Raw genomic sequence first — 144,179 nt, forward strand, 5'->3', positions numbered from 1 at the left:
GAATAAATTGTCATTGCACCAAATGAGTGGTCTCTGGACCAAAATGATCGCATTTTAATTATTTGGATGCAATTTAAATTAAGTAACATATTAAACAATTTATCCTTCTATCAAACACGAATGTTCCCTGGATCAAATGTCCTATTTTAATTATGTAATTACTTTATATTTATTTGTAACGGGTGCAGCGGAGCGCACGGGTACGGCTAGTACTAATAATAAATCTGTAGCCGAAATTTTTCTGGTAATTTTCGATTTTCCAAAAATAATTGGTCCTAACATATAGGCTATAATTAACCATCCTGAAACCGAAAATTGCTTTTTTGAAATTTTTGTTTGTATGTCTGTCTGTAGGTTTGTTACCTTTTCACGCGATATTGGCTGAACCGATTTATATTTTATTTTATTTTATTTGGTTATTTTACAACGCTGTATCAACATCTAGCTTATTTAGCGTCTGAATGATATGAAGGTGATAATGCTGGTGAAATGAGTCCGGGGTCCAGCACCGAAAGTTACCCAACATTTGCTCGTATCAAGTTGAGGGAAAACCCCGGAAAAAACCTCAACCAGGTAACTTGCCCCGACGGGGATTCGAACCCGGGCCACCTGGTTTCGCAGCCAGACGTGCTGACCGTTACTCCACAGGTGTGGACACCGATTTATATGAAAATTGGAATATAAATTAAGTTCGATGTAACTTAGAATTTATGCTATATGGCATTCAAAATATTTTATTTAAAAGGGGGGTTATAAAGTGGCTTGAATTAAATAAATCGAAATATATCCCTTATTATTAATTTTCATGAAAAATATTACATAACAAAAGTTTCTTTAAAAATAATTTCCGATCAGTGTTATTCTATGCAAACTTTTGATAGGACTGATATTTAATGAGATAAATGAATTTCAAAATTACAATAACAACGCCATCTAAGGCGGTGTAATGAAATAAAAAACAAATGACTTCGTCTATAAGGGGCCTTGGGCAACAACAATCGCAAGCTATGAAACATAGCCTACAGAGAATGTTTCTGTGTTTGTATGAAGTAATATCGGAAGCTAAATTAACCGATTTGTATAATTAATTATTAATTCACCATTGGAAAGTGTAGTTTCTCTAGATGGACATAATGCTGTAATGTTATTACAGTAACTTATGAGTGAATCTAGGACAGGCAAGATTAAAATAGCTTCTTATGCACAGAAAACTTGATAGGCTATTCTGTACATTCGTTTCCTGTATTTCCTAAAATAATTTTTTATGACCAAATGAGTTGTCTGTGGATCAAAATGATCGCATTTAAATTTTTTAAATACAATTTAAATTAAGTAACATAAGAAACGATTTATCCTTCTATCAAACACGAATGTTCCCTGGATCAAATGTCCTATTTTAATTATGTAATTACTTTATATTTCTTTCTAACGGGTGTAGCGGAGCGCACGGGTACGGCTAGTTCATAAATATACAATTATTAACATTTTGTAAGCGAATTTTAGGGATATATTATTTACATTTTTTATCGAACATAGTAGAAAATATCCGCCTGGACATTCGAACACTGGACAACAAAGCAGGAAGAGAAGCTTTACGCAAGCGTGGCATTTCTGCAGTGCAAAGACATTTGAACAGCCTTGGAGCAAGACTTACCGAAATCACTAATCACGGTGAGTAGCACGTCATGCTCCTTCCTTGGCCATTTATCCGAAGATTTTTCACATCCTATTTACTCAAGGTCGGAAGTCAAGTACATAGAAGGCACCAACAGAGCTGAGATCCACTGTCCACTTCCGAGCCACCGCTAATTCCATTTTCACTGGAATAGTAACATGAAATACACACCGCTCCTGGGCGTTTCTGATCACAGCGGTGAGCGGTAACTAAAAGGTGGCGACGCGACGCGAGAAAATATTTGCATTGTAAATTCTAACGCCATAGTGCTATGAGAAAACGCTTACTCCATCGTCTCTCACAATTCGCCTTCAGCTTGTTTCTCAACAGTAATCTCACTAGAGGTTTTGATTTTTCTAGAGAAAATCAAAACTCCAGTTGGATTTAATTGACTGTTACACGATTAGAAGAAAGTATATGCTGAGAAGGATACTAGGCTCATCACTGAGGGACAGAGTTCCAAACGAAGTGCTACAAAAGATGTCAGCAATTAAAGATCCAGCACTGCAAGCCACCAACACCAAATGGAAGTGGGGAGGCCATGTTGCACGACTTAGAGACGGAAGGTGGACGCAGAAAGTCACACTATGGGATCCCCACATTGGCAAGAGATCACGCGGAAGACCAAGAAGAAGATGGGCCGACTTCTTCAGCGAACGAGTAGGAAGCCATTGGTCAAGCAGAGCAAGACATAGGGAAGACTAGAAAAACCTAAGAAGACAAGTGAACAGCGACTAAAACCAGTGCGACAGAAACAAGCGAACAATATCAAACAATGCAGAATGTGAACCAAATGAACAATTCCAAGGTTGTAAACATCTCTTACGCGGAGTAGGTCACCGCGTGAGACAAATAGAGCTCTCCCTCTATAGGAGAAGTCCTTTGCTCTCAACGGGACATTTTTAGGCTAATCATTCCATCATTTCATTTCATATAAAGATTAGAAAAAATAAAGTACTATAATACAATAAAATATTAATTGACTTACTAAAATCATATTTCACTAATGTTAGCTTCGCCAAAACGTTTGAACGGAGCCGCCGTTTTCAGTTGACTGTCTATGCGGTAAACAAATGACGATCGCAAAGCATGTTTTACAGTACCGTAAAGAATTTCCAGTTTGAAATGTTGGCAAACAAAGAAACAAATGGTAAGGAGGTGATAAAAACAGAAGAAAATATATAGGCTAAAGATTAGAAGAAATAAAGTGCTCTATTCCAATAAAATAGATATTAATTGACTTGCTACAAGTCTATTTCACTAATGTTACTTTCACCAAAATGTTTGAACGAAGCCGCCATTTCCAATCGACTACTATCTGTGCGGGAAACAAATTACGTTCGCAAAGCATGTTTTGCAGTACTGTAAAGAATTTGCAGTTTGAAATGTTGGCAAACAAAGAAACAAATGCTAGAGTAGTGATAAAAACAAACAAGTGCCAGGGAAGCGATAAAATAAAACAAATGCTAGAGAAGCGATAAAATTATGCGATAAGCAGCCATGATTGGTTGAAAGACGTCCTTTCGTATCGTTTTATCGGTCAAAAGTAGTATGACGTAGTAAAAGTGTAATACTCAACAATAATCTCACTAGAGGTTTTGATTTATCTAGAGAAAATCAAAACTCAAGTGGGATTTCATTGACTATTGCACGAGTAGAAGAAAGTATATAAAGATTCAAAGAAATAAAATACTCTAATACAATAAAATATTAATTGACTTACAAAATATTCTATTTCACTAATGTTAGCTTCACCAAAACGTTAGAACGGAGCCATCATTTTCAGTTGACTGTCTATGCGGTAAGCAAATGACGATCGCAAAACATGTTTTATAGTACCGTAAAGAATTTGCAGTTTGAAATGTTGGCAAACAAAGAAACAAATGAATTCTATACATTAAAAATCCCCTATATCCACTTTCACAATTTGAAAGATTTTAACAGTAGCTGGTGGCAAATACAGGGAATTTTCAATCTAATAGTGACTTTTAACAAACCTTTTGCTTCAAATTTAGTAGCTGTTTGAATTCAAACTATAAGCAATATATTTGAAAGAATGCTTAGTTACAGTATTTAGATTTACTTCTACAATTTTACATATGGTAGAAAATACGTAAATACTAGTAACTTATTTTAGTTAGGCCTATATTACATGAACTCCTGTTCGCTACTGACGTAGAGGAATTTGGGCCTATCCATAAAACAAAATTCTAGTAACTTGAATTGTTTGTGGAATTCCCCACACCTCTACACTCACCATGAGCAACAAGATCGTCTTCACACCAGCAAGGATAGGGTCGCTGTCGCTGTCATTGTTTTTGCATGTGCTACAAAACATAACAAGAAATTAATCAGAGCCGTCTGGTGTAACCGCGTTTTGCTTTGTGGCGACTGAAATGAGAAATAACCACACAAATAACCTTGTTTTCACTGTTTATCATTTTAACATAACACTGTCGTAGTCACAGCCATTAAGATATTATTTTCATGGTAAAAAGAAGGTTGAAACTATAGTGAGGATCACGTAAGAGCAGTTCCTAAAAGGCTAATTTGGTTGTCTCTTCAGTGTTACCAACTAATATCAGACATCACCAAAAAGGGTAAAATCACAATGTTATCTATACTAATAATAAATCTGTAGCCGACATTTTTCTGGTAATTTTCGATTTTCCAAAAATAATTGGTCCTAACATATATAATTAACCACCCTGAAACCGAAAATCGCTTTTTTGAAATTTTTGTTTGCATATCTGTCTGTCTGTCTGCTGTATGTTTGTTAGGTACCTTTTCACGCGATAATGGATGAACGGATTTCGATGAAAATTGGAATATAAATTAAGTTCGATGTAACTTAGATTTTAGGCTATATGGAATTCAAAATATTTTATTTAAAAGGGTGGTTATAAGGGGGCCTGAATTAAATAAATCGAAATATCTCCCTTATTATTAATTTTCATGAAAAATATTACATAACAAAAGTTTCTTTAAAAATAATTTCCGATAAGTGCTATTCTATGCAAAATTTTCATAGGACTGATATTTAATGAGATAAATGAGTTTCAATATTACAATAACAACGCCATCTAAGGCGGTGTAATGAAATAAAAAACAAATGACTTCGTCTATAAGGGGCCTTGGACAACAACACTCGAAAGCTATGAAACATAGCCTACAGAGAATGTTTCTGTGTTTGTATGAAGTAACATCGGAAGCTAAATTAACCGATTTGTATAATTAATTATTATTTCACCATTGGAAAGTGTAGTTTTTCTAGATGGACATAATGCTATAATGTTATTACAGTAACTTCTGAGTGAATTGAGGACAGGTAAGATTAAAATAGCTTCTTATGCACAGAAAACTTGATAGGCTATTCTGTATATTCGTTTCCTGTATTTCTTAAAATAATGTTTATCTCAGAGAATTAACGAACAACGAGAGTGTATTGATTTAGTACGTAGTAATATGTTAGCTTAGCATCCCGTTATTTTATAATCCAAATTTTAACTATGCTCAATTGAATCGTGTTAAAATAATAAAATACATAAGTATTAAATGCAATGCAAAAAAATTGGGTAATGAGCCAAGCAGATTATGTTGCGCTGTTGTAAAAGTTGTTCCTCCTGAGATTCAAGAGCCCCATAACAAATTAAAAACTTACTTATCGGAGTACATCCGTTATCAACACACTTTTTATATAATATAATATAATATAATATAATATAATATAATATAATATAATATAATATAATATAACATAATATAACATAATATAACATAACATAACATAACATAACATAACATAACATAACATAACATAACATAACATAACATAACATAACATAACATAATATAATATAATATAATATAATATAATATGATATAATATAATTTAAGTTAAGTTATTTGAAGGGTTCAGAACCACAGTGGCCAAGCGCCATTTACTGAATACGTAGAAAACAAGGGTTAAAATTAAGTTATTACCATAATTCAATGGAAACATATAGCAAGTAAAATAAAGTATACACATTAAATCTAAATGATGTCAATGTTCATTAAACTATGGTTGCATGTAAATATCAATTAAGAAACATGTTAAAGGAATTGTCATTGCACCAAATGAGTGGTCTCTGGACCAAAATGATCGCATTTTTAATTATTTAAATACGATTTAAATTAAGTAACATATTAAACGATTTATCCTTCTATCAAACACGAATGTTCCCTGAATCAAACGTCCTATTTTAATTATGTAATTACTTTATATTTTTTTGTAACGGGTGCAGCGGAGCGCACGGGTACGGCTAGTATACAATAATAATAATAATAATAATAATAATAATAATAATAATAATAATAATAATAATAACAATAACGATGTCTTGCTTATTTACTACATCTAATTTTTATGTTGGGAGGCGTTTTGTAAATGATTGAATAATTTGTGAAAGATTAGGCCTACTTTTCCTCCTGGACTTCTCGCACATTATGTTGGAAATTAGCAGATTAGTATCTAATATTAAAATGTATTTTGCTTGACAACATGAAATTCATTGTTTTGACTACACAGTTTAAGATTCACGAGACCTAACCTAAAAATGTATTTTGTTTGTTCACGTGAAATGATTAGTACAAACTTCGAAAGCCGAATGTCGCTTTGAAATGTTTGCTTAAGAATACTCACTTATTCCTAATAATTTTGTTATTCTAGTTATAATTGCTGTCTCCGTCTGCATTTTCCATCGATCACCCAAGTTCATGTATCACACCATGTTTTATATTTATTTACACTTATCTGATTACAATCGTGAATTGTAACCACAACGCAACATTTAAAACAACTGTTATGTATTAATATAATACTGATATTAATTAATTATTAGTATGTTCGAATTTCACTAGCTTCCAGTAATCGGCTCAGAAATCTAGAACAATTTGAATTTTCAGTATTTGCACTACCGACAACAGCTGTTCCTGCTACCAACATAACAGTTGGAAAATCACTACCAGTTGTAGTATTTCTCAGTATCGAAATTTGAAAGAAAGTTGGTAAAAGAAAATTCAACCTTCAAACTAGAAAATCACCATAATCCACTAACATATGAGGGAAAAATGGTTAGGTTTCACCCTTACGGTATTAAGTAAGCTGATCCGGACTATATATCAAACATTGCGCAATACAAAACTATGGCCGAAGAATAAATCAAATGCCTTAAAAACGACATAAAAAATAACGGCACAGAGAAATGTTAGCTATACACAAGCACATCCACACAAATACAACTCACGCCTCACAAAATTATCAATCTAAAGGGTGCGGCAAAACATTCTCCCTAATTTAAAGTTTAAATAAAAAACAGATCGATTAAAATAAGGAAACATTATTAATATGAATGGTATCTTAACGGTGGGAATTTTTCATTTTCTGAATAACGTGTCTCTCAAGTGTTATCCTTTATTATCAATGAATTGTTGAATGCGATTTCGGAAATTCTGCATCATTCTAAGTTAGCATTTCTTGAGGAATAAGACCAATTTCTTCCTGTATTGCATTTATTAGGTCTGGCAAAGTCCTCGGCCGATGTTTGAACATCTCAGCCTTAAGATGCCCCGCGAGAAAAACATTGCAGGGTGCAAGGTCTGGTGATCGTGCTGGTCAGGGGACGTCGCCACGTGAAATCTGAGCTGTGTGCTGAAACCATACCTGGTCAATCTGTAGCGCATTGAGTCTTGGTGCCAAAAAATTATTGATCATAAAAGTGTACCGCTGAGAGTTTACTGTCACAGTAGCACCATCCTCTTCAAAAAGTAAGGACCAAGTATCCGAATCTTGCAACCGCGCACCATACAGTAACACGGTCGTTATGTAGAGGTTTTTCATGAAGTTCACGACGGTTCTGTCTACTCCAATATTGGAAATTTTGATGATTCACGCATCCCGATAAGTGAAAATGTGTAATGCAGATGCTGCAGATGCTGTGGTTCTTTTTAGTGATGAAGCACGATCGGAATTTCCGAATTCGCATTCAACAATGCATTGATAGTGAGAGACACGTTATTCAAAAAATGAAAAATTCCCGCTGTTAAGATACCATTCATATTAATAAAGTTTCTTTATTTTGATCCACCTGTTTTTTATTTAAACTTTAACTTAGGGAGGATGTTTTGCCGCATCCTTTAAATCAGTATACGAGCATAATTGTTAATATTCTAGATTTAGAATATCTGCATCAGAGTCGGACTGATTTTATGAAACGATTTAAATAAAAACTGAAGGGAATTGTTTATTATTTTATTGAGAGAAAATTTAAATACGTTTACAACGTATCGTCCGGAAAACCAGACGCTACCGAATCAAGTACGAGCGCATACGGGATGAACAGACAGCAATCGACAGCTAAAATGGTTTGGGGATGTGGCTCGTATGGATGCAGAACGAAAACCCAAGCAATTTATGGAAACAAGACCGGAAGGCAGGAAGCCCGAGGGACGACCACGAATTAGCTATGACGAGTGTGTGGAAGAACTGGGGCGCAAAGGAGGGAAGAGCCTGGCAGAGTTAAAATCTTTAGCGAGGAACAGAACGAAGGGAAAGAAGTTCTTTCTCGGAGAATCCACCAGCATTGATGGCATCAGGGGACTAATAAAGAAGAAGATAAAGTAAGATTTTATTTATTTATTTATTTACTTGTTTATTTATTTATTAATTTATTTATTTTTATTGCTAGTAAGTTTGAAATGAATACAAGTTAATAAATACAATGAAAGATAAACTAGCCCACTCCTGAATGAGTAAAGGCTGGTTCACAATAAACCGGGAACGAGAACCAGAATGAAAACGAGAAGCAGAAGACGTGAATGTGAAAATTTTTGATTCACAATAAACCGAGAACGTAGACGACTATGCATATCGATATGCATGCCAATAACGATATGTAAAGTCGATATTACACATTCTGATGTTATTTGTGTATAATTGACGAATGGCGTTCTCTCATGAGTACAAGGCAGCCAACATGTTATGTTTTATTTAACGACGCTCGCAACTGCAGAGGTTATATCAGCGTCGCCGGATGTGCCGGAATTTTGTCCCGCAGGAGTTCCTTTACATGCCAGTAAATCTACTGACATGAGCCTGCCGCATTTAAGCATACTTAAATGCTATCGACCTGGCCCGGGATCGAACCCGCAACCTTGGACATAGAAGGCCAGCGCTATACCAACTTGCCAACCAGGTCGACGCAGCCAACATAAACACAGGTTAACCAACTTCGAAATTTCAACTGAAACATTTCATTAGGTACAGTACTATAAATATGTTCATGCGTCTTTATTATCACAACCTATTTTAAGTCTATCATAACGTAAAATAATTAGAGAAGAAACATTTGTAATAGAACAAAAATGAACACAACAGTAGTTATTGAATTGAAGCATAAATATGTAGTGTGTAATACAACCAATACAGTAATAAAATATGATTCACTTACGGTCGGTGTTCAAAGACGCAGCTATTGGAGGCCACGTATTCTCCTTCATTTTCTCATCTTTATACGAGGCGCGCCGCTTATCGTAAACGTGAGGATTTTCCTCAACACTCAAAATTAGAATCTCATCAAATAAAACTTGCTCCATGATGCACAGCACAGAACAAAATAATGCATAGGTTATGTCACGGTCTTCTTGCTACAAAATATACGACGACAAAATAGCTTTTAGATGGCAATAGAATGGATCTAGTGGGCTGTGATCGGAAACGCGAACGCCGAAGTTGAAACTTGGCCAACTCTCCTTTCCCGATCCCGGGCTCCGGCAAGCTTTTCGTTAATTGTGAATGCTCACATTTAAATGTACACAATTTAACAATTCTACCGTTTTCGTTTTCGTTCCGATTCTCGTTTCGGTTTATTGTAAACCAGCCTTTAGACTCGTGCTCAGGAGGGGATTCCAATACAGACAAAAATAAAATTAAAATTGAGAGTGAATACAGATTAAATAGTGTTTAATATGTTTAAATCCAAACTATAAATCCAATACAATTGTTTTTATTTTTTTTTTACTAAATTTGGAGTTGATTCGTGGTTGAAATATTATTGGAATAAAATTTGTTTAATAATCTGGGACCTTGACTCATGCTATGATAAAAAGCTGCATTGGGTTTACATTTTGGTCCAGACAAACGCAAAGAATACATATTTTTAGTTCAATATTTATGTATATCAAAGTGTATTTCTTTCATTCCAGTGTCATGTGGCTGTATCTATTTTTGTAGAATGATATCTAATTGGAAATATCACAATAGAATGATAATCGTGTAGATGAGAGTGGGCCAAACATACGCCGCCATATATTCATTCTAAATTTTCAAAGGGATGAGAAATTCCCAATAACTATCAGCTATAGTCCTTTCTTTTAGGAAAACGATTCTTCTTATTCTGTTTAGTATATTAAAAATTTATGAAACAAGTGTATAATGTTATACCATAATCCGGTATATAGTCACGAAGCTCAATACGTAGTAAATATGCATCCATAGATAGTTGCTAACCACTAGGATCGCTACTATCGCCTCATTACAGACAATGCGAAATAGTACCTGCACAGTCTATTGCTTCTAGTACCCTCATCAACTCAACTTCGTGACTGTATATACTACACTGTGGTTATACTCTTCTACATGAGTCGATGTTTAGACATGAGCGAAGCAAGTTTCCTAATTTTGACGAATGCAATAACTGTAGGATAACATTATAAATGTGTTTCATATGCTATTTCTTTTTTGTATGACGGCATTATCCTAATTGTAATTTATAGTATAAGGAAATAAAAAAAGATTTTATGCGCGAGTAGAAAGTTTAGCGCCCGAAACGAAGCTGAGGGTGGTAATTTCCACGAAAAGATAGAAAAACTCTCGCAACTATCGGGGATTGAAACCGGGACCTTTCAGTCCATATGTAGTTGCTCTACTAACTGAGCTATCTAGCCGCCAACACTGAACAATTGCAAGAAACGATACTAAAATAAAGTTTAAAAAATTCATGGCTATAATGGAAGCAAAGCATGAACTTTAACAAAAAGGGGCAAACAAAAAACATAAGCTGCAAGAATTAAACAAATAACTAAAGCTTACATTTTATAAGATAAAATTCGAAATGAAAACATAAGAAATTAATTAAACAATTTGTTCAATTATAGAATCCAAGATGATGAAGAGAACTGAATTTACCATAGGGCCTACATAAAGAGAAGATGACAAACTGGAAAACAAGACATGTGATGTTCCTAGGATGAGATTGCTGGAATGAAGACGGAATAAGTTGCGTGAAAAGAGAAGACTTCTCGAAAGAAGAAATATCGAGAAACCAAGAAAAAGATGACGTGAATAATGTTTACTCCAACTTTATTAAACTGGAACAAGCATAAAACGCAAATGCTATTTAATAGGTTCTCAACCAATAAATTAGTATTAAATTGTAACAAAACTAACATAATGCAATTTAAATCCTACCCAAATTCAACTTTTCAAATTTCAAGAGCAATAATTAATAACAGGCCCTAATAGAAACAACAACCAAATCGATAATAACTTATATTGCATCGGAAAAATCATAGTAAAGAAATAACCCCCAAACTAAATTCAGCATGTTTTGCTACACAAATTCCACAATTTGGGACATCTGGCCGAAATCTACGGCTGACCATTAGGATCCAGAATACAAAGCAGAGGTTAAATTGAAAACACAATATGATTTCGGAGAGAATACGGAACAATGATAAATTTAAAAATAAAGTACAATGAGATCAGACTCTTAAGGCCACTAGCAGGATTTAGACTACAGGACCATAAAAGAAATGAAGATATACGTCAAGAACTTAATATCGAATGTATAACAACTACAATGGAAAAATATAGAAATAATTGGTACGACCATATAACAAGAATTGCCCAACGACAGGATACCTTTTATAACATGGTGTTATAGACCTACAAGAAGAAGACGAGTGGGAAGACCAAAGAGACGTTGGAGAGACCAGTTTGACGGATAAAATTCTGGGGGCGGAACAGACCATCGGCCTAAACCTTGAAGTTATTGATGATGATGATGATGATGATTATGATAATGACGATGAATGTTATGTTTTATTTAACGACGCTGTCAACTGCAGATGTTATATCAGCGTCACCGGATGTGCCGGAATTTTGTCCCGCAGGAGTTCTTTTACATGCCAGTAAATCTACTGACATAAGCCTGTCGCATTTAAGCACATTTAAATGCCATCGACCTGGCCCGGGATCGAACACGCAACCTTGGGCATAGAAGGCCAGCGCTATACCAACTCGCCAACCAGGTCGACGACGACGACGACGACGACGACGACGACGACGATGATGATGATGATGATGATGATGAAGTACAATTTGATTTCGGAGAAACACGAGACGAAAATACATTGAAGAGTAATGAAATGAACTAGAAAAAACTGCACATGAAAGATTAACCTTTAAATTGGCAAAACTTAATTTCTCACACTAGTTTATTAAACCAGTGTGGGACTGTAAAGAAAACAACTATCGCAATGTCCATATTTTATATGTTGTACAATATTATAGTATTGTGAAATTTTAATTTTCCTACCAATTATTTTTTCGTTCTATTAAAATTATAGAGCCTATTAACCTGTTGTATCCTATAGGATACTTCGCGAATTCAACAGTTCATAGTATCCAGTAAATACTCGTCAAAAATGACTTCCACACTCCATCGGCAAGTCTCTCGTGCTATCAAAAAGAAATGCGTTATATGGGAGTAAACATTTTTAATAGCCTCCCTATACTTACTTACTTACTGGCTTTTAGGGAACCAGGAGATTCATTTTCGCCCTCACATAAGCCCGCCATTGATCCCTATCCTGAGCAAGATTAATCCAGTCACTACCATCATATCCCACCTCCCTCAAATCAATTTCAATATTATCTTCCCATCTACGTCTCGGCCTCCCAAAGGTCTTTTTCCCTCCGGCCTCCCAACTAACACTCTATATGCATTTCTGGATTCGCCCATACGTGCTACATGCCCTGCTCATCTCAAACGTCTAGATTTAATGTTCCTAATTATGTTAGGTGAAGAATACAATGCCTCCCTACGGATATAAAAAGCAAACTGAAAACATAAGATTATTTAGGGCCAAATGAAAGAAGTACATAATTCCTCACGCCTTCTATTGTGTAGGTGAATTTATGACATTCAATAACGCTGTATGAATATTTCTGTCTTGTATTAAGCATCAATACTAACCCCTTGTGTTGTACCAGTATATTGTAAAACTCTTCTGTGCATATTTCAACTAGACTGTGACTATGAATTAAGACTTTACTATTAAGATTTTTTTACATCTACTATACTGGGCGTTCATTTCAAAGTGTGTCATAACGTCACTGTTAATGAGTCAGCGATTTGAAGCGAGTTTCAGCTTTTGTGTCAGAGAAGTTGCCTATTAATCAAGGCGTTCAATCTGAACTTGAGAACGTGTACGGTAGGCCTATAACTTGAACGTCGTAGCAACAGATGGCGGTCTGTACGGTCTGTGTGCTACCATAACCTCTTTCGAACTGTGTTTTGCGCGGGCAAGTCGTACGCAGGGTATTTGTTATCATCGTTTACGTACGGCAACATTCCAGAACACAAATCAAATGCTCCATGATCATGTTGACCGTCGAAGCTAATGTCAACAAATACGTAAGTAATCGTCTTGACCCTCTCACCATAACCCCGATAATAAGAAAAAAACTCACCTCAGTACGTGTTTCCAAACAGTTCACATTCCTGCCACTACTGGCGTTACCGTACGTATCGGTAAGTACTCTTCAGAATGAACGCCGTACTTTCTTGGCAACTTCTCTGCCATGACACACTTTGAATTGAACACCCAGTATTCTAGCTGTGAAGCGATGTACGAATACCATGGAATGTAAATACAATACAATACGATGAAGAATAATGATTGCAATATGGGTATACTAGTATAGTAAATTCTTCTTAGCAGACTTTCTCAGTGTGTAGATAGGTATTAGCAATTTGATGTCCACCCCTATGGCGTTCACACGAGGATTTCACTGAGTGGAGACGTCTGTTTATACTCCTTGTGCATACACTGTAGTTTCTCGACTTTCCAGGCGACAAGCGCTCAATACAGACTAATTGGTAAGCAAACTGTCATTGTCCGAGCAGGAGCAACGGTCAAAGACTGGAAACGGGACGCCAGACGTCATGGCCTGCGCCACAAAGATAAATGTTTGGGCACTCAAACAAACATTTGGCTACTGTGAGCCACTGGTTAAAATGAAAATTTTGTAAATTCTCAGAGGTCGTTAAGAAGAAAAAGATATTAATTAACTTTGAGAAAGACTGTCCATCACGAAAAGAGAGGATAAAATCTGAGAGTCACAAATGACGTGTACTTTCTCTGTAACATTCCACGCATTTCACACCAATTCAGTACTTCATAACGTTTTTTTAGTTTGTTATTTAACGACGCTGTATGAAATGCTGGGTTATTTAGCGTCGATGGAATTTGTGATAGCGGGATGCTATTTGGCGAGATGAAGCCGTGGATTCGCCATAGATTACATGACATTCCCCTTACGGTCGGAAAAAACCCAACCAGGTAATCAGCCCAACGACTGAACTACGCCGGTGGCCGTTCATCATGTTAGGATTGACTATTTCATTCATGTATTCACTAATACAGTGTAGGAATGCCTTGAATTCAGACCAATAAGCACCATTTATCAACAGTAATCTCACTAGAGGTTTTGATTTATCTAGAGAAAATCAAAACTCGAGGGGGATTTAATTGTCTATTACACGATTAGAAGAAAGTATATAAAGATTAGAATAAATAAAGTAGGCTACTCTAATACAATAAAATATTAATTGACTTATTGAAATTCTATTTCACTAATGTTAGCTTCACCAGAACGTTTGAACGGAGTCGCCATTTTCAGTTGACTGTCTATGCGGTAAACAAATGACGATCGCAAAGCATGTTTTATAGTACCGTAAAGAATTTACAGTTTGAAATGTTGGCAAACAAAGAAACAAATGGTAGGAAGGTAATATAAAAAGAAGAAAGTATATAGGGATTATAAGAAATAAAGTACTCTAATACAATAAAATAGATATTAATTGACTTACTACAATTATATTTCACTAACGTTACCTTAACCAAAATGTTTCAACAGAGCCGCCATTTTCAGTCGACTATCTATGCGGGAAAAAATTATGATAGCAAAGCATGTTTTATAGTACCGAAAAGAATTTGTAGTTTGAAATATTGACAAACAAAGAAACAAATGCTAGGATAGTGATAAAAACAAACAAATGCTATGGAAGCGATAAAATTAAACAAATGCTAGGGAAGCGATAAAATTGTGCGATAAGCAGTCATGATTGATTGAAAGATGTTGTTTCGTACATTTTTATTGGTCAAAAGTAGTATGACGTAGTAAAAGTGTAATAGTCATACAATATTACTGTTCTAAATGATCGAATTCGTTTTATCGCTATGACTTGGCAATTTTATTATTTCTTCCTACATAGACAATTTAAAAGGCCATGGCTAGGTATATGTAGGGGAAGCCCGGGCAAAACGAATAACCCGGGCAAAGAGAATAATGCATATTTCTTAGAAACGCCAACAGGTAGCGCTTTCTGCTATGTTGGGAAAGAATCCCAACCAGATTGCGCTGCTGGAACTGAGGTTGTCGTCATTCTATCTAGTGAGAGAAGAAGTCGGCGTGTGTTTGAAGAAAATTGACTGTTTTCCTAAAATATTTCAAGGTAAGAGAAACATATGTACAACATACAGTACTGCAGAAACTCTTTATTATGTGATAGTAATATAAAGGCAATACGATTACTTCTAAAGTGACGTACTTACGAGGAAGATTATTGACGTTTATATTTGCATAACCTTAAATGAAAAGCGAAATGGCGTCTGCGGGCAAAGTGAATAGGGCAAAGTGGATAACTTATCCGCTTTGCCCTGCCAACTTTATTCGACTATATAAGTGTTAGCTGTATTTTTGTATTTATTTGTCTATTGTAATAAAGCATGTTAGATCTTTTTACATAGTGGAGGCATTAAGTTACACTAATTAGATTATAAATCAGCAACACTGATCTTAATTTTTACTTAAAAAGGTCGTAATGTGTTTTCAGATGGTTTAATTTTACAAGAGGAAGGCAGAACAAGCCAAATGGTCTGAAGAAGCCATAGAGAAAACACTTGAAGAAATAAAATCTTCCAATCAGCGGTTCTGCTATCTGGGCATACAACCATAATGTATTTGTTGATGAAGATTTTGCTCCAGATGGACTTACAGATCGCCCACTTGAGACAGAAATCAGCGAAACGACAGCTGGCTCAGATTTAACTAATTCTGAGGTGCCAGCTTCTTCAGCGACTGAAGAAACAGTTAATGCTCACTCAGAATCAACCACCTCTATGATTTCGTTATTTTCAGGGATTGAAGGAATATTCAATACATCAATTACACTCAGATTTTCAGTTATGGTTACACCAAAACCCTCAACATCGTCAGCAAGAGAAACCAAGTCAATTATTTTGATTTAGACCAGTGGCAAAAGTGGATGCTCGAAAGATACGAGGTAAACGAAGAAAATGTCAGCGCTCTGAAGCTCTTACATCTATACCGATTAAGAACGTTAAAAGAGAAGTAAATTATGGGCAGGAGCAAAAGCAGAAGAAATCCAAGTCTTCAATGCCAATGAAACGTCGACTTGTTCAAATTTGTATTTTGTACTAATCTAACGTGCTGTAAAGAGCTGTAATAACATTTCTTATCGTCTCATATGACTCATTAACATCGTGTTTATGTGTTGATTTAATTTTATTATGCGTGAATAAAAATGAAATATAAATGTGAAAATGGTATAGGTATATTCACTTTGCCCGGGTTAATTATTCGCTTTGCCCGGGTACACGGGCAAAGCGAATAATTAACTATATTTTCTTTCTCAAATCATATCACTGTCCGTAGGTACGAGAAACGAATTGCTGTTTTTTAGATATGTGGACAACATGTGTCACAACCAATGTCATGAAGTTTTTATTTCGGGAGCATCAAAATATAGCCTGTGGCATTGTTTGTTCTTAGCTTATCCGCTTTGCCCGGGTTTCCCCTAGGCCTACGTAAAATGTATATCTTTACAATAGCGGAATATTCTTCAGTAACATTTGTGCATTAAACTGTGTTAAAGGATATATTTAATTTTACTTATTCATCATCATCATCATCATCTTCATCGAGTTCCTAAATGGAATATATGGCCACAATAAATTTTTGCCAACGAAATCTATTCTCAGCCATGACCATTGTTTTAATCCACGATTTCCTACTTGTTTAAGTTCTCCTTTTATTGTCTTTTTTTTTTTCAGATTATTTTTGGTCTTCCTATTCGTCGTTCTGTTTGTGGGTTCTTTTTCAATGCTCGTCTAGTTATATTTTCTGGTTCTCTTCTTAATGTATGCCTTATTCAGTCCTAATTATTTTTCTTAATTTCTTGGTCTATTGGAGGCAGATGTTACTTTCCAAAGATTTCCACTGCTAATAATTTTGAGCCACCGTATTTTTAGTATGTGTCAGAAGTAGGGGTTAACAAATGTTTTAACTTATTAGGCCTAGTTATTTCTTGTGTTACTTTCCATGTTTCACAACCGTATATTATAGACCTAATAAATCTGCCAGAATATTAATTTAGAATACCGGTTATTCGGATTTTTTAAATTGTTGTGAATTTCCATAAACCTCCCTTTGACCTTTTTTTATTTTATGCCTATCATCTTGTTCAACTGTTATATTTATTACACTACAAAAATCAACATTTTCATTGTTGTTCGCTCTGTATTTGTCAATCAGCTATAGTCAGTCGGGAATGTTAATAGTAGGTGGCTCTGGCCGTATTTGCAAATACGCTTTCTTTAACATTAGAGTAGGTAATGCCAACATATGAAATATCATAGGTTAGGAAATTAAATATCTTATTTAATGAAATATACGTTATTATTTTCTTATTATTAATTACTTATTATTCCCTTCGCGAAACTAACCTAACAGATAGATAGAAATCTGTTGCTCGAATGTCAGCGGAGACATTGAAATATTAAGGAAAAGATACATAAGAACCTTAGTGAAGTAAGTATTGAAGGATAGTGGTCTAAATATGAACTGAGGGACAAAAACAGCTGCGCTGATTAGTGGAGCGGAGTCCAGTACGTGATTTAAGAAGTTAATTTCAAAACAGCCTGCAAAAAGAACATTTCCAGGAAAACATAAGAAGTACGTTTAACCAAACTAGCTTCAAACCGGATTCCGGGATTGGATGTCTTGAACATGTGATTTTTTCCTCTCCACAAATGTCAAACAGGTAACTTCATAACTTTATGACTGGAATTGCATCGTTAGTTTGCAAGTCAGTGCTTAGATTAGAAGCGTATCGTGAATTATAAACGTTGAAAATCATAAAACAACTATTAATATTATTATTCCAATTTGTCAGTAATTACAAATTGCTTCTGGCATATTACGTGTGCGTCTTTATTAAGTTTTGCTATTCTGTTTCACTGTCTCTTTGGTTTGCATTATGAGGCAGTTGACATGCACTGTTTCTAATTTCCATATTTGTTTCATTTCTGAGCTTAATGAAATTATTGTTTATTTTATGTGCACATATATTAGCCGTAAATTATTATTATTACTTCTGCTATTATAGAATACAGATAAATCAAAGAACTATTATTCAACACATTAACTTATGCCGACAATCAAATATTAATAGAAGCATCAAAAGATTATCTACAGAAATAAATTAAAATCTTGAATGATATACTTAATTTTGAAATAAATAATATCCAATACTAAGACAAACTTTATCACATTGAAAGGGGAATACCACGTTCATAGCAAATCAATAATTAATAATAGAATTTTTAAAAAATATCTGGCTGTATTTCATCTTATGAAGATGAAAAAGCTGTAACAGAAAACACATCAACATTCTTTAAAAGTTGTGTAAATGTCGTGAAAAAAGCAGTGATTTATAAGGAGATTCTTTTATCCAATTGCAAGGCTCTTAAATTTCCGCTATTCACCGAACTCTACTAGCATCCTCATAGACGTTGCTAGTGCCGAGAAGGGTAAACTACCTAGTTCATCAAAGACTGTCCAGAGTGCGAAACAGGCGGAAGACCTACATTGTACTCGAAAGAAATGATGATAATGGAGAATTTTATTGTTGGGATTTCAGAGGGAAACCGGAAAACCCCTCTGTAGCTTTGACCATGGGCTTGCCCAACGGCAGTTATAAATTAAATTCAGGGTGGATCAACAGGGATTTGAACTCAGGTTCGTTGGCTTTTAAGCCCAGTGCGCTAGCAAGAGCCACCGCGGTGGTTAAGGTTTATAATGAGATTGTCAGCAGATTCATTTCTTCTAAAATTCAGCAACACGGCATTGAGTTATGAGCCGTTCAGAGCAAAAGTGGTGTAAGTCAAAAATGGGTAATGAGGGTTAAAGTAAACATTCTGTAAAATACAGCGCAAAGTAGCAATTAATATGTCCTTCTTGCTATCCACTGACTACTAATAGTTTAAATGAACTGAATATTAATTGCTACTTTGCGCTGTATTTTACAGAATGTTTACTTTAACTCTCATTACCCATTTTTGACTTACACCACTTCTGCTCTGAACGGCTGATATAGCCTATTTTATAAAAGTAATGGTTTCTGCGGAAATGTGTGCATCCAATGATAGATATTCGTTTCACGTGCTTATTCACAAGATCTTACAATTGTGATAACAACGGAAAGTGGAAATAATTCTGTATTCCACATTATAATTAATATAAATACCGGTAATTCTATTGTCATTAATTAATTCATTTTTGTAAATCGTTTTTCCTTAAATTATAAGAGCACTGTTTCATTTACCAGTTAATTCTACGTAATATAAAAACTTATAATATATTCAAATTTAATTTCAAGTTGTTCGCCATTCTGTGTCTTTATTTCAAATAAAGAACCGTTAACTTGTTGCTAAAATAATTATAGTCCCGTCGCTCTAATTTCCGGCAGCCAACCACTAGAGATGGGAAAAGTTGTTATTTTCTCGTAACAGTTCCAACTGTTCCAGTTCCACGAAAATAATAGGTTCCAAATAACAGTTCCAAAATAACAGTACCACAATATATTATATAGCCTACACCGAAGTTCGCTCTACAGCACCGGATCGAATCCCTCTCCTCCAGTTTGCTTTTCCCTTTGTGGCCTGACTCCATGTTGTTACCATAACAGATAAATTCTATAGGATCAGAAATTAATTTTTACATTATATATATATATATATATATATATATATATATATATATATATATATATATATAATTTAATTTGGAAACTGCACCAAAATAAAACACACCAGGAATGAACGAAACTCCTCCAGAGTCAAGTCCCTAAATTCAGTTCTGTCATTCTGTGAAGCGTGTGACACAATTTATTTATGTTAAAACCCTTTAGTCAAAGTAGTTTATGCAAACATTTGGGTAAAAAAGGCAAAAGTATAAGTCGAGGGCCATGAGAAAGTCCAGTATTGACACCACGAAACCAGTTACGTTATATTTATGCACGGCGCCAGTTCAGGATTAAAAGTTGGTATTGATTTTGTCCCTGAAAATTGTTAAAAGTAGCCAGATCTAGAGACAAAGTCGCTAAATTGACAACACTGCAGCAACGGTTGTCATAATGTAGTTCCATACACGGCCGACACGCTTCGCGAAGGGACCATCAAGTCGGCCGAGTCCCATAACATCGAGTATATTGTAACATGTAACAGCAAGTATTTTGTATAACAGGTACAGTACTACTAGTATATAATGTAACAGTGGTATTTTGGAACAGGCCGTTATGTTATTTTATAGTCATAACCATAACTCATAATGCAGTTCCATAACATCGAGTATTTTTGTAACAGCAAGTATTTTGTATAACAGGAGTATTTAATGTAACAGTGTTATTTTGGAACAGGCCAGTGAGCATAGAGCTCACTTACTACTAGTACGTAATGTAACAGTGGTATTTAGGAACATTTACGTACGTACGACTAGTATGCAATATAACAGTGGTGTTTAGGACGCTAAATGATCACATACTTCCCTCTATGCCATGTGATGCAGTACGATGTCATAATGAGTCGAGATGTGAATTCCTGGAAATGAAATCTTTTCTAATGCTAAATTGAATTCGTAGATCAGGTTTGTTCGAAGCAGGAAATGTAATGTAATTTTAAATTATTTGTAAATTGGTCACGAAATCGAAATGGATCCCAGTGGTAAATAAAACCTAACCTATTCTTCCTCTTCTGCTTAGCTAACGGTCACAATAGTGTTCAATTTCTCCAAAAATGCATAAATAAAAGCTATAATCAATTCGGCCGCGCTAAACTTCATATTAATAATGTACCGTCATGAAGAATAATAATCTCATTGTAATGAAATATGAAAATTTACCGTTGTACTTTTTTTTTAAACAAAAGAACTTCAATAATACAGTCATGTTTCAACAGACTTTAGTTTAATTTCAAGAATTGGTAATGAAACTAAAACTGTAAAGTATTTGGAAATGAAACATAACCTATATATTTTCATCTCCCTTGATAAAATTCACAATGTAGTTACTATAATACAGGCATTATGTTATTTGATAGAATCCTATACTCAATTAACATCAGTTCCAAGATAATGTGTACATTTTTTAAAGACGATCTTCGTATCTTTACTATTTATCTTTTACTTTAGTTTCCAACATGTATTTCAGTACAACGAAAGGATTCCCAATTCTGCTTTCAAACAGTAGCGCCAACTTATATGGGCTTGTCGTGTTGTGAGATTTTAAGGCTCGTCAAATGTTTGAGCCCACCCACTGTTTTCCAAAAGTTGGTGTCACTGCTTTCAATAGTACTAAACATGTTCCGTTCTGTGGAACAGGCGTTGTCATAATGTAGTTCCAAAGCGAAACGAGTATTTGTAACCGCAAGTATTTCGTACTAGCTCAGAGCAACACTGTTATTTTGGAACATAGTGTTCCAAGGTGCTGTTACTTTTTGGAACAGTTCCAAACAAGGAACAGTTCCAAAATAACTGTTACGTTATTTTTTCCCCACCTCTACCAACCACTTTGGAGGTCGGTTACATTTAAACGTGTGCGTCTTGTGATTCGCTCATAAAGACGTTATTCATTTCTTAAGGCTCGATAAATACTTAATATAATCGCCCACCATTTTGGCTCTTTCGTTGGCGCTCGCAGAAATCATACGAAGACGTTATTTGCCGCTCAATTATTTGCTGAATTACAGTGCGTTTGATTTATCATCATAGGAGCTACGACATTATAATGTTTAACGGTGTGGCAAATAGATTCCTCGTCTGGTAGCTCGGCAACGAAAGAACAAAAATGGCGAACGATACTATCTACCTAGACTTTATAGAGCCTTCACTTCCTAAGACGTAAGCAAAGAGGAGGAGTCACGCCGGGAATAACAGCGTCGCGACTATGTATTTGACACTCATTTTTCCGAATTAAATGGCCTTCATTCCCGAGTTAAATGTCTCGTAAGTCCGTACAGCAGTTTAGAAAAAATCGCTGTACACAGCATGCCCACAGCCACGTTTCAGTATGACAGCATTACCTGAACTTCAGAAATAGATTTTTCTCAGCCTTATAAACTTATATTTCGTATCTGGGATAAAAAGAAAAGTAACGCAATATGTTCAAGTAAAAGTAAATAATTATGCAGTCTTGTTCCCTATTCTTTCTTATTTTAATTTTAATTTGATGCACTGCTTTCACATTTAGCTACATGTGTGAAGAATATTATTTTCCGATATGCGGGCGATAATTTGTCAGACGATGACAACAATGGAGTACGTAAACAAGCGTCAGTGACGCGAAGAATTGGCACACTCGATTACGCTCGTATAAGCATGTTAGTAATAACGTAATTCCTTAGCAAACCGGAAAATAAATGGCGGAAATGGAATTTTTAAAAAGGACGCCGCAGTAAATTATGCGAATTACGAACACCAGGGGGTTTCAAATTGAAATTACAATTAATGTAAAACAAATGGTGTGTTCATTGACAACGCAATGGTGTGAGATAATGACTACACATAATTATTCTAACTATAATCATACGTGCAAAGTACTGTAATTAGATTCAGTTTGATATTTAATTACGCTATATGAACTTCATAATTAAAAAACACAAATTAAAGAACCTATGGGAATATATGCATAGAAGAAAATGAACTTTACATGTTCTGTGCACGAGGTCACACGAATGTTCTCCTGAGGTAGCATTATGATTATAATGGCATACAATGATTCATCTTCTCTGACAAACACAACACGCAAACGCACGCACAGACACTCAGTTTCTCTCTCTCTCTCTCTCTCTCTCTCTCTCTCACACACGTCGAATCTGCGTCTTAATGGCAAAGTTAATGCACGTAAGAACAAAACTACAATCAGAGAAACATAGTTTAGAATCATGATATGCAGGAACCCCCTCTTATCCGCGGAATCTGTATTCGCAGTTTCACTTATCCGCGGTTAACTTCGGCGACATTTGTTTTTTACATAATTAGTGTCTTAATACGAAGAATATTTGATAATATCTAAACGGCGAGAGCCCGTTTGCACAAGTGTAATATCGTACAAATTATTATTATTATTATTATTATTATTATTATTATTATTGCAGCTGGCTACGGACTGAAAGGTCCGGGGTTCGATCCCAGGTGGTGACAGGATTTTTTTCTCGTTGCCAAACTTTCAGAACGGCCCCGAGGTTCACTCAGCCTCCTATAAAATTGAGTACCGGGTCTTTCCCGGGGGTAAAAGGCGGTCAGAGCGTGGTGCCGACCACACCACCTCAATCTAGTGCCGAGGTCATGGAAAGCATGGGGCTTTACCTCCATGCCCCCCAAGTGCCTTTATGGCATGTTACGGGGATACCTTTACCTTTTTACCTTATTATTATTATTATTATTATTATTATTATTATTATTTTTATTATTTTTTTTTAAGTAATAAGTCTGTGTGTTATATGTCCTGGGAAAGTACTATATGTAATATGTCTGCATTTCATATATTGTGTATCTATTTCTATATATTATATCTATTTTATCTTATATCTTTGTATTTGTATCATATAAATATGATTTTTATTGTCATACACATTTAATGTAATATGTGTATTTTATGTCATAATTATGTATATATTTTATGTAACTATTTGTACAGGGCTATAATATGTATGATTTAATTACAGCCTTAATATACCTTTGGGTAAAATAGGGTTCTATAAACTTGGAAGTTCAATAATAATAATAATAATAATAATAATAATAATAATAATAATAATAATAATAATAATAATAATAATAATAATTATTATTATTATTATTATTATTATTATTATTACTTGCTTCTCCTAATGTCTTGTTTGTAACTTATCAATTAAACTATACAAAGTATAACTAAGTGTACAAAATAACATTTTAAGATTTTTAGTCCTTAATAATTTAGCATGTTTTTAATATTTCCAAATATAATTGATATACCGGTCGCCCTCGGTAGCGCAGTTGGTATAGCGCTGGCCTTCTATGCTCGAGGTTGCGGGTTCGATCCCGGCCGAGGTCGATGTCATTTAAGTGTGTTTTAATGTGACAGGCTCGTGTCAGTAGATATAAGTTACTGGCATGAAAAAGAACTTCTGCGGGACAAATAAATTCCGACACACCGGCCATGCTGATATAACCTCTGCAGTTGCGCGAGTCATTAAATAAACCATAATTAAAAAAAAATGATCCGGGTGTTTCAAAATGAATATCGGGGTTTTAAGGCTTTGTAGTATTTATTACATTTAACGTACAATTATAAATAATACACCAAATGAAAGAGCAACTCAAACAATTTTGCTACAAGTGCTCGATGTGAGCACCATTCGTCACATCGAGTCGATAAGCGAGTTCTTCCCAAACCTTGATCAGTGTGTCTGGAGTAATTGTTGCAACAACTGCTTCAATCATCTGTCTTGAGTATGGTAGGTCAGCTGATAGTGGAGGTACTTACACACTATTCTTTATGAATCCCCTAAGGTAAAAATCGCATGGCGTAAAATCTGGTGAACGTGGAGGCCATGCGAAACATGCTCTGTCATTCGGCCTCTTTCGGCCAATCCAGCGGTCGGGTACAACGTCGTTTAACCAATCGCGTACTTCCATATGCGTTTCATTAAAATTCTCCACACAGACGTCGCTGGAATTGCTAATTCACGACTAGCCTTCCGAACAGATTTCATGGGGCTACGCGTGAAAGACTCTCTCACTTGTTCAACGCGCTTTCTAACGGCAGACAGAGGAAACAGTGCATGCGCGTACAAAACTGTTTCAGTTGCTCTTTCATTTCATGTATTATTTATAATTGTACGTTAAATGTAATAAATACTACAAAGCCTTAAAACCCCGATATTCATTTTGAAACACGGTGTATAATATTTTAATAAACTTGTATTTTAACTTATGAACACCACACCACACAATCTGATCTTACGATATAAGGTGCAATTTTCGTATCATGTGTACAATCTAACTTCATGTCATCTGCCAGCATGTTTATGCAAACATAGGACTTGATGACGCTCGACATGCGAGCGAAAACGTTTGTCCTAACCTAAAGCACAATAAAACTTTTATGATTGATAAGTTATTGACGCATTTTCATTAAACAACAAAATGCAGAAACTAAAAAAATCAAGACAAATGGAGTTAAACAACAAAGACTACAGAGGATTTAAAGGTCGCACAGCTTTATGCGAAAATAGAGATGATATTCGTATACTCCTTGAGTGTCATTTTACTAAAGAAGTTCGTGAAAAATTCATAAAGAAAACATTCCTATCAATGAACAAAGAAATTACAATTTAAAAACTAATGAATACTAAGAACCTGAATTTGCAAAAACAGATAGGTTTCTTCCTGCATTTGTTAAAAATAAAAGAAATGAAATAATTAATGAGAAACTAGAAATGAATGGGTAAATTTAGATATGAAAGATTGATTGTCATAAGAATAAAGAAGTTGTACTGGTCGAAACTTGCACTAAAACAATAAGTAAGTGTAAGATAGACCACAAACTTAGAAGATAGCTAGACCAGAAACTTAGAAGATAGCTAGACCAGATAATATTAGTATTGATAGAAAATTTGTTATTAGAATTGTATTTATGAAGTTGCTAGTTGTGTATAACTTGGACATATTGTTTAGTGCAGCGTTTTTCAAAGTATGGTCCGCGGACCACCTGTGGTCCTCGAGGTCTGCCCTTGTGGTCCTTAAAAAAGACAGAAGAAAAAATAAAATTCAAACGAACTGCGTATCACACAATAGCTTAAAATCTCAGAGTTTGGAAATGACACATGACAATCGAATTTCACTTTTTCTCCCAATACTGACACTTTATGAAATTTATTATCCTATCCATCTCTCGACTTTCCAATCTACTCTCAGCAACAAAAGAGGGATTTAAAGCACTATATAGTGGTGTTTCTCGACATCTTTTCCCTGCACATCTGGCGCCGCGCCTGTAACCCAGTCAGGGACCACCCGAATTCATAACAGAGGACCAAAGTACCGAGCCTTAATTCGACTTTAAAATATAGGTATACTGGTATTAAAATATGCTACGAAAATGATAAATTTGCTTTCGAAGGGAACAAGAGTAAGGTGGTCCGCGGAACTGTTCTGACTTTAAAAAGTGGTCCCCACTTCAAAAAAGTTTGAGAAACGCTGGTTTAGTGTATGTATTGACTTTGTGAACTATTATTAAATAAATTATTATTTAAAAAAAGGCCGCACACCCTTAAAAATGGCTGCCAAAACAAGTGCTCTAGGGAGCTCAAGTCTCTGAAATTTTACTGTAGCCATTGATATATTTTTAGGGGTAAAAAGAATTGATATGTTTCATGAAAAGTGTCATTATTTCACTTCAGTGTACACTTAAGACATCTCTGCTTAAACGCCACTTGTTATAGTAGGTAGTTTGCCTAACTCACTACATATCTACAAGAGTCAAATAGAAGACAAAATCACACAGTGACCTTCTCAGAGTGGTCAGACTACCGGTTTGCGGTACATCCCAAACAAACTGGATGCTTTCATATACATGTAGATCTCTGAGTCACACATAAACAACTTGAAAATGGTGTCGTGTTTTTTTTCCCCCCGACATGGAGGAGCGTGGAGTGAAGAACAAGAAGGCAGGCTGTCCCGTCCGGCAATTTGCAACAGCGGCATTCTCTTCGACCTCTGTCCCATCATCATCTCGCTCCATGACACAGTGGACCAAGTCGCAGCCATCAGCAGAACCAATTTATATGCAAAACAGTGTTGAAACTGAGGGCGCTGTCTCCATGTTAACGTGAGACAGACACCTCTTCTTTGTAACCCCAGTAAGCCGCTTCGGCTGTGTATTTGAAATAGATTTACACTACAGGTACGCTGAAGCACAGGCCACAGTCAAGCTTCAGACTACACAAGCGTTCTGTTTGTGCATTTAACACCACTGAATAATTGTTTAATGTGTACGATACACTAATGTCCGATTGAGTGGTTATGTCACATGTCACATCTCGGTTTCCCCCATCCGATTTTGCTAGCCCCTCTATAAAGGTCTGTGGCTCGCCAGTCTTAGCTATATCCTGAAAACATTTGCTTTTCGGAATTGGAGGTCTACGTAATATAACTGTATTATACAACTGTTTAAAATAATTCAAAGAAAAGTGCCTCGTTAATTAAGTAACTGCCACGTGATTTACCCTGTTTCGATGATCGTGCGATATTACTCTTATATCGAATTATGCACACTTCATCCCATTATTATTTATTCGCTCGTTTTCATACTCTTTCTCGCTATCATAATATTAATACTCGATCACAACGCGATAACACGCTAGAAATTCCACTTCACACATCATCTCTGTATTCCTCATCTTTCACTGTTGCTACCTCTCGTCACTGGAACTCTCTGCCGCCTGAAGTCAAGGGTTGTCGAACATTGAAATCTTTCAAATCCAAGTTAGAAAATTATCTTATGACGAGTTGCCAAACTAACTTACTATTATGACAAGTGTTGTATTGCATGTTTCCACGTATTCACATTTTTTTATGTTCTAGAGATATTTAACTTATTTTATATTTTTGTTTTCATTTTTTCCGATAATGGTATAATATCTATAATGTGATAAGTTGAGCTATATATAATCATCATTTACTTTACTGTGTGTACTTAAAAATATTGTATTCATTGTATGCTTTGTACTGCAATATTTTATTACTACTACTATTATTATTAGGCCTATTATTATTATTATTATCATTATTATTATTATTATTATTATTATTATTATTATCAATAATTGTCTTATTTTTTTATACTTTGTATGTTTAATTTTTTTGACCGGCTGTTCACATTTTATTATGCTTTTTCCTTTCTTTCTGTATGTTATATATTATGTCTGATTTATACTTACTTGTTGTTTACATTTTATTATTATCTTATTCAGTTTTTTGTGTAAAATTGTAGTGTACTTTGTAAATTTGTAGTGTTTTTTGTAACACAATTTTACTCCTAGTTGAGTGTTAGAGAAGGCCGTATGGCCTTAACTCTACCAGGTTAAATAAATTATTATTATTATTATTATTATTATTATTATTATTATTATTATTATTATTATTATTACTCTTCGGACGGACAGTAGGAAAAAGCCGGACTTTGAATGAATACGCTGAATTCCATGTCTCTCACTATTAATAATAATTTTTAGTAGTGCTTATATCGACATAACTTCTTTGGTTAAGATATATTAAAACGAAAAATGAAAAGAAAAGACCATGATTTGTGTAATGGAAATAGTTTTATTCATTTGTTATTCTATCTGTTATATTACAGACTTCTAGGTCATTTTTTATGTCTACATTTATTCTGCAATCCAACATGCCTAACACACAGCATTGTGAAGGAAATAGCCATTAGTGCCCTCAAAGGATCGGTTCAGATATTGAGAAATGGGGAGTTATAATGGAAATTTCACATTATATTAACCGATGGCTATTGATTGGTTTAGATATCAATGTCACCAAATCCGTAGCTATTATTTTTCTCGCGTGTATGGCATTTAAATCATACTAACATATCAATGATACTACTAGCCCTTGCTTAACTGCAAATGAGCATATATGCTAATTACGTCCACACCTGTGGAGTAACGGCTAGTGCGTCTGGCCGAAAAAACCAGGTGGCCCGGGTTCGATTTCTAGTCGGAGCAAGTTACCTGGTTGAGGTTTTTTCCGGGGTTTTCCCTCAACCCAATATGAGCAAATGCTGGGTAACTTTCGGTGCTGGACCGCGGACTCATTTCACCGGCATTATCACCTTCATCTCATTCAGACGCTAAATAACCTAAGATGTTGATAAAGCGTCGTAAAATAACCTACTAAAAAATATGCTAATTACGTGTAAAATTTTCTGACGTTTTGCATATTCGATTCTCTAACCGTTTCAAATGTAAATCGTTTTATCTTTTAGATGTTTTTCCAAATTATATATAATAAGCTTTGTCAAATCTGGCAACCTTATCATAAAGGAAGCTTTATTTATTTATTTATTTATTTATTCTGCTAAAGATTTGAGTAATCTAATTTTTGTTGCCTATTATTTGTTAAATTTTCTTCATGGTAACTGTCCACGATTGAAAAATTAACTGAAACAAAGCCACAAACGTCTTTTTTAACAATACTGAATAACATTTTGGTGCATATTTCGTAGTTTTTGCGATAAATGAAGTAGCCTATATTTCGTGGTTATTGACGTATTTCGCAGAATGATCCACATTTCACGTTATTTCGAGAGTATGTTTTGTTTGGATGTCATATTTAGATGTCTAGAAGGGTAAATGTAGCAATGAAAGTAATAAAATAGTGGAAAATTTCGAGCATATCGCTATTGGCATAAAATACGACCCCTAGTAATATGGCATTCTGCAAAACAGAAAGGAACATATTAGAAAACAACGAAGGTCAAAGTCCTCTTTGAAATATCTAAGCTTCTGTGAGAACGAGCTAATTCGTAAAGCCTTTACTACTCAAAATATACCTCGATAAATAAAGCCATAGCTTTTCAACACGGCTACGCTACCGTGTCAGTCCATTTAGCACCTTCTACTAAATACATATACAAACTAGTTCCTAATACTAATTACATCTACAAGCATCTGCATTTAACAATAAGAAACCATTCCTGTTATGTTATGCAAAGTATAAAGAGAAAGTGGGGTCAGGATTTTCTCCATTGATCCAATTCTTCCGACTGCACTATGGCCCTAGGGTTTACTCGGCCTCTAACAGAAATTAGAACCAGGGACATTTCCTTGCGGGTAAAGGCGGCGACCACGTAGAACTGACATCCCTACTGTCATTAATGCCGATTTGGCCTGCGATGGGACTGGCTTTATCTTTACTTATAAAGAGAAAGTATGTATCGGTACTGTGATTTCGCAAAAATTAATTTACAGTTTTACGTTGAAATAAGATACCGTTCTTGAGTGGAATCCACAAAATGGAAGTTAATCTTGTTTGGGTAGCCTACATATTAAATTATTTCGTTCAACTATGTCCTTTGAATAATACAATCAACTTCGGTTATAGTGAACCTCTACGGATCAGTATATTTCGTTCACTATATCCGAGGTTCACTAAAATCGAAGTGTGTGTTTTTATATTATTGACGTTTCTATACATACAATATTAATGCCCATTTGGGACAGACCACGTACAATACCTAATAATGCAAATCTAGTCTTACAGGTGAAGCTCCCTGTAAAGCAGATTTGAATAATTTCAAGGGAAAAATTGTTCCGGGGCCGGGTATCGATCCCAGGACCTCTGGTTGAACGTACCAGTGCTCTCCCAACTGAGCTACCCGGGAACTCCACCCGACACCGTCTCAACTTTTCCCTTTATATCCACACAACTCACGTGGGCTGACGAAACGCCAGAGACCCACATCGAGTGCACACAAACTCTGTGTGACTTGGAATTGTGGTTTTCTGTTAACGTACACAGTGACGTATATATTATGCAAATCTAGTCTTTCAGGTGAAGCTTCCTGTAAAGCAGATTTTAATAATTTCAAGGGAAAAATTGTTCCGGGGCCGGGTATCGATCCCGGGACTTCTGGTTGAACATATCAGCGCTCTCCCAACTGAGCTACCCGGGAACTCCACCCGACACCGTCTCAAGTTTTCCCTTTATATCCACACAACTCGCGTGGGCTGACGAAACGCCAGAGACCCACATCGAGTGCACACAAACTCTGTGTGACTTGGAATTGTACTGTGTGCTCGGCCTTGGAATTTCCCCGGGTTCACTTTAACAAAGATGCGGGAGAGAGGGTTGAGGATCATTATACTGTAATTATTCTTGTATTTAACCTTTGGTCATCACTCTACTCCATTTTCCAAAAGAAAACACTTTCTCTTCCTATTCTTAGAATAACCTCTTTTAAAGGAGTGAGAACTAATCCTTCCTTTCTCCCTCACTGCGTACACTATTCTCTTTAACACGTTTCAAGCTGTCCAGGAAGCGAACAAATCCTTTGTCTTTCAATGCACATAACGAGTACTGTCTTCCTCCGACGAGTTTAGTGCTGGAACCTGAGGTATTCTTGCCACTGGTGAGGGGGGGGGGGGTTGCAGGTAGATTCTTTTGTTGCTACAGTCAAGCCGAGCCGAGCGGAGTGGGAAGTATTAAATCGTCCAAAAATATGCAGTCAGTTTTTAGTAGTGTGTGACTGTGTGCACGTGTTAGGTACTCTATATACGGGTGAAATGTTTTCAGTATGATTGTACTTCCTTTCAGACTGCCGCTGTCACTGTTCCCTCCCACTCCAGTACCGCGCTAGGCTAGTCGGAACCGCATTCCTCTCAGCACTAAACTCCTCAGAGGATGACAGTAGAAGGTTTGAGATTTTGTTCTGAACATATTCTTGGAGGTTTATAGGAGAAAGGGTTTCCTAAATTACCATTTTGGCCATTTTAAAATTAAATTTTCTTGGGGACGTTCTAGTTTTAGGATCACTATAACCGAAGTGAGGGTCCACTATAAACGGAAATATTAATGTACTTTTTAATGTATGCGGGTCGGGACCAACGATTTAGGTTCACTATAACCGAATATTGTACGAAATGGAAATATAAAAATTGGAGATTTATCCTTCGAAGAGGTGGAAAAATTCAAATATCTTGGAGCAACAGTAACAAATATAAATGACACTCGGGAGGAAATTAAACGCAGGATAAATATAGAAAATGCGTGTTATTATTCGGTTGAGAAGCTCTTATCATCCAGTCTGCTGTCCAAAAATCTGAAAGTTAGAATTTATAAAACAGTTATATTACCGGTTCTTCTGTATGGTTGTGAAACTTGGACTCTCACTCTGAGAGAGGAACATAGGTTAAGGGTGTTTGAGAATAAGGTGCTTAGGAAAATATTTGGGTCTAAGCGGGATGAAGTTACAGGAGAATGGAGAAAGTTGCACAACACAGAACTGCACGCATTGCATTCTTCACCTAACATAATTAGGAACTTAAAATCCAGACGTTTGAGATGGGCAGGGCATGTAGCACGTATGGGCGAATCCAGAAATGCATATAGAGTGTTAGTTGGGAGACCGGAGGGAAAAAGACCTTTAGGGAGGCCGAGACGTAGATGGGAGGATAATATTAAAATGGATTTGAGGGAGGTGGGGTGTGATGATAGAGACTGGATTAATCTTGCACAGGATAGGGACCGATGGCGGGCTTATGTGAGGGTGGCAATGAACCTTTGGGTTCCTTAAAAGCCAAATGTAAGTAAGTAATAACCGAATGTTCACTATAACCGAGTTCACTATATCCAGAGTTGACTGTAGTTAAAAATAAATAAAATATGAGCAGTAATATCACTGGCAGCATGATAAAAGAATTTGAACTGTTGTTAATGAGAAACCATGTGTCAATTTCTTGACTCTCGTTTTTTTAGTTTTCTGACATCTGATGTCAATCCGAACGTGATTTCTGAAGCGGACAGTAGAGGTTACATCACAGTACAATATGAAGGCTGAATTTTTCTGCATGGACACGACACGCTTCTTCAACAAATGTAATTGTGTCCAGGAGTTCAAGAGCGATGGGAAAACTCTGACTGACAAGAACGTAATTCAAACCTCGGCTCATTCATCAACAAACTGGTCACCTTTGAAGCGAGACTCGACGTTTGTGTCCACACTGCGAATACAGATAGAGAGGGGGTAGGCGCTTCAAAACTCGCACTGCCCAAACATAATTGGATTCTGAACATCTAAAAAAATCAATACTTACGTCATTCGAACCGCGTGTTTTTTTTTTTTTTCTTTTTTGTTATCAGATGGCTATCGAAGCCAACAACATGAATCGAAGAGGGGTGTGTCCTACAATACTAGAAGTTCTTCGGCTGAATATTCACAATGTTACAATCCACGTTATAATACTTACAAAAATAACAAAAATAGTCGTATTTACTACTATGCATATCCGTAATTTATGTTCATTGTTTTGCTTGCCAATGCCAATACAATGAATGACAATAAAAGAGGGGGAAATAGGAGGTGGAATAATTAAAAAGTGCGTGATTGCAAGGGAATTTGGAACTGAGAGGAAGTATCTACTGAGTTCTAAGCCTATTTCGTCATTTTCTCACTGCGATTTTCGCAGTTCCGTTTTGAAAGAACTTAAGAGGATATGGAAAAGAAAAACCGAAAATGAAGAAATCTAATAGCTACAAGATGAGGGGGAGGAATGCCACAAGTTCGACTGAACAACAACAGGGCAGGATCGCCGAAGATGTTAAAAGCCTGAGCAGAGCGAGTGGAGAGAGGGCGCGTCGCTATCCTCGCTAGACAAAAAATACTGGGAGAGTGCTTTAGTGAGCTCGTCCTGATGTACCAATGAAAAATTCCTAAATTTTTGTACGTGATCATCACAATTTAGTTTATTTCGAGATAGTTAGAGAAGATATGTTGCATATAATAATAATAATAATAATAATAATAATAATAATAATAATAATAATAATAATAACTGCCTCCCATTGGAGGTAGCCCAGAAGGACTCAGTATACTATCCCACACGAATTTTACAATATTAAATGTTTACATAAATTTTTTTAGAAAGAAAATTAAAATAAGCATATATGAATTATAAAGTGAAGAAAAGAAAAAAAAATTAAACAGAGTGAATATGACTCAGAATTTGGCAAGACTCTGGAAGAGTCGGTAGCAGTGATGAAACGTTGGGAGGGGGGGGGGAGGAGAATTGGAGGAAATCTCCTTTTTACAGGGAAATTTTACGATAGTTTCCACAGAAAAGGAAAAGATAGCACCACAAATGTGATATTTGCTTTCTCATTACATGTTTTACACATTATGCAATAATTAAGTTCCTTTATCATGTTGAAAATTATATTTCTGTATAGAGTTTATTTTCTGGAGTTATTATTTAGATGGCATAGCCTATCTAAACATCCTTTAATATGTGTCCAAATAAAATATGAAGTTTCGCTTTTGAATTGCATAAAAAGAAAACTGTCTATGTAATTTTAAAATTAAGATTATATATATAAATATATAAATTACGCCTATAATTGAGCCGTTCAGAGCAGAAGTGGTGTAAGTCAAAAATGGGTATTGAGAGTTAAAGTAAACATTATGTAAAATGCAGCGCAAAGTAGCAATTAATATTAAATTTATTTAAACTATTAGTAGTCAGTGGATTGCACGAAGGACATATTAATTGCTACTTTGCACTGTATTTTACAGAATTTTTACTTTAAACCTCATTACCCAATTTTGACTTACACCGCTTCTGCTCTGAACGGCTCAATTACAAAATTAATTTTGACAAATTTACAGAGAAAAGTTGTATGCATATCGAAAATTGGCATGTCAAAGTGGCATGAATGTTAAAATATATTACACTTCGCTTTGGTTAACTCGCGCATAAATACTGCGTTTGCGACAAGATCCTAATCCCATAACAACGAGGCAAAAAATTGCTGGATAAATTGGTTCTTAGATACTCGTGCTGAATATTATCAAAATCCAATAGTTCAGAGGAAATGTCTATATGGAAACAAACAGATGGTATGTCCCGAATCAGTTTTTGGGCATGAAAACATGAGTCCTCGAGAAAATGTTGAAATGGAATGTATGCATTATCATAATACCTCTTACGAATGAATAAGATTTTTTCTGCAATAGCAGTGTCCTTAACTCGTTATTCGCTCCGAGGCTCATAGATGTCGCTTGTGTCGAGGGACTTAAACCACTTAGTTCGTCAAAGACTATCCAGAGTGCACCACAGGCGGTGTGTCTATATTGCACTCGTAATGAATGACATTATAATGATGGAGAATTGCTGGAATGTAACAGACAAACAAGAATACCCGGAGGAACCCCTATGTTACCTCAACCACGGACTTGCTCAACACAAGTTACAAATTCAGGGCGGATCCACCGAAATTTGAATCCGAGGCTCGTGGCTTATAAGACCATCGCGCTGGAACAGAGCCCCCAAAAGTAGCACATTTTTCATAAAATCTGGAGCAAATCATGCGAAAATACGACGATGATGATACTAAGGTTACCATCCGTTCGGCAAAAGGACATGTCTTCTTTTTGAAATAACTTTATTCTGTCCGGCAGGCATTTGAAAACAGTTTGAAATGTCTGGCATTTCGCATTTCAACTAGAATTAATATGAATATTGAATAATGTGCGATATTATGCATAGAATATCTAAACAAATGGTGAAAACCTATGAAAGAATTTAACTGTTTTCATTGGTTGAAGCTGGAGCACATAAAAAAACATAAAATATGATGACCTATTGACATGCATTGAATTCTTAAACTCTAAAAATGTCACTGTTCATGATTCTAAGCTATTTTGTGAATTTTATTCTGCAATGTACAAAGATATGCCAATCAAGTTAATTTTGATAAAGACTTAAGTTTAGATAAACAATAGTGCAATTTCTTCAATTCCAATAGTTCTGCAAGCACTGAAACTTTCTCAGAACTCTTGAAAATATGTCAATTCTATTTATTTATTCCAAGTCACAATGGAAGTGCTGAGAGAGTATTTTCCCTAATATCTGCTCAATGGATAAAAGAACGAAATCGCATGCTAACAAAGACGGTCAAAGGTATCATCATGGTGAAATATAATTTCAAGGACATGTCCTGTGAACAGTTCTATAGTTATTTGTTACAAGATATAAGTTGGTCCCTTCAGGGTCTTGTGCACAAAGTGGGTTCCACCGATAAATAGAGTACAGATGTAATACTGATCAGCAACTAGGGTAGTGAGAAAACTGACTAAGGTGAGCCATTGTTTTTATTTTTAATGCTGTTCATACCAAGTTTTAAAAAGTCCTCCTTTTTCAGCAATGTCCTCTTATTTTAGATTTCATGTCCTCCTATAGAATTTATTTTCATGGTAACCCTAGATGATGCAAACATGTAATTGCTTATGGATAAGAACGTACACAAGAAATATACATTCGTAAACGCTTTGCAAGCAAGCTTTGCAACGAAGTTAATTTTGACAGAAATTTAAGTTTTGATAAACAATGGTGCAAATTCTTCAATTCCAATAGTTCTGCGAGCACTGAAACTTTCTCAGAACTCTTAAAAACGTGTCAATTCTATTTATTTATCCCAAGCCACAATGGAAGTGCTGAGAGAGTATTTTCCCTAATCTCTGCTCAATGGACAAAAGAACGAAATCGCATGCTAACAGAGACGGTCAGAGGTATCATCATAGTGAAATATAATTTCAAGGACATGTCCTGTGAACAGTTCCATAGTTATTTGTTACAAGATATAAGTTTGTCCCTTCAGGCTCTCGTGCAAAAAGTGGGATCCATCATAAGTAGGGTACTGATGTAATACTGATCCAGCAACTAGTGAGAAAACTGACTAAGGTGAGCCATTCTTTCTATTTTTAATTTCGTTCATACCAATTTTTAAAAAGTCCTCCTTTTTTCAGCAATGTCGTCTTATTTTAGATGCCATATCCTCCTATTGAATTTCTTTCCATGGTAACCCTAGATGATACAAACATGGAATTGCTTATGGGTAAGAACGTACACAAGAAATATACATTCGTACACGCTTTGCAGCAAAGCTTTGCAATGAAGTTAATTTTTACAAAAATTTAAGTTTTGATAAACAATGGTGCAAATTCTTCAATTCCAATACTTCTACGAGCACTGAAAGTTTCCCAGAACTCTTAAAAATATGCCAATTATATTTATTTATTCCAAGTCACAATGGAAGTGCTGAGAGAGTATTTTCTCTAATATCTACTCAATGGACAAAAGAACGAAATCGCATGCTAACGGAGACAGTCAGAGGTATCATCATGGTGAAATATAATTTCAAGGACATGTCCTGTGAACGGTTCCATAGTTATTTGTTACAAGATAGAAGTTTGTCTCTTCAGGCTCTTGTGCACAAAGTGGGCTTCACCGATAAGTAGGGTACAGATGTAATACTGATCCAACAACTGGTGAGAAAACTAAGGTGAGCCATTGTTTTTATCTTTAATTTTGTTCATACCAGTTTTTAAAAAGTCCTCCTTTTTTCAGCAATGTCCTCTTCTTTTAGATTCTATGTCCTCCTATAGAATTTCTTTTCATGGTAACCCTAGATGATACAAACATGGAATTGCTTATGGATAAGAACGTACACAATAAATATACATTCGTAAACGCTTTGCAGCAAGCGCCGTCTGCTCTTTATTCTAGAAAGCACAGCCATCTTTTTGATGACTGTATATGAATGAAGTACGAAAAGAAAGGCATGCATGCACAGACAGCTGAATGCATTACTTCTGTGGAAGCGAGCGACTCACTGGAGCACAACTGCAGGCAGCCAGACTCTTGTTCGGAGCAGCAGACTTGTGTTACGGGATATTAGAATAATCATCATCGAGGCGAGGCTAGTCACCGTGAAAAACCGGTAGAACGAACCACAAGGAGGGACAGTGACTGCACCGTGGGGCTTCTCAACTACCTGTCGCGGGAGCGCCGCCAACAAAAACATTGACATTCACTTGTTTCCAACTTTTATTTCACAACATCTTAACATTTGGCCTAGGTTCGTACAGTGCCATGACATGTAAAAAATAATGTTTTTTTCACGTGACTTAGTTCAGACGTAGCCACAGCCGTAGCTCAGTCTTGGCTAAGGTGCTTGTCTAGCAATCAGGAGTTGCGCTCGGTTGCGGGCTCGATTCTCGGTCGGGCTGATTACCTGGTTAGGTTTATTCCGAGGGTTTCTCCAACCGTAAGGCGAATGTCAGGTAATCTCTGGCGAATCCTCGGCCTCATCTCGCCAAATACCAACTTGCTATCACCAATTTCATCGAAGCTAAATAACCAAGTAGTTGATACAGCGACGTTAAATAAATAATTTAAAAAATTCATAGTCTCATCTTCTTCATTTCTACAATATTTTGTCTTGGCACATACTTACTTACTTACAAATGGCTTTTAAGGAACCCGGAGGTTCATTGCCGCCCTCACATAAGCCCGCTATCGGGCCCTATCAGTCTCTATCATCATATCCCAACTCCCTCAAATCCATTTTAATATTATCCTGCCGATCCGAAGTTGCGCTCGGGCGTGGGTTCGACTCCCTTTTGAGCTGATTATCTGGTTGGTTTTTTCCGAGGTTTTCCCTAACCATAAGGGGAATATCAGGTAATCTATGGCGAAGCCTCGGCCTCATGTCCCCAAATACAATCTCGCAACAACCATTTCCATCGACGTTAGATAACCGAGTATTTGATACAGCGTCGTTAAATAACCAAGTAAAAGAAAACTGTAATCTTATTAACAAATGGGTTTAATTATTTAAAAAAAATTAATTCTGTATATTATTATTATTATTATTATTATTATTATTATTATTATTATTATTATTATTATTATTATTATGTACAGTAGTGGCAAAAAAACCGGACCGACCCTTTTGGCTGATTTCAGAGCCTTGTTCACTCTAGACCACGATAGACTGGTAACTAAGATTTTCGTGATTCGAATCCTGTCTGGGAAGGAAACTATTTTTTGTTCCTTATTCAAATTTATTCCCAATACTTTTAGACTGCAGCGATATTTTACTACTTAATTAACTTATTATTCCCAGAACATGAATTTTACCAGCAATCGAAAAGTATTGGGAATAAATTTGAACAAGGAACAAAAAGAAGTTTCCTACCCAGGCAGGATTCGAACCACCAGTCTATCGTGCTCTGGAGTGAACAAGGCTCTGAAATCAGCTACAAGGGTCGGTCCGGGTTTTTTTTCCTACTACTGTACACGCCAAAACTGCGCCCTGAAATTTACCATATTCCTTGACTTACCAGCACAGCTTGCAGTTAGCAAATTTGTATTCTTAGAAATGTAACTCAGTACCAACACCTTTGGAGTGAAGGCCCTGAAGTCAACTGTTACTGCACCAGAAAAAGTCATAAGACAGTGATAACCTAAGCCCGCAAGCCGGATGATGTAACAGTCACCTACATCGGGGCTGTGAAATAGTCTGAGAGCAATGCTCAAATAACGGCACTAACACAGCAAAGCAAATAGGCCAGTGGGCACGATCTTAATCACCCACATTAACACAGTGCGATTTTTTCCTTCCTTCAGGACTAATGCGTGACTTCTGTACTTGGAGCCCCATGGCTCTTTGGAAGTGTTGAGTTTTCTGGAGATGTCTCCTCTCTGGGAGGCTAGAATTTTTAACTATACACGAATGAGAACTTTCATTTTTCTATTTCAGAACCCTGCAAAAAAAAAAAAAAAGTTTTCGTTCTATATACCGCAAGAGTGTAAAGAGATCCATGGTAATCCAGTGGCGCCAACTTATATTATGGGCCCGTGGGGCCTGAGCCCACCCAATAATTTGTCGTGTTGTTAATTTATTATTATTATTATTATTATTATTATTATTATTATTATTATTATTATTGTTATTTTTAGTTGGCTATTTAACTATGCTGTATCAACTACTAGGTTATTTAGCGTCGATGAGATTAGTGATAGCGAGATGGTATTTGGCGAGATGAGGTCGAGGATTCGCCAAAGATTACCGGCATTCACCTTACGGTTGGGGAAAACCTCGGAAAAATCCAATCAGGTAATTAGACCAAGCGGGGATCGAACTCGCGCCCGAGCGCAACTTCAGACCGGCAGGCAAATGCCTTAAGGCTGGTTCACAATAAACCGGGAACGAGAACCAGAATGAAAACGAGAAGCATAGGACGTGAATATGAAAATTTTTGATTCACAATAAACCGAGAACGTAAACGACTATGCATATCGATATGTACTGTATGTCAATAACGATATGTAAAGTCGATATTACGCATTCTGATGTTATTCGTGTATAATTGACAAATGGCGTTCTCTCATGAGTACAAGGCAGCCTACATAAACACAGGTTAACCAACTTCGAAATTTCAACTGAAACATTTCATTAGGTACGGTACTATAAATATGCCCATGCATCTTTATTATCACAAACTATTTTAAGTCTATCATAACGTAAAATAATTAGAGAAAAAACATTTGTAATAGAACAAAAATGAACACAACAGTAGTTATTGAATTGAAGCGTGAATATGTAGTGTGTAATACAACCAATACAGTAATAAAATATGATTCGCTTTCGATCGGTGTTCAAAGATGCAGTTATCGAAAGCCACGTATTCTCCTTCATTTTCTCATCATTATACGAGGCGCGCCGCTTATCGTAAATGTGAGGATTTTAATATTAGAATCTCATCAAATAAAACTTCCTCCATGATGCACAGCACAGAACAAAATATGTCACGGTCTTCTTGCTACAAAATATACGACGACAAAATAGCTTTTAGATGGCAATAGAATGAATGTAGTGGGCTGTGATCGGAAACGTGAACGCCAAAGTTGAAACTTGGCCAACTCTCCGTTCCCGATCTCGGGCTCCGGCAAGCTTTTCGTTAATTGTGAATGCTCACATTTAAATGTATACATTTTAACAATTTTACAGTTTTCGTTTTCATCCCGATTCTCGTTTCCGGTTTATTGTGAACCAGCCTTTAACCGACTGAACCACGCCGGTGGCTTATTATTATTATTATTATTATTATTATTATTATTATTATTATCATCATCATCATCATCATCATTTCCTTTTCCATTCTTTCCTGGCTTAGTTACCTTATGAGTGATGCCTTACTAGTGTCATTTATGAGGTACAAATCTGTCTTCGGACAGTTGACTAAACAAAAACATCATAAGTTATGTGATGAACACCGTTGAGATCATAATCGGTCACGTGGCCTAACATTAATCTGGAAGATGATGATGGAAACGAAGAACTCTGATTTACTGCAAGTCACAGGACGTGTTGTTCTAGTCATGTTATTCCAAAGAAATTCGATCTCTAGCAAAGGCAAACCTGTCTTTCTTACGGACAGATGAAGAAGACGGATGGTTGGGTAAAGGATGGGGTGTCGCCAAATCCTTCTTTGCACTTTGGGGTGTCGTCAGACTGCCGACCAGACACTTCAGTGGGGAAGCCTGCTGTTCACTCTAATTGCCGTACAAGTGCATCTTGGCTTCGTCCACGTGCACTTGGTACTCGACGCATCCGTCAAACGACGCTATACGTCACAAAACATCAAACGTCGATAACACTTTAGTAAAGGAAATTTGTCAAGAAGCAAATTCTTACAAAAATCTAAGTCAACACGAAGAAGATTCTTCCCAAATTGAATGCATTTTTGCCTATATGTTACCGTCATTTGCTACTAGTAGGCCTATACGTATAATGTGATGTATATTCTCTCCTCTGGGTTAGGTTACATTGTTTTATAGCAGAGCAACTATGTACTGCACTAGCCTATAACATCTATATATATATATATATATAATTTGAACTGGTAATGGAAATTGCGGGAAAACGGCTGAACGGATTTTAATAATGGACCCCTCACTTTGAAGCTTGGAACCCAAAGTTTTTCATAAAAATAGTAGTTTTCAGTGAAATGTCAGTTTTCCTACATAATTTTCCTATTTTCCAAAATCCATCTTTCATCAGTTTTGAGAACTAATTGCATTACAAAATAAAACAAATCACACACTACAATAAACAATACGCTATTACACGAAGGCAGGATTGCTGACATGCTATTTAGAGTTCAAATTCAATTGGTTATTAAAAGCTTTAAGACTTATTAAAAATAATTTACAGGTCTGATTTTGCGGTGTGTAATTTTCTGAGTACAGCTGTGTATTGGATATTAAAATCTGCAAACTTTGAGGTGGTTTGATGACATTATTACCATTAGAAATTTATTATTATTATTATTATTATTATTATTATTATTATTATTATTATTATTATTATTATTATTATTATTATTATTATAGTTAATGCCATGATGTTAATATATAAACTTCAAAACTTGCGTAAGATAATAATATTGTTATTAAAAATCAAATATTTTATAGTTATTAATCAAGTGGTGGTGTGGTGTAGATTCAGTATTAGCTCGAGAGAGCGCAAAAATTACAATTCCTAAGGAAAGACGATATTACTTACTGATAAAATAAGAGGCCTAGAAAATTTTGTAGTCTCCCGACCATTTCAGCAAGATCTCTTAGCAGGATAATAGTAATATGCGTTACAAGAGCGGTATGTTGAAGTTTTCATGTTCGAGGAAAAGATTGAAAAAGCGAAACGTAGTTGAGCTTTTTTAATTTCCGAGAACATGAAAACAAACATACCGCTCGTATATCGTACATTATTTTGTGCGAAGATCGTTTATTACATACCTGAAAGAGGAATTTCTAATTAGTTGCAATGAAATCTCCATCTTGGTTTCTGTTCAATGACGGCAACTTTGGAAAACAAATATATCTATCTTCAACACTGTTCCTATAAAATGTTTTCTGTGTTTACTATACTGCAGCAGGCCGTGATATACGTCTGTCTTTTTTTTCCGCCAGTCTATGATGAGTCTGGACTCTTGTTGATTTTTTCACGGCTTCCTTAATGTTACTTGCATTACAAATGCAGTAACTTTTGTGGTGTTGTAGAGTTTGCAAATATTTAAAAACAATAATTAACAGTGCAATTTAGATGAAATTGCAGTGGTAAGTTTCCAATTTATAATTATTACTATATTGAACGTCTTTAAAAATAATATGTTAAAAGCCTAAAGCAGTAAAATGAATATGACGCTTAAGCGGTAAGAATAGGGAAATTGTTATGTGTGTTACGTTGGGAATACTGAATGTGGTATTTCACACTTATCGCGTATTGGTTTTGTGCGGAAAGCAAGCAAATACGCACGATCTCGCACAAAATGATTTTACCCTCTACATTTCAAGCTCTACATGCAGCAGCTATACCAAGATGCTATGTCTATTGTTCGAAAGAATAGTAAACCTGACTTTTTTAATTTTCACCTACAATCCACAATAACCTGAAATAGCTATCGTTTTACTCCCACATGAAAAACCCACTGATCATCCTAACATTTTTACTTCCGTTTTCGTGTTGAAACTCAAAACCTGAAGGCGGATAGGTTCAAGAAAAAGTTTTTGGAATAAAAAACCATTCAGAGGGAGTATGTTTCATTATTATGGAAGTAAATAACTTTCAAAATGCCTGGTATTTTTCATTGAAAATAAATCAGAAAAATTGTTATTTGAACGTCTAATGAACTTAGTTTGCAGCATTTGCTGCACAAGCCACTAGTAAAAATATATTCCACACTTAATCCTACGATTATATTCTAAAACAGGGAAATAATTCTATTAGCACTTCATAAAAACATGAATAATTAAAAAAATTTCAAGTACATATAAAATACTAGATTTTCACACACTATAAATAATATTCTAAAAACATCTATGTTTGAATGTATAATTTATAAAGGTCCCACTTGTGAATGTTAGTATTGATTCAAGAATTCTCAGAAGAACGCCTTTATTTTCATGAGAAATGAACGGATATATGAAGCGCGGAATAATATTCAAATTATTCAAGGTTTCAACACGTTTCTCCAATTAATTTTACTATTTCTGTGGTATGCGTCATGTATCACATATTAAATCATTCTTAGGTGATTGGTTGGTGATATAACGTGAAAAATATATCCGCTAGAGGCGAGTAACTGACTGATCCTTCAGCTTTCATACGGGAAATTATAGAGTACAGCCTAATTTAACATTTAAATGAACATGTCGACACCTCCATAACTATTAAGCTATGATATCTAGTGAAGAATTTCTAATTTTTAGAAAGCCCTCTTACTTGCTGTACACGAGAGAAAGTACGTTCCAGTTTACTCCCATATAATTTCGTGTTATCAAAATGTCATTACAAATGGGTTTAATTATTCAATATATCGGATTAACTTCACACTGAAATATTTTACATATTGGAATGTCATAGAAAATTCAATAAAATAGAATGCATAGGCCTATGATCACTACGAAAAATGATAACAAAATTTCTTCATCATCACATCATCATCATCAATATTGTCAGCATCGTTGTCGCAGCAAAAGTAGCAGCAGAACCATCACCACAATTATTTTCATTGCCACTTTACGGATATTATAGGAATTTCGTGTGATTGTACAATAGAAAACACAAGTTCTTCAGCGGCTACTTGGGCAGGAATTAGTTTGTCCACCAATGAGAATAAGAGCTGGCTGATAATTATATCGTCCACCCTGTTAAGTAACGGTTAGCGCGTCTGACCGCGAAAACCAGGTGGCCTGGGTTGGAAATCTGGTCGGTTACCTGGTTGAGGTCTTTTCCGGTGTTTTCCCTCAACCCATTATGAGAAAATACCGGGTAACTATCGGTGTTGGACCTGGACTCATTTCACTGGCATTATCACCTTCATTTCATTCAGACGCTAAATAACCTAAGATGTTGATACATCGTCGTAAAATAACCTACTAAAAATATATGTAATTATATCAGGGCAATTTTATTACGAAACTTGGTAAAATCAATATTTACTTACTTACTTACAAATGGATTTTACAGAACCCGGAAGTTCATTGCCGGTCTCACATAAGCCCGCCATCGGTTCCTGTCCTGAGCAATATTAATCTAGTCCCTAGCATCATGTCCCACCAACCTCAAATCTATTTTATATTATCCTCCCATCTACGTCTCGGCCTCCCTAATGTTCTTTTTACCTCGGCCTCCCAACTAACACATTCTATATGCATTTCCGGATTCGCCCATACGTGCTACATGCCATTTCAAAACGTCTGGATTTAATATTCCTAATTATAGGCCTATAAGGTGAAGAATACAATGCGTTCAGTACTACGTTAACTTAAAAAAATTCGTTAACACAAGGAAAATTTTCAGGAAAATTTAAAACTATATCAGTAGAATTACAAAACATTGACCTTAATAATGGGGAAATTTTCTGAAACATAGAACACATTTTTCATCACTATTTATATCGTATTGCACTCTACCTAGGTAATACATTGCAACATTATCGACACATTTAAAAACTTAACACTGAAAATATTTCTGACGTCCCACTGAGAATTAAGAACGCCCGAAAATCAACAGCAGAGGTTTGTAAGTCGCTATATGTATAGTTGAGTAACCTCTGAGTATACGTTGTAATAAGAAAGAAGAATTTCCCAATGCCAAGGTCTGGGTCACTTAAAACAAGAAGCATTGCATGGACAGCATGTTGGCGGAAGTTGTAAAAATGTTTTATTAAAAAAAATTGCCTCGGGACTCATAAAAGAGGCAATGTTCTACACACCTAGAACACCGGTACTCAAGGGCCGGCCGGAGTGGCAGTACTCCTTCTGCGCATGTAATCGTAATTACAACAAAGAAATTTTAACGAGAATTTCTATTCGGGCCGAGCCATTACAAAGGCCAATGTTCGAAATTCTTGAGGTCATGCTTCATGTAGTTTCTAACCACACTATTGGAAATATTTTAAGCCCACAGAATTCATTCCGGCAGAAAATCAACGACAAAGGCTGACAGCAAGGTTGATCCACGCCTCATTCTCTTTGAACAATTACTATCACTACATGACGAAGTAAAGTTAAATTCAAAATCGCGAAACTAAAAACAACTAAACTTATTTACTGCTTATTTAGGTTTATAGACATTTTTCTGTTGCTTCATTTCTCAACAAAAGGTTGACTCGGTTATGGACGTCGACTTGGTAAGTGTAAGAGCAATGTTGCCAATCGTACGATCTGGATCGTACATGTAGCTACGATCATTTGGTAACATGTACGATCGTACGATCCAGCCCACGGATAGTACCCGTACGTAAAATGTACGATCTGGCGACAAAGAGGAAAAAACGTGTCAGAAAGAGGCGACAGCTTAATTTATTTTGGTACATTAAACATTATTAGGTCATTAGACTTGTGGCTATTCAAAAATGATACGGATAAGGATTCATTCATTTCCAAACAACTTTTTTTTTAGTTGCTTATTTAACGACGCTGTATCAACTACTAGGTTATTTAGCGTCGATGAGATTGGTGATAGCGAGATGGTATTTGGCGAGACGAGGCTGAGGATTCGCCATAAATTACCAGGCATTCACATTATGGTTGGGGAAAACCTCGGAATAACCAAACCAGGTAATCAGCCCAAGTGGGGATCGAACCCGCGCCCGAGCGCAACTTCAGATCGGCAGGCAAGCGCCTTTACCGACTGAGCCACGCCGGTGGCTTCCAAACAACTCGGAGAGATGGTTTCACCAATCTGGGCAGCCCCTTCAATTCTTTCAATAGTCTAAACATAAGATATATTTCAGTTCCCTATCCATCACGGGGATAGTTCTTTTGCCTTGAGCACTTCTTTAATTGCCTTATTCTCTGATCCATTTATTACAAAGTATTATCAATCTTTCACCAAATTTTCAACTAGGACCCAAGACGATAAAATTATCCATTAGCGAACAAAATATGTGAGGATTTCACGATATTCCACGTAGTGAGAAATTTTTTGGGCAGCCTTTCGACCACTCCGTTAGTCGAGCGGCTAGAGCAGCGGTCGTCAGCAGAGAGCACCCTGGGGCTAGCATCTCTTACCCGCGGAAAACACTGCTAGTGAGTATGCTCTCTACCTCTTCCTCCTGCACGACGGGGCATATGGGACGGCTCCGCTTACCCTTTGCACATTTCAGCGAGTGCTGACGACCACTGGGCTAGAGCATCGGCTTTCCACGTTGGAAAACTGGGCTCAAATCCCGGTCTGCTCAAGTTGAATTAGTGCTGGGCAAAGATGGTGTTTGAAGATAGGTTTTCGCAGGTACTCCCGTTTCCACTACCGCTGTTCTACCGTTGTTACATTAATAATTTTCATTCTACTAACTTTAGGAACGCAACGATAAAACTAACTAGGATTTCTTAATTTACTAAGACGTTACCGATGTTAATTCGTTACAGTGATGAGCAACGTTCAGGTTACTGAAGAAGCATCGTGTCATAGATGGTATAGTTCTGGAGAGTATCTCTTGGTAATGATTCATGAATCTAATAGCTAGGTACCCTTTTCACTTGCCTTTCCTACCGTTGGATCCGATACGAGATTCCAAAACGTTGGATGCACGATGCAAAAACTCCAGAAATCTCGCACCATAGGTACTAAACAGAGATTTGGAATTATTTGACGGAATTTAAGAAACTAACCCGACAATATTTAAAATGCCAGTAAAATAAAAAGTTTTTAAGCTGAATATTCCTAGAGATTGTTGCTCTGTCTAAAACATTTTGTAGCAACACTGGAAATCCAGAAGTAACACGGAGACGAAACAAGCCCCAGAATTTTAAGTTTTGAAGCAGATGATGGGATTATTTGTTTTATTAATATTTTAGAGACATTATTAATAAAAAAAATCATAATTTTACAGAAAACTACAAACCATGAAAATACGTTAATGCCGATTCACAGCGCAAGAATTCTCTGCAAAGATAATTTGTGGTCACGCTCGAGATCCAACACTGTATTCCATTCTGTGGAAAAGCAGCGCCATAGACAATGCAATAGAAAAAAAAAAGACAAGCGAAGGACGAATTAAGACGTAAAGCATTAATTCAGCTCCACGGTGATGAAAAATGTTCCGTGCAAACTTTTCTATTATCATAAAAATGTAGTAGGTATTTTCTCAGCCGTGATATTTTAAAAACTCGGCGTGTCTCTTTTACTCTGCCTCGTTCTCGAGGGCTTGGGGATGTGGAAAACACAAGACGAAATAAAAGGGCAAAAGGCAGTGAGCTGGAGCACACAGCGCTGTGCCCTTCAACAATGGGAGCGAGAGAGGGAGGAGATTTCAACGCGTGTACACGAAAAGAAAAGAGCTGAAAGAGTCGGGCGGGGAGACGGAAGATTCTCGCCGTGAATGGGACGCGGGCACAAGGTTCGGCTGTTCCGTGACGGTTACTTGGCGAATATCGTGCGAACAAAAGACCAACTCGGATGCGAAACGGCTGGAACTCACGCGTCTTGCGACTTGGGGAATTGCAAGAAGAAAACAAAAAGCGAATCAAGATTTATTTGTTTTGATTCCTTATCGCAGTCCCTCGGCATTTATACTGAATTCTCCTACATCAGATATAGGTGCGGATTAAACAATGCATTAATCACAATGTACAGAGCAAGGAATATTCAAAAGTTCACAACTTGCTGTCAAGACTTATTTGATTATCGACCACAGATGCATTAAATTTAGTGCTGTTGATCGATCAAAATATTTAATCGATTAACTATTTGAATTTAATCGATTAATCGAGTTGAAAAATGTTTTAATATACTGCAATACACAATTATTGTTAAATTTAACTTGTGTTCGGTCATAAGCATAAGTATTAAATTTGCCATGACCTCGGATGATTGGAAACAAGCTAACTTCGACCTGCGCCTTCTGGTGACCCGACTAGCAGTGCATGGCTACCATCACAGACTATGCAAGACGAAGGCCTTCCACAACCCTGGCCCAGACTGTGTTTGTGAACTCTGTAGCAGGTTTTCTGAAAGATACCATGTCCTGAGCTGTGAGAAGAGGGGCAACTCTCTGACAAAGTTCTGCACGGAGGAATAACCGAGCATCGAATCATGCACATTGTGCGATCTTACTTCTTATTATCAGTATTAAATTTTAAATATTGTATATCTATATATTATATTGTATCGTTATATTACAAAACAACTATTTTAATTACTTACTAACATATTTATTATGAGGCTTATAATTTATTGTGTCAATTTCTCCGGGAATTTTTTAGACAAACATAAATAACAACTCTGTGCAATGACTGTGTTCCTAAGTAGTGATAAACGAGTGAGAAATTGTCCAAATTAAATGAACAGTATCTTAAATTTTCAACCAAAGAAAAAGTCAGGCATCTTCCCCCGATCCACTCTACTACAACTAACCTGCAAAATAATCATTTCATGAAATAAATTCTAAAATGTAATAGGAATAAGATCTCTCATAAGTTCATAACCAACAAGAAAGGCGGACACGATCTACAATGCCGATCTCTCTTCACCTGCAAGCACCTTGGTTGAAAAGCATCTGAGTTGCACACCTGCTCGACATTCTGCCTTCTCACAAGCTGCTAATTTTGTTTTCCTATTCACACGTGCAATCGTACCTGCTAAGGTTTTCTGTTATTTTTATGTACTTAACATTTCTGAACGCCCTTGTGGACAACAGGTAAGAAGACTACAGACGATCCGGTGTTCTCGGAAAAATAAATATATTTTATTGCTCATAATATTCGTCCTTTTATGTTAAAACAATTTTCCGAGACAGACTACAGCTAAGAATAGACGAAAATTACCTCCGATCAAATTCACGATCAGCCTGAGGCAAGGTTCTCACTGGTGTCAGAACTGCAATCCTTCGTAATTTCTTCAAAGCAAACCGTCGTTACTAACTTTAGGTTGCCTACGGGAAAAATCACGAAAGGGGAGGCAAGTCTTTTGAGTGAAGTGATGAAAGGTTATCCTCCCAGCTAGTTACACCTCGGATGGCAATTTATGGACAAAGACCAATTCAATGTCGAAGGAAGACATTTATGAAAATCAAATTCATGTCTTCGCCCTCCCCCCTTTATCTGTCAATATATAATAGAGACATTTTTACGATATTCTCTTCTAAATAATATAAATGTGCACACATGATGAGCTACATAAAATTAAATATATTGTGTACTGTGTGTGTATTAAGACAACCCGCGGCACCTTCGTCTCTTTTGGTCAATATCTCCAATGAATTAATTTTATATTGCAAGCAAAGATAGACTAGAGTAAAGCAACTACGTATATTTCCGAATATAAGGTGCACGCGAATGTAAAGCGCACCCCAATATCAGAGCTGTAGAATGTGAAAAAAAATAAGCAAGTGAATCTGTAATATTTTATAATAAACAAACATGTACAATAATTATTGTTGTAGGCTAAATGCTAAATGTGAACTAAAATTTAAGTAATTACCCTATGTATGGAAATATAAACATAATTTTTAAAATACCCACATTTTATGCTAATATTTATAATGCACATGCAAAAATAAGGCGCATCCCGATTTTGAGTAGTAGTCAGTAATAAATTAAAAAAGGTGCGCATTATACTCGGAAATATATAATATGGAACTTCTTTTGGAATAAACTCTACGTCGATTATGGTTCATTAGTTATACATTAGTTACACAAGACATCAGTGTTTTTCTGATGCAGTAGTGGAGTAGTGCGACGAGCTAATCAGATGGCCGACGTGGTACTTATAATTCAAAAACGAATTGATAGCTACACCGAGGAATTTGGAAGCAGATACTTCTTCTATTAACAATATGTTAAATGTAACTGTGTTGCTTGTTGGTAAATTTATGTGATCTTTAGACTTGGAAAATATGAATTTAGTTTCAGTAGTATTAATCGTCAGCACACCACTTGTAAATGTAATTGTGTTGCTTGTCAAATTTTTGTTAACTTTAGACTTGAAAGATATGAATTTAGTTTTAGTGGTATTGTCTAGCGGGGTTATGAGAGGGCGGCAATGAACCTGCGAGTTCCTTAAAAGCCATTTGTAAGTATTAATCGTCAGCACACCACTTGTAAATGATGTAATTGTGTTACTTGTTGGCAAATTTTTGTGAACTTTAAACTTGAAAAATATGAATTTAGTTTTAGTAATATTATTCGTCTGGCGGGTTATGTGAGGGCGGCAATGAACCTGCGAGTTCCTTAAAAGTCATTTGTAAGTAAGCATTAATCGTCAGCATACCACTTGTAAATGTAATTGTGTTGCTTGTTAGCAAATTTTTGTGAAATTTAGACTTGAAAAATATGAATTTAGTTTCAGTAGTATTCATCGTGAGATTGTATGCAGCACACCACTCGTAAATGTAATTGTGTTGCTTGTTGGCAAATTTTTGTGAACTTTAGACTTGAAAGATATGAATTTAATTTTAGTAGTATTAATCGTGAGATTGTATGCAGCACTTGTAAAATGTAATTGTGTTTTGCTTGTTGGTAACATTTTTATGAACTTTAGACTTGAAAAATATGAATTTAGTTTTAGTAGTATTAATCGTCTGGCGGCTTATATGAGGGCGGCAATGAACCTGCGAGTTCCTTAAAAGGCATTTGTAAGTAAGTATTAATCGTCAGCACACCACTTGTAAATGTAATTGTGTTGCTTATTGTCAAATGTTTGTGACTTGAAAAATATGAATTTAGTTTTAGTAGTATTAATCGTGAGATTGATTGCAGCGCACCACTTGTAAATGTAATTGTGTTGCTTATTGTCAAATGTTTGTGACTTGAAAAATATGAATTTAGTTTTAGTAGTATTAATCGTGAGATTGATTGCAGCACACCAGTTGTAAATGTAATTGTGTTGCTTATTGGTAAATTTCTGTGATCTTTAGACTTGAAAAATATGTATTTAGCTTTAGTAGTATTAATCGTGAGATTGTTTGCAGTACACCAGTTGTAAATGTAATTGTGTTATTTATTGGTAAATCTCTGTGAACTTTAGACTTGGAAAATATGAATTTAGTTTTAGTAGTATTAATCGTCAGCACACCACTTGTATATGTAATTTTGTTGCTTGTTGGCAAATGTTTGCGAACTTTAGACTTGAAAAATATGCATTTAGTTTTAGTAATATTAATCGTGAGATGTTTTGCAGCACACTAGTTGTAAAATTCAGCAACGTTCAGTTGTTGGATAGAGTTTTCACGAAGCTTGTAACTTAAGTTATATGAAGTGTTCGCTACAAACAACCTGGATCGCTAAATCTACATATCTTCTCTTACTCCCTTTCGAGCGCGTCAAAGGAAGTTCGCGAGATGTAAAACTGCCATATTCAGAGTCTGAGAAGAAGAGAGACAAAGAGAGAGAGGGGCTGTTAGATATAAGGACTTCTGTGAACAAGGTGCGTTTGGGTATATATCCGACAAGATTAAATCCTTCTTTATATACCCGGCATATATACGATCATATTTCTGGTTTGCGGGCATTCAACATCGAACAAGAAAATTCCATCCATACAACATTTTCTTTCTTCACAGACACTCACTCCTCTGCGGCATTGATATTCATGGCAAGGTATCTCTGCATCTTTTCCAGCATCAACAGTTCGTATATCAAGAGAGGTACAGCTGGAAAATCTTACCGTTTCTCCCATCCTTGCAACATGAATCTCAACTCCGCATGAAGGTGACCACAGATTCTCTTTATTATTGTAACTCTGCCGAGAAGTGGATAATGCTATTCAACTCATTTTACTTCCACAACTCAGACGTTTTTCACTCCATATTTCTCTACGTACATCCGAGCGAGCAGAATCTATTCTTCGCGGTATAACAAGATAGCAAATAATTTAGCTTTTAAAAACGCAGTGCAAACACAAATCTGTTTAAAAACTACAGTGCCTGAGATTCAACGTAATTCTAAAGAATAGGCCTAGCCTACTAAAGCTACTGATTGTGAGTTGAATTATAATACGCATTTAAAAGTTTTTTAAAGTGCTGATATTTAAAAAATATTTTATAAATACGGGTATATTTATGTTGACCATTGAACTATAGGCATTCAACAAACAAAACTCAGTTCGCAGAAACCAGCGGGCGTGACTGTCTCGCGCTGATGACGTATGCTCCCTTTCCCAGCATGCTCCCAGTCTCCAATCACACCACCGACACTATATGCATGCGCACGTATTATCTTCTTGTGCTGAACTGAACACGGGTTATTGCTACAGAGTCAAGGAGTCACATAGCGTTTTATATTAAATATTAATTTAATTTAATTTAAATATTTAAAATTTAAATATGAGGACAGTTCCAGTGAAGATAGGTACCGATTGTGACTTAGAAAGAGACGATGTTGACATCTTGTAATGTTATATTCACTTAATTGGTTATCGTTACAGCTGCTCTTTGAGTACACATGTCCGCAACCGTAGCCGGTATAGGTATACTAGTAGCCGCTTATTAAAAAACCCGCCTACTGCAGGGGGGTATAGCATGCGCGGCGCGAGGAATCTGAGCTGAGTTTTGCTTGTAGGATACCTATAACAATGTTTTCATAATTAAGAAACTTTAAGCGACACAAGGACTGAGTTTTTACAAAAAATTGCCAAAAAATATTATTTTTCGTTTTTTTTTTGTATTTATTCTATTTATTTTTCTTCTTTTTTCTTCGCCCCATTTTTCCTTTTCATGTTCCCTCTCTTTCTTTTTTCTTTCTTCCGTTTTTCGTTTTTTCTTTTTTCGTTTCTTCTGTCTTTCCTCTTGTATCTTCCTTTTACTTCGTCTTTAGTTTCTTCTTCTCGCACCCTCTTTTCTCATTCCACCCATAAAACTCCGATTGTCGTATGTTACACCTTCTCACTTCACAGTTCGCGAGCAGTGGCTTTCTTGAATTAGCTTCATATCCTGAGCGAAACAGTGATTACTACAATAAAAAAATACGTAGTCATTAATACCCGAGTGTACAGCAGAACTTGTAAGCGGCCATAGCTCGATATTTTCTGTTATTACGATATAAAAGGTCATTGTCTTCATAAACTACTAACAGACACAACAACTGCCACTTATCACATAAGCGAAATGAACTCGTGTTTTTATCACCCACCTGATCGTCAAGGCCCCAACAGTTTTACCTTAAGGTGTTATTATAGCAGCTACTGGTAATAAGGCTGTACAAATAGTATGCAAGTACACGTATGTAGCAATTTGAGATCACAAGAATCGAATGCGCCATGTAATACAATAGAGAAAGATTATAATGCATATACTCTCCGATATAGAAATTAAACTTCGCTTTTCACTTCGTAAGTTTCATAAATTTATAAAAGTAATGGGCGATATAGAGATGAGAGCCGTTTACAAAGAAACTATCGTCACGATTTTCAGTGTTGACTTCTGTTACGAAATTTTAACTGTCATATTTTCATTTTATGAGGAATAGATGTTTAAATAAAATTATAAAAGTTGTGACGTATCATGACATTTCTTGATATCGATTTTTTTTTGTTCCATCATTGTGCCAAACAGAATATTAAGGGACTTTTAATTTTATAACGCTATTCTGACTAGTCCATAATTAAATATAATATTTTAATTTCATTAATCAGAAGTATATTCTTTTACTTGAAAATATTATTAGAATTAATTATTATTATTATTGGTATTACTATTAATTTATTATTAATTGTATTTTTATTAGTTGTGTTTATTATTAATTGTCATTATTGAGTGAAATTAGTTACCACAGCCACCGGGTATATACCCATTTGCAGTGTGAATACATACATACATACATACATACATACATACATAAATACATAAATACATACATACATACATACATACATACATACATACATACATACATACATACATACATACATACATACATACAATATTTCAAAATATCGCACAGTACAGTCAGGAAAGAATATGATTTTCAGATTTAGTGTACTTCAGAGCAATAACAAAACAAATCGTAATTCTGTAGGACGACACTGTAGAAAAGATGTAAAAATTAAATTCTACAAAACGATACACAAATTAAATTCTACGAAATGATAGTCATAACAGCTCTTTCATATGGCAGCAGAACACGAATCCTGAAAAGGAAGGATGAAAGCTGAATCCAGAGGACTGACCTGAAGTTTCCAAGCGAGTTCAAAGAATGCACAAAATCAGATGTTATAAGAAATGAAACAATAAGAGAAATTGAAGGGATTTAGCTTAAACGATACGTAACATCGAAGAATACAGACAAAGATAGCACTAACATGTTCTAAGAACGGTAAACCGTGCCTGTCGAAGGTAGCATTTCACTATTTAAAAAATGTAAAAAGAGTGAGGTAACCAAAAAAAAAAAAAAGTCGACTGATGAACCAGAAAAAAACAACGTCTAATCCATAAAGTACATGGTGTTCACCTGGTCTCGAGGTAGCGTGTTCGCTCCCGAACCCAGCGGGCCGGGGTTCGATTCCCCGCTTGGAACGAGTTACCTGGGTGAGATATAACAGGTAACTTTATCAGGCTTATGGAACCCCACTCATTCTCGCCACTTCCTTTCCTCCCTCATCATCCTTTCCTTATCATTCCGGTTGTCTTCCTTGGTTTTCAGATCGCGCCTGCGGCGGCCCTCCGAAGCTCCTGACGCTCTCGGCCGGTCTCCATGGATATGTCAAAGCATGGTAGTTGGTGACCCAGCAGCGGAACCCACTAACCTCCCGAGGGAGGGGTGGCCTACACCTCAGACCATTTGAGGAGGGAATGTGGGGGGATGTTGGGGTGGAATAGTACACGGACTTCGAGGGGTGTCGGGACTGGTCGTTAGAGTGTTAGGGGTTAGGTGGGTTCGGCGTGGGTGCGGTCGTTGGGCTACAACTCATTCCAGGGCCGCACAATAGACCTCAGGTGGCGGTACATAGGGATGTTTCCCTCTAGGTCTCATAGAGAGGAGGAAAAAGTAAATGATAATCAGAACAAATCGTAACAACTTAAAAAATAATAATTTTATGTACTTATGTCAAAGAATTAATGTGTCAATTAGCGATTTTCTGTAACAAAAGAAACTGAAAAAGGCCTAATAATCTAGTTCATCAATAACTGTTATTCTTCTTACTTCAGTTAACTGATCAGAGAGGCCTATTTATTTTGGTGTCGGGAGGTATGCTGCTGTATTTGTTGGACAGACAAGGTCCTTCGAGCGATGAGCAGACAACAATTAAACATATTGGTCATATTTGTAGGGTAAACAAGAGTATTCAGATAAATAATTTTCCACAACACCTTCTTTTCACATACAATTTTACTTAAAATCAGATTTTCGATATGCGAAAGCGATCATTATTATTAATAGCATTGGCAGAAAGTAAATTAAACCAAATTTCAAACAATCTGATATAAATTCGCATGCCACTAATTGGAATTTGATGTGTGAAAACCTCGGAGAAGAATACGAAAGCCGAGTTCAAGGATAAAAGACATTCCACAAAGCACCAATGCCTCAGCCGCATTCTTCGTTAGCGCTTGTTTTGTCTAGTTTATTGATTTACTTACTTAGGTTAGAAACATCCCCTCCTCCCCCAAGTTCTTTTATGTATGTACATAAGTTTATTATACATAATCATAAATATTACGTACAGTAGCAGCAAGTGATTAATATTTATCAGTCCGTCTACAATAGCCTATCGCTAAATTGCAGTTGTTACATAAAGTAAGATGTTTTCAAACAAGCTAACAATAATTAAACTGCTTTTCTTTTAGCATTATCTACTTATAGAACTGGTAGTAAAACAATGTTTTCACACCTGCACATCCTGCACATCAAGTTTTCTTGAATGAAAAAAATAATAATTACTACATTGGATTCCACATCTACATTTACCTTTATATATATTACATTTCATACTATCATTATTTTTACTTTCGTTTTATTCGTAGTAGCTTTAACTGCGAGGTTATATTGCGACTGTTCTTCGGGACTGTACCTTGAGTTTTCACTTCACTGACAAACAGTAAGTTGGGCACCGAGGTGTCCTGTTATTTTTTCACCAACTCTTCCATATCTTTATTTTATTTTCAGTTGGTTATTTAACGACGCTGCATCAACTATTACATAATTTAGCGTCGATGGAAGATTACCTGGCATTCGCCTAACAGTTGAGTGAAACCTCTGAAAAACTCCAACTAGTCCAAGCGGGAATCGAACCCACGCCCGAGCGTAACTCCGGATCAGCAGACTACCGCCTCAGCTACGCCAGTGGCTAATTTTTTATTACATTTCAAATATTTCATCCCAGGGTAAATTTATTTGTAGATGTTGTAGGCTATATGAAGATCATGCCCAACAATTAATTTAAGGAAAATCACTGTGGGACAAACAGGTGACATAAACCTAATTTTTTTCGATATGATGTATACTTACAACGTATAAAAGTACTTAACCGTGAAAATCTCTAAATATAATTTTTGTAGCTTCACAATACTTTTTCTAACAAAGCGAGGTATCTCAGATAGTTAGGTTTGAGACTCGCATTCTAGAGGTCCCGGGTTCAAACCCCGTGGGTTACCAATATGAATGGGATTTTTCATGGTTTTCCTCAGTCACAAAGGCAAATGCCGTATAGAAAATTTACATACCATGATTCATTACCATCTTCATCACCAATACCATAACCATTAAAAGAAATTTAAAATTAATTACATGAAGACAGGGAACAATATAAACAGAAACTCAATGTCCGATTATTAAGGAGTCCTCTGAAGTTAAATATTTAGGCATAATTTTCTACAATCATTTAAAATGGAACCAACACATTAATTACCTTTGTAATAAATTACGTAAAATAATATATTATTTTGTTTTATTGAGGAATTACTTGCGAATAACTTTATTACGCACAATATAGCTACTTAACTTTATTTCAGTCGGTAATTATGTATGGAATTATAGGACGGGGTAGCTTATATAAATCCAATTTTAATCCATTTCATTTATTTCAGAAGAAAATAATTAAAATATGTCTTCATAAACCTAATGATTTTCCATCTCAATAATTTTTTTTTTTTTTTAGAATTTAATGTTCTTAAAATAAGGCAAATTTATTATATTTTATTAATAAAATTCATATATAAAAATCGAAATAATTTTGAATTTTATTCTCATAGTTATGAAAGAAGAGGTATGAACTGTTTAAAATTGTTTGAACCAAAATCCAACACTGCTACAGTATTCAATCATAGCAGTAATTTAGGCACAAGAGTATACAACAAATTTATATTTAAATATCCTAAATTCTAGTATTAAATGTAAAAAGTTATGTGTGGATTTTATAAATAATGAAAAACTGTAAATTTAAATTTATATATTCTTATTGCGTAGTAGACATAAGACAAATTATATTATATTCGTCATTGTTCCTGAAATAACTTCTATGTGACATATTTATCTATTTTAAGATTTTTGCTCTATTAAATAACTTAAATAGTGATACAGCAAATAATAAAATCTCCTATACGTAATTATATTTCTTTCTTTCGAAAATTTAAGAATTCACAATCTCCTATGAACTACTGCCATAGAATGAATAAATGTGTTTTCCTTCCTACTGAACTATTTTATATTTTGCACATAGGAGTTAATGCAGGAACAAAGACGAGTTATACTTCTTAATTTCAGTTCAGGAATCCGCCCCTGAGCACGAGTTATACTCTTTCATGGGTGAGTTAAAGATTTTTCTGTTTTTATTATATTTTATGTTACAATAATAAGTAATTAAGTAAGAAAGTAATTAAGTGAGTGACTGAGTGAAAATAAATAAATAAATAAATAAATAAATAAATAAATAAATAAATAAATAAATAAATAAATAAATAAATAAGTAAATAAGTAAGTGATTAAGAAAGTAATTAAGTGATTGAGTGACTGAGTAAATAAATAAATAAGTAATTAAGTAAGAAGCAATTAAGTGAGTAAATAAATAAATAAATAGTCCACGGCATACTGATATACCCAAAGGTCCTACACACGCGATATGACCATGGATGTTAAAGTGTGCAAAAAAAAGACTTATTTCGTATAATGAGAAAGTAAATGTAAGTTATTGAATTTTATTACACCGTCGCACTTATAAACGTATCTACGCTACAAACTCGAGTCGGATTGTTCCGTGCACTGTACACCCCTGATCTATAGAGTTGTCAAAGATGTGAATAACTGAATGCCGCGCGGTAATTTACTAGATGGAGGGGAAAAAGAAGAAGACAGCTGAGTGTAGAAAATAATGATAGAAAGAGGGCGCGTTCCGGGAAGTCAGCAGCAACGTCGTCGATTACTTTAATAAGCTGCATAAAAATAGTTACACCGGAAATTAGAGCGATCACGATGTAAATTCTAGCTCAGAAAGTAACGCAAAAGCGCCTCTGACGTGTGAGCTGACGCGTCCCACGCTAACTTAATGGCTGATCACCCCTGCTCTGAGGAAGTGCGGTTCATGCAGAAACATACATACATACATACACCCAACCCTTTACCTCCAGCACTTTCTACTACACACAAGAAGCTACTGTTGCCAAGAAGTATCCTTATGTTCCCAAACAACAACAGAATTGCTTTACAATTGAAGGATTCCATGCAAAAAGAGGGAGGCTCCACTTTTTTGTAAAATTAATATTTTGCTTGTTTCATACGTTAAAAAACATGTCCGATCTTTGAACGTATTCCGAATCTCAGCGCTCAGCAATCTGGTGGCATCACGGTGTTCCGAATTTCACCGATGGAGTCATGATGCTCCACCGCTGTCGCACCGGTTCCATCAGCTTGCAGAGGTGATGGCAGTCTCCATCAGCCGCCATCAGTGAATCTGATTGGTTCTTGTATAGGGCAGGAATTAGCAGACGAATGACATCGTGCACTGTTGTGTCATGGCGGTGTGTTCCGCTTTAGTTCTGCTGTATTGTTTGTAATGAGCACAACGTAAAAACAATATGTTAATGGCTTATGAGCGAACATGTCAACGGACCAGTTATTACTACCGGTTCAATAAAAAAATTGTGTATGCTCTCTTTTCTTTGAACGAGATGGCAATACGGAAATTTCGTATAATTTTGCTAGCGTAGCACGAACAACAACTTATACAGTCGCCATGACAGCCATTGATCCTTCCGGCAGTTTTGTTCCTATTTCGCTGCAGCGTGAAGTCATTGTTGTCCACCGGTCCGGTGAGATTCGGAATATGTTGTTTTAGCGCAAGAACGTGTGATTCAGAGCATTTGTTAGTACAGTACGATTATTTAGTCCTGACAGTCCCCGGCAATGTGCGCCAGGGTCAGGCGAGTCCATTTAGTTTCGGATTTCATGCGTGCGATAGAGCGGTATGTTTCTAGTACAATTAAGCTGTACTGCATTCCTTTACCGACCGCTCGCCCTTATCTCTACTCCGTAGCTCTTCCCACTACTCGTATTACTTCCCCTCTTTCGCGTCGCTGAGCTCCCAGGACTAAATAATCGGTCTGTAACTTACAGTGGAATTGGAGATGAGCTCCCAATCGTTTCGTTGCAAAAAGGAGACAGCTCCTGGAGCTATAGGCTATGCATAAACATAAGCAGTGTCATTAATTATTTCAGGGGGTTATTCTTTGGGGGATTTCAAACAAAAAATTTAAATACAGTTTTGTTCGTTTTTGTTTCTATTTCGAAATAAAATTGGTTACATATGAAATATTTCATGGCATGTTTCGGAAAAGCCATTGATTTAATTCACAATATGCTGTCAATTTAAGAGCAAAGTATTATGATAATAAATTGAAAGAATTTTAGTTTTGTCCTTCAAATGTGCAGAAATTTGATCCCTAAAAATTAACCCTTAAAATGAAAAGTGGAGAACGTATTAGTATCATTATTATTAATTTATTATTAATTGTCATTATTGAGTGTAATTAGTTACAAATGCCACCAGGTATTTACCCATTTGTAGTGTGAAAAAATACATACATATAAGTTATACAGTACGTATTTGAGAAAAACTGATTTTCGATGTTAAATCCCTATGGCCAATATTTTGATTTCCACGGTGTACCATACATTGTGATATCTGCCAGTCAGGAGGCAGCGAGTTTGCCTGCTGACCGAGTGCTGACCACCTGGCTATCACGGCTTGACTCCTATATAATTATTTTCGACAATTGGGACATGACAGATAAGCGGCCAAGCTCGGAATTGCAATATTTTTAAACGTGGTGGGGAGATGTGATGAAGTAAAATGTAGAATTACAAACGTTTTGGAAACTATGTAGCCTATATACTGTATTTGACGTTTTATACGGGCTATGATACACAAAATGAAAAAATATGAAATGTATTTAGTATATGGAACAATATAATGAGATGTAACACTGGAACTCACATTTTAAAAGCAATATCAATAATCCCCCTGCAAGTTCAATGTCTATACCATAACACAACCGTTGTTACCATAGCAATAGACTAGAGATGAACAACGATCGAGAAAGCAAGACTAACAGCGCCCGCAAAGCCGAAAACTCGCAAGACAATGTTGTATTACGTCGCGTCCTTGACGTAAAAACTTCAGTGTCTTCCGAGACTCGATATTGATCATCTCCCGAAGTCCCGAAGTCAAGCAGCCTTCAATCGCCACAGTTGTTTATACCTGACTGAACTTTTATCTACTTTGGCAATTGTTATTATGTATAAACAATCAAGTAGCCTATTTGAAACATCATCTCTATCTTTCAGTGTATAATAATCCGTTCCCCAGTCTTTATTTAATTACTACGCCTTTATTAAAAGGCTAGGAATTTTCTTTTCATATGTTTAAGATTAAATGTGCAATCTCAAGTAAACAGATATTAATGTCATGTTTTATGTTTCTTAGAAATGCAAATTTATTTGAGAATTGTTTTTTTTTTATTTATATACCCATAGGTAATATCATATAATAGAACCAGAACATTTTGATAACTAAGATAGGCCTATTGTTCTGTTTTGTCTTTTTGTCTCATTTAAACATTTATAATGTTATTTATTTCAATGATGTATGTTATTCAAAGTTACGAAATCCTTCCACGCCGACCAAATGCTACTTCGAGAATGATGAGCGAAACTCGAAGCGCACGAGAATGACGAGACGAGACTCGAAAGACAAATGCAGCGAACACAGCGAGCGAGAGCGGCAGTTTTGTTCATCTCTACAATAGACTACTGGGTGTTCAGTTCAAAATGTGTCATGGCTCGCTGTATGCCGTCATGTGGCTAGCCGATGAGCCTAGAGAATTCAATCTTCCTACACTTCCGCAGACGTGTATAACCTGTGAGGCAAAGAAGTTGCCTAGCAAGTACGGCGTTCATTCTGAAGAGTACGTACCGATACGTACGGTAACGCCGGTAGTGGCATGAATGTGAACTGTTTGGAAATACGTACTGTCGGGATATGGGGAGAGGGTTAAGACGATTCCTTACGTATTTGTTGGCATTAACTTCGACGGTTAACATGGACACGGAGCATTTGATTTGTGTTGTGGAATGTTACCGTACGCAACCAATGATAACAAATACCCTGCGTACGACTTGCCGGCGCAAAACACAGTTCGAGAGAGATTATGGTAGCCGTTGCTTACGAGATTATACAAGCTGGCGCATAGCACGATCGAGAGTAGGTCTCTGTGAGTCATGACAATTTCTGCCGCTAGGTTCGCCTCCCTGCCCTATGAAATGATGAATAGTACCATTACAAAGCATTGTGCATCGTGAAAATAGTTCGATTAATTGTGCATTACTCATTGAGTACGAATATTACAAATATGCCAAGCATATTACAGTGTTATTTGAAGTTTGTTCAGCTAAGTTATATTCGAAAATTGTCTGTGTTTTGCTATGTGAAGAACTCTGTACCAACAGGTCGTATCTATATAGGTTAAGGTAAATGTCAAAGTTCTCTCATATAACAAGCAATGCTATGTTAAAAGTGGCGAATTGCATTTTCCGACTCTCGAATGATGTGACCCGAAATGTAAAATAATTTCATGCATTGTTTCACTTACCAAGCATTACTGATAAAGGCCTAATGAAAATGTGAACGACGTGATGTAAACATTGAAGATAATGTTGTTACTGTTTTCCCTTTCTCTTTTAGAAAATACCGACAAAAGTAATGAATTATCTTCATGCTGTACTTATTAGGTAATTAATGTGTAATTGTCTGTATTTTAGACCTGTGTATTGTTACGTAATTATCAGTGAATTTGGTTAGAGAACTTAACAAGGTTAGTATGAGATTAGGTAATGCACCTCAAACTGGTAACTAATAATGGCTGCTGCGAAATAGGCTGAGGTGGTTATCGTGTGAATCAAATTATATCTAGAATATCTAGTTTTATTATATACGGATACGTAAAGTTTTTTTTTTGTTTGTTTTAGCATGTGTTTGTAATTTTGTGAGGTTATGTCTAGCCTAATTTATTTTTATTCTTGTATCATTACCAATACATTAATTTATTTTATACTCATTTCAGGTGTTACGGAGGTGTTACATCTATGGTGGCAACTCTACTTATGTTAGGATATGAAGTAACAGTATATATTCAACTTCATCATTTGCTAAAAATTAAAGAAAACTGTATGTCTTCGACTCATTCCATCGTCATTTCTTCTTATGTATGTGAACCACGTTCATTCTAAAAGTGCTACATTAAATGAACACTATAGACAACGTGATGGAACAATTTACAAGTTACTGTTAAAGTGCTCAAAATTTTCAAGTGGTGCTATACCCATTGTTTCAAAATGTACATACATATTTTTACATTTCTATAAGAGGTGTCATAAATTATTTCAGCATATTTGTAAATTCTTCAAAATTAATTCTTCTAATTAATACCATAAAGTAATGAAATAATATAGCCTAGGCCTATATGTGATTTCATACTACCGGTATTGATGTTGATCTTGGTAAATTAATCCAATTTCACAGTGTTGTCTTTTGTATTGTGGTTCATAACAATTATAACAGTATGTACGTGGAAATGTTTTTAAAATAATAAATTCTAGCTCATGATTTTAAGTGGTCGTTTCAATGGGAAAGATTATTGGAAAGATGATCACAAATGGATAATTTACTGCAAAATACAAGAACTGAATATAAGTGAGTGTTCCGTTGAAAGTGAAAGTGAAAATTTCGTTTTACAAGAGCTAAGTAGGCGTAATATTTATTTTAGAAATTATTTGAAAGCTACAGAATATGAAGAATAGACCTGTAACCATAGAAATCAACTGCGAATGGTGAGTGGCCAGGTTTCATTAATAATTGAAAGGAAGTAAAAATTATTTTCTTCTTATCATCCTGTTTTCAATATTTAAATTTAAGCACCTTTCTCTTCCTTGTTATTTCGTGAGAGATTACTTCATACTATCACATAAGCTAAATTTTTTCTGTACAGATAATAAAAATTACAAACATAAGTAGGCTACTTGAATACTGACGATACAAACTTCATATACATACCTCATCAGGTATATTCAAGAAGACATCTAATGTACTGTAACCAGCACATGATTAAAATACTGATCAGATGTCCAACAGTTTCTTACTGCACTCTTCACTTCAAAAGTTTGGCACATAGTTAATGAAAATCTTGATCAGGAAATCATTCATAAAAAAGTTAAATGTACACGTTTAAAACTTTCCTATAACATAGGGCATCCTCATTGTTACTTTTAAGTTTTAGGAATGTACGCTTATAACTGTATCACAATCTGAAATAATCATAATATTTATAACACGAGGGTCCTTGTAGATAGTCAGTTCCAGTGTTCTATATGTAATTAAGAAATGGCCCAGTTTATTGCACGTTCAGCACTTTTCTATTTAGGGGCTTCTGATTAAGTTTCCTAATCACTTCGTATTTACTGGAAATATCTTTGGCAATATTGTCCAGTAGTGGCTTCACAAGTTTTCCCAAAAGAAAGAGGGACATTTCCTCATCTTTACATGTGTCGCACTTCAGTTCTTGCGAAAATCTTGGCTTCAGAAAAGAATACTACAGCGTTTACTATTACTATGCTCAATAGATTAATCAGTAGGCCTATAGAAATGTTTTCACCACTGCAAGAAAAAATCGCGTAATAATTATACTTCTCAATTATTGTGACGTTCGTATTTTTTTTAAAAGAGAGGGAAAAGTTACGCCTTCTTGCAAATGCTTAATTATGAATTCAAGGAAATTAAAGATAATGCAGTACCTTAATTAGTTGCAATATCTTATTTAATAACAATATTAATAATATTAGGTGAAAAGGGTAGGCTATAGTGCGTATATGTAAGATGTCAAGTTAATTTATTTCCGGAAATGTTTGGTGTAGGAACTGAAGTACAGAGCAGACAGTCCCTCAGTTTATATGTAATATAATGACAGCCTTTTATTGTAATATAATTGAGGAGTAGAAGTTTTCAAATTACGTCTATTGTCCATAAAATATTGTACGAAGCATTTAATAAGCAATGGTGAGTCCTTTAAATGCCCCAAATGTCAATGTCTTTTTAAGTGTTCTGCTATGAATATATAGGGCAGAACAGCGCTCCGAGCGGCGGAATTGGCATTACGAGGGAACCACTTCAGACTCGTTTTTCAAGCTCTATGCGCCAGCTTGTATAATCTCGTAAGCAACGATGGTAGCACACAGGCCGTACAGACCGCCATCTGTTGCTACGACGTTCAAGTTATAGCGTACACGTTCTCAAGTTCAGATTGAAGAACGCCTTAAATAATAGGCAACTTCTCTGACATATAAGCTGAAACTCGCTTCAAATCGGTGACCCAACAACAGTAACGTCATGACACACTTTGAAATGAACACCCAGTATGTGATATTCAGTTGTTTAAGACCGCAGCGCTAATGTCATACTCCAACTCTCGAAAATAGGTCTACAGCAGAACGGGGACGGTCGATGAGCCATACCTGGTGGGGAATCGAATCGGAGTATTCATCCTGGAGCAAAACGAGGGCTCTTTGTGGCGTTCCTCGCTAGTGTCGGTGGAATGTTGATGCCGGTCGGGAGTCACCTGGTTGATGTAACGCTGGTATAGACCACGGAAAAGGTCTGGATTATCTGGTATTCGCATCCTATCTCCTGAGAGTTGTACGCTTACTAGACCTCCCTGTAAGTTCTACAGTTTAAGGTCTACATGTTGAAAGAATTTCGTATGCTCTCTCCGAACACACACACACATACCAGATCATATTTTGTGCAGACGTTCTACTTTACTCTCTTCTTATGTTTTCGCTGAGACGACCGATTTCAACGTCTATGATTGCCGGCCACAAGAAATATTACGAGATTTCAAACATGTGTTTCCCTTTCGACTAACAATACCTCTCGTTTAAATCCTGTGCTATAAAGCATGGAAAACTATCTCTTCTTTATGTTACTTCGCTTCCTGGCTCTTGTTGACTCCCTCTGACCTACGCATTCCGAAGCCCATGTTTCAAACATAACATGAGGCAGTAAACAGAAATATCTCCATTTCTACCTTGTGGTCATTAAACCAAAACACGAAGCTCGCTCATAATTTTCAGAGACTGGGAGAGGAGGTTTTAAACATTTTCAATGAACTGTTCAAGAATGGAGGATTTTGCTGCTGTTCTCTGCAAACGAGATTGACTGTATCAGAGAATATACCAAAGAGTTCAATTAGAAAAGCAAATAGGGGGAGGGCATTAGAGGGAGGAGGTGATTTATAGACTTCGGTTTAGGTGAATTGCGGGAGAACTTGATTCTTTTACGTTTGAAACAGAGAACAAACAAAAGCGTAATAACACAAGTTTGTGTGTGTGTGTTCTACATAAAAGGGCGAAATAAAAAGCAAGCGCAACAAACAAAACACAAAGGTGGAATATCATGTAGCCAACCAATCGAGAGGAATAAAAGCAAAGCCATTCAAACCAGCAGTTTAAGTTCATTTATCCCTCCATCCCTAGACACGTATAAACGAAAAATTAACACACACACAGCAAAAATGACGAACACACAACATAGGCATAAAAACTGTGTATCAATTAAACCATTTTAGTAATATGTACGCTTTATAGTCAATGCTTTCCATGTTCTGCAAACATTGTTTGAGTGTCCACCCTTGTGATGAAATGTTGTGCCAGGAATTTTTATTTCTTAAAAAGGCTGTTGCATTCGCGATGATTTTTATACTGCTTTATTCACACTATCAAGTAACATCACGGAAAGTCAACGTCTCCTTTCTTGAGGAAAATGTTTCGATGTGAAGTGATACAATCACCAGGAAAACTAAATTGCAAATACATATGCGCCACCTTATTTTTTACGTATTCTTCCATCACCTAACAGTATGAAAACAAGCGACAGTCAACTGTTTGTTCAATGTTCTGAAGATTTTTTTTTTATATTTAAGTAGGTTATTTTACGACGCTGTTTTAACATCTTAGGTTATTTAGCGTCTGAATGATATGAAGGTGATAATGCCAGTGAAATGAGTCCGGGGTCCAGCACCGAAAGTTACCCAGCATTTGCTCAAATTGGGTTGAGGGAAAACCCCGGAAAAAACCTCAACCGGGTAACTTGCCCCGACCGGGATTCGAACCCGGGCCACCTGGTTTCGCTAACCCTTACTCCACAAGTGTGGACTTATGAATATATGGTACGAACGAATTCTCTTATAACGAAATATTTAAAGAGAATAGAAAAACATTAAAAAAGAATATCGGAATATAAAGGGTCGTTCAAAAAGCATTTGTTTTTATGCTACACAACCTACATCAAAATAAACATTTCAACGAAGACTAAAGGACTGTAGGTCTATTAATAATCTACAACAGCGGTGCATATTCCAGCACGTACGGGCTGAAGCGCGCGGCGAGCAGATTGCTCTGCGCTAGTTACCTTTCTTCCTCTACTAGAACACATCGATGTATAGAACGACTGTTCTTAATATGTGGAAAACATTGCATTATCAAGAAATGAAGTATTCAAAGACGCTAAATGGAAAGACGGTATGGGCCGGATGTCTCCTACGTGGGTACTTGCCCGATATAATCTGTGAGCTTGTCTACTGTTCCCATTGGCTCATCCGTATTCGAAAATCAGTTCTGGATATTCCGCTCTCGTGTACTTCTCCATTTCACTAGAACTGATTGACTTTACACTGCAATTTGTACACATACACTGCTGCCTACAGATGTACATATCCGACCATGTCCGTTACACATTACGCTATCTGCATTGCTTCAGTGTAGTTTCCTGTCCCTCCCCTCCTCACACAGCGCACTGAACGGAATACTGTAGGTAGACATCGTAAACAACGTCAGATGAATACAGTATGTGTAAGATGCACAGATAAATACACATAAATAAGGTGTACAAAGGAATAAAATTATTCCATTTCAACACAACTATTTTTGTTTGTAACTTTCGACTCAGCCATTTCCGGATCAGGGTTCCTTATCTCAAATTGATACATGTGCTCTTCCCCATCATCCCTGAAACTTTGTAACACTAGCACGGAAACACCCTGTATAGGCGTACTGCAGCCAGGTAGCAGGCGAGAGAATCAAAGGTCGTTCGTACGGTATTTTTTTAAACATCCCTGACCTATATTGAAATGTGGAAAATAATTTTTCAGTTCAATTGCTACAGAATTTTAAAATTTTACAAACTGTTGCAAAATATCAGCACAAAAAACATGGAGTGATTATATTAATAAAATTGGCTGGACGATAGTATTGAAGATCTTCGATTTAGAACGCTTTAATATGGAACTTTATTTCCAAATTGGATACAACTGGACAAATGTGCTATTAGTTTTCTTTATTGTATTTATGACATCCTCAAGGGCTGCATCATCTTTGGTGATAACACTTCCCAAATTAGACTATGCTACATAATTTGGAGAATAAATGCTAGAAATTTATCAGAATACGATGTAGGTAAACAGAAACGTATGGAAATTTCAGATGTTGGTGTCAACAAAAGAATCTTAAGAATATACGTAACGAATGGAAATAAATTTTATAAAACAATGGCAACAACCAACGCTCGAAGTTATAAAAATGAGGGACATGGGTAATGACAATTACAATCTATACTAATAATAAATCTGTAACCGAAATTTTTCTGGTAATTTTCAATTTTCCAAAAATAATTGGTCCTAACATATATAATTAACCACCCTGAAACCGAAAATCGCTTTTTTGAAACTTTTGTTTGTATGTCTGTCTGTCTGTCTGTATGTTTGTTACCTTTTCACGCGATAATGGCTGAACGGATTTCGATGAAAATTGGAATATAAATTATATTCGTTGTAACTTAGATTTTAGGCTATATGGCATTCAAAATACATTATTTAAAAGGGGGGCTATAAGGGGGCCTGAATTAAATAAATCGAAATATCTCGCTTATTATTGATTTTTGTGAAAAATGTTACATAACAAAAGTTTCTTTAAACATAATTTGCGATAAGTTTTATTCCTTGAAAAATTTTGATAGAACTGATATTTAATGAGATAAATGAGTTTTAAAATTAAAATAACTGCCATCTAAGGCCTTGTAATGAATTAAAAAACAAATGACTTCGTCTATAAGGGGCCTTGGACAGCAACAATTGAAAGCTATGAAAGATAGCCTACAGAAAATGTTTCTGTGTTTGTATGAAGTAATATCGGAAGCTAAATTAACCGATTTGTATAATTAATTATTATTTCACCATTGGAAAGTGAAGTTTCTCTAGATGGACATAATGCTATAATGTTATTACAGTAACTTCTGATATAATATAATATAATATAATATAATATAATATAATATAATATAATATAATATAATATAATATAATATAATATAATAAAATTTAAGTTATTTGAAGGGTTCAGAACCATAGTGGCCCAAGCGCTATTTACTGAATACGTAGAAAACAAGGGTTAAAATTAAGTTATTACCATAATTAAAAGGAAACCTATAACAAGTGAAATAAAATATACACATTAAATCTAAATGATGTCAATCTTCATTAAACTATGGTTGCATGTAATAAAAATTAAGAATCATGTTAAAGGAATTGTCATTGCACCAAATGAGTGTCTCTGGACCAAAATGATCGCATTTTAATTATTTGGATGCAATTTAAATTAAGTAACATATTAAACGATTTATCCTTCTATCAAACACGAATGTTCCCTGGATCAAATGTCTTATTTTAATTATGTAATTACTTTATATTTATTTTTAACGGGTGCAGCGGAGCGCACGGGTACGACTAGTTTTAAATAAAAATACAAAGAAATACTTTCTTGATAAGAACAACGTTGGAGAAATATTCCATTAATGGGAAAAGAAATGTGGGACAACAGTAGAAAGAGATGGAAAGCTGCAGTGTGAAAATTTACTGCGAAGTGTATTTCGTGAAATGCAGTGAAAAAAGGAGAATAATTAGTAGCCTAGACATGTTCTCAGCGTAGAAATTTTCTTACACGCAAAATAATATTTCAGCGGCTTTTTTATTACAAATCTGGTTATGCATATGAAGGAAATTAAATTATAGACCTACATAGAAACACAGAAAAGATATTAAAATGTGCTCTCATTTCAGAGATTTCTTCTCCTGCCAACGGCAATAACTCTGATATAAATGGCATTGGGATTCGCGATGAGCCAATTACTTGCATTTTGCGTGCGTGGAGAGCGTCAAAATAAGAATAATATGATCATAACTGCAGGATGTCATGAAAGATCCAACTTTGAACACACGTGAAGGTTCTAAATGAGAATGTTTTATCAAGCTGTTGGCACGCGGTACGTGTTAACATTTCTATTTCTGAACTACAAGGGAACTTTCTAGGTACGACTTCAGGACGAATATTTGCACACCTTTTAGGCATACCTTATTGTAGAGCTGAGGTCAATAAAGCATGGAGGTCTATCTCAATGCTCTTCATGGCGTCTAAAAGAGATACATTTTTGGGTTCAAAATTGTTACAACATATGTAGTAGTAGACTATTTCTGTTTTGATCTATAATTACGACGGACATACAAGGCAATATCCCATAATGTGGGATCAACATGACGTCCGATTTCTGTTTAAGGTAGAGATAGCTAAAAGCTGTGGCGCGACACATGCTCCTGCCTCTACTCAAGCCTAACAATGGCATCACAATTATTCGAAAATGTTTCAGGATAATGGTTACCAAAAAAACACGAATCACGAATGACATTATTTCACTTTAACGAATAAAACTTATAACCTAGATATATCCTGAGCTCTAACAAACTTCACAAAGTCACGCGCCGATTTAATGCACCAAATATAGAGTTAATATTGATTACAAATTATCATTACTCATAAATATGATCGCTTTACGTTGTTTTCGACGTCCTTAGACAAGAGAATATAGCACTACTGACACATCTAAATTGCCATGGACTAACGACAAAATGGAGAAGTACTTACAGAGAAAAGTCATCTGTCATGTTCTCTAGTATGCTGTTTTACATTAAGGATCAATACTCACCTGAAACAAAGGAAACATAATTACAAATATGACAATGAAACATTATGGAACCACATTTACAGGACTACATTAAGAATATATCATGTAAATGCAACACACTGCTAGCTATTACTTAAATGTTACTTAAGGTCATAAATTCTTCCTTGTTTATTTCACTTAAGTACGAGAATATAAATTTATTACATATTTTAATACTGAACATTTGTTTTACTCTGTAATAAATGGTAGGCTTATGTGTCATAATATACATACAGTACATCGTACATGATGTTTTAGTACTTGGGATTGTTCTGTATATATGCTTTTTAAAATTTATTTATGTCTGTAACAGAGCAAAGCCCCAATTACAATAGACAGTACAAATATTCGCTCAGAATATAAAATTGGAGATAACATGAAAAAAAAAAGAGATAAAAACAAATACAACTGCAAGGTACAAGTGTAAATACAAATGAAAAATGAAAACTAAAAAACAGACAAATATATGCTACGTAAATAAAAGACAGATACAGGTATAAATGAAAAATACAAAATAAAAAAAATGAAGAATAAATATCATAACCAAAAGCTGTAAAATGTAGCTATAAATGGCAAATTACAGAGTAATAAATAGATAGCAATACTATTTAAAATCAATTACATTCAGTATATTAATAAGAAAATGTTTATATTTCATGTAAGAAATGCTGAAATCTAGATCCCATGTTTTACATATTTAATTGAATTTTGAACACATTTTTAACAATGGTGAATTTTTATGTGCTGAAATGTTTGATTTTTTATAGGCCTAATATAACAATTGACGATTTCTTAAATGTGATGTTCTAGCTTTAAGCTGGATTTGTGATAATATTTCGCTATTATCCAGTAGACCGTTGAATATCGTATTACTTAGAGGAAAGACTATTAAAGCACCTAATTATTATCTGTTGAGTTTAGTAAACAAAATAATCGGCTTGCTTTGTACTGATGACATGTGAAATGACAGACAACATAAAATTACACAATTAATTTATACAAACATAAATCCGCCGAGTTAGCTCTTTGGTAGCGTGTCTGCCCCCAGGATAGCCGGTCCGGGTTCGATTCCCAGCAGGGTCAGAAATTTTCGTGTGGAGTGGCGCCTTGTTGGGATCGGTGGATTACATTTGCGCCAAGCATTGTCTTAGATTGGTTACAAATGCGCCAAATAATCACATAACGAAAGCGCCATTGGCAATGCTACAAAAGCGCCTCCATCGGTGTACCTTCATACTTTGGTAACACTGATTAACGGTTTATTGAATGTGTTCAGTTGCATCTAAGTGTATCAGTCTTGTGAGGAAATGAACTTCACTGTGACTACCACTCATAAAGGTGTGCCTTGTATAGTACGGTACGTGATGGTTTTAAGTATAGAAAAATACGAGTGATGAGCTGTGGAGAAATATCAAGGAGGTGTAGGTATTTTTAAAGGTTGTTCAAGTAAAACTGTAACCAACAACACAAGTACGACCTGAATCTGGAAACCATTTACATGACACATCTACCACGTACATATTGGACAGCCATGTTTTACGAAATAGTTGTAAGTGTAAAGCAGAGGAGCGGTTACATGAGAAACCCAGCAAAATAATACGACGGGAGATATGTGCAGTAGAAAATAATTCATTGAACTCTACAGCCATTTTGAATGTTCGAATGGCAAAGAAAAAGAAGGAAATCACTCCATGTTATTCCGAAAGATTTGAAAGAGACTATTACAATTTTTATGCACTGACTGGATTTTTTAGTAGGTAATTTTACGACGCTTTATCAACATCTTCGGTTATTTAGCGTCTAAATGAGATGAAGATGATAATGCCCGTGAAATGAGTCCGGGGTCCAGCACCGATAGTTACCCAGCATTTGCTCATATTGGGTTGAGGGAAAAACCTCAACCAGGTAACTTTCCCCAACCGGGAATCGAACCCGGGCCATTTGGTTTCGCGGCCAGACGCGCTAACCGTTACTCCACAGGTGTGGACTAGCTGATGGGACTTTATATGTATGTCTCAAGTTCCCCCCCCCCCAATTGTACACGATGCACGAAATAAGAAATTGTGTCTACTTTCAGTTAGTATTTTGCTTCCTTCCCTGTAAGTCGGCGCAGCGCTATGAAGCGATGTGGACTCTAATACGTAGAACACGCAATACGTTTGGTTTGCACTTTTCACCTGTAAAAGTGATACCTGACTTCGAAAAATAGGATTTCATAGGGCGCTATGCAAAGACATTTCGCTAGCCCGCGCTACGAGCGAGCTAAACTAGCCCCAGCTATCGACTGATTACTTGTACAGAATTCATATCATAATATCGCTAACACTGGTTTATGAATACGAAAAACGTTAGTTCACCACCGGAAGACCGCGCTAAGAATGTCTATGAATATGGCCCTTAGAGTTTACCCGGAACTGAAATACGATGTTGCAGTTTTCATTTGGACAGGCTTTCACCGTTTAGGTCTAAAATATGATTACTTACAGAACAAAGAAAACGGCAAATGGCTGAAATATTGCTTTGGATTGTCATTACTTTCTCTTAATGAAGTAGACAAAGCGTTTGTAGAATTAATGTCAATAAATCCGGACAACTAATTTCTGGTATTGGCGCTTTTTTTAGTAGGTTATTTTACGACGCTTTATCAACAGTTTAGGTTATTTAGCGTCTGAATGAGATGAAAGTGATAATGCCGGTGAAATGAGTCCGACGTCCAACACCGAAAGTTACCCAGCATTTGCTCATATCCGGTTGAGGGAAAACCCCGGAAAAAAACCTCAACCAGGTAACTTGCCCCGACCGGGAATCGAACCCGGGCCACCTGGTTTCGCGGCTAGACGCGCTAACCGTTACTCCACAGGTGTGGACCTTGGCGCTTTTGTTATACAGTGATTGGCGCATATGTAATACTTCTGCGGTTCCTTCCATTGGCGCTTATGTCATCTATCCCCCAAAAATTGGCGCTTATGATCGCCAGCAGTTGGGATCAATTGTGAAGTACAGGCCTACCTTCGGACAATTGCCTAACCAACCACAATCCCCCTTAAAAAGTTAGAGGACTTTCCAAACTTCTGTGATTTTCGAATAAACCTATATATTGAGAAAGAAGGTCAATTACATGGCACAGATGTTTTTTTTTTTTTTTTTTTTTTTTACAGAAGTGTAAAGTTACTTCATTGCACAAAACTTCCCTACGTTGGGGTTTCTCTCTTGTACGTACGATGGACTTGGTGGTGCGTTCTCTGTAATTCGTTAGGTTGAACAAGGCGCACACGCTATCCTGAACACGTATTGGGCTCAGAACTCGGTAGTCCTGTTCTTGCTCCCCTTAACCCTGTTTGTGTTCTGACATAAAGGTAAAGGTAATTAGTGGCCCCTCATTAAAACCCGACGAGTTGAGCCAAGAAGAAATACAGAGGACGATGAAGGAGCAAGAATAAATAGCTTTACTTGAGGAGTTTCTCTCGCAACACTAGGCAAGAACAATGGTAGCTGCGGTGCGTCGATCTTACACTCAGTTTGCTAACAAAATGGACACCCTGCAAACAACATAATCATTTACAGCTTGCAATTATACTGTTGCAACTACACATAAAATTCCAAGTCGAAAATTGCTGCTTTATGACTTCAACATGGGGATTTCTTATATGCTTTACGTCTCAGTCTTGAGTACTAATAAATATGTCTACACATATTGGAAATATTTTACAATGTGCAATTTTCAATAAACATGGGTAATAATAACTCTGCACATACATAAAAGCGATGTAGAGTAATTAAATATCATAATATTACACGGGTCGTACATTAGATTTATTATCACAGATTTCAAATGATTCCCTACAAGCGCTCCTTATTCTAATAACATAATCTCGTGGTATAGAAACATTAAGGGTTTCTTATGGAGCACAGATGGCGATTTTTTTTCTGCGTGGGTCATTGAAAGTTATGTCGTACAATAAAAAGAAACTGAAAATTCTTTAAAGTTGTTTATTACACATAATCACGGTAAGAAATAAAGTACAGTTATCAATTTATCATTAAGCATAAGGAAAATAGTGTTTAAAACATGCATAATTAATTTTTTATCCTCTAATATTAATTGTTACCAAAACAGATGTATTCTGCAGAACCAAAAAATTAATCTTTACGTAGATTATTCGAGCAACAGTGCATATTACTGTACAGATTACTGTGCATATTACTGTGGAATCCCGGCCACCAAGTCACTCAACTGAGTGCACTCCTTGTATAATGGCAGTTGACTTAATATAAATGTCAACAATATACATGTCTAACTTGGAGTCAGGCCACAAAGGGGAAAAACACTGGAGAAGGGGGATTCGACCTGGTGCTCTGAATTAAACTTCAGCGTAGCTCAATGGTTAGAGCGCTTGGTACGTAGAACTAGAGACCCGCGTTCGATCCCCGGCGCCAGACAGAATTTTTCTCCACTAATATTAATTGTTATCAAAAAAGATGTATTGTGTAGAACAAAAAAAAAATAATTCAGCTTTACGTAGATGCATAATTAATGTTAAGAGCTAATCAGATTTTCCACTTAGCTGGAAGAAATCTGAAACCAATATGCTGGTTGTCCAAGGTCGATAAAGTTCTTTTGGTAAAACTTAAGTAAAGTAATAATGAATTTATAAAACAATTATATTACCGGTTGTTCTGTATGGTTGTGAAACTTGGACTCTCACTTTGAGAGGGGAACAGAGGTTAAAAGTGTCTGAGAGTAAGATGTTTAGGAAAATATTTGGGGCTGAGAGCGATGAAGTTACAGGAGAATGGAGAAAGTTACATAACGCAGAACTGCATGCATTTTAATCTTCACCTGACATAATTAGGAACATTAAATCCAGACGTTTGAGATGGGCAGGGCATGTTGCACGTATGGGCAAATCCATAAATGCATAAATAGTGTTAGTTGGGAGGCCAGAGTGAATAAGACCTTTGCGGAGGCCGAGATATAGATGGGAGGATAATATTAAAATTAATTTGAGGGAGGTGGGATATAATGGTAGAGACTGGATGAATCTTGCTCAGGATAGGGACCGATGGCGGGTTTATGTGAGGGCGGCAATGAACCTTCGGATTCCTTTAAAAAAACATAAGCAAGCAAATTACAGAAGATAGCCTAAAAATTTCCACTGTAAAACGGCGTTCAACGAAAAGGTGCTGTTACCATGTAAAATTATAATTGATGAACAAATTATTTAGCTATTTAGGATTTCACATATTTTACAATAAAAATGAAGATATACCTACAGTAGATAATAAACTATACAAATTTTGAAGACTATGTGGAACCACAAGAAAATATTTAAGGCAGAAAATACTGAGATCCACCAATTAAAATTTTATAAAGCGATGGCCACATTTATATACAAATATCAATGCGAAAACTGGGCCTTTAATAAAGAAGATAAACAGAAGTGGAAACAACCGAATTAAGTTTCTGAGAGCAGTGGCAGGTGTTTGTCTCCTTGACCACAGACGAAACGAGGATATAAGAAATAAACTACAAATAATCAACACCACTGAACTAACAGAAAGTCACAAACAAAATTGTCATGAACACATTAAATACTCACTTACTTAATGGCTTTTAAGGAACCCGGAGGTTCATTGCCGCCCTCACATAAGCCCGCCATTGGTCCCTATCCTGAGCAAGATTAATCCATTCTCTATCATCATATCCCACCTCCCTCAAATACATTTTAATATTATCCTCCCACCTACGTCTCGGTCTCCCTAAAGGTCTTTTTCCCTCCGGCCTCCCAACTAACACTCTATATGCATTTCTGGATTCGCCCATACGTGCTACATGCCCTGCCCATCTCAAACGTCTGGATTTAATGTTCCTAATTATGTCAGGTGAAGAATACAATGCGTGCAGTTCTGTGTTGTGTAACTTTCTCCATTCTCCTGTAACTTCATCCCTCTTAGCCCCAAATATTTTCCTAAGCACCTTATTCTCAAACACCCTTAACCTATGTTCCTCTCTCAGAGTGAGAGTCCAAGTTTCACAACCATAAAGAACAATCGGTAATATAACTGTTTTATAAATTCTAACTTTCAAATATTTTGACAGCAGACTGGATGATAAAAGTTTCTCAACCGAATAATAACACGCATTTCCCATATTTATTCTGTGTTTAATTTCCTTCCGAGTATCATTTATATTTGTTACTGTTGCTCCCAGATATTTGAACTTCTCCACATCTTCAAAAGATAAATTTCCAATTTTTATATTTCCATTTCGTACAATATTCTCGTCACGAGACATAGGCCCTAATCATATACTTTGTCTTTCGGGATTTACTTCCAAACCTATCTCTTTACTTGCTTCCAGTACATGAAACATTCTATAATAATAATAATAATAATAATAATAATAATAATAATAATAATAATAATAATAATAATAATAATAATGATAATAATAATATCGTTATTATTATTAATATAATATTATAATGTAGCCTACTTTTTCTGGGAACATGAACTTAATTGACTTGATTGAACAGTTTATAATTCATGAGACCTAACCTAAACAATTATTTTGTTTGGCGATATGAAATGATTAGTGGGGACTCCAAAAACCGAATTGTACAGTAAAATGTGTACTTTTTATTTTCCTAACAATTTTATTGTTACTGTATTGTTCATTAATATTGAAATTATTAATATTATTTGTTGTTTAGTCAATTGTCCAAAGCCAAGTCTGAACCCCACAAGTGATACCAACATGGCACCACTTATGAGGTAACTAGGCTAGGAGGTAATGGGGTAAGGTGGCCAATTCCTTTCCTCCTCCATTGCATACATCGCCGATTAGCTACATATTATACTAATCAGACTTCAGATGTATACAAACAATAGTTCTTTCTCTGACACATATCGTCAAGAAGATGTAGGCTAGTGCCTGATAATAGATGTACATATCAGCCAGAACCTCAATCAGATGTACTTATTAATATTAATATTATTAATTACTAATTACGTTCAAATTTCAAATAATACTGGCTAGTAATTTTCGTTTCGTGAACGATGACAACTTCTACAAAGGTAAACGATACTGCCAATATAACACTCACAAATTAACTGCCAGTTCTCATATTTGTCAGAAAAACAATATTGAACCTCACAACTATAAAATCACTATAATTCACTCGTATAATATGCTATTGTGTAGTAATAGAGGGAAAATGGTTAGGTTTCACCCTTATGGCATAAAGTAAGAAGATCCGAACTATGAGACTTTCCAAAGCAGTTGTGGAATGCAGCTCAAAAAGGTGCAGGGGTGTGGGGTAGATCCAGGACAAGCTAACAAGATATATTGATGGGCCGGAACAGTCAACAGGCCTAGCTCGGATGGCTGCTGCTGCTGATGGTGATGATGCTGAATTGATGATGATCTTTTGTGCTATATTCACCTTAACTGTCAATACAAATAAATTTAATTTAATAATTATTATTGCTATATCTCTGAGGTTTTGTCTGATATATACATCTATTACATTGGTCTACAGTGATTTTGCTACTGAACAAAAACAAGTATACCAACCCTAATTCTAGTGTGCTGATTACAGATCTGAAGTCCGTCTTTTTTTCTATAACGTCAAAATTTTAAAATAATAACATTTCTAATTTTTAATTTTTAAATTTTCATACATTTAGATCCATTTTATTATTTTATTGTGATTTTGCTACTGAACAAAAACAAGTGTACCAACCTTAATTTGAGTGTGCTGATTACAGATCTGAAGACCGTTTTTTTCTCTGACGTCACAATGTTAAAATAATAACATCTCTAATTTTTAATTTTTACATTTTCATACATTTAGATCCATTTTGTTTATTTTGTTGTGATATTGCTACTGAACGGGAGGCCGAGACGTAGATGGGAGGATAATATTAAAATGGATTTGAGGGAGGTGGGGTATGATGATAGAGACTGGATTAATCTTGCACAGGATAGGGACCGATGGCGGGCTTATGTGAGGGCGGCAATGAACTTCGGGTTCCTTAAAAGCCATTTGTAAGTAAGTAAGTAAGTAAGTATTGCTACTGAACAAAAACAAGTGTACAAACTCGAATTTGAGTGTGCTAATTACAGATCAGAAGTCTGGTTTTTTTCTGTCACGTCACAATTTTAAAATAAAAAACATCTTTTTTTAATTTTTAATTATGATGTGTGACACTACATTCGTCAAAACTGAGTGTTCAACTCGAAGCTTGGAACACATTTGTACTTAGTGTCAACTGGTTTTTAGGAAATTACCAAGCTCATAATTAAGCTGAGCTTGTACGGTATATAACATGCTTAGAGCATTTCAGAATCTAGGTTGTTGGATGTCTTTTTTCCATCAAGTGACGAACATGGTGAGAGATTCTATCAGGACATAGCAACGATGGAATCCAGGTACCAGGGTCAATACGGTCCGGGCCGAGCTTGATGGGTGATTTGTGCTGGTTCCTACAGCGATCAACCACATGCGGAAAAACAAAGGTCTCAAGCACTTTTAACAGAGTGTTTAGTGCATATTACATATTTCTTCCTATAAATGTAGGTTTAAAATAATATAATACAACAATTTACAAAGAATATATAAACTAAGCTCAATTTATATCTGTGACTTTACAGGACAGGTATGTAATGAATAGTAAGATTTAGAATTAAAGTTACAGTCCCATAACTCAAAAACCTGACGTGCTAGGATAAATCTGATAACAGATCTGGAATCAGCACAACAATTTCACTGTACGTCACTTGACATGTCCTCAGTAACAGACAAAAAGGTTTTTTTTTTTTTTTTTTTTAAGACCAGTGCTATCAGGCTGTATTCTCATTTTATATGTCAAAGGAAGAACAATTGTTTATAAATTTACATCTGAAGTCTGATTAACGTAATATGTAGCTAGTAGGCGATGTATGCAATGAAGGGGGAAAGGAACTAACCACCCTACCCTATTAATCTCCTGATATAGTTGCCTCATAAGTGGTGCTTTGATAGTATACTTGTGAGGTTCAGACCTGTCTTCTGAGAGTTGACTAAATAACAATAAATTATTAATTGATTAACGAGTAAGTAAGATTTGTGCGGCTTACAGCTGTTTCAGTGCTTCACACGCCATCCTCAGAGCCTACTAGATCACGGCGTCATCTCGAACTTCTCTGTGTGTTGAGAATTTGTTTTAGTGTGTTTGTATATTTCGTATTGTTCTAGTGTGTTGAGTTTTTGGTTCTTGGGTTGTATGTGTAGGATTTCCATGACCGTATTTATGTTATTGTGTCCTCTGGTTATTGCTTTAATGTGTTCTTTTTTTGCGTGTTTGGAATGATCTGCCTGTTTGTCTTAATCAATTAATTATATTCAAGTGTTAAAAGTAGTGTACGCAAGATTCAAAATGGAATAAATCATTGCTATGCACTAAATCTGAACTGCCCACTTCTTAAAAGCTATTACAGTTGGGCAGTGTAATCAAGTGACAGGTCTACATTCAAGTAGTCGATTATACCTCCCATGAAATATTAACATAAAACGATTGTCGTTATGTTTATTCACCAAGGTCGTGTAATTATTTAATTTGTCGTATGCGGCAGGCTATTAAAAGAGGAGGGGAAAGCGATTACATGAAATCTCAGCTCCGATTATCTTCAACATCTGGAGAACCTGATACCTGGGAACATCCTGCTGCCGGTTATTGACTTTCAAGCCAAGAATGCACGTTTCTCTTGTAAAGCTATGCGGTTAATTAATAGCATATAATCACAGTCTTTAAATACGAATACAATTTCATGCAATGCAGCCAACAGCCCCAATTCATTGACTCGATGTTGCTTTATCGGACGTCAAAAGCTGTGATTATGAATGTTAAACCTGTGTTCCAAGACAGGAGATCACCACCAACTATTACATTAAGTCCAATTCATAATTCTTTTTCCATGGCTGTTGTTTTCAAACTGTCGGAGAGTTCTTATGTAATTGAAAATCTACCCTCGATAGGGTGTGGCTTGAAGCTACCGTGTTTCAGCATATCAAGAGATCGGGGAATTTCCTTCGTTATAAGATTCATTGAAATAAACGCTAAGGAATTAATACGTTGAAAATATGCATATTTAGTTTAATGTTCATATAATTATTCTTAAAACACAGGCTGCGTATTATTATGTAATGCGAAAACCTTTAATTGAATAAATAATCTACATAAATAATAAAATTCATTTTTCACGAATAAATGTTTAAAAAAGAATGATATAGACAGTCAATTTGTGCTAGTAACACTATTTATAAAAGTTCAAATGTTTCCAAAAATAGTTCATAAATTGTAATAATAATAATAATAATAATAATAATAATAATAATAATAATAGTAGTAGTAGTAATATATCCCGGTGTCACAGCAACCGTGGTAGCTTGTTCCGATACTCAGCTTCCATACCTGTCTATATTCCCAATTTCCCTGTCCAATATTTCTTTGGCCTATAGCCTTCATGATTCCTTGCTTCCATGTGTTCCATGGTCCTTTTCTTCTCCTTCTCCTTCTCCCAAAGCATAGTTGTTTCTTCACTCATACGATGTACAGTACATGACCATACCAGATTATATTACTTTTTAATTTCTTCTATTATACTAGATTCCTTATGCACTAATTGTCTGATGTCTTCATTTCTAATCCTTTCTAAAATTTATTTCATTGCAAATAGTCTGAGATAACCCATCTCAGCTGGAAATAATTTATTTTCCATCTTTTTGTTAATTTGCCGTACGTCACACACGTACATCATGGTCGATTCATCGATATATTGTGAAGTTATTGTACTGTAACTTTAAAATATTAAACTATATTATTTATACACTTAACAAAGCATTACATTTTAAGTTTCGTTATCAGAATTAACAGTAGGTCTACTATTCTAAACTGTTAGAGGACTTGTATTAAAACTTACATACATACTGTACGTAAATCATTACATACAAACGAACACATACATACATACATACATACATACATACATACATACATACATACATACATATATACATACATACGTAGAGTATGCAACATACATAGGGTAAAGGTTGGTAATATTGTGATACGAGTAATATTGTGATAGTTGTTTTTGACAATTTATTACAATTTTACTGAGCGAGAGAAGAACCGGTTTTGTGCAGCAACTTGTCCACGAACATTCCCTTAATACGTTGACGCAAAAAAAAAAAAAACTGATCTTTCTCTCGCTCACCTTACATACATACATACATACATACATACATACATAACGTAGCTACATTATATATACCATACATATGTAATAAGTTATATGCAACACACATAGCATGTATGCATACATACGTAAGTACATACATACACACATACATACGTAACATATGCAAAATACATATATATACATATTCACCATGCATACGTAATATATATAACACATAACATGCATGCATGCATGCATGCATGCATACATACATACATACATACATACATACATACATACATACATACATACATACATACATACATACATACATATACAGGCTACATACGTACACTTTTCCACAGTCCACATATAATTTGATTTGTAGGCCAAGGATTATTCTAGTAACTGTCCTTGTCATCTTCACTTGTGGGGTTGTGATAGTTATCATCAATAATCGCTTTAACGGTTTTTTTCTAACATGACGTCGTACTGTAACTGAATAGGTTTAAGTTCACGATGCAGAGACCTTGATAATGTTCTCTCTACATGGGGGAACCCGCATCGTATAGTATCCAGGCAACAAGTTTATTGAAGTAACAATGTACAACTCGACAAGAAAAATAATTCATGTTCAAAAGAACCAAGACATTAGGTAAAGAGATAACCTGGTCTCATCATATAGAAAATTTTGACGGCCAACCAATCAACTTGGATATTTGCTGTGAGTTTTTTTTTACGATGTCCAGCGTCACCGTCATCTTGTTGATGAAATGATGATACAATGGAGAAATATTCAAGGAATGATATCGCTGACTACACCAGGTAAACGAGAAGATCGTAATACTAAGTTGTCAGTTACTATGGATTTTCCAAATGAGAAATCCCACGTATGACTCGAACTCCGGATCGTCTGCTTGACAGGCTGATGAACTCGCGCCACGTTGACAAATATGAAAGTATCATATCTTTTTGAACGACGCAAGTGTAAGTGCGGCAGCAGATTGCTCAACAAAATCCTCCACCAAGTCCTTGGGTTTAAACATGAGCTATTTCTTCACCTTCTGTAATCCACCATGACTTTGTACATATTCGTCTAAGAGAATGTTGTACCAAATGCAAGTGCTGTACGCTATTGTAACCCAAAAATCTCGCAGTAAGAAACTTGTACACATTCCATGCATTCCCTGCACGGTCGCTGATAAGTGTCTCGAGCAAGAAATATTTCCTGGATCTCGAACGTTAACAATCATCCGATCGGTCTCCAGTGAGTCCTTCATTTTACACAACCTGTTTTTGAACTATGTAGCTCAACTTCATTCAGAACATCGCTTTCCAGGACAAAAGGACGCCTTCGGAATGCGATCCTCAGACCCCCGGTGCGTGAGGATTAAGGGATCGCGATGTTTGTCGAGAGTCACGCATGCTCCCGCATATTAATGTGGATTTATCATCCGAATGCAAGCCACACACGTATCTCACATCTCCGAGGTTCCAAGACATTCTAACGGGTTTCTTTCTTTTTACCAGTCATGGATCGCCGACTTTGCTTGAACAGGTGATAGGGACCCCTTCACAATGACAGCGGGTACTACCGGATATGTGGCCAAGGTCACTCTTGTAATCCTCAGAACACTGGCGAGCGACAAAGGGATGCCGGGTGTGTCGCGGAATCCTTCATTCCATTACCAGAGAGGAAAAAGCACCAGATCACACTGCAAACTGCATTGTACTCAAGAGGGGACGGTATCAGTGCTGGTCAGTATAATACAATAAAGTCGTTATCAATTGAAGAGTCCACTACAAGAATGATGGAAGTCATTTGGAATACATTTTGCAGGAGAAGCAATTGAAATGCTTAGCGCTCAAAGCTTAACTGTAATTTTCCGATCATTACTGGACAATGACTATCAGTGTTAATGCCATATAACTCTCTATGTACATTCTATATGTCTTAAGCTATGCATTGACAATTTTGGTTCATTTTTGACAAGAAAGTGACATCCATCATTCTTGCAGTGGACTCTTCAATTTCTTACGAGCTATTTAACAACACTATTCAAATATCCTACTAATTGGAACACATGTTCTGCAGTAGTGAATTTCTTAAATAAATAAATTAAGCCTACTATATAATACTGTATATTGAATTTATTAACATAGCGTTATATTTACTCTATGAGGAACTTGCAAAGCAGATAATTTATCTCGAGTAAGTATCAATACACACAGTTTTGGATGAAGAACATTCTACTCTACAAATAGGCAAATACTAATCGTAAATATATTTTGTTTAAGAATAATATGCAATAGTAAAATTCTTCGTTTTAGGGTACCGTACAGTTAACTAATACGATATTGTTTTTTTATAGCCTAGCTATTCTTAAATCCAAAGGATTTACATATTTATATTGTAAAATTTGGTAGGTAGGCCTAGGTAGGTTACAATGAACTTGAAGTCCATGTTTAAAAATCTTATGAACTCTTTAGTAATATGAAACAGTCTCTGAGAAATCTTTTTTAATATCGACAAATCTTCGACACGCTTTCTTGTAAAATAAGAAAATTTTGATTATGAAAAAGCAGCTTAAGACAATGCAAGACAGACACAAAGGGAATAATTGCATATGAATCAATGTACATTATGGCATACGCTGACGATGTTAGGCCTATAATCTCTTCCCAATCTCTAACATCAATAATAAGCAATTCAGAAATATAGTTTACTAACTTACTACCACAGAAATCAAATAAAACATAAATCTAATCGACATGAATATCGTACTCGAAGACAAAAGTCTACTTTCCCATTAATTGAGCCTAAATGTCATACAAGTGCAGCTCTTAAACATGGTGCTAGTTTCGGCCCAAGACTTTATAATAAAATACAAACCATTTTCCAAATTTGAAATATTTTAAAATTGAACCTTTTAAAAAAGAAATTTATAAAATTATTTATGATATATAATATTAACAAATGTGTGTATTTTTTACCTTTTTATTTCTGACGACTATATTCATGTTTTTACTGAATATCACTGGCTTCTGTCTGATTATCAATTTATATTAAATGTGTTTTTTCTCTCTTTTTCTCTTCCTTCTTTCTTTTTTTGCTCTTGTGTGTTATTTATCGATTTGAATTAAGTTAATTACTGTATTTAGTAAACTGTTTTTGTAAATTTTATGTTATATTATTGACTAAGACCACACCGTACACGAGCCTGGCTCTTACGGTAGTAGCTAGAAACATTTTTGTTTTATAAATTTAATTTGTACTCACTTTGCTAGCTAAACAAAATAAATAAATAAATAAATAAATAATAAAAAAAATAAAGGATGTCTATAAAGAAATTAAAAATATAGCCAAGACAGCATTTATAGAGGTAAATGTAAATAAAATGAAAACAAAAATACAATCACGTAGATCCCAAAAGTCCACACCTGTGGGGTAACGGCTAGAGTGTCTGGCCGCGAAACCAGGTAGCCCGGGTTCGATTCCCAGTCGGGGAAATTTACCTGATTGAGGTTTTTCCGGGGTTTTCCCTCAACCCAATAAATGAGCAAATGCTGGGTAACTTTCGGTGCTGGATCCCGGACTCATTTCACCGGCATTATCATCTTCATCTCATCCAGACGCTAAATAACTTAAGCAGTTGATAAAGCGTCGTAAAATAACCTACTAAATAAATAAGACCCCAAAATATAATCTGTAAATGTAAAACACTGGAGAAAACATAACAGAAATGACTGAAGAATTCTACATCAGGAATCCAAAATTCACAGAAATGAAGAAGAGTTAAATCAAATTAAAAGAAGAATAAATTTAGCTAATGAAACCTATTTTCCACTGTTTGCTAATATTCAAATATAAGCACTTGTACACCCCTGTAGTATGCTGTTGCCGGAAAGGGATTTCAAGTTTTGAATAGTTGCTGACGTAGCAAATGCATTTACATAGGCAATAAACTTGCACCACACACAACGCATAGTACAATCAGAATATCCTATAAATTAATATAATTCTATTGGAGCAAATCAAGTGCAAAGCAGAGTGACAAGTTCACAGCCACCAATGTTGGGTCAAGAGCATAACGCCCTATCGCAATCGAGGGTCAAATCGTGGAATTTCAAGGCCGTCTGCTCCTCTGAATCACTGCGGCTTTGTACAGCTCTCAATCAAGAATGTGCAAACATACCGTATGACATCCTAATCATAATACATAGAACGACGTCTGTTGCAAAAATATTTTGTCCCTTTTGACAGTAATGGACTGTTTAGTTACGGTATACGAAATATCATGCCACTGAGGGCATTAATTACGATAGTCCAACATCTATCTACTCATAGAAGAACAGTGTGGCTTCCGAAAAGGGCGCTCCTGCTCTAATTGTATACAGTATTTATAATGCAGTAGCTCGTTTGAAAGAGACGAGACTATAATTTTCCAACATAATATAACTCAGCCTTCATTTGTCGAATACCAAATGGCAATTGATATTGTCTCCCCAGAAATAAGTTATGTATATAACGAGAGAAAATGGATTTCCTTAATACGAGAAGGCGCATCCAGAAAGTAAGTTTCCCGATTTTTTCTCCTTGAAAGTAAACGTAATTAGCCGTGTCAAATGCGCATGCGTAACAGATCTATGACGTATCAATCATATGCCAGCCGGATAGGTGCCGCCTGGTGCCAGTAGCGTGGCAGCAGTGGTCCGAAATGGAAGCCCTTATTCCTTCTCCCACCGCCTGCGAGGTTCGGTCGGTGATAAAGTCTTTACTGCACAAAGCATTGCGCCAATTGAAATTTATCGGCAGCTCTGTCAGGTCTATAGGCCGAACATCATGAGTAAGCAGATGGTGCGTCGCTGGTGTAGGCAGTTTTCCGAAGGTCGTCAAAGTGTCCATGATGAAGAGCGCAGTGGGCGACCGTCCCTCATCAATGATGATCGTGTTGAGCTGGTGCGGCAGTGCATCATGAAGAACCTTCGCTTCACGATTACGGAGCTGAGCAGCCATTTTCCGCAGATATCGCGATCCTTGTTGCATGAGATTGTCACTAAGCACCTGCTGTTCAAAAAAGTGTGTGCCAGGTGGGTGCCGAAAAACCTGACACCCGAACATAAAATGCAACGTTTAGGAGCAGCACTGACATTTCTGCAACGGTATCACGATGACGGCGACGAGTTCCTCGACAGGATCGTCAAGGGCGATGAGACTTGGATTTTGCACTTCACCCCGGAAACCAAGCAGCAGTCAATGCATTGGCGGTATAGTGGATCTTCGGTCAGGACGAAATTCAAACAGACGCTGTCGGTACGGAAAATGATGTGCACGGTGTTCTGGGACAGGAAGGGCATTCTGCTCATTGACTTCCTTCCAAGAGGTGAAACAGTGAACGCTGACCGTTATTGTGAAACACTGCGAAAATTGCGACGTGCCATTCAAAACAAGAGGCGTGGAATGCTTCTGCAGGTGTTGTGCTCCTCCATGACAATGCTCGTCCACATACGGCTCGGCGCACAGCAGCTGTTTAGACGGAATTTGGCTGGGAGTTGTTTGATCATCAGGGCCTAAACGTAGTAATTGTAAACAGAAGAAAAACTATAATTCTGATGACAAAATATATCCTAATTTTCTGGAATTATAACCACAAATTTTCACCAATTTTGTAATTATCTGTAAGTAACATAAGCAAAATTATTTGACTATATTAGACTAAAACGAGTTGTAAGAAATAAAAGAAAGGACAGAAAAAAATTCTGTACGGAGATTCGAAGCATGCTGTGGAGGTAGCCCAAATCAACGTCTTGTACAGGGACATAATTTTATTTTTACTAAAATTTCTAACATTAACCTGGCTATACCTTTGGATCAGCGATTAAGAACCGGAAACACCGTTTGCTACCCCCTTCCACGACTGGAGTTCGATGATACTGGAGTATTATACAAACAAATCACTTTACTAGGTATAGGAGGGAAGAAAAGTAGTTCATCCATTTACGTAAACAAGGAAATATCGCGATTTTGAGTTTGATAATTTTCATTAGGTTTTTGTTTAATCAAAATACAGTACAGTATTAACAATGAGTGGTTTTTACTCACGAACTGAGCTTTCCATGCGGACGTATTCATTATGCAGTGTATAATTTTGTCTACAGAACATTAGCGTACAATATAGAGAATGAAGTTAAATTGAAAAATAATCATAATATGGATATTTAAACACATTTCTGAAAGTGGTGGCCATTCATTTCGATACAGGCTTCAGTTCTAATGTGCATATTATCGCACTATAGACTATTGTACGTAATTCCAATTACCAGGTTCGTACTTCGTATAAGTAACTCATGTTGAAATAATTCTGTACCTACTCTATAAAAGAGACCTTACGTACTGTAAATTCAATCTTCACTTCTGCCCGATCCGAAAAGATAAAATTACTCAGAAATGCTATCTACTGTCCGTTCAAGTGATTATGTCGCAGGGTCGTAGAAAGGGGGGGGAGAATCACGTGACAGTTAATTACTTAACAAGGCCCTTTTATTTAAGTTATTTTAAACAGTTGTATAATATTACGTAGACGTCCAATTCCTATCAGAAATTAATGTTTTCAGAAAAAAGCTAAGACAGCCCAGCTACTAGATTTTACAGAGGGGCGAACAGAAGCAGGTGGGGGAAACCGGGATGCGACGTAGGCAAACGGACGACAGTATCTGTGGGTAAATATGATTCAATATTGAAAGCACTTTCGTCACTGGAAAACGCGAACATATTTCTGGAACGTACTATACTCACTTACTCAGTACTGCATACGCAGCCTCAGTTCTGTGTGGAGAACGGTTGGAAGTTTACTAGTATTTAGTATTTATTTATTCAACCTGGTAGAGATAAGGCCGTCAGGCCTTCTCTGCCCCTCTACCAGGAGATTCCAACTACAATATGAATAATAAAATTACAATTAGTAGGTCTATTAAATTTATAATGACAATTACAAATAACATTACAATTAGTATTAAATTTACAATTACAATTACAATAAAATCAAAGTACGAAAAGATTACCTGAATAATTAAAGCTGATAATTTATCATAGGGAAACAAAGAATATTTTATATTTACTGAATTACAAATTAAATCTAGAATAACAAAATTGTATAGTGATGAAATTACTGAATATTGAAATATTTTGTGACAGATTAAAGAAACTATTTACAAGAAATCAATTACTGACCAAGTGCCTAGTAAGTTTTCGTTTGAATTAAAGTTTATTTCGACAGTCCCTGATGCTAGCAGGTAGCGAATTCCAGAGTCTTGGCAGGGCTATTGTGTAGTAGAGTGGTGAAAGTGAAGTACATTAAAAAACTCAGGTAAAATAAAAATTGAAGTAAAAATAAAATGATGTCCCTGTATTATGCAGTTAACTAAAGCGGCGCACGGAGGTTTACGGTAGTGAACTGCGCGCTCACCTGAAGGGACTTAGAACATTTTAACTTCTCAAAAGGCCGGTCAGTTTCATTTTGACCAAGTGTACATATAGAATTTCCAATGCCTTCCGAAGTCCGTCATATTACTCGCTTTATTGGCACAAGTGAGCAATACAGTTTGTTTTGGAAGTTCATACTCTATGTCATGGCCTGGAATGCAGTAGGAAGCATCAATGCTTATGGCGAGTGAATGGCCACCGACTATTCAGTGTGTAACTTCTTCAATTCCCTCGCAGGAACAGAGAAAAGCTATTAAACCGGAGCACAGCAAATGGGTGACCGTGAGGTATGGCTTACGGTGTCGAGAATGGTAATTATTAAATTCCAGTAACCGTTAACCGCGCTTGCAGCCTGGTTGGTTTTCTTGTTGCGAAACGCTACCAGGCTTTGCAGATGCGGGGTTTATCACTTATTATGGTTATTACCGCATACACTGGGCCGGAATCCTTGACAACGCATGGTGGTTGTCAAGGGCACAGATGCTCTCCACGCCTGCGTGAAGAAGATTGATTTTACACACCATCTCTTTGATTGAACTGAATTATAGCCGCTCGGAACTTAAAGAGTAGTGAATAATTATCGGAGATTAAAGACAAAGCACCAAGGAACACTATTAATTTCATACGTGATACCATTATGTGGACGCTAAAAAATCAACGTTATCTAGATCAGTGTTCCGCAACGTTTTTCCACTCACGGCACACCCTAGACGGGCCTAGGCTCAACCCGGCACACCAAAATGTTAATCCCCTCAAAAACATATGATGCGACTCTCTTAATATAATTAGGCTACGTAATGTAATCAAATTTATTATTATTATTATTATTATTATTATTATTATTATTATTATTATTATTATTATTATTATTATTATTATTATTATTATTATTATTATTATTATAAAGGAGAAATATACTCTTGCATTTATTAACAATTTATTAACTTTAATTCACTCTGAAAAATAAACCTTTCTATTACAAATATTAAAGTAAATAACTTTCCTCTTATCTTCAATGTGATACTTGGGGCTGCTTAGCTGCACACAGGTGGCTGATTCGTGGCAGAATCGTTGACAGTGCAAGCCTCATTTCTTATCGATGGACTTGAATCTCTCCCTCTTTGATGTTTTAATTTAAGTTAAAGTCGAGAAGCCCAGTTCACACATATATGTAGTTGAAAATGGCAATAACATATTAACTGCCATCTCGGAGATAGCCGGATAGCCCTAGTCACTCCTTATTGAGAACCGAAATGTCTCAAAAGGCACTACGAGAAGTTTTAATTTTAATGTTCTGTCTGCTTTTAAATCTGCCAATTCCTCTTGTACGAGTATATTATTCGGAAGATGTTTTGAATCCACAATAAATGGATCACGAACTCAGTCAAAATCTTGAACACTCTATCCACAATAATTCTAGAACTTCTGTTGCAAGATTACTAAATGTTCTTTAATTAAGTCCATCAACACTTTATTACTGTCAGTAAGGAACCATATAGTTAGGAACATCTCAAAAGACTCATGATGATTGTGTCAGCAGAGAGAGGAATTTAATTTTAATGTAATTTTAATTAATAGTAATAATGTCTTAGAATAACTGGTTAAAGTTCACGTCACACCTTCCACCTTGTGGAGGCACACCAGTGTGCCGCGGCACATTGGTTGCGGAACACTGATCGAGATAATACATAATTTCTTGTTATACGCTTAACGCGTTTCACACACAAAAAAAAATCAGTTGCTTATTATGCTGCCACTGGCATCCCCATTTGTAGCCTGTTTTGTTGACTTCATCATTTATAAGACATAATAGAAACACAAAAAAAAAATAATAATAATATTTTTAAACTTTTTTTACGTGAATAGTATGCAATGTGAATCACAAGTATTGTCATTAATTTCAGAGGGTTGTTTTTTGAGATATTTGATAAAACAAAAGTTTAGCACAATGTTGCTCGTTTTTTGCTTCCTTTTCGAGATATAAATCATTTTATATGAAATATTTCAAAGCATATTTTGGAAAAGCCATTGATTTAATTCCCAATATCTTCAGTTAGTTTAAGAGAGCAGTGTATTATGATAATAAATTATTGAAGGAATTTTAGTTTTGTCCTTTAAGTGTGCGGAAATTTGATCCCAACAAATATAACATTTTAAAATTCCATTGCAGAATGAAAACTTACATTTGTTCGGATCAAATTTCTGCACATTTAAAGGGAGAAAAAAAAACTAAAATTCTTTCAATAATTTGTTATCATGTTATACACTACTCTCTTAAATTGACTGAGCATATTGGGAATTAAATCAATGGTTTTCACAAAACACGCTATGAAATGTTTCATATAAAACAATTTTTATCTCAAAATGGAAGCAAGAACGAACAAAATTGTATTAAACTTTTTCGTTTTAAATATCTCAAAGAATAACACCCTGAAATTAATGACATTACTTACGGTTCACCCTATATATTCGACCTACAAAGACAGAAACACTACAACGTTTAGATACCATGGAAACAGAGTGTAAAATGAACTTCGTGCCTTGTGGTTTTCCACGCAGTCTTCCTCGATCCATTCTCTATTTAATGTGTCTCGAGTTATTTTTAATACGGAATTGTGATTGATTATGGCTGTGATGTGTTCCTTGTATACTAAACTTCCACCTATGCAGAACACATGCCAAACACCAACCGCAACTACACGAACATAGAAACTGACATGGAAATCCTACATATTGAGCCGAAAAGCCAGAAAACAGAAGAATAAGAAATACAGAGACTTGCAAAAACACATGAAAACATAACTTCAACATACAACTAAATTTCAGAACGTACAACCTATTTCACATAACATTACCGATCATAAACGCACCGTCACCAAAGCACCATAAATAAGAAACTGAAAACAAGCACAGACCTCACTATAAATCTGAAGATGACCGGAATCAAGCCGAAACTATCATAAACTAAGGTAAAATATAATAATAGTCTCTATTAACACAGAAAAGTTGTCTAAACTGAAGCCTATAACAAATTCAACCAATCATTAGTGATACGAGTGTCAAAAGTGTGTAATCAAGATGTATATACAACTTATATTATTGTACATAGAGCTAATTTATGTTTGAAAATCCAATGTTTCCATTTACTACACAGAAAATTACAGGTGTTTCGAAATAAACAAATTTACTTCTCTAGCACTGTGTCCGGTATAACAATAAGAAAATAAGTAACTGTTTCAGGAACCTTCATTTATATTTTCTAAGGCACAGTACGTACGCATTATCCAGTCACTTCGCGGTCATCATTTCAAATAATAGACGGAGTTAATGCGTCTTGGATGGAATTCCAATCGCGGAGAACATGATTGTGAAGTCTTCATAACAAAGCCGTTTTAAATGATCATTGTTGCTTATCTGATTACTGGGGGCACGACAATTCCATCCAGCCTGTAGTATTCAGTGTGTGGCAGAACACTGCACCCGTATGCGAGACAATACACGGCATCCCATGCGGCAAAGTATTTATCTATAGCAAGTAATTATAATAAACGCATCTCCTTCTTTTTGCTTCTGTCTGGTACTATGTTCGAGACTAATAAACAACAGAAGGTGGTAACCCTTCGCTGTGCCTCGCTCAGCAGTTGAATACGATCTGAACAGTCAGGTTCTCAAGATGAAGGACTCATAAACAAAGTGAAAAGAAAGTAATATTTTAACATATAGAATTTCCTCACGCACATATAGGGCCGCGACGTTTTATTTATTTAAAATATCAACAAGCAGAACTCCAGTTTCATGATTACATAAGATAAATACAGTATTTCTTCTTCTTCTTCTTCTTCTTCTTCTTCTTCTTCACTTCATGGTATGGGCAATTGCCCGTTCCGGCTTCAAAGGTCGCTCCATCTTTTCACCTGTCGTCCCTGATCTCTTCGTCTTTTTGGTTTATAATTTATTGCTTTCTTAGGATGTCTGCAGTCGTCCATTCTCTCTACATGCAATTTAATTTCTAATTCTATCTAATCTCGTGCATCCTTTTACTTTGCGCAAGAATTTCATCTCTGCCGCTTGTATCTTACTGGCTTCAGGTTTTGTTGTAACCCAACTTTCACTCCCATATAAAAGAGCAGTATTTTAAACACTTAAAACTTCAATATGCAAGTTTTTCTCCAATATCATGTAACTTCATTCGTCTTAGCCTCAAATATTTTCCTAAGCAAGTTATTCTCAAACATCCTTAATCTCTGTTCCTCTCTCAAAGTGAGAGTCCAAGTTTTATACCCATACAGAACACTCGGTAATACAATAAGATAGATTTATTGTCATCAACATTTATATAAGGTCCCTGAGCCAAATAACGCCATGTATACCTTTAACGCCACCCTATTAAGATTTGTTAACGGCACAAGTTTTCGGTAGTGCATTACTGTAGCCTGCATTCGCTTGCAATCTAGTGATGAAATGAGTTACTAGCTGTCCGCTGACATTTACGAGTGACATTATATTCCATCATTTTCCTGTTGTGTGTTGATAGTGAATGGCTGTTCTTATATCAAGGTAAGAGGAAATATTTTATTTTGTGTGTTGAGCAAATAATAACTATATTAAACTATATATTTGCGTGATCCTTAAAGATTCTTCTATGTATAGAAAGTATTTGCTATCAATAAAATTTGAAAATGTTAGAGAAACAGGCATGTCATGTTATCAAGTACTCAGTAGCGCTTTAACGCCATGTGGCGTTAAAGGTCTACAGACAAAATTTTAGGTTATGTTAGTACTAAGGCTGACAGTACAGCATCAGTGTGAAAACATCAGGAAAATCACTAAGCTTTCAACTTACAAATGTTCAGAATGTGCAGTGATGATATTGGTTCAATTGCTTATCGAACTCTTAATGTTTTTTTTTTATTTTACATAACTTAATTTTTTTGTTTTACTTATTGGAAAACATTCATATTAAAGTAAGGTAAATGCTTTTGTGTTTAATAACTTTCTATTGTGTCGCATTGTATCTTTTTGTTAAAGTAAGGAGTCATTGGAAAACATATTTTCCTAATCCATCTGGTGTTTCAGTTTCAGATCAAGGATCTTTCATTAGTATTGAGTGATTTTGTATCTTTTACTGACAGGAACTCAAATTTAGTCGCTTAGTTCTATTTGTGTTGCTTAGGAAAAATAATTCATTAACAATTATAAGTGTATAGGTTACTAGAAAATAGGTGGCGTTAATTGGACAACGTGTTCCTAATAACGCCAGTTTACAAAGTTTTCCTATTTGAATTCTAATTCTTGTTCGGTATATAATATATCCATTTTCATTGTGCTATTTTGTAAAGATAAGATTACAGTTTCTATTTCATAATTTTCGTGTTTGTACATAACTTATTTCCAGAGCAAAAGTGACTGAGGTGTTAAGGTGGCGTTATTTGGTACGTGTAGCTTATTAGTTATGGTGTACTACAACTTATGTATACGGGTTTCACCAAAACTTTCTATTACATTTACTTACAATTATTATGAAATCCCGACAGCCTATTAAATTAATACCTCTTCTACTATCCTTATTAACTTAACTCCACACAGTCAATTTCCCCTTATTGATCAATCGGTAATACAGTAGAACCTCCATAATCAGTGATAATGAAGGGAATGTACAGAACGGTTAATCGAAAAAAAAACGGATAATCCATATCATAGAATATGTTTATAAGTTAAGTGCATAATACACAATTTCGTAATTTCCTTCGTGCTCTTGTGTTTAACGCGCTACGTATTGGATCAGGAGTTCATTAAAAGTTCGGTTGTCAACCACGGGTTCTTAAGGGTCAAAGGTTGATGGTTGATTGTCTGCGGAAAGATGGAAATGCTTGAAGTCTCAGTAGATTTACATACAATTTATCTTTTTTTTAAATCGCCTACAGTTGTAACGCCAATTTCCTAATCTGAAGCATTAATCACAGTTTCTTCTTTCCTAAACCTCTTAATTACTTGTAATTTGTTTCGATATTTAACGCAATACGTTTTCTTCTGACAACCGTGGAACAATATTTGCATAGAAGTTATAATGTACGGCCAGTCGAATAGTAAGGATGAGGACTGAATTTTACATGGGTTTGTGGAAATTCTTGAAGTAATTTCTTTCGAAGCAATTAGTGATTATTTTACAAGTAACTATTTATGTTACTGACAGCGAAGCGAACTAAGTACAACATAGTCTGTAGCAAGAGTAAAGTTTTGTAATAACCTTCTGTAGAAAAAATATGTAGAAACATAACGTACAGCACTTCATGTATTTTTCTGCAGCAAAAAGAAAATATGAGCTAGAAAAGAAGTTGGATAATCCGACAATCGGTTAATAGGGTGATGGATAATCGGAGTTCTACTGTATAACTGTTTCATAAATTATAACTTTCAGTTTTTTTTTTTTAAACAGACTAGATGACAAAAGCTTCTCAACAGAATAATAGCAGCCATTTCCCCATATCTATTCTGCGTTTAATTTCTTCTCAAGTGTCATTTCTATTTATTACTGTTGCTCTAAGGTATTTGAATTTTTACACATTTTCAAAGGATAAATTTCCAGTTTTTATATTTCCATTTCGTACTATGTTCTGGCCAAGAGACATAATCTCATACTTTGTTTTTTTTCCGGGGTTTAATTCCAAATCTATCACCTAATTTGCTCCAAATAAAATTCCCGTGTTTTCCCTGATTCCAAGTTATATGCAGAATAATTCACGGAATAATTACGTAAAGTTAGATTAACAGTATGGTCCTCTTGCTTCGTTATAGCTGACTTATGAAACCAGATTTCTCTGTAACTCGCAAAATTAATCTCAAATTTGGGAGGACACCAGTGCCAAATAGTGGCTGTAAGTTCATAGAAAATTTTTTTCGTCCTCATAAAAGAGACAAGAAAAGTTATTTACACTCGCAGAGTTAAGGCCCTAGGCCTTTCTTTTACACTCTACCAGGTCACAAAGTATACAAGCAGTGAAATTTAACAAAAAGTTAAAGAACAGAATAGGCCTACTAACATATTACAAAAAATAATAGCATAACAAAATCGACACTAAACAGTATGAAATTAATACCATATGTAAATCCTCGTAAAATTTATTTATCCGAGTTGGTTTGATAATGGATACTTGTCCATCGTCATATCACCATGGTAATGGCATTCATTACCGCACTGAGTGCGGTATGTAAATGATAACCGCACCGAGTGCGATATATAAATGATTACCGCACTGAGTGCGGTAATGGCATTCATTACCGCACTTGTGCGGTAATCATTTACATATCGTACTCAGTCAACGATCGTATCATGAACGCATTAAACGCATTATTAAATAAACGCGGATAAAATACTGCACGCAACTAGTGGGATGAGCATAATTACCGCTCTCATGTAATTACAGAACTCGGCTTGCGCCTCGTTCTTGCAAAACACATTCAAGATAATGATGTTCATATCCCACTAGTTGCATAATAACTATGAGTATTATCGTTGTCACTAGTGCTCCTCATTGTATTTTAGTTCTGTATTATTACAGATCTTTTTATAATGTAATATATAATTTCCAAATATTTTCAGACAAAATACATTTTTATTAAAAAAATATAGGCTATAATCTTCTTTAAAGTCAAGAAAAGAAATGCTGTGAGTTATCCTATATTGCAATGCTTGCCGTGTTAAGTACATGCAATACTGTCAATTTCGTATTTCCATTTTAACCTTCCTCCTACAAAGTGCTGACGGTACATCTCCGGACATCCTTGCGAACTAAAATATTCACTAAAGAAATGTGATAAAATCTATTTTAATCATGACAGCCACTCTTTTCATACAGATCTAAGTGCAGATAAAAAGTTGTTGATGTTGATTGACAGGTTTTGTTCGTTAACAAAGTGCTAAATGTCTTTATGAATAACGCTCACATTAAGAAGAACCGTAGCGTTTTAGTAACGGGTTTTGAAAGAGTGTAAAAGGATGCTGAAGGTCGGAAGTTTCATTAGAAAAAATGAGAACAGGACAAAAAGATTCTATTTTTAGTCTCGCCATTAGTTTTCGAGCGTAAAAACATATTTGTTGCATCACATTTTACCACTAGCAAATAATACGTCACACAAAGATATCCGACCTTCAGAAATACTGTAGGCTACATATATATTACGTGAGGTTTTTGTTCATCCCTGGCAGTAGGTTTGAATTTAAATTAGACAAGATGGGTGATTAAAGAAAATGTAAGTGGGTGATGCTAAAATAGCAAGTCATATCATTCTAAAAAAGTTACAGAATCCATCTCTAATAGTTACTTACTATATCATATCTCTATTATATTGAGAAACGTCTTTACATTCTATAATTGCAAATAGGTATGGTAATCTATATGACAGCAGCAGATAAAATTACATTCCCACTTATTAATATATTTACATAATTTGATCTCATTATCAGATTAAGTTACAGCAAATGTCAGTCCATTATCTATTTACACGTATTTATCTATAATTGAGCTCGCTTCTTCCCTTACTCGGGTACCACTGAAATTTGGGTATACGCCCTTCAAGCGTTTGCAATAAAGCCATAAAGGCGAGTGTTCGACGACCTATAATTTTATTACTTTTATATGTAAGGTATGGGACTGATCACTTTCAAACATCAGTCAGGGGGACAGTGTTACAATGAATGCCATTTCATCTCATACCATTTTCAATGCAAAGGAAGTTGCTGTCAACAGACAAGCAGAACCTTCAGATACCAGTATCGGTCGATTTGAAGATGTCTTTTAGTTAAAGTGACAGCACTATTATCAAAACGAAATGGAGAGATATATATTTTACTGTATACGAAAGAGTTACAAAATGCTGTTAACAGATAAAATTTAAAGTTCAATTATTGTGATATCTGCGTTTTTCCTGCTTCTTTTTTCTCTTTTTATTTGTTACTCTGTGTATTTAATAAAATGTCTTAACATTATGTGGAATGACTCCTGAGCACGAGTATGTAACTTACTTTTCTGGGGTTGTTAGAGTGTTTTTATAGGCTTGTATAAAAAAATAAATATGTATCTTTGTTCTGGCAATAAAGTATTATTATTATTATTATTATTATTATTATTATTATTATTATTATTATTATTATTATTATTATTATTATTATTATTATTATTATTATTATGTACTTCTCACCACAGTCTTAAAAATATAATTAATAATAATAAGAATAATAATAATAATAATAATAATAGGCCCTAATAATAATAATAATGATAATAAATCTTCATCGTGAGTTAGGTCGTGAGAGACTATTCAATTTCCAGAGAATTGTTCTCTCCCTCTTTCTCTCAGTCTTCCCAGCGATCTGTAATTGAAGACCTCCACGTAAAAAGGGTGTAGGCTAACATCAGATTCTTGGAATATTTGATGTAGGTGGAAATAGTAAATTTAAATCATAAGCCTAAATTTATAACTAGACAGTGGATGCGGGATGACTTAAGGAAAAGTGAAGTTGTTTCGTATCATAGTAATGGCACGTGCCTCGCCGTCCATCTTTTGTGTACCTGGCGAGTACAGCAACGTACAAAACGAATGAACCCCGATCTGTTCATAGTGACATTGCAACGCAATGTGTGCAGTTGTGTTATCCTGCTCAAGTATTTAGTACGCGTTGAATATGTTGTGCTGATCCATTCATAATGGCAAAACGTTAAATTCGCTCAGAGATACGAAATCAATTAAGCAGTATGAGAGTGACATTTTATGTATTAACGAAGACAATATCGTGTGTAATGTATGTAAAATTGAAATAAAAACCAGAACAACTCAGGCTATAGAGAAACATTGCAACAGTACATTGCACAGGAAATGCGTTGAAATGAAATCTGAGGAACCATCTACTACATCATCATCATCATCATCATTTAGTTGTGCGGGTCTAACGACACGTGCAACATGATGCTCAGTACAAATATTCCTCTAAAGAAATTGAGTGATCCCCATTTTAGAGGTTTTCTTCAGAAATTCTCTCGATACAAAACTGTTTAAGCGATAGGCGAAGGCGATTCAGCTTCGACAACTTACGAGAATATATCGCGTTTACTGCAACGCTGGTAATTGCATCAATGACGACGAGGACTGAACCTTGCAAGGTATGTACTACAGAACTACAGTACGTTATTTTTCTTTTCCTTCTGACTATATGGAGATACAGTAGCATGTTGACATCGTCTGTTTACGTTTAAAACCTGTTAAGCCAATGATCTGAATGAAAAAAAATGTAACATATAGTAAATGTGCACTTACATTCAACGATAAGTCATCCCGCATCCACTCTCTATTTATAACAGTAAATTATTGCGTTCAATGCTGAATAAACAGGTATCCTTGTTTACTCAATTGGTTGAGATAGTAGAATAGCTGTAGGTCACATGAAATATGCCCGTGAAATTATTTTGCTTTCACCTGAAACATGAATTAAGAGTTTTGTTGGTTACATCCTTATTCCGGTGAGGTCTTCAATCCCAAACAATCTCGCTTTATGCTTGTACCTTCTCTCCAGCATAATTTGTACCGGTACAGGATCCTCAGTCACCGATGCCTCAGACTACTACTGCTTCTCTGTTAAACACCCAGGATCCTGAACCGACGCCAGACCTCTAGAGACGCTGGATTGTCGATATCCACCGGCATCCGGAAAGTTTCCAGTACTATATGAAGGATGCCTTACGGCGAGATCCTATGGATAGTCATGGTGTCAGTTGGAGTTTGCCAAAACAGCGTCTCTCTGGATATGTGGTATCTGGTGACCGTTATGGATGTCTGAGTCATTTATGTGATATCACTAAGGCATAAAAGCCACGCACAGAGTTTCGTGTTCACCTCACGGCCACCTAGTGTGTGTTTGCATAGAGGACCTACCTAAATGGTCTACTTGTAGAAGAACTTTCGTCCGCACCCTGCATACACACAAACAAAGGCCAACTGAACAGGAACACATATCCGCCTAATTTAACCTGAGGCGATCTGAACCCTTAGGCAGTGCCGCACAGAACCCACTTTGTAGATGACCACAGTGTTAAAACAATTACGCGCTGCTTCTTCCACTTCTTTATTATGAGATACTTATATTATCACACCTTATTTACACCGCTATTAAAATATTTGTGCCTTTACTGAGGCTGATGACCGCCACTTAATGCTATTGTAGGATGTGATATAATTCGTAAATAATAATAATAAAGAAGTCAGAAAAGCAATAAGTAATTATTTCAGAGTTTCGCGATCATTAGCGAGTAGATTATTTGGGAGTGTACTGCGGCATTGCCCAAGGGTCTATGGTGCCGCAAGTTCAATTTGGAGGATAGGCTATATGTTCTAATTTGACGATGTTCTACTTGGGCCTCCTTTACACGACCAGAAATTCGTACCAAATCTTTTCACCATTCTTACATTAGTAATATAGGCTACACCACAGACACTGATTTATAGGCACAGTAGATGGTAAAAAATCAATAATCTTATACAATATCTTTTGATACAAGGTTAATATACTTATTTATATGTCACTGTGTATGTATTATGGAGAGTGGAGAATTAGGACCAATTCTGAACTACAAAAACTATATAAAGATCCAAGTATTGTCACTGATATAAAAATTAGACGGCTGGAGTGGCTGGGCCACATTATCAGAATGGACAATAATAATATTCCTAAAAGATTACTAGATGCCACGCTAAGTGGTAAAAGAAGAGCAGGAAGACCTAAACTACGATGGTTGGATGATGTTCAGGATGATCTAGTTAAAGCAGGAATTAAGAGATGGAGACGGAGAGCCCTAGAGAGGGAAGATTGGGCGGCAATTCTTAAGGAGGTCAAGGCTAAACTAAAAGGGCTGTATGACCACAGATGATGATGATGATGATGTATGTATTATAAAACCAACGAATAAGCCAATTTCATACCTAGGTTATTTCTAACTACCGCCATCTTGCATACACGCTTGAAATTCTTAATGGAAAAGTTAAACACCCAAGATCCTGAACCGACGCCAGACCTCTAGAGACGCTGTGGCACATAATGTGACTACTCTAAATTGTGCGAAACTTTATAGGAAAGTCAATGAAGTCAATTGTTGAGATCTTAATTTTATTGCCGTTAGGAACATCGCGCGTTACATTTTTTTATCAAAATGTGTTTGTTGGTCATCTCGTCAAAGAAACATCTTTAATGTACGGTTATGGATAATGTTTACAGTGTTTTTTGTTTGTTATTCAGTTCATTAAAAGGTGTAATTGATGTTGAAGGGTGTAATTGATGTTTTGTTATTTGAAGTGTTGTATCAGTGAAGAAGTGTGTTGTTTCAGTGAAGTATGTTGTGTCAGTGAAGTGTATTTGTGTCACTGAAGTTTTATAGTTTATAGTGGTAGAGCAAAGTAGCCTATTTGAACAGTGAAATGTTTTTGAAGTGTTAATGAAATCAGGATAGTATCAGTGAAATGTGTCGTAGTTCCAGTGCAGAGAGTGAGTTGACAGCGAAATGAGTGTAGTGCTGAAAGATACTTGTGCATGTATGAACATATCATACTCATGGGCTTTATTTCGAACTTACGGTTAAGAAACAAATTAGATTTTACTTGAAATGTTATTTTAAGTGATCGTGCTTCATTTAATTTAGGATGCTCCCTGTTAATATTATTATACTACTACTACTATTATTATTATTATTATTATTATTATTATTATTATTATTATTATATTTTAGCATTAATTATTATTATTATTAGTGTTATTATTATTAATTTATTATTAATTGTGTTTATAATTGTCATTATTGAGTATAAGTAGTTACCACTGTCACCGGGTATTTATCCATTTGCAGTGTGAATGCATACATACATACATACATACATACATACATACATACATACATACATACATACATGCATTGCATTGTTGTAATTCTGTGAAGTTTCCATAACTACTCATCTTTAAAAAAACCGTGCTGTTAAATAATGTTTGTGATGATGACATTGTGAAAAGAGGAAAGAACTAACATCATTCTTCAGACTGTTAGATTAAGCCACAGAGATATTGCGAAAGACCTCAATCGTCGCAACTATGATAATAGTGGAAATGTACCGTATTTTATAAATAGAGAAGTGGATATCCGAAAGCAGCAATGAATGGAGACTCCCCAATCATGATATTGGCTATAGTATGTAGTAAACAGTCCAAAGAAAAGCGTTGAATGCCTCAAAGTTCAGGTGCTACGGGTGTTTGCCTCCTGATCGGCACTACGCCACTCGGGCATTGGTTCGATTTCCGCTTTGAGTGGTTCCTAGTTGGGATTTTCAGAGGTTTTCTCCAACTATAAAGCGAATGTCAGGTAACCAAATGTCGAATTTTCGCCTCAACTCGCCAAATGTCATCTCAGCATCGCTCAATAACAGACTAAATAGATAAAGAAACAAAAGCTTCGTACTGAAGAGCTGTCGTGTAGGGGTTCATTAGCAAAATTTTTCTATCCGACATAGGGATCGCAGACATTCCGATTTTCAGACCTTCGTCCCGTGTCCCGCCTAGGATATAATGTGTTGCGGGACCAACATTTGTACCGCTTTTTAAAAATGTTGAATTTTTAATTAAATTTTAATTGCGGTATTTTAATTACATTTCAAGCTGTATGAGCATCAGGATAATTTGACGAAAGTCGAGGTATACAAGCTAAATAAAAAAGTGTTGAGGAAAAAATGTAATATTTACCCCTGAAAATATAATTACAAATTGTTTTTTGATCATTTTGGATTTAGAGTTAAATCTACTGTAAGTAATTATTTAATGAATTCATGAACCTACTTCAAACGGCATGTATGTATTTATAAACTGTTGTATTGTGTGTATCCTTTGTCTACCCATTTTACTCGCGTGATTGGGGTTACGCATATTACAGACAGGCGGCAGGACTGTGACCCATTTTTCAAGTTGCACATTATTTCCTGTCGAATAGCAGTAAGAGGTAGAAATTTCATACGAAAATCTTAGACCCCGCCGGAAATCGAACCCGGTCCGGAGCCGGCTAGTCTGGAGACAGACGAGCTACCACAGAGCTAATTCGGCGGACTACGTTGTAGGGGAGACTCGGCTAATTCCGCAATATTAAGAAGTAAATCTATCATATTTTTATCAAAATGTTTATTGAAAAATATTATCAAGGTATGTATACATAGACGAAAATTTTCATTACCAAATGAGATAAAGAGACCTACTAAAATGCAAATATATTTAGTTGTACATACATTACAGTTGAAAAAAACTCGGGTAATTCCGCAACAGTGCGGATAGGCCTAAATCCGCAATAGGTCTTGCTTAATTCCGCAGTCGTAAATAATTATGAAATACATTATGAAAGTAACATAAAAGGAACAATTTATATGTAACAATGCTCACTTTTTTTCACAGCTGTGTAGCAAAATACGAAAAACAGCCAACGTTCGATGTTTCGCTGTATTGCCGACAGAGGTGTCGACCAATATCCTTGATTTTTTCTATAGTACTGCAGAGGACATGCCTCCTGTTGACAGCCTCTCAAAACTTACGTTCACGCTATTGTAAAGCCGCAGTAAAATCATATATGCACTACTGCGGAATTAGCCGAGTTTCCCCTATTGTTATCTATTACGTCATTTCAGTCAACGGGCGAGGCGAATGAGGACAGAAAATAGAAAACTGAAGAAAGTGAAACATTTCAACACTGGAAATAGGTGTTCACATTTATAAATTTTAATATGACTTAGGCCTATTCAGGTACAAAAATGGAATGTAACAAAACGAACTTCAAGCGTTGTTGTTAATTGTTCATCATCAATAACAACGAGTCTGCCAAGTAATCACGTGATTATCATACCACCTGTACTTCTCAAATAGTGTTGTCAGGTGGAAGAAAATTGCATATTATAGACAGAAGGAAGCAAGGGAAAACTTGACAAAAAGAAGGAAATTTCAAGCCGGTTTCTAGTGAGTACTTAGTGTAAAAGAATTTTTAGTAGGTTATTTTACGACGCTTTATCAACATCTTAGGTTATTTAGCATCTAAATGAGATGATTTTTTGTAGGTTATTTTACGACGTTTTATCAACATCTTAGGTTATTTAGCGTCTGAATGAGATGAAGGTGATAATGTCGGTGAAATAAGTCCGGGGTCCAACACCGAAAGTTACCCAGCATTTGCTCATATTGGCTTGAGGGAAAACCCCGGAAAAACCTCATCCAGGTAACTTGCCCCGACCGGGCATTGAACCCGGGCCACCTGGTTTCGCTGCCAGACGCGCTAGCCGTTACTCCACAGGTGTGGACTAAAAGGAATTAAAACCTAGAACATGAATAAATAATTATTCAACTATGGCTATAATTTTAAAATAAGTTTTACATTTTGATCATTTTAATATGGTTTTACAGTTATAGGATTTCGTTTCATTTGGGTTCTGCATTTAGTGATTCAGTATTAACTTGGGCGTGCATATACATAGTATCAGATTCCATTAAGATCATTTAGGGTAAAGTCTTCCATTGTACCATTTTGGATGAAGGCAACTGTGTAACTTGAACATCTCAATAATGATAATTACGAACAGCATGGGGTAAGTAATTATGTAACTTTCTTCATTATTAACACAAGGATTTTGATGTTCTTAAATGCTTTCTGAAAGATATACTGTTCCCCAACTAGGAGATCAACCGTGAAAGGAATGTGCTTACTATTGCGTCATCTATTGGAGCGAAGTAGACATATAATATTATCGTTATAACGTCTGTTTAAAAACCATTCGCTCTCCTGCATTTGTCATTTCCTGTATGGAGAGATTAAAAGACCAGGATATTAACAGTGATCTAATTTTGTAACTAGGGTAGTATAAACATGTGTGTATCAATGTTATTGTTTGTGCTGTAACAGCGAGCCAATAGAGATATGAGTACCCACGTGTGTGACCTTATGACATCTTATGACATCAACATGCATTCACAGCATTACTCCCTTTCGTCTCATCCGGCAGAGACTTTCTCGTGGTTGGAGCACAGTACAAGGTATGGCCATTTTCACGGATTCAGTATTTTTTCGAAGTGTCCCAATTTTTTATTTATAAAATTTGGGATCCCTATCCTGACACCTTCTGCAAACTCACCCGAACACTGTACATCCCTGCAGCTTCACAGCTTTGAAAGGAATAAAAATCTAATGAAATGCGATAAGATTGTGCTTGGGGGATGAACCGAGGCCGGGAATGCAACATAAACAAGCTAATCAAGGAAATGGATTCATGTTGATAGAGGAATCTGAACTCTCAGTTCCTATTGAAGTTCCTTCCATGGTATTTCACTCCCGAAGTTTCTTTATGAACGCCGGGAACGATGATGTGATGATTATGAATGGTAACACGAGGTACGTTAAAAAAGGACGCCGCTAAGGCTCTAAACTGTACACGCCTAGCTGTAATAAATGCAAATGGCACTTTGGCAGGGGTTCGATCCGCAAGCGTAACGAATGTAAGACATATCAAAGCTACGGTTCCAGAGTGATAAAATATTTCAGCTTTCGTATCTACTAGAATGTCACGTTCATACTTACTCTCAATAAACTTGTCTGTTTTATGTGCAAACCCTGAGAAATAGAGTTTACTTCGTCGGCCAACTGGTTACTTAAAATGATTACAGTATGATTAGGTAGGTGCTAACGAAACATCGCCATGAATATCAAAAGGCTAAATTACTTTTAGGAATACTTAAGCATATGCTGAATTCCCTAAGCCTTGAAGGCTCTGATTACTTAGATTCTGAAGCATCAAAAGAATTCCGCCATAGGCTGATAGTTAAGGACTATGTTTTCATTGCAGAACAAGAATAATAAAGTAGGAAAGGTAATACTGTTTACAAAATGAGTTGTCAGTGTAATTTAGTCATTTATCTCCAACTTGTTCATAAATTAAGTAAAACACTTACCCTTATTTCTGTAAAAACATGTATAAAAAGAGGTTCACAGTAATACACACTGCCTTCAGGCATAGTCTATGTGTCAAAATAATATTGCAAAAGCAAAAGACAGTTTGCAAGCGCGTAAGTTCACATGACACAGTTATCCCAGTGAATAGGGATTATAAAGAATAGACTCTGAGCGAATTTTCATGTGTTTTGTTTCTCTGTGCGCCAGCGTTTAGTTCCACTTTCAAGCGCTAGATGTTAGTGTAATCGAGCATACGCTAAGATATAATTGAATATAGAGTTGAGACACAGGATCCAAACATCGCCTACCTTATTGCATAATCCAGTAACGTTTTGCTTAAAATAAATTCAAGTTAACAGCTTTTCCTTATTTCTCAATGACAAACTAGTAGTAATAATATTTTTTTATATTTCAGATATAATAAATTATATTATAAAATTATGTATCAAATCCGTTTAATATTTGTATATAATATAATATAGGTATATGGTTTTACTTCTCATAAGAGTTTTGTTTTTCCATTTTCACTGCTATCAAATCATTACATATTTCAATTGTTGTTGGGGTCAACGTCTCAATTCTCATTATAAAGAAACTCTAGAGTCTAGACATTACAGTTAATGACGGATTTATTATTTTATGGATCCAATTTATTTTATTTGAGTACATAATGTACCTAGATGTATTAATTATGTGTTATATTTCCGCTGTGTCGACTGCTAGCTGGTGTGATGTCAGCGCCAACTCTAGGGAGAAAGCAGAATCTCACGCTCTAGCTGGCTTGAAGGTCATTGAAATCAGTCCGGCTACATCAAAGGTACCGACGCGAAGTGTCCATTCTTTATAATCCCTATTCGCTGGTTATCCTGTGTATTATCTTTTATTCATCATCTCAATTTTTGCATCATTGTTATAATTATGACTGTTCTTCTTGTCTGCAATGGCTAAAACTGTCAAAATACGGCTCTCACCCTCAGAGAAAGCTATATTGTTCGATTTACAGGAGTAACAGAAGTAGTAATTATGATGATGATGATGATGATAATAATAACAACAACAATAATAATGATAATTGCAAACGAGCGCAATACAGCCAATCAACCAGCTCATTGACACTCGACTGACTATGAGAATCTGATTATACTGATAATACATATTATGGTCATAGTCTAGTATATACAGTCACGAAACTCAATATGTAGTAAATATGCATCCATAGATAGTTGCTAACCACTAGGATCGCTACTATGGCCTCATTACAGACATTCCGAAATAGTACCTGCACAGTCTATTGTTCCTAGCAACCTCATCAACTCAAGCTTCGTGACTGTATATACTAGACTGTGGTATGGTGCTCTAAAATAAATAACCGATCATTTTTTTCTCTTACGTTCATTTGTTTATCTTACGTTCATTTTTTTACAATCACCTCTGCTTCTATAGTAAGCCTGTACTCGTGTATAACCTCAAATGTTTAGTTTTCTTATATAATTAATTTGTTTTATTCCTACCATCTCTGGTTCATTCAATTACGGTAGAGAAAACAATGTATTCTGCTATTGATTAATGGCGGTTTATCATGTTGCTATAACCTGAAATGTTCAGTTGTTTTTTAATAAATTAAATTTCAGATATCCGCGTTGCTCTCCTTGCAATAAAGGTAATAAAATTTGTGTGTTTTGCGAAGATGAAAGAGGCACGTAAGCAACTGCCATGAACATGAACATTATGATTATATTATAAAAATTTCAATCAAAATGACATTTTTCTCGCATTGGAATTATCTTACTGAATACAATTCTTACTTGATATTTTCTCTGTGATAATTTAATTGAGCTTCTAAACTCATGTATGTTGCCATAAGACATTTTTTTCCTCGACCTTCGATCTCGAAAAAAATATCATGACAACATACATTGGACCAAGCGGGCTAGCGGCGCGGTAGAGGGCTGACCTCGCATTTGGGAGGTCCGGGGTTCGATCCCGGGGGCCGGCAATCCTGAGGTTTTCCATGGTTTCCTCAGTTATTTCCAGGCAAATGCCGGGGTTGTACCTCTTGAAAGTCCGGCCATGGACGGCGATCCTGCCCTTAATCCTTTCATATGTGTGAGTGAATGCTGTGTAATGTCTTAAATGTTTGTGTTGTATCGGAGGTGGCCCTGGCATTGAGCTGATCCCTCATCCGGGGAGGCCCTCCATGTCCTTGTGTGGTCAAAAAAGTATGTATGTGATCCATAGCTTAATTCCTCTCCCGACAGGTCGCGGCCCTGTAAGGCCCGGGTGGTGTGGGTCGTGTAAATGTACCTAGAAGGGAGAGGTTAAACTGAGAGAAAGAAAGAAAGAAAGAAAGAAAGAAAGAAAGAAAGAAAGAAAGAAAGAAAGAAAGAAAGAAAAGACAACATACATTCGTTAAGGTCAATTAAATTATCGAGAAACTATCAGCACTCGTAGTATTATAGAAAATAATACAAGTCCCCCGGCTTGTTAGATAATTTTATGATCACCAGAGTCGCTGCGATTCCAGAGAAGCGAAACCTTTCAACTGGCCATAATTACGAAGACTAATCGGCCATTCGGACACGTACAAATGAGAGCGGCTGGGAAGCGGTTAACACTAGGACTCATCAAGACAACAAATCTTATTAATTTTTCGCACATTCCATTCCGAGGCATCTTGATAGCGCAGGAAAGTGCTTGACCATCTGTTTGCAGTCTCTGTGCGAAAGATCTGAAATACCGAGCAGGTTTGCTCAGCCCACCGCTAATTGTCTGGGGAGCCCTGCAAAGGTCTCGTAATGAGTAGCGGACATCTCGAGGCTAGCTTCGATCGCTATCAAAACTGGGTAAGTTTGAGCCATGTGGCTGCAGCGCTCCAACGGCACGACAGAGATGGCAGATGGCGGGATGCTGAGCCAGGAGGGGGTGACCAACACCATCTTCAGATGTAATAAGTCAGAACCTGCCGGCTTTTCAACAAATAATTCCAAGATTAGATCATTACGGACGTGGGATAGATTTTGTACTGCGTTTCCCTTGGCATTCATTCACTTCCAACTATTGCTTAACGCCGTATCACGACAATCTGTAGATTCGTTAAAAACTCTGACACCAACCTCGAAACAAAATATTTAAAAAATCCTATTTTAACACTTTCGCTCGCATAATCATATGAGCCACAGGCGATCCCATATTTAAGGCTGGTTCACAATAAACCGGGAACGAGAACCAGAATGAAAACGAGAAGCAGAGGACGTTAATATGAAAATGTTTGATTCACAATAAACCGAGAACGTAGACGGCTATGCATATCGATATGCATGTCAATAACGATATGTAAAGTCGATATTACGCATTCTGATGTTATTTGTGTATAATTGATCAATGACGTTCTTTCATGAGTACAAGGCAGCCAACGTAAACACAGGTTAACCAACTTCGAAATTTCAACTGAAACATTTCATTAGGTACGGTACTATAAATATGCCCATGCATCTTTATTATCACAACGTATTTTCAGTCTACCATGACGTAAAATAATTAGAGAACAAATATTTGTAATAGAACAAAAATGAACACAACAGTTGTTATTGAATTGAAGCATGAATATGTAGTGTGTAATATAACCAATACAGTAATAAAATATGATTCACTTACGATCGGTGTTCAAAAATGCAGCTATTTCTCATCTTTATACGAGGCGCACCGCTTATCGTAAACGTGAGGATTTCAATATTAGAATCTCATCGAATAAAACTTGCTCCATGATGCAAAGCACAGAACAAGATAATGCATAGGTTATATCACGGTTTTCTTGCTACAAAATATACGACGACAAAATAGCTTTTAGATGGCAATAGAATGAATCTAGTGGGCTGTGATCGGAAACGTGAACGCCGAAGTTGAAACTTGGCCAGCTCTCCGTTCCCGATCCCGGGCTCCGGCAAGCTTTTCGTTAATTGTGAATGCTCATATTTAAATGTACACATTTTAACAATTTTACCGTTTTCGTTTTCGTTCGGATTCTCGTTTCCGGTTTATTGTGAACCAGCCCTTACAGAGAATGAAAGATGTGTTGTTCAGGCCACTGCACTGGTGTGGTCCAGGGGAAAACAACGGTTCTCGTACTCCCAGCCGTGCTCATGCATGGGTTCGAATTCAATTCGGTTAATTACCTGGTTGGATTTACTCTTTAGATTTTCCCAACTGCAAGACAAATGTCAGGTAACCTCATGGCGAACATTCCATTCTTCTCAAAATCCACATTTCAAATGCTTCTAGTCGCTTCTCTGACCTACTGTAATTAATGACGTCATCGTAATAACATAGAGAGTGAACAGATTTCTCGAATATAAAGCGCATAAATGCTTCACGTTAAAATAGTTCCATTGAACAGACGCACAAGAGCATAGGTTCGAATCCCACTTGGGCTGATTACCTGGTACACTTTCTTTAGAATTTTCCTCATCTGTAAGTCGAATCTGTTGTGGACTCTCACTTTGAGAGAGGAATAGAGATTAAGGGTGTTTGAGAATAAGGTTCTTAGGAAAATATTTGGGGCTAAAAAGGCTGAAGTTACAGAAGAATGGAGAAAGTTACACAACGCAGAACTGCACGCATTGTATTCTTCACCTGACATAATTAGAAACATTAAATCCAGACGTTTGAGATGGGGAGGACATGTAGCGCGTATAGGCGAATCCAGAAATGCATATAGAGTGTTAGTTGGGAGGTCGGAGGGAAAAATACCTTTAGGGAGGCCGAGGCGTAGATGGGAGGATAATATTAAAATGGATTTGATGGAGGTGGGATATGATGATAGAGACTGGATTAATCTTGCACAGGATAGGGACCGATGGCGGGCTTATGTGTTGGCGGCAATGAACCTGCGGGTTCCTTAAAAGCCATTTGTAAGTAAGTCGAATCTTCGAACTGATCTTGACACCAGTAATTATACGAACGCTATACAACCGCGCAATTAATAAAGTGTTGTTAAATAACCGATAAAAGTAAAAATAAATAGTAGCCTGATGGTTCATGTGGTGATGATGGAATCCCTTATAGCACACATAATCGCAGTTGGAGGTTTTGTGCACCGAATCAGAAGCCCCGTGATTATATATGTATTATGTTGTTTACAAGGGTCGTTAAATTCTTACAAATGCCATTACTATATGTGGCGAAGCACTGCTCATTGCGGCCGCAAACATGTAGATCTGACGCAAGCAGCTGCCTGCCTTCATGTGGATGGGTGGCGTGAAGGTCATGTTCACTGGCGCTTAGTGACAGTATGTGTGTTTACCCATCACGTGGATCTGAGTTCGAAATGGACATTGAATCCACTTCGTAAAAGGACTGTGTTCCTAACCTTCCGTATCGACATCGCTTGCTGCTTTAAGCGACGGCCTTGCAACATGACGACCAATAACTAGTGACCACATTTAAAGGAATTCCTATGAAGGTTAGGCCTGGGCAACAATAAACCGGGACAACGAGAACGAGAACGGAAAGTTGTTGAAATAAATACATTTAAATGTGAGCGAGCATTCAGGATTAACGACAAGCTTGTCTGAGCCTGCGAACAGGAACGTGAGTGTTGGCGAAGTTTTAATTTTGCCGTTCTCGTTTCCGATCACAGCCTACTAGGTTCTTTCTGTTATCATGATAGAGCTATTTGGTCGCCTTCATCCATCGTTTCTAACTGACACAGAAATTCAGTAGAATCACTTTCATTCAATAAGTTAGGCCTATATCCTACGTGTATATGCTATTGATCGTCTTCATCTATCACGGTGCACCACCGTCAGCGTTTTACAAAACATCAGTTATCTGCTTGGTCTACTTCATTCGGCATCACCAAAGCTCGTATATCTTACCCTGAAACTATATATTTTATGATATGAAATGCTACTGCACAAAGAGAGCAGTACGATGAAATAGTCTGTGTAGATGGAGTGGAATTTATAATGTTGAGTGAAACGAGAGAATACCGGCAATTTCACCATCCTCCGACCTTGTCTACAAGTAGACCCTACCATTTTATTCTGCACCGGGGTTAGAATCTGAGTTCGTGGAATAAAATCACGCTCGAGTACTGAGTTGTCGGAAGGATTCTTTAAAACCCTTTTCAAGAATAAGAAACGGACAACAGATGATGATGATGAACATGTTATCAAGACCAAGGAGAGACTTATGGTTATACTGTTCTGTTCATCATTATGTCTATTATAAAGGTCAAGAGTAGGTAGCCTATGTAAGGCCCGTGATACACTTGAAGAGTTTTCGCTAGCGAGAAAGAGACGAAGAGCCTTCCTCTACAGTCTACACACTATGCGAGTTCTCGCTATCACAGATCACACCTCGCTATCATCATATATGCACTGTCTTCATGCAGAAAGCATTTTTCTGATTATAGTAATCACTCGTTGGGGGAAATATTATAGGTTATGTATTTACGTATATTGTCGTACTTAAATATATAACCTGTAAGTACTGTATATTGTCGTACTTTACAAATTGCGTACGAACTCTATGTTGAAACTGAGTATTCAGATGATGAGGAAATGGAGTTACATGAACATATTTTGTTAATGAAAAGAAAAAGTAGGCCTAAAATTAAAGCCAAAATATCTGAAAACCACATTATATCTCACGAAAATAAGGACGAGTTTTGGACACTGGTTTCGATTTGAATGATGATACGTTTAGGCGTTATTTCAGGTAGAATGGACCACAGTTTTTTTGCCATTCATGATATGATAGAGGATTCTTTGCTATGTTCTGGTTAAAATTATATGTAAACTGTTAAGACATATAGATACATTATTTCAAATGTTTAATTAATACTATTTAAGCTCATCAAAATAAAATATAGCCCTATTTATTTCCAGATAATCTGATATTTGTCACCAGATTTCTTCTTTAAGTTTCGTGTTTTTATAGTTTTCATCCCGTGTATCATATAAATAAGCCTACGGGTGACATCGTACAAGTTCGATAGGTTTCTGACTGCAATTATCAGCCATCTTCCCTCATTTTCAAATAAAAGCAATACAATTCATCGCCACCTGTGATATCTTTTTCTGTATTCAATCGTCACAAAGAGTATAAATGTCAAATATCTTTGATAATTGTGTCAAGAAAATTCGCTGAGCTACCGACTCCAGCGAGAAACTCGCGCGAGGTTTTTGCCTCGAACGAGAATCTCTTCAGTGTGTGGACGTCCATTTGAATCCATGTTATCATTTTTTAAATTTTCTCGCAACACATTTCTCGCTGGCGAGAACTCTTCAAGTGTGTTACGGGCCTAAGAGAACTACGCGTTCTCGAATTAACAGTCTAATTGATAATCTGTATGAAATAATATTTGATATACATGAATGGATATTATGTATTCTTGTGTTAACCGTCCAGTGGTAAATCTGTACGAAGTATGTATGCTTGTATTATCTAAACCGTCTTATCTGTAGCCTATGATGTAAACATTCTTTTGCTAGCTTCCACAGTTCAGTTTACATAGGCTATACAGCGAATAGGGATTATAAAGAATGGACACTTCGCGTCGGTACCTTTGATGTAGTCGGACTGATTTCAATGACCTTCAAGCCAGCTAGAGCGTGAGATTCTGCTTTCTCCCTAGAGTTGGCGCTGACATCACACCAGCTAGCAGTCGACACAGCGGAAATATAACACATAATTAATACATCTAGGTACATTATGTACTCAAATAAAATAAATTGGATCCATAAAATAATAAATCCGTCATTAACTGTAATGTCTAGACTCTAGACTTCCGTCCACACCTGTGGAGTAACGATCAGCGCGTCTGGCCGCGAAACCAGGTGGCCCGGGTTCGATTCCCGGTCGGGGCAAGTTACCTGGTTGAGGTTTTTTTCCGGGGTTTTCCCTCAACCCAAGATGAGCAAATGCTGGCTAACTTTCGGTGCTGGACCCCGGACTCATTTCACCGGCATTATTACCTTCATCTCAGTCAGACGCTAAATAACCTAAGCTATTGATAAAGCGTCGTAACATAACCTACTAAAATTAAAAAAATAAAAATAAATAAAAATCTAGAGTTCCTTTATAATGAGAGTTGAGACGTTGACCCCAACAACAATTAAAATAGGTAATGATTTGATAGCAGTGAAAATGGAAAACAAAACTCTTATGAGAAGTAAAACCATAATATGGTATATAATATAATATAGGTATATTATACCTATATTATATTATATACAAATATTAAACGAATGTGATAGATAATTTTATAACATATTATATTTATTACTTTATAATATAATTTATTATGTCTGAAATATAAAAAACATATTATTACTACTAGTTTGTCACTGAGAAATAAGGGAAAGCTGTTAACTTGAATTTATTTGAAGCAAAGCGTTAATGGATTATGCAATAAGGTAGGCGATGTTTGGATCCTGTGTCTCAACTCTATACTCAATTATTATCTTCGCGTATGCTCGATTACACTAACCTCTAGCGCTTGAAAGTGGAAATAAACGCTGGCGCACAGAGAAACAAAACACAGGAAAATTCGCTGTGTCAATTCTTTATAATCCCTATTCGCTGGCCTATATACATAGACTTGCAAATTCTATCTTACGTGAGTTCCTTTTCCAGGGTTTTAACACTGTTCCATTGCGGCGCGGGACTGATGGTGATTTACGGTTATTAATACTAATTGAAAATTAGGAACGGGGACTTGTGCTAGCAGACGCGATTAACCCATACATCACATGAGCTGACGTCCAGATTACTCCACTTGTCAGAAAGCGACGTATTCAGCTTCAATTCGCATGAGTCAACGCGGATGTCGCCCAATTCTCCTGGGTTTAATTCTGCATTTCCGATAAGAGCTGGTGCTTGACAGTACAGATGAATTTTAGTGTTTCCCGTACTCATAATATAAGCATAATAATAATAATAATAATAATAATAATAATAATAATAATAATAATAATAATAATAATATTTTTATTTTATTGGGTTATTTTACGACGCTGTATCAACATCTAGGTTATTTAGCGTCTGAATGAAATGGTGATAATGCCGGTGAAATGAGTCTGGGGTCCAGCACCGAAAGTTACCCAGCATTTGCTGGTATTGGGTTGAGGGAAAAACCCGGAAAAAACCTCAACCAGGTAACTTGCCCCGACCGGGATTCGAACCCGGGCCACCTGGTTTCGCGGCCAGACGCGCTGACCGTTACTCCACAGGCGTGGACTAATAATAATAATAATAATAATAATAATAATAATAATAATATTAATATTAATAATAATAATAATAATAATAATACACAACGCAGAGCTGCGCGCATTGTATACTTCACCTGACATAATTAGGAACATAAAATCCAGACGTTTGAAATGGGCAGGTCATGTAGCACGTATGGGCGGTTCCAGAAATGCATATAGAGTGTTAGTTGGGAGGCCGGAGGGGAAAAGATCTTTGGGGAGGCCGAGACGTAGGTGGGAAGATAATATTAAAATGGGTTCATACAAATTTCCAGACCCCGGGAATTTTTCTTCTTCAAGAAAAATTCACCGAGACCCGAGCCCGGGAATCGAACCCGGGACCTTCTGATCTGGAAGTCAGCATGCTGACCAACACACCACGGAGGCAGTCAAATTATAGTATTGTGAAATTTTAATTTTCCTACCAATTTTTTCTATTGTTCTATTAAAATTATAGCATATCCTATAAACCTGTTGTATCCTATAGGATACTTAGCGAATTTAAGGGTTAACGGTAGCTTTCCAGTCCCGAAGAAACCTCAGAGAAGACGAAAACAAATTTCAAACGGTGATCGGATAACACATACCCTTCCCATAGGCCAATGTAGGCGTTCTTAACAACACGATATCCAATCAACAAGTGAATTTGGATTCTACCGACTCCTCTTTTAGTCAAATATAGGCCCTCGTAGTTGAATTTAGGTATTTGGATTAGGCCTACGGGCATTATTCCTAAAATGCTGACACAGTGTTTAGTCATGACTGGGTGTATTCTAACCTACTCATTAAGCTTGTTTACTTTTGTACTGTAATAAACACGACAATCAATACTTTTACGAACTGCAGATTTCTCGTCTGTGCAAAATTGATTATGTATTGGGTTGGAGTACAAGTTCGTAGCGGTTTTTTCATAAGTTTATTAAACACATCAGATACACATAAGAGAGAAGTTAATCATCAACAATATATTTTCCTTCACTATTTACAACAGTCTGCCAACGCCGGAGAAGTTTTTCGATTCCACATCTGTAGAAATCGCGTGGTTTTGAGCTAAAGAAGTTGTCAAGCCATGTTCGGAGCGCATTTTTATCCGGAAAGAAAGTTCCTTGAAGGTTGTTCGATATAGAGTGGAAAAGGTGAAAATCTGAGGGCGCAAGATCAGGTGAATAAGGTGGGTGCGGAATGATTTCCCAACCCAACTCTTGGATAGTGTTTTGTGTCAGATTAGCAGAGTGTGGACGGGCGTTATCATGGAGTAGCATCATTTCAGCAGTTTTGTTGGTCGTTTTTCTTGGATTGCGTGTGCAAGACGTCTCAGTTGGTGGAAATAAATGTCGCACGATGGTGGAATGGTCACAGTTCATTACATTTGCCAGTTCTCGGTATACTCTGATGTGGATCATTGTAGATTAATGTGTTTAAACGGTCTTCATCAAACCCCGAAGGTCTTCCTGAATGTGGAATGTCACTAATGTCAAAACGACCCTCATTAAAACGAGAAAACCATTTTCTTGCCGTGCTTTCTCCGATAGCATTGTCCCCAAACACGGCGCAAATGTTTCTGGCCTCCTCCGCTGCTTTCGCCCCTCTATTGAACTGAAAAAGAAGGATATGTCGGAAATGTTCCACTTTCACCGCTTGACACTCCATTTTCTAGCGTCCACGACTCCACTCACTCTTCAGTAATTATTTATAAATAGTTCAAAAATACATAAACTTAGTAATTAAAACGGATATATGCACAAATAGTGATTTTACACAATAAATATATAATTTAATAACTAATTTTCTATCATAAAACTATTCAATTTATGTTGGTTTAACTTACACTTACTTTAGTCGCATTTATTTTAAACATTCAAACTTCTTTACTTGCTAAATTTGAAATTTTTTTTCAACTCTAAAATAAACAAGTGTATTTGGCCTATAAATCGTCCCTGCTGTTGTATTCATCCAATTACCTTTAACAACAGACATAATTATATTTAAATGTTAGGTCCTCGTTTACATAATACTTAATTATTTCATGTAATAAATCTCGCATTTAGGTCAGCAGATGCACGACTCCACTCGCTATCTGCAAAAATGAAAACTTCAGTAAGTAAACTCCAGCACAACAATTGAACTTCAAATAAAAAATGACAATCGCTAAATAAATCCATAGCAACCGGAGTACGCGAAACAAAAGCGCTACGAACTTATGCACCGACGTAACAGTATTACATGTAGCTAATTCTTTTCAGATCATTTATGATTTTTTTGCCATAGTAAACTATTTAAAACATTACGATCGGCAGTTTTGCTTTTGTTTTGACATATTTGTACATACAGTAGGCTACAGTGTGCATTAATCCAGTCTATATAGTAAAAAAATAAAATAAAATAAAATAAATAAAATAAAACGCAAATCAGTCTCTTTATAACTTGATTAAACAATAGCGCAGGAAGTATCGTGTTTCATTCCAGATTTACCGCTATGCACTCCAAAAAAGACTACAAGTTATAGTGTAGAAATGGTATGTGAAAATAATTTAACATCCTCTTCGACAAATTTAAGTTATATAATTTCTCTTGATATTTTATCTGCTTCTATTCGCGAAATGAAATCTCAATGCAACGCACTGTATTCACCTGTCTCCGTATAAAGTTTTCTACTCACGATACTTGACGCTTCAATTAAATATTACATCCAAGAAGTACAATTAATGTCATGTTCGAGTGCAATATTGATTCACACTTGTGTATTACACACAATCTTACAAGCACGCAATATAACCTTGAGGCACGTTTAAAAGAACGGGTATGCATGCAGGATTATAATCACTCACAATGGACAAACTGGTACATAACTAATGGTTGTCTATAGTGTCCATTCGTGACAGTTACTTACTTAAAAATCCTTTTAAACTACAAGGCTATTCAAAGTTGTTGAGATGACAGTACCCCAACAACATACTGAAAGTAATCTTGCAGTGTAGGCTTTCACGGCCGGAGTCTATAGATGTAGATTCATTTTCCGGGCTGAGAGGCCGTGGTCTATTAGTTGGTTTTATACCAGACGTTTCGTCTGCAACTGCGGCAGACATCTTCAGTGGAGTGGTATCCGAGGTCGCAAGACTCTTCTCGGCGTACCTGAGGCAACCGTTGCCTCAGGTACGCCGAGAAGCGTCTTGCGACCTCGGATACCACTCCACTGAAGATGTCTGCCGCAGTTGCAGACGAAACGTCTGGTATAAAACCAACTAATAGACCACGGCCTCTCAGCCCGGAAAATGAATCTACATCTATACTGAAAGTAATATGAAAACGTCAGAGGCAACCTACCTATGATAAATAAATCTACCCATAATTTTGCTTTGTTCAATAAAATCATACAGTGTATTAATTAAGTATGGAATATTGCTAATAACTCTTTATATATTCATTTTATGAAAAAAAAAGTACCAAAAACAAAAGTTGTTGGAGATATTTAACTAAACACTTTTTTAAATGGCACTCTATATCAGTCAGTGTTACAGAAGGCCGTATGGCCTTAACTCTGCCAGGTTAAATAAACCATTATTATTATTATTATTATTATTATTATTACATTTTACAAATATTTGAAATCTCCATTCAATTTTACATACAAATAGAAGTTTGACTCAGCATAAATGATGAATATTCTCTTGTAAATGTTATGGTTCTTTCAAATGCTTTGAAAATGTAACACAAAATAAATGTGTGTATTCATATAGAGTAGGCCATGAAACAAAATTTAAAAATTAAATTATGGTTTATTTAACTACGCTCGCAACTGCAGAGGTTATATCAGCGTCGCCGGTGTGCCGAAATTTTGTCCCGCAGGAGTTCTTTTACATGTCAGTAAATCTACCGACATGAGCCTGTTGCATTTAAACACACTTAAATGCCATCGACCTCGACCGGGATTGAACCCGCAATCTCGAGCATAGAAGGCCAGCGCTATACCAACTACGCTACCGAGGGCGAGAGGTCATGAAACAAACAAAACAATAACATAACTGTTTCAGAGAATGTGCACCTCCACATTATGGTAGAAGAGTAATGAATTTCCTCAACCAAATGTTCCCTGGTAGAAGAAGATTGGAAGAAGAAGAATACATTGAATGGCCAGCTAGATCACCTGACCTCAACCCATTGGATTTCTTCCTGTGGAGTTACTTAAAGTCCAGGGTGTATCGTGATAGACCGAACAGTATTGAACACCTGAAATTAAATATTAGTAATGGGATGGAACTCATCACTCCTGAAACTGCGAGAAAGTCAATGGATTGCTTTCGTGGTAGAATGGGGCATTGTTTGGCTCTTATTTTGAACATTTGTTATAATTTTAAACATTCTCTGAAACAGTTATGTTATTGTTTTGTTTGTTTCATGCCCTACTCCATATGAATGGACACATTTATTATCAAAGCATTTGAAAGAACCATACCATTTACAAGAGAGTATTCATCATTTGTGCTGAGTCGAACTTCTATGTGTATGTAAAATTGAATGGAGATTTCAAATATATAACATTTAATATAACATGCCATTTAAAAAAAAAATATTATTTTTTGCCATACCTATACATGAATCAATACTTTTGTGAGACCACAGCCATAAGTTTTAGTTAGATATCTCCAACAACTTTTGTTTTTGATATTTTTTCATAAAATGAATATAGGCTATAAAGAGTTATTAGCAATATTCCATACTTAATTAACACTCTGTATATCAAGAGTCAAAACACCTAATGTAGGTTCCCTTTCGGTGAGTTAGGATTAGGTGAAAAATGCTCGAACAGAATTTTATTATCTACATCATATCACAAAGTTCACGACTGTGGATAGTTTAATAACGTTATAATTTTATTATGTATTCAGATAATCTATATTCAATTCTCGATACGGAAGCACAAAGAGAGAGAGAGAGAGAGAGAGAGAGAGAGAGAGAGAGACGACGGACGGCGGCACTTGTGTCACGCAAACATAGGAGAAGCCATATTTTTCGAAACGGAGATGATGAGAGGGGAATTGTGGACAGTGTTGATGAAACTACGAGGAAAAACTGGATAACCCCAAGAAAAATCCTAAAAACCTTGACTTTGTCCACTACAAATACAAGTCCGTCATTAGCGTAAGTTGAACTCGAGGTCTGCGATCGTCTTAAGCTACAGTTCTACCAAATGAGCTACGCCGGTCAAGTCAAAGTGACACTTGTGGAAGACAAAGTCTTCTTGTAAGTGATTTCACTTCCCTTCCATAGGTCGAACCAATGTATTTGTAACCACAAACCCTACCACTACTTCCACAAATCTATTACAGAAATGTTGAACAAATGCAATTCCATTTCTCCAAGCAACTTGTACATTAGATCCAACCCCGAATAGCAGACCAAGTCCAAATCTCTAAATTTTAAAGGCATGTTGGTCCGTTAAGTACAATATCAATTAATGGGCGAGTTTTATACAGTCAATACTTAACAATACTGTATTACATACATTAAATCTTTATGTTACTACATGAGATAACATTTACAAATAATGACAAACGTTTTCATCAATAAATTGGCATCTTCAAGTCAAAGTAAAACATATTGACATAAAATGAACACTTGAGATATTCTAGTTAAAAACAGTCGTTAAAAAATTAAAATGGTATAATACGCAATCTGGCAAGATAAAGTTATCCAGATATCATAGGGTATACTGGGGACGATGATATCTGGATAACTTTATCTTGTTATCCAGATATCATAGGGTAAACTGGGGACGATGATATCTGGATAACTTTATCTTGTCACTTGTTTTTAATGGCATATTATTCAGATTGCCTATAATACCATTTTAATTTTTTAACGACTGTTTTTAACTAGAATATCTCAAGTGTTCATTTTATGTCAATATGTTTTACTTTGACCTGAAGATGCCAATTTATTGGTGAAAACGTTGGTCATTATTTGTAAATGTTATCTCATGTAGTAACATAAAGATTTAATGTATGTAATATTGTTAAGTATAGACTGTACAGTATAAAACTCACCCATTAATTCAAATCTCTAAAGCTATATTCTCTGTTTCCATAGGTGTCGTAAGACGTGTTGCATGACTTGTCCCTAGCAACTTGCGATTCGTCTATATGCACGAACTTTCCACTTGGCCTTCTCACTTCCGTCCTGCAACATGTGTTACCGATGTACGTAAGCTGTTTACCAGGACAAGGTTACCAAACTGGGATACATGGAACCAGATGCACGTTTCATGTCAGAAATAATATAACGGCATGAAACTTTATCCTCCTTTACGTTTCAGTTATTTTGTGGAGTGATACGATGTAGGCCTATACCATCCTACGCACGGGCTGAATTGTTAGCTATCGTATGTCAGGACTAGTGGAGCCGAGCTTGGGTTTGATTCCAGGCACGGAAGCGGAAATTTATAGATCTTCCATCGGATGTTTCCAGTCTTACGTTGTTTTGAGCTGTGACCATGAGCCATGCTGACCATATAGGTCTATTAGGAGCATCGTTTCAAAGCATGTTTTCGTCATTCTTAAAAAAGTTGAACGTGTAGCATTTTTTCTACATTCTATCTACACATAAATCAAACCTATAACGACAACGTAGCAAAATTAGTTTTCTCCCATCTTAATATGATGTTTAGAAGGAAGTGTTGGTCGGAGGACGAAAAAATACAAAATGGAGAAAACTCATTTTGAAACGCTGCTCCCCATTTAGCCTATTCTCTAGTTAATAATAATAATAATAATAATAATAATAATAATAATAATAATAATAATAATAATAATGATAATAATAATTTATTTAATCTGGCAGAGCTAAGGCCAGTAAGCCTTCTCTTCCGCCCAGCCAGACTCTAATTCTAATTGAATACAATTGCTTACATAGTAATTACATTAATATCTAGACTATAAAACAACATGAAAATAAATAATGAAAGTTGGATAAGTAATGTTAGTGTGACAATAATAAACATTGGTAAGAAATAATAATAATAATAATAATAATAATAATAATAATAATAATAATAATAATAATGATGATGATGATGATGAGATAATTTAGATATTTATCTGTGATATACTGTATATAACCATTAAACATTGAGAAACTTGAAACAGCTATTATTGTTAACAAGAATTGTTAGAAAAATATCTCGTTAGCCTATTCTTAAATTGGTTTGATGTCTGACAGTCCCTGACATTACTCGGTAGGGAATTCCAAAGCCGAGGAACAGCCACAGTGAAAGAAGATGAATATGAGGATGTTCGGTGGGAGGGAATGGATAATATTGAGGAGTGTTGTGATCGTGTGTCTAGGCTATGATGGGTGGATAAATTTTGAAAACGAGACGCAAGATAGACAGGAGTGGAGAAATGCAATATGTGAAAGAGAATGGAAAGACAGTGGATTTTCTTATGATCTTCTAGACGGAGCCAGGACAACATTTCGAGGGATGGTGTTACGTGATCAGCCCGGCGAATATTGCAGACGAAACGGACGCACATATTATGAACACGTTGTAGTCTCTGCGCCGAAGTAACGCTTAGGTCAGTAAGCAGAATATCACAGTAATCGAAGTGGGGCATCACGAGTGTTTGCACTAACATTTTTTTCATGGAAAAATGGTAGAAAATTCTTCAATCGCCTAAACGAGTGGATTAATGAGAATACTTTTTTGCAGGTTTCTGCAACTTGAATGTTCCAATTTAAACTTTTATCCATATAAATACCTAGATTCTTTACTGATTCACTGAACGGAATTTCGGTGCCGTATATTTTAGTGCTTGGAAATGTGTAGTCTTAGTTCAAATTTCTCACAAGAAAGACCCTGGACCTAATGAAGAGAAAGTGCCACACGTCCATGATGATGATGATGATGATGTGATGATGATGATGATGATGATGATGATGATGATGATATAATGCAAACTGAAAGGAGGACACAGGCATAGCTCAATTGATATAGTTTGTCTGTGACTGTCTAACGAAGTGATTACCACAGATATTTCAACGTTCCGATGATTTAAATTTTAGAGAATGTGAGAATAGAAGTAGGTCTATTTTGCCTAAGGAAGTGATACCGCAGATATTTCAACGTTCCGATGACTTAAATTTTAGAGAATGTGAGAATAGAAGTAGGTCTATTCTGCCTAAGGAAGTGATTATTACAGATATTTTAACGTTCCGATGACTTAAATTTTAGAGAATGTGAGAATAGAAGTAGGTCTATTCTGCCTAAGGAAGTGATTATTACAGATATTTCAACGTTCCGATGACTTAAATTTTTGAGAATGTGAGAATAGAAGTAGGTCTATTCTGCCTAAGGAAGTAATACCGCAGATATTTCAACGTTCCGATGACTTAAATTTTAGAGAATGTGAGAACAGAAGTAGGTTATTCTGCCTCAGGAAGTGATTACCGCAGATATTTCAACGTTCCGATGACTTAAATTTTAGAGAATGTGAGAACAGAAGTAGGTCTATTCTGCCTAAGGAAGTGATTACCGCAGATATTTCAACGTTCCGATGACTTAAATTTTAGAGAATGTGAGAACAGAAGTAGGTCTATTCTGCCTAAGGAAGTGATTACCGCAGATATTTCAACGTTCCGATGACTTAAATTTTAGAGAATGTGAGAACAGAAGCAGGTCTATTCTGCCTAAGGGAGTGATTACCGCAGATATTTCAACGTTCCGATGACTTAAATTTTAGACAATGTGGGAACAGAAGTAGGTCTATTCTGCCTAAGGAAGTGATTACCGCAGATATTTCAACGTTCCGATGACTTAAATTTTAGAGAATGTGAGAATAGATGTAGGTCTATTCTGCCTAAGGAAGTGATTACCGCACATATTTCAACGTTCTGATGACTTAAATTTGCTATCGACTTAATAGACTACTTCTCTATTAGTAATAACCATTCCAGACCTGTCTTATCAGCTCCTCTCATCAGCTACCATTCTTCCCCGCCCTGGCCAGAACTACAAGTCGTATTTCCTCAGTTAATTTAGTGACGTTGGAAAACGCTCAGTTAACCTTAACTAAGATGTGCTCAATGTAATTTCAGTAGAAAAGTACATGAAATGGTGGAGTCATTGTGTCCACGTCCGCCATCACAACTCCAGTTTAACGGACCGCGTTCTGTAATGAAAGAACAACAGAATTACGTCGAATTATTGCAGTCCACGACTATTGAGAGCAGTTACGTGGCGCATTTCTGGGCTATTTAACAACAATGAACAATGTTGGCGTAAAGGGACATGGAGAATGCCATGAATTACGAATTGAAAGGGATTCTCATACAACGTTAAGCTGAAATACTGAGAGAGAGAGGGGGGGGGGGAGAATTGACTGACGATGTCTAGAGGCCATGGGCATAGTCTCCAATCCTTCCCGAAACACAAGGTAGGCCTAGTGTAGGTAGCTTATTTGTCTGTTGCAAACATAATAATATCGATAAAAAGTGAAAGGGGATTCACTGATGCTATGTAAAAAATATATACACATATCCGGAAAAAAAAAAATCGTGTTGGGAACGTGGTTTTTGACTGATATTCCTAATAAGATAATATATAAATTATACTGTTATAATAGTGTTTCAGTGACTAGTTATGTTGAATAAATAATTATTTAATTATAAAATCACTCTAATTAAAATGAATGTTATTTCCTATAAAAATACTTGATATGCTTACCTGAATATCATAATAATTGTGTACTTTTAACGTGACTGAGATCAGAAAGTCTACACAAAATTTCAGCTTTCTAACATAACTTGTTTTTGAGATGCGTTTACTCATACTCATACCTTTATGCAAATTTTAGTTTTTCACGTTGAATGTAATAATGAGTAAATAAATATTTATAAAGTAAAAGTTACATATCACATAATAAAAAGTACTCCTAAATGATCCATTATAAGGTTATAAAATTAGTATATTATGCAACGAGCTTAAGCTCGTTTCATAATTTTTATACGAGCGTCTTAATTACCATTATAGGCAAGATACATACGACTGTTTTTGTTCGATCATAATTAAATGTCTAAGTTTTTAATTTTTACAAATATCTTACCTTGTTACTTTACTGATAATGAAATGGTGACTATGAGTGTATTTTCAACGTGTTCTCAACTATTGCAACAGGTGGCAGGCATGGACCATGAGTGTCTTTTCAGCGCATTCCCTACTTGTGTAACAGATGGCAGGAACGGAGCATTTTAGCATCCACGCAGTATTTATTGATTTTTCGCAGGGATTTGGTTTCGATATTTTAACCTCAAAGCAACACACATTAGAACACAGAAAATTAACTCAATTTATTAGAATGTTATTATGTTATTATATTATCGCTCCTGGCATTTTGGATTGCTGATTTCAAGGCTTGTGGGTTGTTGTGCGTACGATATTAATATAATTAATATCGTATACGCTTAGTTGGATATCCCCATGAACCCCTTAATTACTCTAAATTAATTAATGATTACAGCTATCCTAAATTCATAATCAATCAACCTATTACCTAAAAGCCAAATTGGCTAGTCTCTTATATTGAGACAACTCATCCTGCCTAAGGTATTTCCGTGGTGGTTTTCCTAAGGCGTTAAGACAAATGTCGGGATGAGCCCTAAGAGAAATGGACCACAGACCTATATGCCATTCCCCATAAGTTCCCCTTTTTTCTAACAAACAACTTAATGCACTAGTACAGAGTCTATAAAATTATGAAATACATGCGCAACGTCACTCATGTAATCGCAATGCGAAAGGACAGGGAACCTTTCAATTTGCAGATTCAGAATTCAAGGCGTCTCTCCTGGTGGTCTTCACTTGCCTTGTCATCGAACAACAGACGACAGAGTCTTCTCGACTCCTCCTGCACTGCGAAATGGCACAGTTCATTTCAATGTGGAGATTTACACCAACCATCTCATCCTCATCCCGTCCCGTGATCATTTTCATCACATTTCCGTCTCCCTCGCGTATGTGGTACCTAAGAGGTTACATCCATTTTCGGTTTTTCCCCTTCAAAATTTTCTAGAACTCCTTCAGTGGAGCAGCGTAACCCGGAGTGAGACTAGTGGCCAACAGGCTTGGAGCTCACATATTTAGATTCTGGCAGCCCCGAAACCCTTGCAAGGACGCGTTTTGCGTACCTTTTAAATTTGTCCTCCCAATTCACCTCTTTCAATTCAATTCAATTCAGCTTAGTTGGAAATCGATAGTTGAAATAACATAATGAAAGCAGTAGGCCTACTTTAATGTATGTTATTAAGATACAGTTACATCACATGTAATTAGTGTACTATAGTATAGTCGAATAAAAACTATGTGATCGCAACTTGTTACGCATCTGAACTTTAAGTATTAGAAAATTTATAAAGATTTCCTTTATATTTTCGCGTACAAATCGCCCACAACCGGATTTGAACCCGTGAATGTCGGACCCAACGGTTGGTATGGCAACCACTCTATGCACCGAAAACGAAAGTAAAAGTGATGCGTTAACAATTCAAAAATTAAACTTTCAAAGAGCCACATTTGATGATCTGATTGCAATTTGGACACATGATGCAGTGAAACCGCCGTCGCCGTAACACGTACAAGGAGGAGGATCCTTTCTTCTATGAACTTTTTTCTTCCCTTGAGGTCCACCAGCAGCAATAACAAGATGACGAACAGAACAAAACCACGGCGAGTACAGACACGTTAACAAATAAATTACCACATCACTATAAATGCCGTCAGGACCAGACTATCCCAATTGTTATGAGAACATCTTACAGAAGAAGAAGGAGTGACACATCTCGAATGGAGGACGATTACGTCGCCGTCGGGTTGTTTTCTCCGCGAGTCATCACACCTCACGACACAATCACGCGTCTACAGAGAATGTACTAGCATTACCTTGCACTAACTCACCACTCCGACCAGATGCTATCTGGAACTTTACTACCATACAAGGTTAATAGAAATACTTTGACAAGTTCAACACTAACACCTGGACAAGAGTCGACCCGTTGTATGTATATTCTTATCAGGATAAACAAAGAACTTAAGATTCATGTGCATTGAGCAATATAATTAACACATCATCATAATCATCATCATCGTCATCATCATATCTTAACGACAGAATTCAATTAACGAAAATTGACAATTATTCAAGTGAACCTTCAATTATTAATATAGGTGTTCCCCAAGGCACAGTTCTAGGCCCTATTCTATTTTTAATATATATTAATGACTTATTAAAAATTGACTTACAACAATACAATGGTGTTCACTATTCTTATGCAGATGACACAGTTTTACTTTTTGGTGGAAAAACCTGGTATGATGCATATAATAATTCAAATAATGGACTTAAATTAATAAAAAATTGTTTGACAAATTATCTTTCTATCAACGAAAATAAAACCATCATTATTCCATTCTCATTGTCTGGAAAATGTAACAAACCTCCTACATCTATATTAAGTATTAAATTACATAATTCTGATTGTTGTCTTGTACAGTGTAAATGTCCGATTATTAAAGAGTCCTTTGAAGTTAAGTATTTAGGCATAATTTTCGATAATCATTTAAAATGGAACCAACACATTAATTACCTTTGTAATAAATTACGTAAAATAGTATATTATTTTGTTTTATTGAGGAATTACTTGTCAATAAGTTTATTACGTACAATATATTTAACTTTATTTCAATCGGTAATTATGTATGGAATTATAGGATGGGGTAGCTCATTTAAATCCAATTTTAATCCACTTTATTTATTACAGACGAAAATAATTAAAATATGTCTTCATAAACCTATTGATTTTCCATCTCAAAATTTGTTTCTAGACTTTAATGTACTTAACGTAAGACAAATTTATTATATTGTATTAATAAAATTCATACATAAAAATCGAAATAATTTTGAATTGTATTCTCATAGTTATGAAACAAAAGGTATGAATTCTTTAAGATTGTTTGAACCAAAATGCAACACTGTTACAGTATTTAATCATAGTAGTAATTTAGGCCCAAGTATATATAACAAATTTATATTTAAATATCCTAATCTCGTCAATTCTAATAGTTCTAGTATTAAATTTAAAAAGTTATGTATGGATTTTATAAAAATTGAAAAATTGTAAATTTAAATTTATATACTATAATTGTATAGTAGAGATAAGACAAATTGTATTGTATAATTATTAATTTCAATTCAGGAATCCGCCCCTGAGCACGAGTTCTGCTCTTTCAGGGGCGAGCTAAAGGTTTTCTGTATATATTATATTTTATGTTACGATTATTAGCAAAATAATAAATAAATAAATAAATCATAATCATCATAATTTTCTTTATCTCCCAGTAGGAGCATAAGCACCCACAGAAGTCTCCATGTATTCTGTTGCAGCTTCTTCACCTCCTTCCATGTTTTCCTTTCTTTCGTGATTTACTCAGTCATTGATCGTATTAACGTTTATTTTGACCTTTTCTTCCTCTATTCCCTTGGAAATTCCAGTCTAAAGCCATACTTTCAAAAGATTCATTGCCTTTAAAAATTAATACATACCTACGTTAGAAAAATAGATTAATAAATAAAATACTGAATACATATTAGTCCATTTTATTACTCCCTCTGTTGCAAAATATGGTATAGAAATATGTCGTTTATTTCGTTCAAAAATATGGTATACATTTGTTTAAGTTCTCAGTAATATAATGTAACTTTAATGCATCTTCTAGATACTTATATATTTGTATGATAAATTTTGCAGTGCTTGGGAAAAGTGGCATAAGTCAGTTTCCACAAACATTTTTTATTAATTTATTGACAACTTATGGAATATCTGCTCGCTTGGGAAAAGAGACATAAGTATTTCTCCCATTACAACAATTCATACAGATGAACATCAAATCGACATAAACCAGTGTGAAGACAGTTTTTTTCTTTTCCTGTAAAATTGACATTTTTGACTTGTGTCACTTTTCCCGAGCACTTCAGAATTAACATAAGAAAACTAATAAATAAAGTACATTTCATTCTATGCGATGTCAAATTAATAAAATAAAAAACAAACATTGTTTTGAGAGAGGCAAATTAACATAAAAACTGCATTAAATTACAACCCGTTTTTGTACGACTGTTATGCCTTAGATGTTCTATTCAAAATTGACTGGGCTGGTGTTACATTTTCTGCAACAGGAACACCACAGCAGGTGCCCATTTGATTTCTGTTCATAATAAACTATTTAAATATTATAGTTTGATGCAGTACAGAAGACTAGAAACATTCACAACTGCACTGTCTGATAGTGCCTTCAATAGGAGTGCGTTATATGGCAGTAAAAATTTTTAATAGCCTCCCTATCGATATAAAAATGAAACTCAAAACATAAAATTATTTAGGGCCAAATTAAAGAAGTACCTGATTTCTCACGTCTTCTATTCTGTAGGTGAATTCATGACATTCAATAACGCTTCATGAAATTGATACTAAAACTTTGTGTTGTACTAGTAGACTATATTGTAAATCTCTTCTGTATATATTTCACCTAGACTATGACTATAAATTAAGACTTTATAATAGTATTAAGTTTTTTGACTTGTTCCATATTCTAGCTGTGAAGCAATATATGAATACCATGGAATGTTAATAAGTACAATACAATACAATACAATACTGAACAGAATAGCACATAGTGAAACACTTCGTGCGCGCATGCGCAATAATCAAACTTGTTTTCTTTGTTATTATACCATATTTTGGAACGCAGGGAGTACATTATTACTTGGATATCAACTAAGACACTCGATTAGCATGTGTCCAGGACAATATAATCGAGCATACTTAGCCCCCTAACGGGTGTTTCAATGTGTACTAGGAATTTAGTTACACTTATTTGCCGACAGGGAGCAGAGGAAAAGTGGTAAGCTCATCACTTCATACGCCACCTGGTATGTTATTAAGCTATTATTAGGCCACGACAGAGAAGAAATTTAGTTCAGAGGTTCGAAATTAGGCTTGGAGGTCTTTAACGTGCCGGAAAACTCCGACACGGGGCACACGGATTAAAGTCCTCCCGAAGGACTTGCGTTCCAGATTTTTGCGTCCTCAGAAATCCATCGACCTCAGCCGGGTTTGTACCCCCAACCCTTGGGTCTAGAGAGCTTTACTCAAGACCACTTGGGGCGACAAAGTGACACATATTTTCTCCTCATTCATTCATTCATTCATTCATTCATTCATTCATTCATTCATTCATTCATTTATTTTATTCCATAGATCTTACATGAGCAATGAAGCTTTAAGATGTGGAACAAGTCAAAATTTTACAATATTACAATTACAATTTTTACAAATTTTTACAGTTTTACAATTTAGTAATTTTCTACAATTTTTACAATTTTGTGCAATTTTTTACAATATTTTGGCGAGATGTAGTGAGATGAGGTGAGGTCCGAGGATTCACCAAAATATTACCCGGCATTTGCCTTTTGGTTGGGGAAAACCTCGGAAAAACCCAACCAGGTAATCAAATCAAAGGGGGGGGGTAATCAAATCAGAGGGGGATAATCAAATCAAAGGGATTGATGCCGAGGACTCGCCATAGACCATCCTGCTTCAGTCCCACGGCTGTGAAAAGCCTCGGAAGAAACCAAAGACCAAAGGGGGATCCAACCCAAGCCCGAACGCAGCTCCGGATCAGCAGCCCAGCGAGCCTGCCGACTGAGCTACATCGATGGCTCTACTAAAAGTATACAATACATAGCCAATCAGATTATTAAATTTACAAACGCAAACGATCATTCATCAGTTGAGCTATATGTATAATACAAAACAAGTAAGTTAATTAAATTTAAGGCATAAACAATTCAACCAGTTGTGATATACAGAAATTGATAATACATATCATGCAAACTACTTCAAATTACAAACACAAACAATTTATCAATAGAGCTATACAGATTACTATTCAATTTAAAGCATATAAAATTCATCGGCCGAAACTATACAAATATATATATATATATATATATATATATATATATATATATATATATACAAAGTAAGCAGATTAATTCAATTTACAAGCATACTTTCATTAAGCTATACAAATTTGTGTAATTAATATCAAGTAGATTAATTCAATTTAAAATCATTAACAATTCATCAGTTGAGCTATACAGACTACTATACAATTTACAGTAGGCCTATATATACAATTCATCAGTAGAGCTACACAGACTAGTAATCATTTTAAAAGCATATACAATTCATCAGCCAAACTATGCAAACATATACAATCAAATTAGTTCAATTTACAAACTTATTTTCGTTAAGCTATACAAAATTGTACAATTCATAGTCTATACGTTTTAAGTACTTCGAAACAACTCAGATCTTTTATCCTACTGCGAATTATATAAAACTGTAATATTATTTTTGTATAAACTGATTTGTTAACAATGTTAGAAGACTTTAAGATTTTTCGTTACTTTTGAATAATCCTATAGATTTTACACACATGGCGCGTGAATATTCGCTATTGACAACAATCCACAGCTTATATTGTGAAGTAGCAAATATGTATGTTATTATTAAACAATTTATTTTTTCTTAAGGGCGTTTTCAAACTGTAAGTATCAGTGAGATAATGAATTGATAGCGACTTAGAGATTTGGAAAGATGTTTACAAACAAAAGGCCTCTTCCAAGAAACACTTGAGAAATAATGTCAAGACAAAACATCTGCGTAAATAAAAGAATAAAAAAAATGAAACTAACTCTGTATCTTATCGTTTAGCTTGTTATGGTAACGGAGTACGCAGAAAATCTGAAGCCGAAATTTCTAGTTTGGCTTCCTACTGCGAGGTAGCTTCCGATCGCCTGAAACATATTATATTTCAGTAACACTTCTGTATAATAGCTCAATTTTTTCTCATCAATGTTCAAAGGAAGAAAGATGGGTAGAGAATATTATTATAGACTTCAGCGCTTCTTAACCGTTCGTCAGTGGCAGACCCATAAGAAAAAAGTCTCCTCAGGTGATAGGTATGGTGCGAGTCAAATAATAAATAACATGTTTTATTACGACGGAACATAATTTATGCGTAGCAAGAGAATGTCAATAACCACACAATCAACCGTACAGGTGTTCCTTTTAGATGACAGGTCATTATTTCTTCTGCATTCTTTCAGGAAGCACTTTTGCATCCTAACCTCAAAACTTCTCACACAGACGAACGCGATGAGGGTTTTACTGAACTTAGTTGTACGCCTTTCTTACATATTAATTATGAGCCTCAGCTTTCATAAAGCGTTCATTAAAATTGGACTCTGATATACATGCTTGTATGAAAAAAAGGCAGCAAAAGATGGGGATAACCTTTACAATTTTACGTATCTAAGGCACAAATGGGACATATCCCAGCCCAAAACATCATTGGTACAGATGGTGAAATAGTAAGAAACCAGAATGGATATAAATAGAGTTTTCTGTTTATAATGACTTAAGTGTGATCTATACTTTTTTTTTTTTTAGGTTTCGTAATAAATATCAATTTCATTTGGGCTGCTAGAGCAACGACCGCAGTAATAAATTGATTATGTGTTAGCAAATAAGAAGACATGGACGTTATTATAATATTTATATTATATTACATTATTATAATAATTATATTATAATTTTATTATAATAAATGTAACCTAAACTAAGGTCAGCGATGCAGTATAAATACAGCGAGCGAGATTCTTGCCTCTAAGGACTAAGTTCGAATCTCACTTGGGTTTATTTGGATATTTATTGATGATTTCCTTCTCTTACACTTCAGGACGAAAGTCATATAATCCCCAGGAAAATCCTTGGACTCATCTCATAAAAAATATTACTCAGTTGTCTTAAATTTCATCGATGCTATGTGACCACACAATTGATAGGCTGGAACAGGCCTGTAGAACCCGTAAGTAGGGGACATATGACGTCAGCCTCACTCCACTTCTATTGGGGATGATCGACTTCTGTGTAGAGTTGTTGACATTCTTTGCGTGTGAAAGTTCCATCAGTGGTGGCGCTGTAATTGCATTTATTATGCGTTATGTTTTCAAGGTTTACGATTATGCTAGATTTTCAGTCAGTAGTTTTTTTTTAATTTCTTTGTACCTAACCTGCTTTAGATTTTCCAAAATTTTCCTCCCATCATCACCTACTGAAACATAAATATGTAACATTCAAATAATGAATCTTGAAATTAATATAAATGCCACTATTCATCTCAGTACAAAGCGAGTGATGTCCTCAATTTAAAAGTATATAAATAAATATTCAATATAGGCCTACAGATCATAAGAATGAACATACCCGAAAGTTCGTCTATTCCACAATTCTTAATATGGACTTTGTTGAAATGTGATTTAATATTGAAATAACGAGTAGAAATAAATTGGGTGGGACACAGTAAATAAGCAATTCTTTCGTCTTCTTCAACAACAAAATAATCATATTCCCATTTCCTTTGGTAGTAGTATTTCTTCACGGGTTTAAATTTTTCCATGTTCCAGGTCTCTTCAAACTGCAGTACGCGTATTGAGTATTTATTCATTTATTTGGCTGCAGTGCGTTACAATGCTGAATGATAGTATTGACCTCCGGTCATATAGCTATCACTCACTTATTAACATACAATTTATATATATATATATATACACATACATACATACATACATACATACATACATACATACATACATACATACATACATACATACATACATACATACATACATACATACATAGGTAGACTTTCTTACATTATATGCTCACATACATTTTAAAATTTATTTTACATGTCTTTTAACTTATTTATTTCCCTCATTCATTTTTCTCTTACTTTCCACAGGTATGTTCCTAAGGATTTATTATCTGTTCATTTGTAATTCTTGATAGCCTATTGTGTACCTGCCGCCACGAGAATGAATGTTGATATAGCTGAGCGCAACAACAGACGTGGACAAATTATTAGACTAAAACGTTTTCTTGGAACATAATATAATTCATCATATCAACTATCAGCATAATTCACAGCGTCTCTGTTGTTGTAAATATGATTGTTTACATCTTCTGGTATATTTTCCCAATGGTTAAGTTTTTTTTTTTCCTGGCTATGTTGTACTACTGGTGTTTTAATTATATACTGCAGAAGATATTCTCCCATGGCCTGCAAGAAGACCGGACATGAACGAAATTGAAAATCTGTGATCTATACTGAAGAAGAAAGTGAACAAAAAGAGGCTTACAACAAAACATGGACTCATTTGAGCACTGTCTAAATGATCCTGATATTCAAAGGAACTGTCAAACTTTGGTTTCTAGCATCCCTGACAAAATCAACGTGTTAATAAAGAACAAGGGAATGTTCATAAAATATTAGTATCCTGAAGACTCAATTTTCTGTTCATTATATCTGTACAAAATGCATTTTGTTCATTATTTCTACCGGTAAATACAGCTTCGTTGCACATACTATTAATTTAGTCTAATAATTTGTCCACGTCTGTAGAACGCTATGACCGCACTGGTAGAAAAGGTGGGTTGGGTAGAAGGGGTACGAAGGCAGTCGCTCTGAGGAGCTAGAGTTCTGCAGGTCTGGAGTAAACTATCATTAAATAACTTATTTAAAACTGTAACCTTACCTAGTAACCCACAATTTTAATAAAACATTAACACAAAACTATTAAAATTATGCTAAATGGCTTCAAAAATCAGTGACATGACAAAACGTAAGTAGCGGCACTCTAAGAGACATCCAGCCAGTGCCAACGCGGTGCCTCCTGGATATTGCTAATATCTCGCCACGGGCTTAGTTTGCCTACCCACTTATCTAGCTCGGCACCCAGTTCACAGCATATTTTTCGAAGCGTGAGATCCAGTTCATCGCATATTTTTCCAGTTGGATTCTGTTTACACAAACCGACAACTAGTAAGGTTCAATGATATGCGTGTTGGAAGGTCGGGGGGCCAGTTCAGTCTGATTGTTCGGCATTTGAGCGGGAATTGAACGCGAGACAATCGCAGCAGGCAGTAATCCAGCCACACGAAATCAATATCAAAACTGTCAAATTGTAGTCCGAACAAGTACCCATTCACTATCGCGACGATCCTATTTCAATGAACTGGTGTCAAAATTTTCTACTCAATATGGATTGCTGGGAATAATCAATGAGAATTTGCAATTCCTTTTCGGCTTTGAACTATGGACTCGCTCCTGCCACAAAAGCATCAGTCTGTAATTACACAAACAACACCACAAATACCACACAAAAGAAGTCGCTTCCATTGTTTCATTTGTCAAAACCTGGAAATTAGATCAGTGACCCTTTGTCAAATTTATATTCTACCAGCAGACAAAGCGAAACTTTTTTTAAAATTTGAATTCGTGTCTTTCCGCGTGTGAGCGACGCGTGTATACGCATGCGAACAGAAAAGAGGGTCTGGTCCGGCAGGCGAGACTGGAACGACTCGAATGGCGACGAGACAAGCTGTCCAGGTATCAAGGCCCGGCAACCCCTACGCCCAGCCCTTATATGCATATTGGCCTGCAGCTAGGGCGGGAATTGAGTGGGCATGATGGTATGTTTGATATCTCGAACGAAGTCATTAGAGGAGATCTCTGTTTTCCAGACGTCCTTACTCGGTCGGCAATGATTTATACAGCGCTTTGCAGACATAACCACAAGACAAGAAACCGAAAAAAGGAATGTATCACGTAGCACTTATTTGAGTTGATTTGGAAGCGGCATCCTTATAGGAAGGTTGCCGAGCAATAAAAATGTTGACAGAGATGTGTTGGAAAATTGGAGTTTTATGAGTTCTCAAGGCACAAAGGAAAAAGTCTGGCCTGCAGAAATGCAATAGTTGTTAGTGTCAAATTATTATGAATGGCGATGCAAATTAGTGGTTTTCTAGCGATCTACTTTCCATTTGCATATTATTTAACGTCAAAGATCAGGCATTTCCGAACGAACGAGAGGTTCAGTCAGGTTTATTAAAGATTTTCAATGTGTTTCTCACATCAGTGACGTTTGAGTATGAAAAATATAATTTATGTTTCCAGTTTAATTAGTTCTTAAATTGCAAATTGTTGATAATACATACCTAAGTACATATGTATGTATGTATGTATGTATGTATGTATGTATGTAATTCTTACATTCCTACAAAGGACAGTGCCTTCGGCTATACTACTACTACTACTACTACTACTACTACTACTACTAATAATAATAATAATAATAATAATAGTAATAATAATCGCAAACAAATCGAACATAGTCATTGAAGATAATACGAACGAAGCTTGTATAATTATTTATTAATGCTTTATGTATGGATGTATATTATTTTTTTTATTTTTCTTACACTTATCACGTATCGAAAACACGGAAATTTAACTTGAAGCAAGTAAAGCGATAGGTTTGGAAGTAAATCACGAAAACACAAAGTATACGATTATGTCCTGTGACCAGAATATTGTACGAAATGGAAATATAAAAACTGGACATCTATCCTTCGAAGAGGTGGAAAAATTCAAATATCTTGGAGCAACAGTAACAAATATAAATAACGCTCGGGAGGAAATTAAACGCAGAATAAATATGGGAAATGCCTCTTATTCGGTTGAGAAGCTTTTGTCATCTAGTCTGCTTTCAAAAAATCTTAAAGTTAGCATTTATAAAACAGTTATATTACCGGTTGTTCTTTATGGTTGTGAAACTTGGACTCTCACTTTGAGAGAGGAACAGAGATTAAGGGTGTTTGAGAATAGGGTTCTTAGGAAAATACTTGGGGCTAAGAGGGATGAAGTTACAGGAGAATGGAGAAATTTACACAACACAGAACGGCACGCATTGTATTCTTCACCTGACTGTAATTAGAAACATTAAATCCAGACGTTTGAGATGGGAAGGGCATGTAGCATGTATGGGCGAATCCAGAAATGCATATAGAGTGTTAGTTGGGAGGCCGGAGGGAAGAAGACCTTTGGGGAGGCCGAGACGTAGATTGAAGAATAATATTAGAGTGGATCTGAGGAGGTGGGATATGATGATAGAGACTGGATTGATCTTGCACAGGATAGGGACCAATGGCAATTTTTTGTGAGGGCGGCAATGAACCTGCGGGTTTCTTAAAAGCCGTTTCTAAGCAAGTAAGTAACTTATCACGTATCAGCTTCTCCTAGATATTAACTAAGCAAGTTTTCTACGTTGTACACACGAAGATTTCTGCGACAATCTATGAGTATTTTCGTGTATGCAGCAGATGCTCTCTCATTGTCTACGTCAGGTGTAGGGAATCACTCTGCTTACTAACAATTCACATCAAATTCAATGTGATCCTCTACTAGTCTCCCAAAACCCATTCTCATCAAAATATAGCCTAAGATGCTTAATATTCTTCAATGTTTACTGTAGTCGACTACAGAAATCGATCTTTTTACGACAGCCATAGAGATAGGAAAAGTGCGTGTACATAATATCCATAGAGAAAAAATACAAAAATACTGGCACAATCTAGTATATAGCCTACAGTCGCGAAGCTCAATACGTAGTAAATATGCAAACATTAGATAGTTGCTCACAACTAGGATCGCTAATATCACCTCATTACAGGCAATGCAAAAGAGTACCGGCACAGTCCATTGTTTCTAGCACCCTCAAAACTCAAGCTTCGTGGCTGTATATAGTAGACTGTGATACTGGCGTTATCAAACGACTGACAAATTAACTGAAACAAAAGTCAGAAACATGTTTTTAAACAATACTGAATAAAATTTTAGTGCGTATTCCATAGTTTTTTTTTAGATAAAGGGGGTTGACATAAGCTTATTTCGCACAATGATCAACATTTTGTGTTATTTCATGAGTTTCTTTTGCTAAAATATGGTATTTTAGTTAACTGGAAGGGTAAATATAACAAAGAAAGTAATTATAGAACATTTCGCGCGTATCGTTATTTCCAAAAAAGAAATACGGTCCCTAGTTATCAGTATCATAGCAGGTGTTTCAGTAACTCTTATCAAGACCTCTACGAAGAAACCCTCCAAGTCCCTGCTGGCAGCAGGCTTAATAATGTACAAGCTTCTCAAATGACACGCCCTGTAATTGATTGATGCTTCACTGTGCACCTTGCCTACCAATTAATTTGTCATACGTGAGGTCAAAGGCTAAACACATGACGTACAAAATAGAAAGTATAAACCACATTAACATCAGAGAGTCATAACTTATTTATTTTATATGCATAGAAATTTAATCCATAGGTTAGGAATCTCTTTGTACCTGACTGAATACAAAGAGCGTACCTTTCATAACGCACATGTTAATTATGAGACCGCAGACAAAAACCTTTTCATGCAAGAATTAAATACTCAGATGTAAATGGATCCTTGTTGGGAAATCATACAATAATGGTAGTAGTAATTAAATTTCATTTTAATGAGCAATTATATAAAATTTTATGTTCAGAAATGGATAAGGTAGCTGGTTTAATCAAGTTTTTAAGAAACAAAGTCTTGTTATAACAATTTGCAGACTACAATATGATCATAAACAATTTTTTACTATTAGTCAATTTCATCACGATATCACGTTTCTAGTCAATTGTGATTTCTTAGCTCTAAGGCAAAGACATATCCTGTAAAAGAATGTACGGGTTAGAGTTTTAGGGAAGGAAGTTTATAATAATCTTTATCTTAAAGGAGATGAATGTGTGTGTTACGAGAAGCCCGGAATCAAAATTATTACACAAAATGTCATTTTTCCCCCGAAAACCATTTCTAAAAGAATACGCTGTTTTTACACTTTTTTGTTCGTTATTGAGGATCACATAAGAACAGTTCCTAAACAGCAAATATTGTCATCTTGTCAGTGTTGAAAACTGTTACCAGATATCACACGATCCTACGTACCAAATGACTTATGTACTTACCGTACTTTATGTTGGATGGTTATAATAAATAATTCAATAATTTATGGCATATGTTCGTAGGCAAACTATACGGGAAAGGAATCAAAATGTCAAGTATTTTGTCTGGCAATACGAAATTTATTGGTCTGACTAAACAGTTTACTCACTAGACCTAACCTAAAAATGTATTTTGTTTGACCACATGAAATTATTAGTACTAACTCCGAAAACTTATCTGACTATAGTCTTGAATTATAACCACAACGCAACATATAAAATAAGTATTATGTATTAATATTAATACTGATATTAATTAATTATTAGTATGTTCAAATTTCACTAGCTTCCAGTAACCGGTTCAGAAATCTAGTAGCCTACAATTTTAATTTCATGGAACTCCAGTACCGACAAATATTGTCGATATTTGTCTCAGCTACCAACGTACAAGTTACAAAATCACTACCATTTGTAGTATTTGTCAGTATAGAAATTCATAACGAAGTTGGCAAAAGAAAATTAAACCTGCAAACTAGAAAATCACCACAATCCACTAGTATATGTAGTAATGGGGGGAAAATGGTTAGATTTCACCCTTAGGGTATGAAGTAAACTGACCCGGACTATACTTCTGGGAATCAAATCTCAGATTAGATGTAATACGGATCCTTTAACTGTGTAAACCGTACAATTTATAAATAAAATAAAAGTCTTAATTTTGGAGTTACAGAGAACTCGTTTTGTGTATAATTCAATGAACAGAGATTCATCTCTTGGTGTGGATCCACATTATTTTTTTAAATGTAGGTATGTCTCTTGAATAATAATTTTATTAGTTAAAGAAAATATTCTCCTCCTTCTAAAGTTCCCCCTTTTGTCCTTTCAGACCTCAGGTCTTAGTATACATCTTAGTAGGTTATTCTTTTCTATTCTTAGGCAGAAGAAATTAATATTCCATGATGCATATTTGTTTTCCGCTCCAAAAACCTGATCGTTTACAAATGAAATAGCAAACATTTATTTCTTGAAAAAGTATGGAAATGATCGATGGCTCCATGCACTTTGGTCCTTTTAGTGAGAAAACTTCTACTAAACATCTCATGCTGTGTAAAATATACTCATTTACCCGCTATGAAGACGCATGGAACTACACATAGAGCACCATACTTTCGTGACCTCGAAATTAGAATGAAGTGATGTGGCCGGCACCACGCCCCGACAGCCTTTTACCCCAGATAAATATTTATTTTATTTATTTAAACTTCACCACCAACAGAAGAAAGCTTCCAATTGTAGGTGGCTTACATTAATACAACACATATACAAGCTACATAATAGAGATGTTAGAATATAACCACAGTCTAGTATATACAGTTACGAAGCTCAATACGTAGTAAGTATGCATCCAAAGATGTTGCTAACCACTAGGATCGCTAATATCGCCTCAGTACAGACAATGCGAAATAGTATCGGCACAGTCTATTGTTCCTAGCACCCTCACAACTCAAGCTTCGAGACTGTGTATACTAGACTGTGATATAACAGTAGTTAATACTAATTTCAATAGTCAATAAAATGATATACTGTAGCATTATTTTAAAATTACCATAGTTTAAAAATAATTATTATATTACGTTTATTCATAACTGAAACAGCTAAGGAAATACAGATGCTTTAAAAACTGTATGGCATTTTAATAGAAAAACTGAAATCTAATTGAGAATCACAATTTAAAGATAGAGAATTGTAAGTGTTGCAGACAACTAACAATGGAGAATTCTTGAAGAAAGCTGTTACAAGAATTGGAATAACAGAAGTTGTTTATGAAGTAATTCTGTTTTCTTTACATTGAACTGAAGATTTTGAGAGAATCACGTTATTCAGGATACCATTAACAGTGTTACAGAGTAAAATTTGGGAATTTATTAATGGTCTTGATTTTAAAGTGTTATAATTAAATTAAAAAAGTAAGAGGCAATTTTGCTTTTCATAACCCGAAACGTGATTTTTTTTTTTCGTGCAGAAATTCTGCGTCATCATATGATGAAGGATGAGTGGAACGGAGAAAAATTCTATCCGGCACCGGGATTTGAACCCGGGTTTTCAGCTCTACGTGCTGACGCTCTAATCACTAAGCCACACCGGATTCCCATCCCAATGTCGGATTGAATCCTCCCACTAGAGGTAACCCAAGAGGTGGAACTTAAATTGAGAGGATTCAATCCGACATTGGGATGGGAATCCGGTGTGGCTTAGTGGTTAGAGTTTCAGCACGTAGAGCTGAAAATCCGGGTTCAAATCCCGGTGCCGGAGAGAATTTTTCTCCGTTCCACTCATCCTTCATCATAGTTTATATAGCCTACTCGTAGGGTATCTATAGCATTTATATTTTAAAATTCTTAGCAGTTTCTGATTATAAGTCCTAAATTTTCTATATGTATCATTTACCAGGCGATTTAAGTGTGTTCTAAAAGATAAGTTACATCTAAAATAAATATTCAAATTTTTACTCTATACAGTTTCACACCATTAATTTCATACGAATATTAGGTAATTATCTTATTCCTAGAATACGTCATAAAGCAGAATTGATTAGGATTTAATATAAGAACATTGTCAATACCCTATTTACGATCTGTCCGATCTATAATCTGGTCCACACCTTTGGAGTAACGGTCAGCGCGTCTGGCCGCGAAACCAGGTGGCCCGGGTTCGATTCCCGGTCGGGGCGAGTTACTTGGTTGAAGTTTTTTCCGGGGTTTTCCCTCAACCCAAGATGAGCAAATGCTGGGTGCTGGACCCCGGACTCATTTCATCGGCATTATCACCTTCATCTCATTCAGGCGCTAAATAACCTAAGCTGTTGATAAAGCGTCGTAAAATAACTCAATAAAATAAAAAAATCTATAATCTGTCCGAATGATCTTGTAGATCTGTAGTGTCTTCTTGGTTTGTCAATAACTTTACATATACAGTAATTTAACGTCATCAGCGTATAGCAAACATTTAGAGAGAAACTGATCTGGTACTCGAGGCTGAGTTGAGCCCTGGGCCGCTCTGAAAGTTTTGGTAACGAAAAAAAAAAAAATACTGTCTCTATTCCGTAGCCAGTTGCTCTACCAACAGAGTTTAACGATCGTCTTCACGTTGTATGAGATTTCCATGAATGTAAATAGTACTAATATTTAAAACAAATGTTTTAAGATTGTTACACTTTCTCCTAGGACTTTGGGCAGAGAGTTCGATATACGTAAGCTGTCAACTTTCCAAATTATTTAAATGAAACAACAGTTAGCCTTGATTCAATTATGTCAGTATTTTCCTTTTCTAAGGTAATGTGGGCCACATTTAACGTTTTATCTAGGAAACAACATCCTCAATAAATCATTTACGAGTGTTTTATCGGTTACCGTATGACATGACAATTATGTGACAACTCACATTCATCCTGTGATGTGGTTGTGAAAGCTGGACATTGTTCGGAAATTACATTCGAGATAAGCGTGTTATCGATTATACGAAACCTGACATTTCCTATGGCGAGAAGCATTCAGAGCTGATTTGGAAACTGCCTTCTAGCACGGCACACGTAATGCGATGTGAAATTATTGCATATTACACGACCCGCCACGTTGCATCTCTTACCTGAGCCATTATTTAAATAAGGCATCT

The sequence above is a fragment of the Periplaneta americana genome, chromosome 6 (genome assembly GCF_040183065.1).
Source record: "Periplaneta americana isolate PAMFEO1 chromosome 6, P.americana_PAMFEO1_priV1, whole genome shotgun sequence".
Classification (NCBI taxonomy): domain Eukaryota; kingdom Metazoa; phylum Arthropoda; class Insecta; order Blattodea; family Blattidae; genus Periplaneta; species Periplaneta americana.